Source organism: Cavia porcellus, unplaced genomic scaffold (genome assembly GCF_034190915.1).
Source record: "Cavia porcellus strain 051 isolate PalLab524CR breed Dunkin Hartley unplaced genomic scaffold, mCavPor4.1 scaffold_6, whole genome shotgun sequence".
Lineage (NCBI taxonomy): Eukaryota > Metazoa > Chordata > Mammalia > Rodentia > Caviidae > Cavia > Cavia porcellus.
The window spans coordinates 44,595,894-44,735,667 of NW_026947489.1; the positions used below are offsets into that span (position 1 = coordinate 44,595,894).

The 139,774-nt window shown below is 37.2% G+C and overlaps 1 protein-coding gene across 1 annotated transcript; it reads right to left on the minus strand.

The window, feature by feature from the left end:
- Positions 1-20,025: 20,025 nt before the first annotated feature.
- Positions 20,026-121,256, minus strand: Ptn (pleiotrophin). Its single transcript, XM_013159003.3, has 5 exons — positions 120,856-121,256; positions 53,052-53,167; positions 51,857-52,030; positions 49,473-49,634; positions 20,026-20,790 (listed from the first exon to the last, which is right to left on the minus strand). The coding sequence occupies exons 2-5, from the start codon at positions 53,164-53,166 to the stop codon at positions 20,735-20,737; spliced, it is 507 nt and encodes a 168-aa protein (XP_013014457.2). The 5' UTR covers position 53,167; positions 120,856-121,256; the 3' UTR covers positions 20,026-20,734.
- Between the last annotated feature and the right edge of the window lie 18,518 nt (positions 121,257-139,774).

The following is a 139,774-nucleotide window of genomic DNA, read 5'->3' on the forward strand; positions in this document are numbered from 1 at the left end:
TTCACCTTTCATCATAATTGGAGTTGTATAAGCATCACTTTTATTTATCTTAAAATCCTTTCTTATATTTGGAGATTTTCTTCCACAATTTCTGTAACATGTTGGTGAATCCATCTGTGCAGTCTTCTAGATTTCCTGTAACTGTCATTAGCATTGTGTCTTCTAGTAGCTGCCTGAAAGTCTTTTCTTGTCTTATTTCTTTTTGGCTTTTTTTTTTTAGCTCTTTATTGTAATTCACTATTTTTCCCTCCATATCAGACATTGCTTTCCCATTGGTCATTTCTGAAATATATGAATTCTACCCTACATTTTTATTTCAGGTATTTTTGTCTGACATTCTTTAGAGGATTCCATAACTTTGTTGAATCTGTTTTTCAAATTTTGAACGGTTTTGATTAGCTTGCTGAGTTTTTATTTATTTCCTCAAAATTCACTGTTTGCACATTGTTATTGCTGTAAACTTTTGATTCATTTCCTCTTTGAACTCATCTATTTCCTTCATCTAAGATCTTGTCATATAGTTCTGTCATCTGAAATTTGATCACTTCTCCATTTGAAAACTTTTCTTCTGTTTTCAGAGAGTTGGGGATTAGGAGATTTTCTTGTTTCCCCAATGTCCTACTTGTATCTGTATTTATTTATAGATATATAGATATATAGGTATATAGATATATAGATATCCCACTCTTTTTTCTCCTCTCTTCTTTAGGAAAGTTATTGCAGGTTCAGGACCAGAAAAGTGAAGATAGTATGTAGTTATACAGTGTATTTTAGTAGGATGTTGTTCCTTATGAATAATTTTCTGCTGTGTATGTCTAGTTTTAGTATTTACTCCTTCAGTTATATACTTTAAGTGACTTTGACTCTGCCCCTATGTTTTGTTGCACAAGTTGATGCAATTTAAAGCAGCATCCAGAAAATCAATCTTGCAACATTTCAGGTGATAGTCCTTGTGGCTACTCTTCCCCTCATTGTCTATTCTTTAGGAGGACAATTACATATTCCAATGGAGCATTGCATATGTGATTCCCAGGCACCTGCTTTGTTAGATAGTCTCAGTGTTCACACTCCAATTCTACTATGATACCTCCCCCTGAAAAATTGGAATTAATTCATATGCAGGGGGACTTTCTGCCACAGTGCAGAAATTTTTACAGAATTTGATTTAGCCTGGGTTCATGGGTTAGGGACTCTTTCTGTTCCTCTCCTTGGCTGCAGTGGTGAATTTATTCAAATATTTTTATTTTAAAGAGGGTAAAATTAAACACAAAAAATGAACACAAGAAAACAATGTAAACACATAAATTTCAAAGCAAAACAGTCAGAGATCCTCACAATTTATAATACTGTATGTTGTCTTCTTCTGAATAGTTGTCCATATCTTCACATACGGAGAATTCACATGAAACAACATAGTATAGAGCTGCTCTAAACAGGATGAGGAAGGCATTTTAGGTCTTCAAGACCAGACAATAGGAAAGTCAACAATGGCTGTCATAGTGTCTCTCATTCTCTTCAAAATAGCTGTCCATATCTTCATGTATGTTGAAATTATACAAAACAAAACAGGTTAAAGTCTCTCTGAACAAAGAACAATAGAATTTCTTGATTTCACATCATGATGCTATGGAATCAGCACTGGGTACTTTAGTGTCTCTTTTTCTTCAAAGTAGTTGTCCATTTCATCATGTGTTATATAATCAGTTCTCCTAAACTGTTTACAGGTTCTATGCATGCATGAGTCTCTACCTGTATTTCTATCCTTTCTGTATTAGAGGGAAAAACAAAGTATAGCAAGCAAAACAAAACAAATTCCTATAAAAACATGAAATGAAAAAGTCATAAAACCACAGTACAAGGAGTTCTACAATGGTTACTGTGTTATCTCTTGTTATCTTCAATAGAAATGTGCATATCATCAGGTATAGTATAACTGAATATAGCAGTACATAACAATATTAATAAAAATAAAACATTGTAGACAGTGTAAAACTTCAAAAGCAGGTGATAACTAAACCAGAGTGAGTATCCTAGTGAATCTTGTCATCTTCAGGGTAGTTGCCTATACTCTCAGACTTGATACTGTCAATCATAACAGATTTGAATAAAACCTGTCAGTACAAAACAGCAATCTAACAAACCAGATTCAACTAAGATCAGTCATGATAAAACAGTGTAAGTTATACAGGGCTTCAGATTATGTTAATAAGAAATTAAGGATGATTATCATACTATATCCTGCTATTTTGGGGATAGCTGTCTGTGCTCTCAAATCTAGTACAAGTAGACAAACTGGAACAGAATATAATCCATCTAAACAGAGTGGTGTAAACAATGTGGGTTTCAAATCCTGATACACTATTAACAATATCCTCTGCCTTCTTTTTTAAGACTATTCCTCTCTTTCACTGCCACAGGGTGCTGCACATTTTGGGTCCCACAAACTCCTTAAGTTTTTAGGTTGGAGGGGGCAACCTGCTATTTACCTAAGTGGTTTTGAACCTCATCACTCCTGGGCTTGATCTCAAGTTATATTCCTTTACCTACAAAAGTCTCAAGGATTTCCTTCATTATAGCTAAGTAGTTCTCTACTGCACATAAGTATCCTCTTTTTAACCTATCTGCAGGTGCTGGCCAAGTTGCCCCTATTTCTCTCTGGTTCCCTGTCACACAGAGCATTATTTTCTCATATTTGATTTTTGGTCCATAAACCCTATTTCAGGTTAATTATATTTTCTATACAGAGCATCTCGGTGGACACTCCTCCTGATCTACTCTGCCTGTGTTTCTTTTTTCTTTTTCTTTTTCTTTTTTTTTTTTTTTTTTTTTTTTTTTTTTGCGGAGGGGGGGGGACAAGTCCATCTATGTTAGAGATTATAGCCAACTTTATCTGCCTCATTTCTTCTGTGCTATTTTTCTGCCATTAGTTGTCTACTTTTCTCCTTAATTCCGTCTGCCCCATTCATTGAGGCCTCTCATCCACTGTTGCTGAAATCCTGGTATTTTTTTCTCTCTCTCTCTAGAATGTCCTTCAGTATTCTCTGTAGGGTTGTATTGGTGGTCACAAATTTCCCCCGTTCCTCTTTGCCATGGAAGCATCATGTTTCTCCATCAATTTCTAGGGACAGTTTTGCAGGATACAATGATCTGGGCTGTAGGTTATTTTCTTTCAGAGCTTGTAACACTTTGCTCCAAGCTCTTCTTGATTTGATGGTCTGTGTTGAGAAGTCTGCTGTGATTTTGATGGGTTTTCCTTTATAGGTGATCTGTTTCTTTTCTTTGATAGCTTTTAGTATTCTGACCTTATATTGAATTTCTGGGATCTTGATTATTATATGTCTGGGTGTAGCTCTGTTTTTGTTGTAGGTGGCTAGGGTTCTGTATGCCTCATACATCTGAATATCATTTCCTTTTCCTATGCTTGGGAAGTTTGCCTTAATTATTTCTCTGAATAGCTTTTGTATTTCCTTTGTTTTTATTCCTCCTTCCTCACATTTTTATTAAGTTATGGATCTTCTTGTCATCTTCTAAGCTTTTTATTGTTACTGCCTGTTTCCTTGTTATTTTAAAGAGATCTTTCCTTTCATGATCACATATTATCTTCAAGTTTTGATAATCTATCCTTAGTTTCTTTCAAGCACTTTTTCCAGCTTTCAATGGAGTTTTTAATTTCCTGGTAATCTCTTTGAATCTGTTTCATGTATTCTAGGTTTTCTTTATATTGTTCATGGCATGTTTCTCTCCTTTTTGTGTGTTCCTCTGTCCTTCCATCTGTCTTCTTGAGTGGTGCTTAGCATTTCTTTTATTAATCTACTTAAATCTTGCTTTACTGGAATTAATATTTCAGGGTTGAGCTCACCTACGAGGTCCTGAAATATCTCTTTATGTCCACTGATGCCATGTCTGATATTACATGTCTTCTTCCCTTGCTCTCTTTTGTATTTACCTCTCCTGGATCAATATTCTCAGGATAGGGGCCTGGAGGCTTTTTCTTATTTCTTTCTCTTGTTGTGTTTTTGGTTTCTTCCATACAGGTTCATAGTGGAGGTCCCAGCCCCTTTCCTTATTGGTTATGGTTCTTCTGAAGCATGTTGGCTAGGGATTTCTGCCCTCTCCAGTTAGCTGTTGATCACTGAGGTGCAAACAGGGGTGGCATATGCCGCCCCCTCCCCCCACAAACCAGTCAACCTTCAAGGACCTTCACCATGTTAGTGTGTGCTGCACGTACAGAATTGGTTTGGGATGACTTATTGGGTCCCAGCCAGGAAAGTGACCCAGGCCAAGAAGACCCACCAATCTGCTCTGGGAAGGGAGTAACCAACTGAAGTCACTGCCATTCCTAGTTCAGGTCCATCCTGCCTGATTCCAACATGTTGTCCAGTTGGTCACCCATTTCCTGTGACAAGGTCTTATTCCCAGCACTGACCATGGGTTAATGCAGGTCCCACACTGGCTCTGTTCTTCACTGGGCTTGCCAACCTCCTATTTCAGGATGACCGTGGCTCTGGCGAGTTGCAGTGGCATGAGTTTAGGCAGCTCCAGCAAGTTGCAGCAGTGCAAGTTCGGACGACTCTGGTGAGTCAAGGTGGTGCAAGTTTGGGTCACTCTGGCAAGAGCACCATGGCCACTAATCTTAGTGGCTCCAATGGAAGCCTCAGGATTGTGTGTTTAATCAGCTCTTTCCCCTTTAGTTTCTTCTTGGGTCAAGAGGATCCATCTCTCTCTGCCCAGACCCAAGATGCTTTATTCTGGCATCTGAGCTGTCTCTCTCAAGGAGGCTCTGTATACTGCTGCTTATCAATCCACTATCTTTAGCTCCTCCACCATGGGGGTGAATTTAGCAGACAAGTTCATAGGCATTAAATTGTCCACTGAATCAGGTCTATTCCTATACATGCAATTCAGCAGTAACAAACTAATCTTATTCAGTGATTTCTATCAGGGGTAGTTGAAAAAATAACACACCATAAGCTCCTGTCTTGAGTTTTCCTTAAACAATGGGAACATGGCACTGATATGACTCTCCAGTTCTGAGTAACTCAGACTGAATTTGCTACCTGATTGCAGTTTCCAGTCTGCAATCATCTGTCCCTTTACATTTCAGCAGATCTCTCCCCAATCTACTCTCCAAGTGCTAGCAGTATTCAATGACTATCTTTTCCTCATAAACTCTGGGACCTTGACAGTATGAAGCCACCAGGAGGCTGCTCTGGGATTGAAGTTCAGACTCCTTTCCTAAAATGTCGTCCCTGTCAATGCCTGCTTTGCTTGGCTATGTCCTGGGAGTTACTAAGACATTCACTGGCAACACAAACACTCACCACTTGTTGCTACTTTAAGGTTACTTAGGAATGAGTGACTCATGTTCTTTCCACTGTCTCCAGTTGTACAAGGATGGATTACAATGCTCCATGAGCAGAGAACATATTTCAGTTGAGTCACTTAATCCATTATGGAGATTTATCCTTACAATTCTGTTTATCTAGAACTACTCCTTGTGTGGAATATCTTTCCATTCCTAATTCCACAGGAGAATCATATTTACTAAGTAATTTGTATATCATATAAATGTGATACATATATTCATTACTAGAGATACAGATATTAACTACTAGATATAGATGTAGAGATATATATTCTGTTTTTCTGGTGAATCATACTGGTGTAGATTTTGGTACCAGAGAAGTAGAGCTATTGTTGTAATTCTTCCTGAACCTGTAGTTCAGAAGTACTTGGAACTAACTTACCAGAGGAGTTTGAAAAGATTTGGAGATACCAGATAGAAAAGCCCTAGGATGCTGTCAGCAAACCTTGACAGGAGATTCTGGTTGGATCTCAACAGAACAAAATGTGGATAGAAATACACAGTGAAAGGATGAAGCTCAGAAAGTTTCAGTTGAGAATGAGGACTCCATTTGTAGTTGGACTCCAGATTATGTTTTTATACTCTGGCAGAAAATTTTTCCACCTTTTGCCCATGTCCTGAAACTTTTCTGGGACATAGAAAGTAAGAGCATTGGACTAATCAATTTGGTAGAGGAAATTCAAAATAGCCCAATATTCAGACTATGACATGGATACTGTTTTCTGTTTTTAATAAAATGTACTGTGAAAAAAAATAAAAAATCCAAACTAAATAATCTGAAACATTTTGTGGGTAAACAAAAAGAGTCTCATGTAAAATTGGAGCCTGTAAAGGATAGATTGGCAGCTGAAAAGATTAACATTAAAAATGAAATCAAGTATTTTGTATCAGGACAATAGTAAAATGGTTTGAGGATATGTGAAGAATCAGTAAGGCCCTCTTTTCCACAAGCTGGAAAGTGAAAGGCTAAAAAGGTTTTACTTTGAGAAAAGATGCCTGGAGCATTATGCTGTAAGATGACTGCCTAAGTCATTGGTTTCCAGGAATACTCTTCATGATGTTTAGCAATCCAGGCAGCCAAAGATCACTGCAATCATTTCCCAAGGGGCCCTGCTTAAATTGATGTCAACTTTGGTGTTATCCATGTGGTGAGGGCTTTATGGTCACGCAGAATGCAGGAATTATAGGGTCATAGAAGCTTCCACTAAAAGTTCAGAAAAAGGCCTGAAGGTCAGGGAGTATACCTCTGAGGCAGCAGTGCACATGATGCTGGGAGAGTAAAGATGAAAGTGCAGTGATGACTTCAGGAAGTTTCAGAATCCAGAAATATGGAACATCTGAAGAAAACTACAAGGAATGAACAGAGTCAGTGAAGAGAAGAGCCATGAGAACTATAAGTTACTGGTAATGTCATGGGGCAGCGCTACTCAAGCTCTTTGGCACTTACTTCTTATTGTCATAATTTGCCCCAAGTATGTGACATGGACCTGTGGGATTTCATATTTGCCCTCCAGTGTTTTGGTCATGCTTTGGCCCTATCAATTTCCTAGTCCCCGTTCCTTCTTTTTGTAATGGTAATTTTTACTCTATGCACCTATGTATCAACAATTATTAATATTTTATGTCCACAGGGGTTTTCAGCTAAACGTTTGCTTTGAGATTCAGAAGAGACTTAGATCATGGACTTTTCTGCAATGCTGGAACTGTTAAAATTTGGCAACTCTTTAGAGATGGACTAAATGGATTTTTCATAAAGAGATGCACATGAGCCTTTTGGATACCAGAAGTGGAATGATGTGATTCATATCAAGATGTTTCCCAAAGCCTTATGTGCTCATGAGTGAAGCTTTTGGAAAGTTACTGGATTATGGCATCTTAGGGCTGACTCGTTAACAGATGGGTCTATTCAAGAGGCTGAACCCTGGAGGTGTGTCCTGGAAGGACTCTGTAGCTCTCCCCTTCATGCTCTCTGCTTCCTGATTGCTATACTGGAGGTCTCCTCCACTCTAATCTCTGCTGTGCTGCTCCTTCTTTAGAACTGGGAGTAATGGGATGAATCATGAGCCAAAGTAAACATCTCTTCCTTTAAAGTGAAGGTGTTGGATATTATGTCCTAGTAAGGAAGAAGGTAACTAAGACAGTGCTCATATTTCTGACCTCATTTCATTACTCTTTTTGATTTCTTGTAGCTTTCTACTTTTCATACTTTACTTCATTCACAGATTTCCTGCCATTCTTGGAAGCCCTGGAAATTTCCATCTCAGAACTTCTGCACTCACTGTTCTTACTCTGAATTCCTGTAATACTTTCCCCCAGGTAACCACATGACTTGCTCACCTCATTTAAGTTTTCGTTCACTTCTAGATCCATTTCTTAAAGATTTCACTATCCATTGTATTTAAAATTTCAACCGTTGACCACAAATATGTATTATAATTGTTTTCTCTGTTGACCTTCCCATCATTTAGTATAAATTTGAATTTAGTGTACACTTTGTAGAATAACTTGGCCCACAATAATATGCCCTCTGAATTTGCTTCCTTATATAATCAGCACTCAAAAGTTTCAGCAGTCCTTATGACTCATTTTAAATATCTGAGTATAAGCAGAAATAGTGTGGGCCAAATTCATGAAATAAGTCTTAAGAAATCTAGATAACTTTCAATTTTATGCTTTAGGGAGTTCTACACTGCTATATAAAAAAAAAACTGGTTATCCTGATGAATAGGCCATAGAGAAAAAGACAGTGTCATGCAAAGATAAATGAAGTATTATGAATCATGAAGTATTAGTAAATGCTATTGTGACAAATACTAAGTATTAGAGTTGAAATGCCCTAAACATCTCATCTCTTTGGACAGTGCCTAGGTCATGGGACTATGATAGCTGACTTGTTGCTAACAAGGGGGTCCTATTGAGAGGTGGCCACTGAATATGTGACCCAGAAGGGGATATTTCCATTTTTGAATCTTCTTTCTGTCTCTGCTTCCTGGATTCCATGAATCATCAGTATTTTCCTTTAGCATATCATTTCTTCTGTGAAGCTGCTCAAACATGGGCAACAACTGTGAGCCATCATTGAAGTTATGTATGTTGGATGTTGTGTCTCAGTAATAAGGAAAGTTCCTATCACACTAGATTTTAGTATCTCACTTCAGTCCAATTTTCAGCTGTTTTTACTAAGATGTAATACAAGTGAGCCATTTTGCACATCCAAGCTCCTCTAACAAATATTCCCTGGGGTAAAAGAAGCTTCTAGATGAACTTGCTCAAATTATTGGGAGATTCATGAGACAATAAAATGACTGTTGTTTTCAGTATTAGGTTGTCTTATTGTGCAACAATAAATAACTAGTTATTGTCTTTGCCTCCCAAAGGACTGTCAGTTTCATGAAAACAGAACTTTGGTCTTATTTGTTCTTTATATCATTCCCAGAACCTAAAAAAGTACTTAGCATTTTAAAAACATGTTAGATAATTGAATGCATGCTTTTCTTGATGAATTCAAGCCAGAGTATCTGTAAGAGACAATTCATAATCATTATTCTGAAGGGGAAATATACTCAAAGAGATTTTATAAATAACATCTGTGGTATTTGTTCAAACATGCTTTGGAAGTGTACTTCCTAACAGAACGAAGTCTTATTTTATATATATTATAGGATGAACTTTCTTGATAAGGATAAACTTACCAGAAAGACTGAATTAGATTTTCCAGCTCTACTTATGTTTTCTTGTTAAATGAATGAAAAGCTAAGTCAAAAATTGTCCAAAGCAAATTATCTTAGATGGCTTGGTATCATGTAGCTTAACATAGAAAGAAAGAACTCAAGATTTCATAACTGATAAATTGAACCAATGACACAAACACTATACCTCTCTTATTGATAGATATCCACCATTTCTCCCTTTATTCTTGATATGAGACAATAAGCTGGAAAAATCTAAATCTATCAGGAAGAATTTCAATTATCAGCATTTCACTTGATCTAGAAAACTTGAAATCTGAGATAGTAGAAATTCAGCTGAAGCTTCTGCCACAATGAGGCCCTTTATCACAGAAGGAAAGGGAGAAACTGCTAGAGTTAGGAACAAGAAGTGAATCACTGGGTTAATGCAGCTTGATGATCCTAAGAACAGACCACAGGATTAAGTTTATTTTTGCTTCGAGAAGAGAGTGCTTCACTTTCACCGTACGACATAGAAAACTTCAACTTGTTGACCATGTCACAATCTTGTTCTTCTAGACTTTGATCCTTTCAATACGCCTTCAGGTATGATAAAAATATACACATTTCTAAAAGTATGCTAATATGACAATGTGTTGAAAACAGTACATAGTCTATTGCATTAATGAGATATACACATATGTGTAAAAAGAGGAAGATAACTTTTGTCAATATAAAGAAGGCTCTGACAAAAGATAGCAGCCTGACAATAGCCAATAAAATTTCATGCCTAATAATTATAAGTAATCCAAGGTATGTTGTTCTCCAGGAAAAAACTTGATGATTCTTTTATAGATCTTTACGGTTCTCTTCCCCTAAATGAATACTAAAACCTCTTCATAAATTTGAAAGAATTCAATGTTACATCCTCCTAACCTGTTATTGTTGTGTTATCGTTACCCTTTCAAAAACACTTTTGGAGTATCATAACTGATGATTGTAAGGTGAAACTTACTCTTCCTCACTGAGCACCATGATATCAACCTAAGTTCCTTAGTGTGACTACTAATCATGACTGTGAACTTCATTAGAATAAGAAATGCCTAGCAAATAAGTAAGCATTCTTTTAGGTGCATCTGTTTTGGGTCCTTCTGGAGATGACTGGTTTGTAGACCAACAAAAGGAGGGGAAAAGACTCACCCAAACTGTGTATGGCACCATCTTGTGCACTTGATACCTGGATAGAAAGAAGGGAAAGAGGAGCAAGTCAGCCTGCATTTGAAACACTCCACTCTGCTGAATGGGTAGATTTCACTACTACCATTCCCTGTGGACATCACACTCCAGATTTTTCAGTCATTTAATGTGAACTCATAGTAGCAACACTTGAGGAACTTCAAGGGCTTCAATTTTTGACTGGCACTGAATATTTCATCCCTTTTACTCTGTATCTTACTGGACTGAGAAGCCCCCAGAACCTCTGATTTTCTAGTGTGCATTTGCGGTGGCTTATCCTTATTTTAATCCTACAGCCTCGCTAATAAAATCCTCTTAGAGAACTATCTACAGAGAAATAAATAAATGTGCTTACTTAAGTTTCATGATAGCCTTCTTTCCTTGCCTGTTGACACATATTCAATCTCTTTAGATTAGCATTATACTCAGAAAATAATATAAAGTCTGTAGTATGAAGTTTGGTATGGCATTCCCAAATTCCTAAATGATAAGAATTTCTACTTATCTTCTTGCAATACATTTGTTACAAATAGAAAAGTATTGATTATGCATTCAATTTTTGTATCCCTCTAGAGTGAATTTCCCAGCACCAGTGACCTAGGACATGAGAGGATATTCCATTCAAAATGAAGGTCAAATTATGGGCTTTACAATTCTGTGACAGTTAAGCTTAATGGCAAAAATAATTGGTTTGGGAGCTGCCTAGACAATTTGTAAATCTCACTCTTCTGGGAGTGTCTGGTGATTTAGGGAGTATTGATGATAGGGATTATATATTGTTACTTTCCTCTTCTTCTCTGAAACTATTCCTCTACTCTGCTTCTCTTTCTCCATGAACTAAATATATTTGTTCCGCCACACCTTTCTGCCACATTTCTGCCCTACAACCAGCTAACAGTGGACTGAATTCCCTGCAATAGTAAGCCAAGTTAAATTTCTCTTGCTTTATGTTGTGAATGTTGATCATTGTTTCTCTGCAACAGGAATGCTGACATACAAAAAGTTGGTACTAAGTGTAGGATCATTGCTATGAATAACTTGCTTGACCACATGGCTCAAAAGCCTTCAAAATTGGTTTGGACAAGGTTTGGAAGGGATTGGAGAAGCAAGATAGAGAAGTTACAGAATGCTCTGAACAGAACCTAATGGGTGATTCTGGCTGGACCTCAGAAGATAAGAATAATGATAGAAACAGGGATCATAAAGGTCAGGCTCAGGAGGTTTCAGTTGGAAACAAGAGTTTAATTGTCAGTTGGACTAGAAGACATATCTGCTACACTCTGGCAAAAAACAAAAATATTTTGCCCACATACCCTAAAACTTTGCAAGAGACTGAAATTAAAGACAGCGACAAATTAGTCTGGTAGAGAAAATTTCAAGGAAGGCCAAATTTTAGATGATGCCTGGATGTTTCTGGCTGCTTTTAGCCAAATTTAACTGAAAACAGGGATCTGTTAATAACTTTTTCATCACTGGGACACAATACCTGACAACACAATTCAAAGGAGGAAAAGTTTATTTTGACTAAGGAATTTAGTCCAGAGTCAGAGAGTTCTAGGTCAGAAATAGGGTAGCAGAAGGGCAAGGCAGAAATAAAAAAGGTATTCACCCATGGATGCCAGGAAGGAGGGAGAATAGAGGAGGTGAGGCGGTAGATACACCTGTTGGTTACTTTCCCAGTGATTGCTTCCTCTGATCAAGCTCTACCTACAAACAACACATTTAGAACTCCTGAGTGAATTAATCCACTGATTATTATCTGATTAGCTATCAAATGCCTCACCTTTGAACACAAAGCTTTCAGGGTACATTCTAGGTCATTCTAGGTCATAACAGGAGACAAAAAACAGGGGAGGAATATTTGAAAAACTTTAATTTTGCCAAAGAAGGAACCACTTGTAAAATTAGAGTAATAAAAGAAGCATGGTTGCTGATAGAATAGTGCCAACAACAACAACAAAAATTAAAATTAAACAAAATGAGTACTTTGAACAAAGAATAAAATGCCTCCAGGGCAACATTAAGAGTGTGAAACTATAAATGTTTCATTAGAGAAGACAGACCTTGGGTCTCAGCTCAAGAATAACCTTCTAGGAGCCTGACTCTCCAGAATTCATTGCACTGACCTTCGATATCTATGTACTCAGAGACGAACTGTACCTATGGGCTAAGAGCACTTAGCTAATGCTCAGTCTGGCAGCCACTCTTGGCATTGCCATGTGATACTGGTTTTCGAGGCATGCAGAATGCAAAAGTCAGGAAGACTTCTGACAAATTTCAAATTAAGGCCTAGGAAGCCAGGCAAGGAGCCCCTGAGAATGAAGATGTGAGAAAGAAGCCAAAGGGCAGTGGAGACCCCAGGTGCTGAAATCATTAAATATCTGCATAGCAAAGCTGGAAGCCATGAATGGAGGCAGCCTCAGAGGCCAACAGGTGGGCTGCAACCCACAAGACCATAGTGTGGAGGTCACCTAAACACGCTGAAACTTACATTTAACTACCATGTGTCTGGAAGTCAGATACGGAGCTATAGGACTTAATATTTGCCTTGCCAGATTTCAGACTTGCTTTGGTCTTACTGGTTTCTATCCCTCTATTCCCCCTTTGTGAAGGTGTTTAAATTATGCCTTTGTACACTATATATATATATATATATATATATATATATATATATATCAGAGATTCACATCTAAGAACTTCCCTGGAGTCTCTGAGATTTTGACTTTGATTTTTTAGTAATAGTGGACTGTGGAGACTTGGATAAGCAGTTACCGTGATTTGGTTGTTGTATCGTATTATGTGAAAGTGTGACCTTGTGTTTACTTGAGGATTAAGCGTGGTATAGGGGATGTTCTTGGATGTTACATTCACAAGGAGTAAGACATGGAGGTAAAGACAAATTGTCCATTTGTTTGGCTTGAGAGCAACCCAGAGGTTTTGTAAAGCACACTTTGGGGTATATTTGGGTTGCTGGTGGAGGGATGACTTTGAGGTTTGTATACAGAGCTTTGCTGCAGCTCTTTTGCACTGTTCCCTACCATCTCAAACTAAGCCACTTTGCTCCACCATGCTCTTTTGCTCTGATGTTTCTGTCTTAAAGTCGACCAGCCATACACTGAATTCACACACTGATGCTGTGAAACAAAATTAACCTCTCCTCCTTTAAACTGTAGTGTCAGATATTGTGTCTCAGCAAAAGGAAAGGTAATATAAACACTAGTACTAGAAAGGAAGCATAATATGTTGTAGTCCCCTTTGGATTTTAAAGGCAGCACATGTAGTACTTGGAGATTATAATCTGTCTTATTTACTTGTGCCTGAAAAATGGCAGGCTTGAATGACTTCCAAAGCAATGACAGCTACCCTGCCTAGTATGAGCAGATCTCTCAGGAGTGATGTCACAGCAGCTCCAGTAGCCCAGAGATGCAAATCCCAGTAGAACTATGGTGAGGGATGCATGCCAAGACCGTGAGAACACAGAAATAGAGCATTGAAAAGTTGGGGATAAAATCATACTCCACGCTCCAGTCACAGGCCTAGCAGGTGAGAAACAGCATAGGTAATGAAGAATTTAATCCAGGAAACATTTACAAAGTAAAATAAGGTGCACAGAGACACCAAGTGATCATGCAATAGCCTGGGTACTCTTTTCCTCCATATGAGAAGTTACAATAAAAAAAACACAGAGAGACAGACAGACAGACAGACAGATAGACAGATAGACAGAGAAAGAGAGAAAAAGTCAGATAAAAGAGAAAGACAAAGCAGGTGTCAAGAACTTAATTCAAGTGCAACCCCACAGGGAAAGCAACTGGGGAACAGTGCTCGCTAGCTCCCTTCCCTCTTTCATCTTGCTAAGGCACCCCGAGTAGAAGCAGAAGATAAGGTCACCTCAGCCAGCCTCAAAAGACAGAGCAGAGTAGAGAAGGCACAAAGTGATCCTGTGTGGACAAATAGAAGTCATTTAACACAATCTGAAATAGAAGCTATGTAGTACATTAAAAAACATCTCTGTTGGATTAACAAATGGTCAACCGTCACACCCAGCTGAACTGAATCAGTGGGTTCTGGGCACGGAAGGCCCACCTGGGATTGTTGCCAATAATGTAAAAGCAGAACTGGAGGGGAAGACAGTGTGCTATTGGTCCTCTGGAGAAGAAGCTTGCCATTCTGGCTCTCCTGAAATGACCTTGGCTGTTCTCATTGTCAGAGGACCTTGGGTCCTCGCTGTAGCTGAGGATGGCTGAAGTTCTCTTTGAAGGAACTCTGGTCCTTACCTTGAACATTACTTCCTTGCTGCAGTGTAGATCCCTCATCCTGCTGACACAGCTCCTTCATCCTGCTGGTACAGACTTTCTACCTTTCACCATGACCTTTGGACCTTTCCCATGCAGATGCTTGATACACATTTGCATGAGACATTGCCATGAGTTCTAGGCCTTCGGCTGGATTCATGCAGATTATTGGTATGGAAACCAAGCCCTAAACTGGATTCTTTGAGTCTGTAGTGAGTGGACAGATCTCCTGCATGCTTCAGCATTTTACTCTTTGGGTGAATATCATAAAATAGTCCTATAAATTATGTGCCCTGTATTAAAACTATTATTTTTAACCTCTCATGGAAACTAAATATGAATCACTTGAAATGACTGGTGTGTGCTGATCTATCTGGCCATATTGAAAGTGTTAGCAACAGCCCTGCACTAATAGAAGTAACATCCATGTTTACTTACAAGCAGCTAAAATTTGTCAGAAAAAAAAAAATAATCAATTGTTGCTGGACTCTCCCCTCTCCATCTCTCTAGCCTAATGAGGGGAATTCCTTCCATTTCGTGTAGAAGAAAATGAAACTCGTGGTTCTTCCCCATGTGACTTGGTTTCACTAGGATTGATTTTGCAAAGTGCTGGGAAATAGAAGTCCTCCAGTAGGTAGTATTTGTAGCAGTATATTTGTTTTCTTAAAGGAAAGCTATACTAAAATCACTTTGCACACCAGTTTCTGCATAGTAGATAAAATTTTGGCCAAATGTCTGTAAGAAAACCTAGTCAAACAAGGATATTGATCCACAAATCAGTCATATATTCAATTTAGTGGATTGTTACCAGCCTTTAAAAAATGAGATAAAAGAGAGAAAAGATATGAGAGCATACAATACAGGATGGACAAATATTCTATAAAACTTATATCATATTAGAATATAGGCGTTTGTGTGTGTTTGTGAGTGATGTGTGCACACATGCATGTGTAGTGGATACTGCCTCAACTGTCAAGTTCAACTTTACATGATGTTAGAAAATGTTTCAAGATACTATCTAAAACATTAGCTAAATTGCTTTGCTAAAATATTGTAAACTGTTAATATTCTTTCTAAATTTCTTTTTTAATTGGTATATATTTACAGTATGTAACTAGGTTTATTTCAGGGAATTGGTGCATGTACATATCACATCTCAGTTAATTTTACTCCCCTTTCTGACAGCACCTTCCTTTCTCTCCCCATCCCTGGATCATTCTCCTATCCCCACAGTCTCCCTGCATCATCATCATTTATTTTTCTCTTGGATTTATTTATATTTGAGGTTTCTCATATAATAGAAACCAAGTGATATTTAACCTTCTGTTTGATTTATTTCACCTAGCATTTTGGTCTCAGGATGCATCTGTTTTTGCACAAATGACTCAAATTAATTGTTCATGTCTTTGCCATTAGTATTCCCTTATATTTCCTCCAAACTATTTATCCTTCAAGAAGCACCCTGACCCTTAACTCTTCCCTCTATAAATCTTCTAATTACTCCAGTAATCCCAGTGATTAGTTTGAAATTTCTAGGTCTAATTTTAAAATTCTGGGTATACTTCCAACCTACAAAAAAATGAGATTGAAGGCCATGAATTGCAACTTTTTTTTCTTCCAGAGTAATTAATATGATATTATGTAGATAATTATAATTTAATCAAATGTCATTACATAATTAAAATAATTACTAAAGCAGAATTATTCTAAGCCTCTTAGTAGTTTTACTTTTCTCCTATCTTGTAGTGTTTTGATGTTTCAGTGAGTCTAGATTTGTACCAAGATATTTTTCCATTATAGAATATAATTGCAAAAAATTTTTCATTAGAAACTTGCTTCACTTTGTAAGTTACATGTGGACTTTGTACTCGTAAAGTCATATTTTTCCTGGTATAACATTATAAATGTTTTCAGTGATGGTGTATTTTGTATTAAAATGATTAATACAATGATTAATTTGTAGATATTCTTAAAATGATCAGTGTTCGGGATTGCTCTGTCACATTCAACCAATTTATGAAATACAATTGAGATTAAAAACAGGCTGTCAAAGAAAAATTGTTTATACTGGTGGTTATTAATATAGAACTCATGGATAGTGCTTTGAATAAAACTGACAAGTCCAAGGATAAAGACAGTAAAGATTTTTTTTTCAAAAAATCAGGAAAAGGCTTTTAAAATCATAGATATAATCTTGAGATTTAGTTGTATAATTTCATTGAACAGCCATCATGTTGTGCTAGCCTATGTCTCAGGGAGTAGCATATGCTTCATTTCATCACCAATAAGAAGCACAATGTAAAAGGAGCTACATTATTGTTGGAGGTTTTTGTAAGTTTTTTTCACCTCAAATCAGCTTCCAGATTATATCCTGGTACTACAACATTTAATCCTGTGATCCATCAGCAAAACAGAAGAAAATATTCACAGATAGAGTTAGTATGACAGCAAAAGATAATCTAATAATATCCACAGTGAAATGAATTTCCCTTTAAGAGAATCTTCAATGATATTTGCTGCATTTTTCTAACATGTAGTGAAGTAGCAGGTTTTTTTTTCAGAAAAATTATTGGGCAAAAATTACCTTTAAAACTCACAACCTCATTGTAAATATCTCAATCTACTGACCATTCATAACAAAAGAGGCATTCGTGCAATTCTCCCAGAAACTCATAAACTTAGATATTTTAAGCATTACCCTATGTTCAATGGATCTGTCAAGAGACAACAGGAGAAAAAAAATCACTTTGTGATTAGTTTGCTTTGTGTAATATTTTTTATCTCCAGTAAGAGCGAGTTGAAGTGCAGAAGCAATCTGTCTATATCTGTACAATCTCTAAGGCATCTCTCACTCCCAGGAGTCTAAGGATATGATGTCATGATTTTCCATGTTTTCATTCTCTACCGTTTCCAAAGAACAAAGGCAAATGGCAGCGAATCTCTAGTTATATAACCTCCTTGATGACTCTACAAGTGTCTAATTGCAGTAGTTGTAACAGATACATGTGTAAGAAATATCTGACTGTTAAATTTTGCACATTTAGAGAAATCACCTTACAGAAATTAGATACTATAAGTGAATTGTTCCTTCTCTGTAATAACAATTATAAAACTAGACAGACATAATATTCTTCAATTACACTGATTTTTTTGTTATTCCAATAGGATGGAGCATTTGCTTAGAAGAGTGAAAGATTGAGAACAGAAAAGCAAAGGAAGGAAAATTTCTAAAGGTATAATATGTTTGTCTCTATTACACTGCTCCACATCTTTTATTTCTAAAAGAATTAGAATCATGAAAAGTTTAAAGTAGGCATTACTTCTTGATGCTCAGAACTGCATTATGTCTGTTTCCTCTGACACAAAAGTATTCCAAAACTCCCAAGTAGATTGAATATTTTCATTAGTTTTGGAGAGGATTGATAAGAAAAAGCCAAAGAAATCTCCTTTGCTTTATTGCATCAAAAAGATTCATGATTAAGTAGATAAAAATCTAATTTTTATGCTTGGGAACTACTTTTAATGATTCAGTTTTTTAAAGAAAGTATTTTCTACTCTGTCCTTCAGGGTTTCTTAAAGTGAGTTCACCTCTGTTCTTCATTTAAAAATGTAACAAATTAATTAATTTAAAAGTTTCAGAATTGCAGTATCTATAGCTTGATGTTGTAGAAAAATTTGTTCTCTTCCTAAAGAAATATCTGCCTCCTCAGTAGACAAAACAACTCCACTCTTGATAAAATTCTTACCGTAAAATGTTTTTAAATTTTTATGCTCATGTCTTCCCACACACTCAAGTTGAGAGAACTTCCCCTGAGAAATATTGAGAGCGTAAAACTCCATCAGTGTTAAACTTCAAAAGTTAGTGGCCAAAAGAATGTCATCCCAGAAGTGTAAGGAGTCACAGTGGGTTTAGCTAAGACCCTTTGTTTCATGACCTGTTCACACCTGAGGGTGCAACATCCCTGCATCCACAAGCTCTTGGGAAGTGGGAGGAATACAAATGTTGAGCTAGCAGGAACACTTGCTGTTCACCTAGGGCTTCAGCAGGCTGCTCTGTCCCCTCCTTATTGCTGATGGAAAGCTTGCCTTCACCCACATCTGTTTGAAGGGATACAGATGACCATCACATTTCCCTTCCGGTCCTACTGAATGTTTTGGCTAGCATTCCTAAAACTCAGAATATTTGTAAAGAGACCATTTACTTGGGCAATGAAGTGCTGGTCACAGCCTAATTGTTTCGTATTTATGAGAATCGGTGGTTTGAAGGAGGTAGTTCTTTCATATTTATGTTTCAGTGTTCCCCTGTGATTTAGAAAAGTGTTCAAAGCTGAGACTGGAGAACTTTCAAGAGTTCTGGGCAGATGGATTTAACATCCTGTGCAGGGATGTTAGTTTTCCTAACCCGGTTTAATGGCGAATCAGTGAGGTGTTATAATGTATGCAAAGAATCATAGTTGACATGCAGAAAATCCCTGACTTTTGGGCTTTCTGCCATGTCCTAAAGGAGTGAGCACGGTTACTATAGGACTGTCTTTCTCTTGGGAGATTTTGCTCTAGTTCACCTCACCTCGTTACTGATTCCTGGGCTGCAGTTTTGTGCTAAATGATGGTAGAAGAGCAGCAGTAGCTGAAAGTCTAAAAAAGTCTGCCACAGACCTTTCCATCTTTGCACCCGTTTGGAAATATGCTGTCCAAGAGACGTGTTAGGCACTGTTTTTCTTTCATCTGTTCCATCTAACTACAAGAGTACTTTTTCCTGTTAAGGATCCCGTAAAAGGACTAGCAGTTGAGACAGTTATATGAATGTATAGTAGAAATTCTTGGTTTATGGAAATTAAATACAAACCTCAATTTTGTATCGAGTTACTGTAACCCTAATATGTATTGTGCTAGCCCAAACACAGTCAGTGTAAGAAGAGCATTTTCATGGTCCATCAAACCCAAGACTGCTTTGAGTTCAGAAGTCCTGGTGAAATCTATTAAATTCTGACACATGCTAGCTGGCACTATGTGTAATGCTTGGGATGAGACAAGTTTCACATTTTGAATACTTCTAGATTTTTAAAATATTTGCATATACCTAATGGAAATAATAGTGAGGATGATCTCCAACTCTAAACACCAACTGTGTTTCACATACATCTTATACATGCAGCCTTAAATTAATTATGTACAATATTTTTAATGCACCTGCCACTGTCATATAAGGTCAGAAGTAGACTTTTTCCACCTGTCTTGTCATATTTGTGCTAATTTTTTTTAATTTGGAAAATTTCAAATTTGGGATTTTTAGAATTAGGGAATATTTAGCTTGTAAAAAGTAATCAGATAAAAATGAAATGAAAAGCTTTTGTCTGAAATTATGTCCAAATGAGATTTAATTCATTTTTATAACAAATTCTCACTGCTAACTTACCAAACTGAGACACAGAGTGACAAAAGGAAGAGTTACAAGATCAAATTATTGCACACAAAAGCACCTTTTATTCAACATCACCTTGATTTATTTTTCCTAGCATTTTTTCCCTCAGATGGAAAAATAATTTCATTAAGATAGCAGATGTTTCTGCCAAAGTGATTTTCATATTTTAACAATTTTCTTTAAAAACAAAAAAGTCGACTCTGTACTATGTTTCTCTGCCTCTTTTCCTCATTTATTTGGATGACTATTTTTTAAATGGGTCAGCAGAAAACAAGATGTTTCCCTCAGCTAGAGTGGTGATATTTTATTGCTGCTTTGTTGAGTATATATATTTTTCTCAATTGGGAAAAAAATCTAGGTGACCACAAAATAACAAGAGAAGTAGTTTACATGATCACAACATTTAAATTGCTGCCAAATGAAAAAAATGTAAAAAAAAAAAATTTAAACGTGAAATATTGTATAACTTCAAAAAAAACTTACCTCAACTATCTATCACTTATCATGTACTACAAGTCAACTTCAACTTTCTAAATAGGATTACAGTCCTTTATTATAAGTCCCTAGTGGTACTATGGTATACATTTTTAAAAATTCTACTACAAAATTTTTTTCGTCTTTGTTTTGCCTATCGTGTACTTAAGCTATACATAACTTTGAATACAAAGCCTACAGTAGGTATAAATGCAATAATTAACTGCTCCTGTCTGCAGATGTCCTGTTCACGTTCCTCAGAAGGTGGCATCTTTTAATCCAGCATCTTCTCCTGCTTTTTGCCTTCCTTTTTCTTCTTCTTAGATTCCACTGCAGTTAAAAACAGAGAGAAGAGGAAAAATAAGCAGCCAGTTTTTAATCTATTGAGAGACACAGTCACCTTATTTATAACTGACCAGTAACTACAAGATAAAAGCGATAGAAAAGTTGTTAGGTCTTGACAGCCCTACTGGTGTGTTGAGAGGAGTGTGTGTGTGTGTGTGTGCATCTGTGTGTGTGTGTGTGTGTGTATGTGTGTGTGTGTGTGTGTGTGTGTGTGTGGTGCGCACGCGTGTGCTGTTGCTAAGAAAGTACTTCTAAAATTAAGCCGACAGAGTGCAGCTACCCCTGTGTGAATACCTACAAATGCCTCTCATCTTGTTGGTCCTTTCTATTCAGCATTCAGAATATTATTTGAATGTCTTGCTTAGAAAACAAACGCAGCAGGCAGTCATCTCTGAGAGAATTAACCAGGTTGCTGCTCTGTGAAGAGTTTAAAGAGCTCTTTTAGCCCCACTCTTTTCACAGAGCTGTTTAGAAGAATTAGCACTTTCTTTCTGAGCAAACAATTCCAGAATGCTTCGCCTTTGGATGCCCCATCTGTTTATATATTCAGTTAGCTATTTACAGAGTAAAGAGCAGCTGTGAACCGCATGCAGCCTATCTAGACCTTTGCCTATAGGCTTCCGATCTTGCAGGAAGCAAATAGAAGGTACCGACCTGTGTTAAACTAAACAAGTAAAACCCTGAAGATTGAAATTGAAATTCTCATCCTTTCCCACTCGTTCATCTTGCTTTTCTTTTCTAAAGGAAAAGTGTGATAGAAAACAGATCTACTTTAGCTCCAGACAAAAGTGGTAAGAATTGCTGAGCTAGCAAGTGAAAAGACACTGCTGGTTGCTTCTGGATTGCCTCCCCAACTTGGTCCACAGCAATGACAGAATTGTGCCAGCTGGGCACCGGCTCTGAAGACAGTGTGCTAGGATTTAAATGCAGATTGCATCAATAATGGGATTTTGGGAATGCTACTTCACGCATTTGTGTTTCAGATTAATCACCTCTGAGTGGGCATATGAATAATATAACCTGTGACTACTATACAAGTTTACTTAGTTGTATAAAGTCCACTGAGAACAGAATATAGCAAAAATAGCATTTCTTCAATAAAAGTACGCATTTATCTTTAGATGATAATAAACAGACTATTCCTTGGTATAATTAAAGTTCTTCATCATCACCAGTGTGAATTGCCTGAGCATGTGACGCACCATAGAGGTATCTTGGCTGTCACAGCCAAAGGGAATTATAGATTGTTCAGGAGATCCTAAAAATGATCCCTAAGAGAATCCGCTGGCTTATGATGATGGAAGACATGACATGATGTCAACCAGAAATATTGTACTTTTTTTCAAATCACACGTAAGTAGAGTTAGAAACTCTTAATTCTTATTTACTGTCCTCAACAGTAGTTCCAAAGTCCACTGCACTCTGGTAAAAAGGCATTAGTGTTCATTATAATTTTCCCAAACCTTTGGCATTCAGGTTTCTCTGGTACACTCTGTGCAGTTTGGTCAGCAGTTCCTAAAATCTTGATTAACTGATTCTCTTACATATAGCCATTCTGTTCAGGACTATCCTCAGTTTAGCCTTTTCTACTGAAGAGACTTAATCTTTCATTCCCGCTATATTTTCTCATTTTTACGACTGTCTCCTTAACATATAAAGAGTAAAGTGACAAGAATTTCTTAAAGTTACCCATAAGATCAAAGAAGGTATTCCATTTAATATCTAAACAAATAGTGTTTAAAGGTTTAATAATTCCTAAGCTTTGGTTAGCATTGTAAGCAGTAGCTATTTATTAAGATGATACCCTCAGGGAATAAATCTTACGTACAATCTAATTCCTGGTTCTTTTTTTTTTTTTTTTTTTTTTTGAGATGGGGTCTCGCAGTTCAGTCTGGCCTTGAGCTCACTTTGTAGCCCAGGCTGGTCTCAAACTCGCAACAATCCTCCCACCTCAGCCTCCTGAGTGCTGGGATTACAGGCGAGAGCCAACATGCCCAGTCCTTCTGGCTCTTTTATTTCAATTTTCTCACATTTTATACTGGGAACTCATTAGTAATCTCCAAGCCTTTAGCTCTCAAGTAGAGAATATGTGTGGCTTTATCTTCATATTTTGGCTAACATCTCTCTATTTTATACATAAGTCTGAATGGATAGCACAGTAATCAGATGTTTTCCTCACATTTATTTCATAAAACATGAAGTTATTTTGATCACTGAACACTCTATGATTGAACTAATGTAGGTTGTCATCTCCGTGAGCACTTGGGTGCGGGAATCTCTCCCAAAACTCCCTGCTGTTAAAGGCAGGGCCACCTGCCCTCTCTGGCCTAGAGTTTGTTTTTCATTAATTAGCAATGTGTCAAATACCAAGAAACCAACCAGTTTCCCACTTCATCAGCACAGAGACAATTAACTCGTTCTTCTGATACAACTGTCAACTCAATTGTGCAAACACCCTGTAGACATCAACCATTCTGTGGTCAATCCAGATAGACAGAGAAATGAAAAACCTTCAGCAAAAGTCAAAGAAAAGCAGGAAGAACTTACATTTACAGTGAGCCAGTTTGATTCCTCACATAAGGAAATGTTTTGCAAGAAAATATTTCTTCCCAAAAAAAAGGGCATTTTTTGGACTCTACCCTTAACCAGCATACTAAAAGAACATTGTCATTGTTCATCTCTGTGGCCTAAAAAAACTTATTTGCAACCCCTCAATTTTTATCTATTATATCTTTGGAATGTAAAATAGTATCATGAAATCTAGACTCCAGCAAAACTTGGTCCAACTTCTTTAATGGCGAATGAAGAAACAGAAGCATTGAAATGGGGTCTCTTCCCTTCGGTTTCCACTGCTTGGGCTGACTTCAGTTTCCAAGGCCACCATTTCCCCTCTCCAATCTTCAGCCATGAAGCCCACCTCCATTATCAACCCTACGCTTCCACCCTTGTTCTTGTCTTATTGGTTTGTCTCATCCTTCAGGTGCCAACTTCAGCATACATAGTTTCCTGGCCTCAGGGCTGAGGTAAAGTCTTTTCTCTTCAATTCCCTTATGACAGTGCGTATCACTGGTACTACAATTGACTGTGAAGTATTGTACCCCAGTCTGTGCACGACTGTTGATCAGTAAATTTCCAGAGTAATCAATAAATGTTTTACATGACACAAACCTATCTCATGCATCTTCTTTGTGGAGGTTCTTTGAATTCCTCTGTGTGTGTGTGTGTGTGTGTGTGTGTGTGTGTGTGTGCGCGCGTGCGTGTGCTTTTACTTCAGCCTTCACCCATGCCTGAGTGTTTTTTTTTTTTCCTCCTGCTATCTCAATTTTGTTAGTCAATCATTGTTTATCCTTAAGATCATAGTCCGATTTTGCTTTCTCGGGGAAACCTTTCCAGGACTCCCCGATTAAGCAGATTCTTCACACAGACCCATTTCTTGTGCCTTTCATTGCCTTTTCCACATTAGAACTGAACTGTTAATTTTGTTTCAAATAAATATGTTTTTTTCTTTTCTGTGAAGGTAGAGACCCTTTTCTGTATTTTGCATCTGTATTTTTGGTACCTGACATATGCAAGTATTCGTGAAATATACGTTGCATGCAGGCTGGACAAATGAATATTTAAATGAGAAATTGGGTATCAACTTACCATTATACAGAAAAATATTTTTCATAGAAAGGAAAGACTCTAAATACCTTAGTGTAGCTTTAAAGATAAATATTTTATGAATAAGAAAGTCACAAACACACAGGAAATTTATTTGTGTTGCTTAACACATTTTTGTGTCTTTAAAATAAATGCCTGAACTAACTCTGGGGGTAAAACTAATATCCCACTTTAATGAACTTTTAAGGTGACAGCCAGAGAAACTTTGCTTATGAACAAAAGAGGCAGGAATTATCGTGGGGCAGGGCAAAGTCAAACACATCATAATGCAATCTGGTATGAGGACTCACAAGGGTCAGCCCTGACGTGAGGCAGGAGAGACCTTGCCTCCTCCTGAACAAAGCCACGTCAATGACAGGTCACACAGATGGCAACCTCCAGGCAAGATTCCACGCTTCTCCTGGACTAAGGCCATGCAGCAGGCATGAACACAGGTGAGAAAGGAGCCCTTGTCAAATGTGAGAGTGAGGGTTCCTCCCATAAAGTGACTTCTCCTCCTTGGATGACCTCTGAGAGGACATTAGGGAAATAATCTAAAAACTCTCTGTGGCATGTTTTAACTCTCTGCAGTTCAAAACTTCAACCTTTCTTTTTCAGTTTTGAGTTTACAGTACTCATGATAACTGGGATACAGGCATGAGAGAGGATGGTAGGTGTGTAGAATTTGGCACTACTTGAAAATAAATCATTTTCTTTTTTTTTTTGTCTTTTTCGTTTTTATCGGTATCAGGGATTGAACTCATGACCACACAGGAAGGTGCTTATGCTGCTAAGCTAAATCCCCAGCCCCCAGAAATCATTTTCTTTAAAGATGTGTTTGGAAGTATTTAGAAAGCTGTAAGACTTTCCTAAAAACTGTACTCTAGTAAGAATTCATTGTTTTTTTTTATTTAAATGTTAGATTTATTAAACAAAAGAAGCCTTATGATATTTGAAAATGTGGATTTGATTTTTGTAATTTAACATTAGGGTTTCAGAGTGCATGCATTTTTCTACAAGTGACTCAAGTGTATCATTGTTTATTGCAGAATACTCCATAGTACATAAAGACCATTTTTTTTTTTATTCCATTCATCTCATGATAGCCAAACGGGCCATTTCCAAGATTTGACTACTATGAGTTGTGCTGCTATAACCATGGATATGTGTGGATTGCTTTCATATGTCTTTAATTCTTTCAGAAAGACATCTAGAAGGGAAATTTCTGGGTAGGATGAAATTTCTAGTTGTAGTTTCCTGTAGACTGATTTCACTAGTGTCTGTGTTGTTAACACAGTTAACACCTCCAACAATAAGAGATAAAAAAATAGAAAATATAGAGACAGATATTTAGAAAAAATGGAGGGGACCCCGAGATGGACACAGGAGACACAGGACGGGAAAGAGATTTTTTAGGTACCTCCTTCCCATGAGAAATGCAACCACTATGGGCTACAACTATGTACTGATTAAAATTAGTAAATAAATAAAAATTAGGTTTCATGGCCTTTCATCACAAAATCTAAAGTTCCATTCACCATAGTCTCGAGAAAACTGAAATTTTAAATTCTATCGCTACACAACAATTTCCAGTAGCAAGAAGAAAGGCAGTGAAACAAATGAGAAGATGTTGATCCTGCTACACTAATTTCCAAGTCCCCCTATTTATTAATTCTAAAGAGAAAACAAAACTGTGTGAACAGTGAAGCAATACAAGGCTTGGAAACTTTGCTTCAGTTAGACGATAAGGAAACGGTGCAGTTTTGTTAGCATCATAACAGGAACATTTCCTGTCTTAGAGAACTGATACTAACGGACGCCCTCCACTTGTCAGCTCTGTGATTTGGGGGAATCAATCATTCTGCATGCGACTCCTATAAACTTGTGGTAATAAAGTCAGTATCTTCTCAGAGTGCCATGGGGAGGGCCATGTGTGATGATAACCTTTCAAAGCCCACTTTACCTTACCACTGCCCCAAACTCATGTACGGACTGGGAAACTATGACTCAGTCTCCATTATGCATCAGATAAAATCGCGAATACTGTGATACAGTGGTGAACAGAACAAAATTCTTCTCTCATGGAGCTGATAGTGCAAGTAATGCTTTCACGATTGCTCCGTATGAGTCTTTTAAAATTGTATTTTAAGAGCATGTGTTTACATTAAAGATCATGGGTAAGTAGCTACTATTTTATGTCTTGACACCCATTTTTTCTTGTTACTGATTTATTGTCAGAATCCAGGTGCATGTGCTATAAAAGATAGAGCACAGGTGGATGAATTGCTGGGATAAAAATATAAAGTATAATTGATAGCCTAAAGAAAAAAGAGAATTCCTCCCCCATGGAGTCATTTTCTTCTTTAAAAAAAATCATTTTCTGAACTTGCATTATACTAAAATTGGAACAATACCGAGATTAGCATGGATGTAAGTAAGGATGACACACAAATTCATTAAGCACCCATGTTATTCAGGAACAAGACAAAGATGTCCACTATCCCCACTCCTATTCAATGCAGTGAATATTCTGGGAACATTAGCCAGAGCAATTAGGCAAGAGAGAACTAAAAGGAATAAGGATAGGAAGGGAAGAAGTTAAATTATCATTATTCACAGATAAATGATGCCAAAACTCCACCAAAAGACTTCAAGATTTAATAACCAAATTCAGTAGCATAGCTGGATATACAGTCAACACTCAAAAATCAACAGCATTCCTGTACACAAACAGCAAGCTCACTAAGAGAGAAATTAGGGAAATCCCACTCTTTGCAATAACACCAAAAAAGAAAAAGTCAGAAAGAGAGAAAGAGAGAAAGGAAGGAAGGAAGGAAGGAAGGAAGGAAGGAAGGAAGGAAGGAAGGAAGGAAGGAAGGAAGGAAGGAGGGAAGGAAAGAAGAAAGAAAGAAAGAAAGAAAGAAAGAAAGAAAGAAAGAAAGAAAGGAAGGAAGAAAGAAAGGAAAGAAAGAAACTGACTTAGGAATCAATCTAACAAATAAAAGATTATATTATATATATAACATGTATATATATATTTGCAGTATTCTGGAAAAAGGAGATTGAAGAGAATATCAGAAAATGGAAGGATATTCCTGGCCCATGGATAGCAAGAACCAACATAGTAAAAAATGACCATACTCTCAATATTTTTACACAGATTTGATGCAATCCCAATCAAAATATAATTAGCAAGCCTCACAGAACTAGAGAAAACATTCCTAAAATTTATTTGAAACCAGAAGACACCTATGATAGCAAAGAGATTCCTGGGCAACAAAGGCAAAACAGGAGGCATCAGAATCCCTAACTTGAAATTATACTGCAAAGATACTGTGATAAAATCAATATGGTACTGGAAAAAAAAATTTTAAAAACTGATCTGAGGATCAGTGGAACAGATTAGAAGATGCAGAAACACCTACAAACACACTCAGTCACCTTATGTTTGCTGAAGATGCCAAATATGTTCACTGGAAGAAAGATAGGTTCTCTAATGAACTGTGCTGGAGAAACTGGCTTTCCACATGCCAAAGACTTAAACTAGACTCATATCTATCACCATTTACTAAACTAAAGTCAAAATGCATCAAGGATCTAAATATTAAAACAGAAACATTAAATCTACTGGAAAAAAAAGTAGCCAGAAATCTTGAAGACAAGTCTATGTAGAGTTTATGAGCAAAACTCTCCACAGAAAATACTTCAAAAATCAACAACTGGGATCTCATCTTATTAAAAAGCTTTTGCACATTGAAAGAAATCACCAACAGAGTGAAAAGACAACCCATAGAGTGGAAAAATTTTAGCCAATTATCCTCAGACAAAGGACTTCTATGTAAAACATATAAAGAATATTTTAAAAACTCAGAGTCTCAAAATTCAAAGACCCAACCCAAAAAGTGGACATCTGAGATGCATACTTAATTTTCAGATGAAGAAATGTAAATGGTAAATAAATATATAAAAAATTTTCAAAAGCACTGCTCATTTGAGAGATGCAAAGTAAAATAATACTCAGATTCCATCTCACCCAGAAAGAATGGCTATCATCAAGAAAACAACCAGTTATAGGGCTGGGGATTTAGCTCAGCGGCATAAGCGCCTGCCTTGCAAGCAGGCAGTCGTGAGTTTGATCCCTAGTACCGATAAAAATGAAAAAGACCAAAAAAAAAAAAAAAAAAAAGAAAAGAAAAGAAAAGAAAGAAAGAAAACAACCAGTTACAAATGCTGGCATGGCTGTGGGGAAAAGGAACACTTCTCCACTGTTGGTGGGAATGTAGACTGATACAGCCACTATGGGAATCAGTGTGGAGATAGGAGTAGAGGTCCCATTTGACCCAGCTATTCTCCTTCTGGTTATCTTCCCAGGAGAATTAAACATATCATATTTCTGTGATATATGTGTACCCACATTTACAGAAGCACAATTTCTAATAGCTAAATCTTAGAAATAATCCAGATGCCCTTCAACCAAGGAATAGATAAAAAAAGACGTGGTGTTTTTATGCAATGGAGTACTATTCAGCCAGGCAGAAGGATAGACTTGAAACTTATAGGTACGTAGATGCAACTTGAGACCATATTCATAAGTGAAATAAATGCAGTTCACATGTGTAAATACTGTTTTGTCTCCCTGTTGTGAGAAACTGAAAGAGTAAATAAAATCTAAAATCTATAATAGATATTATGAAATGGGAAGAAATTGCTCTAACGGAAAAAGGAACTAGCATGGGTGAAGGGGGAAATACAGTAGGGAAAAGGGGAAAATGCAAGTCCATTATACTAATAGTATGTCTAAGTTCATTAAAAAGGAAAGTTAGTGCTAATACCAATCGGAGAAATTCATATGCCTGTATATTGATCTCTGAGCAAGTATTTATAAAATAACACGCAATGTACTACCTCTTATTGTTCTCCTATTATTTTGTTCTGAAGTTTTGTTTTACCTTTTTTCCATAAAATTAAAAAAGCAATTACTTTTTGTTTGAAATGTAAAATGAATTCATAGAAGCATATACATATATTAATATAAATTATCCATAATTTCATAATACAATATCAACACGTTTGAGAGTTTGTTCTATCTGTATATTCTTTCCATGACTTTAATTAGGAATATATTGACAGTTTTATATTAAAAATTCAAATGCATTTCTTTTCCATGCCTTGGCTCTGTTCTGAAACTGACTAAGGACATTCCTTATCATCTAACCTCTACAGTTTTGGTAACCTTTCTTCTTTGGTGGGTCACTTGAATTGCACTCATATTTTGTTATAACAATAATGGTACAATGCTGTTTTGCTGTCAAATTATAGTATATTTTCTTAGTATACATTACTAAGGAAGACTTACTGAGTCAAAGACCAAAGTGTTTATAAATCTGTAGATTTACATGAGCAAGTCTATTTTTTAGAAGCAAGCACTAACGTAAATTCTTATTAGCAATTTATATGACAGCCTGTAAGAGTAAACTTTCTGTAAAAGGCAAATAAACAATATGTGTCATCTCTTTTCCACCTATTCACGGCCCTTAAAAACAGGATTATCAGCAGCGGTATATCACACACACACACACACACACACACACACACACACACACACAATTTAAATTAGGGAAACCCTAAAGAAGTAGCATTAAAAGTGGACCTTGAAGAATAACATCAATTTAAATGTGTTTTGATGACTAAAGAGCGATACTTTTCCAAGAAGTGGAAAGGCTGAGATTTCTAGAGGAAGCTCATCTTATTTTCTTAGCGAAAGGTCTTGCTCTGCAGTTTTTTGGAGGGCCTGCTGTACATACAGAAACGTAGGAGATTAAATGATTGAGGAGAACCCAGGTGTTTATCGAGTCAGACTCTGCTGTGACTTAAGTAAAATAAAATTGCTTTGGATCATTAAAGCAATGGGAAGAAATATTGATTAGAATAGAAATAAGAGTTTTGCACCATCTATCGGATAAATATTTATATTTGAGAAAACTAAAAGCATTCAGACATGTTTTAGAGGTCAGTTTTAGAGGTCAGTGAACCCGTGGCTGAGGTCATCTGGAGACCTGTTGTCTCACTCCGGAAGGGGTTGAAAGGCACGAGACCTCACAGAAGGAAACAGATCAAACCGTCATCAAACACAATAATCACAATGTAGGCTCATTCCCGTGCCTGGAAATCACCAAGATCCTTTTCCTATTAATTAGCTGCATAATCACCCAGAAATACGTAAACCCTCATACCACAGCGCCTGTGCCTCGGAACTGATGATAAGTCCCGTGGAATCATAACTGTACCCACTCAGAGACACACCTAGAATCCAAGTGCTAGCTGGCTAGTCTTCTTAACATGTCCCATTCATTATGTTCCCAAATATTTCCACACAAACTGAAGTAGCATACATCAAATATCACACCACTGGAAAAATTTTCTGCTTGAAAGTCTACTATTTTTTAAAAATTTCTTGAATATGTTCTTTGAAATTATGGTTGTGCCTAATGCCTGTGTGATAATTTTGCTTCTTCTTTGATTTCTTATGTTACAGTACTACTGGCTCTGTTTCCTCACTTTTCACTTCTGGGCATTTACTTCCACGAGTATGAAAGGAATACATGCAGCATAGATATGTACACACATATAGACACATGCATGATTCATTATCAAAACATACAGTGAATGTTCAAATAAAAAATTTCTATAGTAAAAGATACATTGGTATTAACCCCCCTGAAAATACTCCCTTTTACTTCACACACCATCTCATAATGCTGGCACTTCTGAAGCAGTCCTCTTGGGGAGGAGTCCTCTTTTCTGGGTGTGTTTAGGAGGTATGATCAACAAAGGCTCAGGGCCATTCATTGCAAAGGCAGGCTTGTAAAAACGCTACCACATGTCCTTACGCATCTGCGCCCCCGTAACACTTTGAGACTTCTGGCTTTAACCCAAAGAAAACATAATGACAAAAGTAATTTTTTAATTGATTCAGAACATAGAGGTAGCTATGACAGCACAGCTAAAAACACTCACAAAAGAGGATCCTCTCAGAAAGAATCCTCTCAGAAAGTGGCAACAAGAATGGAGTCCTTCCCAGTGTATCTGAAGCGAGGAGCAGGACTTTGAAGGGGATTAACGCCAATGTGTTGTTTATTGTAACAAATGTTTAACAAGTAAACACTCACTGTACTTTTATCACACCACATACATAGGACGTGCACCCAGCACTGACGCACAGTGTTACTCACGGGCTGATCTCCTCCACATACCTGTTCTTTCCCTCAGAATCTGTCTTCCTGTCCACTCAGTTACTGCTTCCTAACAGCCCCCACTCCATCCTTCTCAACTATCTGCTCTTCTACACATGTCTGCTTTCCGTTTAGCTACTAAAAACACAGTCTATATCTATATCTAGGCACCAACTAAGCGTAGCTTCACTGTTTCAGGAACCTCTATTTTGCTTCTACTTGTTTTGCTTTGAGAGACGGCTCAGCTTAAACAGCATCTTCTCAAAATAGAAAGTTCAGCTGGGTGAGTGTTGGTAAGTGAACAGAAATGTCAGTGCAGGAAATGAAGAAATATATTTCACCAACCAAACAGCATGAATTTAAAAGTTCCTAAACATGTCAGTTGTCTTCCAAAGCAACTCACTCAACATTAATAATTTAATGTAAGGGAATAATAACCCATATGCAATAATAGCAATAAATAATAAGTAATAATAATAATAGTAAATAAACCAAGTAATGGAAAAACAAGCAAACATTGGGTTATGCACAGATTCCTGTCCATAATAATCTTCTCAGACTCTTTCTCCTCAAGTATCTCTATTTTCTTTTTTTTAGAGAGAGCAGCTGAAGTATCTTTTTGCCCCTCTAGGTCTTCACAATACTCCGTTTTCACACGGTAGTCAGGAGTAGACAAACCAGCCAGCTTGGGTGTGTTGGTAGAAAATTTATAAGCATTTGAGTACTAAGTAGGAAATCACCAAGTTTGAGTCTGAGGTAGGACAATCATGAGTTTGAACCTAACCTGGGCAACTTAATGCTTAGCAAAGCCCTGTCTCAAAATTTGAAAAAGAAAAAAAAAATTTTCAGTCTGAAGGTGGAACTCTGTGCAAAAGCTATGGAAGCAGGAGCCATCCCCAGGACCACAGCAAGAAAATAACCAACAAATTAGCTCCTATTTTTAGTTCAATGCATTTGTGTCATATTTGCATATTAGTTACACCTACACCTACACACACACATACATACACACACACACACTCACACACACACACACACACTCACTTGCTATAGATGAGAAATTAATGTTTAGGTTCTCTTATTCCACAAAAGCCATTTCCTCAGTCTATGGGTCCGTCTGGAGACCCCTCATTTGTTGACAGTGACCTCCCTTGTCATGCTCCTTAACTGACTTCTTCCACCCCCAAAAGAATGATCAGACCTAATATAATGTCTAAATATTTAAGAGATTATTTCTGTAATAATAAGGTCATAGTTAAAAATTTTTTGCTATATAATATTAAAAATTACATGGTAACCTCAGGAATGAAATTTACTATAAGCCATAGTAAGCAGTTCTTTCTTACACATCATTATTTGCATTTATCAATTCTAATGATCACGTTAGTATAACATGATCATTGGTACTGGGAAAGCTTGTATAAAATTTTGGTCAGTACAGGATCAAAAATTGTCCCTTTTTGATTCCAAATGGATGTTTCTTTTTTGCTCAGAAAAATTACAGACATAGAATCAGGTGTATGCTTAAGTTATTTGCTCCCAAAATTTGGTGCCAAAATCTTAATTCCAGTACTCTACCATGTGAATGTACCTGGAGAAAGAGAATTTGCAGAGATAATTAAATTAAAGCAAGGTCATCAGATGAACTGCAGTCCAGCATGATTGGTGTCCTTAGAAGAGAAAAATCTGAACATAGACAACACATTTGGGGAGACACAGGAGAAGATGGTCACCTGTAAGCCAAAGGGAATGTCCTTGACACACCAGCCCTGCCAACCTTTTGATCCTGTACTTCTGTCCCTAGAACTGTGAAGACAGAACTGTGAAGAAACACATTTGCGTAGACACCCAGTCCGTGATGCCTGGCAAACTCACACAGCAGTGACTTAGATTTCAGACCATCTCTTGCTTGTGTATCTTTCAAACCTAAAGAGCTTGCTCATTATTATTTGTCCTCCAAAACGTAGGACCAATTTTAAATTTCCAATTCTTCCAATCCATTAGTGTGGGCACTATATAATAAAGGTTTTGCATTCACTAGTGGCCTCACAATGCACATCACATTAATCCTTTCAGCCACCTACACACCTGTCCTCCATACCTGTTCCAAGCAGGTGAGACACCCAGTGCCATCTGGCAGCATCGCAGGCTACACGTGGAGGGCTTTCCCTGAGCTTCCTCTCAGACTTTCTACAGCAACTGAATTTATTCCCTTTGTGTGTCTGGGTGAAGATCTGAAAACAATGTTTTTTATAATTTATAAAAGCCTCGCCTGAAAGAGAGTCATGGGTGGGTTTATAGTCTGTAAGTATCCCGAAACCTCCTTGTCCACATGTCTGTGCAGTGGGGTACCAGGAAAACCTTTACCTGCTTCCCACCCTCTGGATTTCTGATGAATTGTTCCACAAATATTGTTTACTCTTCTAGAAAAAGTCCTCTTCCTTTTTCCCCGCAACCTCTGTGCACTAAGCGCCAGCCAGCAGCCAGCTTTGATTTCCCTGTGGGCTCCCAGAGGCTGTGCTTCAGTGCAGAGCTAAAAAGAGTCACACGGAGGAGGGGCTGTGTCTCCCCCAGCTGTGCTGGTTACCAGGACACAGTGCCTCGGGTCCCGGTGAAGCACCTGAGTGAGGATGAAGCTGACAGCAGAGACGAGACCATCACAATCCACCTCAGCAAGCCACTTGGCAAGATGCTGGGTGAACCTGGTGCTCACATCAATGTTTCCTGCTTTGAAGAAATACAACCATCTTTAGGCCCTCAGTTTGATAAATAAGCACTAAAAGTTGTTTTATTTTGGGGCAGTGAGCCAGGAATTGTCTGGCAGACTTAATACTACATGACCTTAAATAAATGAAAGTTTTAAAACTGTCATTGAAACAAAACTAAATTATTGATTTTGGTTTGTTCATTTGTTTGTATTTTAGAATATCCAAAGAGATCCTCAGGAAGCACTCAGCTTGACAAGCACTAATATAAGAGAAAAAAAAAAAACCTCTGGAAACCAGTAACTAACAGCAAGATTTTTGGTGTTCAATCAATGAACATGGACACTGCTTAAAGCAACATGAAGAATTTTCAATTCAAAAATTAGAAGGGAAAAACACAAAAGATCCAGGGAACAAAAATCAGGTTCATCAACTCAGCAAGTCATTAGTGTGGATGTTGTTCTATTACACTGCGTTGCTTAGTCCTAATTATGATCTGGTTGTTTTCTGTGTGTGCAGCTAATGAGCCTCTAAGCATGGAATTTACACAGGGAGATAACAGAAAACACAGGGTGAAGCAAAATCTACACAGATTTAGAGTTCTTAATTCTCACATCTGTCCTGGAAATTAGACCAAAAATTCTTTCCTCAGGATGGACGTGAAACACCGAGATAATTTCTTTTGGTTTAGATGTAAATATCCCCTGAAAGTCTCATGTGTGCAGAGGTAGGGCTTTCAGAAAGTGCCTGGACTGTGGGACACCGTACTCCTCAATGGATGAATCCATTCAAAAGCTCATAGCTCAGTGCAGCCTTAGAGGTGGGATCTGCTACCTGGGAGCACGACGTGGCTGAGTGCACACTTCTTCCAGACTTTACCCTTCTCTCTCTGCTTCCTTGCTGTCAAGGGCTGAATTGCTTTCCTCTGCCTGTCCCTTTGCCATGCCCTTTCTGCCTTGAAGCAGACAACCATTTCCTGATGCTTACAAAACTTAGAGCCAAGACAAACTTCTCCTCCTTGAATTTCGTCCCACCAATAGGACTAATACATGGTTCTTCTTTCTGTTGAACTCCAGAACTTTAACACTGATGTATCAATGCGTACTTGAAGGCAGTGAATGAGTAATGTGTTCCTGAGAGCCAGTTCAGGACAATTTAACTGAATATATCATTCATTCACTCAAGTCAGTACTCTTCACTGAGCTCCTTTCATGGACTGTAGACTACGAGGCATAATAATTTCAGAGTCTCCTTGCTGCATGAGGTAAACATGCCAAAATGTAGTAAAATGAAGACCTTATCTGAGGAGGCCCCTCTCAGAGAATGCTGTGACTTAGCGTTTGGAAAGAGAAGTCTGGAAATTTTAACTCCAATATCTTTTCTAGTCTGTAAGCAGAAATCTTCTGGCTTTATAACTTCGAACTTCCTTTGTTTTATCTAGTACACTCACAGGACTAGCCCACTCTCTGTCTTCAAGAAGTTCAAAAGTTTTCTTCTGGAAAAGTTTTTTTTTGATTACTGTCTCTAAACTACTGCCCAGCCACTGTGCATCTTGGCACAGTTTAGTGTTTAAGGTTTCTTATCCCAGTATGCACTTATCCTTGTGATTATCATTAGTTTCCTTTCATTTTCAGGGTCTATTCATCGCTCCTAGAACACAGCAGTTAGAAGGAAAGACAATGGTTTGATGACCACTGTCATGTGGCAAACTCGATGTGGAATATTGGAGTGTATTCTTGTGCTTCTGCTACTGCACTGTGAATCCATGAAGGTCAATGACTTCAGAACATATAACTCACTCAGAATATTTAATGATTGAATGAGTAGATTTTATAGAATGAGCAAGAAGCTATACAGAATAAAAGGAAAACAGCTCCAGACTGTAACAATAATGAGTGAATAAAGACAGATGCCAAAGACATCATGGTCCATTTATGCATCTCCTGAAGTTTGAGAGTTAGGTAGGAAAAATTGTATAAACAGTGCTCCAATTAACATGACACATGAGCAGCTAGATGTTCCACTAAAGATTTGGGATGTATCTTAAACTCACTACTTTTTGTTGATCCAAAACTTGATATTTATATTAAATAGATGACAGGGAAAGGAGCTGTACATAATGCAGGAAATTCAGGGTCAGTCTGGCTTGTGTTTAAGCCCTGTCCTCTCAGACCATTAGATGCATAGCCTTGCCTTAAGAATGAAGTTTGTTCAAAGCCTCAGTTTCCCTTAGGTAAAATTGTAACTGATGATAGTAATTATTTAAAATGTTGTGAATATTTGGTGATACCATGTACTATGATGGTCTAAAATACACATTAGATTTTCAAAATTATTAACTATGGTTATTGTTGTTGTGATCCTCATAAATTCTTCTTTTGCCTAAAAAGTACTGAAATATCTACTTCGAAAAAACCACTAGACAAAAAGGAAGAAATCTCAAAAACAGTGACCATTTACCAAGCATTTTAACCTATAGTCCTACAATTGATCTTAACAACCATACTACAAGATATTTGTTGTCAAGTATAATTTACCTAAGATAAAACATATTAGATTTTTTTTTTTTTTATCGGCACCAGGGATGGAACTCATGACCACGCGCTTGCAAGGCAGGCACTTATGCCGCTGAGCTAAATCCCCAGCCCCGGAATTAGATCTTTTCATTTCAAACATAACACTAGGGGACAGGAAATGAATTATAGGTGCCAAAAGATAGCTCCTAGGCAGCTATCCAAAACAAATAGCAAGATGGCAAAACTTTTAGAAATAGCTGGGTGGGGAATGGATCGGGTTATTGTGAGCAGGGACATTTAACAAGGATGACTGTAGTTTAAGTATCTCAGATAGCAAAGGAGAGGAACACTCGTTCATGAACACCCACAACATAGACATCCGTCCACGTGCTCCCATCTCGGCCTGCCCCAGGAACCATTTGGGAATGTCTCTATGTCAGAGACAATAAAAAAGAAATACAAACTTTGAGGCCAAGTGGATAAAGAGTTTTCTGTCTCATCAAGAACAGAACAAAGCACCTTGCTGCTGACTCTCATATCTGATGCAAAGAGACATCAAACACGTGTCACCGCACTCCTACTCAAGCGCAGGGGCAGGTCCCAGTAGCTAGGGGTGGGGCTCAGCCTCCTTATCCCTCTCCACATAGTGCACCGTCCCTCAGTTTGTCATAACCATCCATTCAGTGCTATGTTACTTCCCAAGGGACACCAATCTGCAGAACATAGGATGAGATTTTAGAGAACTTCTTTTATCTTTAAAAGAGCTAATAAAGCAATCTATTTAGTGAGGAAAGATCTGAGAATGTTGGGACTATCCCCTGAGTGACCCCTTTGCCCATTTAATACTAACCTAACACAAGCTGTGGCCCACATGCAGTGAAGCCTTGCACTAAAACTTGCTGCTCTTTTGATCTTTAAAGATGAATCATCAAGCCTCAGAGAGGGCTAGGCAGCTGTCCAAAACAGAGCAGCAAGATGGCAAAACCTTTAGAAATAGCTTGACGGTAGGAAGTGAGCAGGGACACTTAACAAGGATGATCGTAGCTTTACGTGTTGCAGGAAAGATGAACATTCATTCTTGACCCGCTGCAACACAGACATCTGTCCATGTGCTGCCATCTCTGCCTATCTCAAGAACTATTTTGAAATGTTGCCTTGCCAGAGAAACCAAGAGGTTAAGACACACACTGCACTGGCTTTTCAAATCCAAAAGGAGCTTCAAAAATACTCTTCAGCTATACATCTTATTTCAAAAGCAACAACTGATAACTCCCACATGAACAATGACAGAGAACCCTAGGATGTTCTAAGATAATCGTTAGGCAACAGTCCCTGTGGTTCCAGGAAAGATACAGATTCTTTGGAGCCTCCCACAAGAGCCACAGCTCCAGCATCAGGTTGACTTTGCACTGAGTGACAAATGTCTGCTCCGAGAGCTGCACAGACCGCAGATGTGGAGTTGGCTGAAGCACTATGGGGCCCCCGCAGGTGGGTACGTCCTGGAATCCCTGCTTACCCCACTCATTTTCTAATTGCACAGTGCACACATCTTCTAAGAGAACAATCGAGATCCGTGTTGCTTGGAAGATTTACTTGCCCTCCAAAGAGTCCTCTGCTCTGAGGCTTTCTGCACAGCTGTCAGTACAGGCTACCTTCAGCTTTTTTCACTCCACCGATCATTTTGCCCCACAAGGAAAAAAAATCGTGGCCCCAAAAGGAGAGACCTAACTCTCTGTATAGTGAGGCACTCAAGTGTTCCAATAAAACTCTTTTGGACAAGTTTTTCCTCTATGGCGTAGCAGCAATGCTGCATGTAGTCCACGAAAAGACAGTTGAGTTCATTGCATGTTCTCATAAAGCTGCCCACTCTGGCAGATCTGCTCATTGTGTCAAATAGAAACCCTTTTTGTACCCTTTCTTCTGCTTAGAGTTGTCGTCTAGAAAGTCAATATGCCCCAATTCCCTTTCCACAGGTTTTCCTATATGGTATGATTTCTATCAAGAAAGCATACACAAATGAGATATGGTGGTAATAAAAGTGAAGAGCTCACAATTCAATTAAAATTTGGAGATATGAGATATGTTGGAAAGAAAGGAAGTGGAAGTACCTGCTTAGGAGGGGTAGCTATGATGGAAATTTCAGTTTTTCGATCTTTGTATTATACTGCTACGCAGTGGGTAATTTCAGCAGAAGAGTTTCTGCCAGATAACTCACATGTCATGTCATGAAATATTTCCTCTGGGCCTGTTGCCTTTGGCTGCACTATTCTTAGCCCTGAAGCATCCAAGAAGGATCCTCTGGTCCTCCTGGAGAGTCTTTGAACTACACGATACCCTTGAATAGACTGCTTTGGCCTTCATTGGCTAGTGTTGATCTTGCTGCACCTAAAACCCTTTGATTATTTAGAACTCTTCATCTCTTTACATAAATGCTGAAGTTTCTAAAACAATTTTTCACTAATTTATCCACACTAGACTTTGTACTAATTAAACAAATTCTGGTTACAATCTATCAGTCAAATACTGGTTCTTCCTGAGACCAATTATTATCTTAATTCAGAGAAAAGCTGCATTTAAATAAGCATCTCTCCATTGTAATTTCTATACAGGGATAGCAATACTCTCCTCTTTCAGGAATACAATATAGAAGCAGAGGGTTAAAATCTCTCCCTGGACTTTGTGGGGTTGTTATGCAAGCGGTGCTTTAGATGAGATGCTCACGTGTGATATCCAGTATCACTAAAATGATGGAATGAGGCAATAGGGCAGACCTTACACAATAGAGATAGTTCCCCTCCAGTGTCCTGCTTAAGGATCGTCTGGATTTGTGACACAGGAACTTGGGTGGCAGTGCAGCTTTATTGTGGCTTCTACAATACCATACTATAATTTTTTCTGAGTGCACTATACAGTACTATACTGTAGTTTTCTGTTCTATTATACATTACAGTACCATATAGGAGTTATGCAAATAAAACCAGAGTCATCAAGTTGGAATTTCTTTTGACCATTTCTTTGTTCTAAATATCATAACGTACAAACTATATGCAATTGTCTATTTAGGAATAAATTCACTTAACAACCTAGATGCAAGAGAGGAATACTTGTATTGGCAAAGCAATGAAAGGGACTCTTTAAGACTTTAAGAGGTGATAATTGTTACACTCAACTGGATGAATTTTAAGGCAAATTTTTAACCTAAGGAGGATATCTAGAGATTTCTCAGTATTCACATAACAACTCTATTGAGTTTCTCTTTGTTTTCTAATCAAGTAATCTGTCAGCCTTATTAACAGTAATCATGTCACAAAGAAACTATTCAGTCTTCCCTCAGTTTAATGAGACATACAATTTACCAATCACTTTGTATTCCATTTTTTAAATTATATGTTTCATACTGGGAATCAAACAATTTTCAATTTAATCCTATTCTCCTTCCCAAAAGTGGTATAAAGTAAAACCAATAAATTTTAGAAGTTTTCTAGGACAAAAATGAATAAACAAAAATACAAACAAAACTGAGCATCATCATGTATTTAAAAGGATGGGTAATAATATTGGGGTAGTATGGGACTTCTTACCTACAACTAGATTATATGAAATCTACAACTAGATTATATGAAATAATTAAATTACTTAATAATAATAATACATAGTCATTCACACAATATCTTATGTGAATAACTACTTCACATAATATCTTAAGATGTTTACTTTGGAAAATCTGACAGTGGTGAAAAGTACCTTTCCAGTACAGTGAATGCTGTGTATGAAATAAGAGAAAAAAGAAAAAAAAAATCCCACCAAACAATTAAACCTGGAACAGACTCTGCCACTAAACATCAGGACAGACCTGGTTGATTCACTGGTTTTCTGTGTCCTCGTTTGTTATAAGAACCATAGATCCAATAATAGACAAGCACTGAACACACTGATAATTCATTCTTTCCTCAAAGAAAAAAATCATTTGTCATTGTATCACTTTGAGAAAAGCTTGGTAAATTCTGCTTGCAGTTTCTACCAGGCTTTGGTGGATTTCATGAGTAAAACTTTTTTCATTTAGCATGTACTTATTACATGAACATTTTTTAAGCACCTCCTGTGTGTTGCTACTTGTTCTGGGCTCCCAGGATACAGTGATGAGTAGAACAAACCAGATCCCACTGTTCTGATATTTAAAATCTGCTGTCTCCCAGAATTGTCTTAGAAATAACATAGAAAATGTTAGCATGTGAGTACTGGGCTCTAGAGATCTCACTTTCTCCTGCTTCAGAAGAAACAAATACTCATAAAAGTCAGCTCTTACCAATATGTGCTGTCAGTGAGACATCAGGAGGGTAACGAGGAAGATTATAAATTTAAAGTTACCTAAACCTTGGCTCTTACTCATTACAGACATACTCACAAACAAATAAATTAATCAGTTTCTTTATGGTGAGATTAACCTATAAGTATATATGGGACCTTACGAGATAATATCAGTAATAAACACTAGAGAAGTGTACAGGAATAGAAACAGAATCATGATAACATTAGTTTTATGTTCGCATTATTTTACTTTCCACTGATTGGAAGAAAATGAACTATCCAGAAATGAGCAATTGCAAAATGAAACCTGTAGTAGCCATCCAGATTTACTTGTAAAGAAATACGTATAATTCAAGTACATCACCTGTAGCATTTTACTTAAACTAAAAGATATATCAAACAATGTGTGTGATTCCACTGAGAAAATCTAATACATTACTCTGTCTCAATTCGTACAATAGGATTGTTCTTTGTACAGACTCCTTAGTGCCAAAATGATATTAATAAACTCTCCTTTGTTGATTGAAAAAAAGATTGGTTAGTTTTATGAAAGGCATATTATGCACAAAAGGAAGATTACATTTTAATTAACTATAAAATGCATAACTGGTAGTTGGAAACATGGTATTAACTCAGGCTAATCCATTTTCAATTAACTGTATACCTTAAGTCATTAATATATATGAACTTTATACTCTAACTATATACCTTAATTCATTAATACGTAAAAACTTTATAGAGTCTCTACTCACTTCAAATATTTGTGTTATCACTTTCAAGCTGAAAGTGTGAAACAGATTCTAAACTTCATTAAATATTATCAGACACAAAAATGTAAAAATGTGATATATCTACCATTTCAATTAAAAGGAAGAGTATATCTAATGTATTTACCAAATATTTATTAGCCATGTCCTATTTATCCCAAACTTTTTAACATTTTCCATAGTCACAGAACCGTACCTTCCCCTCACCAATGACTTTACCACTTTTCTCCTTTATATTAATCTGCAATCTCTTTCACTGTCCCACGGACACTGTGTGTGTGTGTGTGTGTGTGTGTGTGTGTGTGTGTGTGTGTGCGCGCGCGCGCACGCGTGCACATGTGCTTTCAATAGATTTCCTTCTAAAATAGAATATTGTAGTTCTTAATTTTTGCTGGCAAACTAAAACTATATAGGGACCATTTATGATTTTTTAATTTAAAGAGAATAAAATAAACTAAACAGAACAAAGGAGATCAGAGCAAAATAATGCAAGCAACACAGTATTTCAAAACATGACAACAAGAAATCAATAATGGCTACCATAATGTCTCCCGTTTTCTTCGAAAGTGTTGTCCATATCTTCATACACAATGAATTCAAACAAAAAATTAGTATAAATCTGATCAAAACAAAATAATGAAGGCATTACAGGCCTTCACAATCAGACATGAGAAAAATCAACAATGGTTACCCTGTCTCTTGTTCTCTTCAAAATAGCTTCACACATAATGAAATCAAATAATTGAAAACAGACTAAAACCAATTAAAACAAAGAATAAAATCATTATTGGTCTTCAAAACAAGATGATAGGAAATCAGTAATGGCTTCTGTAATGTCTCATTTTCTTCAAAAATAGCTAGCTGTTGGGCCTGAGATTTAGCCCAGAGGCATAAGTGCTGCCTTGCAAGCGTGCGGTTGTAAGTTCAATCCCCAGTACCAAAAAATAAAAGAATAAAAGTAGCTGTTGGTACTATCACACATAATAAAATCAATTTTTGTGAACCCTTTAGGAGAAGATCTAGGCACACATAAGTCTATAAATGTACATCTATGCTTTCTGTATTAGAGAGAAAAACAAAACAAAATACAAGAAAAGAAACAAAAGACAAATAAATAACAATAACAAAGAGCCAAAAACAATAACAATATAGCTTTCCAAGCAAGGTGGTAGAAACATAACTAAGGTTGTTATTTTGCATAATTTTCTTCAAAAGAGTTATTCAGGTTATCAGATACAAAAATGCAAAATTGATCTAATGCTATGAAAGTTAGCTGCCTTGTGCCAAGAATAGAATTAGCAGTACCATCATCTTAGTTATTTTAATTGTATATATACAAATTTGTACCGTTTTTCTTTTCCCTTCCTTTTTTTCTTCTTTTCCCTGTGTTATTTTTCCCTCCTTTGAGCAGTTTCTTACCCTTTCACAGTATTTACTGAAGATTTTGTTATCTTATTTACTCTTTTAGTTTCTTCCACTAGGGAGACAATATGGCATTTACACATGAGTTTGATTTATTTCACTTATGATTATTGTCTCTGGTAACATCCATTTACCTATAAAAGCCTCAATGTGGTCATTCTGTATAGCTGAGTGGTACTCCATTGTATAAAAATATCACTTCTTTTTTATCCATTCCTCAGTTGATAGGCATTTGGTTATTTTCAAGATCTGGCTATTACAAATTGTACTGCTGTAAACATGGGTGCACACACATCACTGTGGTATGATGTTTTCAGTTCTTCTGAGAATATTCCCTGAAGTGGCACATCTGGGTCAAATGGTACCTCTAGACAGATTTCCATGTTGTTTGCACCAGTCTTCATTCCCACCAGTAGAGCAAAGGAGGTTTTTTTGTTTTTTTGTTTGTTTGTTTGTTTGTTTGTTTTTCTCCCCACAGCCTCTCTAGCATTTGTTATTGTTGGTTTTCTTGATTCTGGCCATTCTTTCTGGAGTGTGATAAAATCTCAGTGTTGTTTTAATTTTATTTTTCTAATGACAAATGATGTTGAATATTTTTTTCATGTATTCATTTGTCATTTGGGTTTCTTCACCTAATAAGTGTGTATTCATCTCAGATGCCCATTTTTAGATTCGGTCTTTGAATTTCAAGGGTATGATTTTTTTTTTTAACTTTTTATACATTCTTGAGAGAAGTACTTTGTCTGAGGGACAGTGAACTAAATTTTTTTCCCAATTTGTGGGCTTTCTTTTCAATCTGTTGGATATTTCTTTTGACATGCAAAAACATTTTAATAAGATGAGTTCTTGGAATTATTTCCTATGCAGTTTGATTTTTATTCATGAATTATCTGCCTACCCGTATGTCTTCAAGATTTCTACCTACATTGTCTTCCAGCAGATTTAGTGTTCCTCTTAATATTTAAATCTTTGATCCATTTTGACTTCTACTTTAGTGCGTGGTGATAGGCATGTGTTTAGTTTTAGTTTTTGGCAAATGAAAAGTTAGTTTTTTCAGCACCACATATTAAAGAGTCTATTTCTCGTCCAGTAAACATGTTTGGCCCCTTTCTCAAAAATAAGGTGGCTGAGTGTGTTTGTAGTTGTGGCAGTATCTTCTAATCTATTCCATTGATCTTCAGGTCTGTTTTTATTCCAGTACCATGCTGACTTTATTACAGTTACTTTGTGGTATAATCTCGTCATGATGCCTCCTGCCTTATCACTGTTGCCCACTACTGCCTTTGCTAATCTTAGTCTCTTCTGGTTCCAGATGAATTTTAGGAATGACTTCTCTAGATTGGGGAGATATGTTAATGATATTTTGATTGGAATTGCATTAAATCTAGCAATTTTGAGAGGATGGCCAATTTCACAATGTTTTTTCTCCTATCCATAAAGAAGAAATGTCTTCCCATTTTCTGAGACCCTCTTTGATTTCTTCTTTCAGAGTACTTTAATTTTCACTGAATAGATCTTTTACTTCCTTAGTTAGATTGACTCCTAAGTATTTTTTATGCTATTGTGAAGGATGTGGTTTCTCTTATTTCTATCTCAGTGAGTTTGTTATTTGTATACAGGAATGCTATCAAGTTTTGAGGGTTGCCTTTGTATCCAGCTACATTACTGAATTTGGTTATTATATCTAGAAATATTTCAATGAAGTTTTGAGGATCTTCTATCTAGAATATCATGTCATCTTTAAATAATGATAATTTAACTTCTTTTCCTGCCCTTATTCCTTTTATTTCTCTCTCTTGTCTAATTGCTCTGGCTAATATTTTCAGCACTATATTGAAAAGGAGTGGTAATAATGGACATCCTTCTCTTGTGGATTTAAAATGAAAACTTTTAGTTTCTCACCATTTAATATGATGCTGGCTGTTGATTTATCATAGATAACTTTTATTTAATTGGGGTAAAGACCATCTATTCCAATTTTCCATAAGGTTCTTATAATGCCATAGAGTTCTTATAATGAATGTGTGTTGGACTTTATCAAAGGCTTTTTCTACATCTGTTCAAATCATCATGTAATTCTTGCCTTTGGCTCTATTGATATAGTACATTATGTTTATTGATTTGTTTTTGTTGAACTATCCCTTAATTCCTGGGATGAATCCCACTTGTTCATGATGCATAATCTACTTGATGACTTGGTGCATTCTGTTTTCCAGTATTTTATTGAGAATTTTCCCATCTATGTTCATTAGGGAGACGGGTTCTCTCTTTTGTTTGGGTCTTTCTCTCATTTTGGTATTGGGGTTACATGCACTTCCAGGAGTGATTTAGGGAAAATTGCTTCCCTTTCAATTTCATTGAAGAGTTTGAGAAGTGTTATCAATAAGTATTCCTTAAATGTCTTGTAGAATTCAGTGGTGCATACATCAGGACCTGGGACTTTCTTTGTTGATAAGGTTCTAATTATATTCTCAGTTTCATTCACTAAAGTTGGGTCATTCAGCAGGTTTACATCTTCTTGATCCAGCTTTGGTAATTCATACGTTTCTAAGGATCTGTTCATTTCTTCTGTGTTATTGAACCTACGAGAGTAAAGGTTTTTGAAGTAGAGGTTGATGATCTTCTGTATTTCCACAGGGTCTGTAGTGATTTCACCCTTTGCATTCCATGTTGAATGAATTTGAGTTTTTTCCTTCCTTATAAAATTAAGTTGGCTAGGGGCTTATTAATTGTATTTATTCATTCAAAGAACCAACTCTTTGATTAATTCTTTGTATTGTGTTCTCAGTTTCTATTGCATTAATTTATGCTCTGATCTTTATAATTTCCTCCCTTCTTTAGGCTTTGTCTTGACTTGCTCTTCTTTTTCTCTTTGGATACTTCTTGGTTTGAAGTTCCCATTGTCTGCAAACAGAATAGCTACTCCCACTTTTTTTTTTTTTTTTTTTTTTTTTTTTTTTGGTTCATGTTGCATGAAGTATTGTTTTCCATCCTTTGACTTTCAGTCTATGAGTCTCCTTTTGGGTTAGATGTGTTTCTTGTAGACAGCATACGGTTGGATGTTGTTTCTTGACCCATTCTGCCAGTCTATTTCTTTTAATTGGTGAATTGAGGCCATTTACATTAATGGTCATAACTGATATATATTGGTTTATTTTTGACATGTTATCTTTGTGCTGTTGCTTCTTTACCTTTCCACTCTGTTTAATTGTCTGCCTTGCTTAGTGTGTGGTTTTGTTTGTTTGTTTGTTTGTTTGTTTTGGTTTTTTTTTTTTTTTTTTTTTTCCTATGTGTATCTAGACTGTTTTTCAGTATTCTTTGCAGGTTTGGTTTGTTGATCATGAAGTTCTTCAGCTGTTCTTTGTCATGGAAGTATCTTATTTCTCCATCACTTTTGAAGTTTTTCAGGGTACATCAATCTGGGTTGGAAGTCATTTTCCTTTAGGACTTGAAATACTTCACTCTGTTCTTTTTGATTTGTTTGTGTTGATAAGTCTGTTGTGATTCTAATAAGCTTTCCTTTATAGTAATCTGTCTCTTCACTCTAACAGCTTTTAATATTCTGTTGTTATGTTGAATTTCATGGATGTCGATTACTACATGTCTGGGTGAAAGTTTATTTTGGTTATGGCTAATTGGAGTTCTATATTCTTCACTTATCTGAATGTCGGTTTCCTCTGCCATGTTTGGGAAATTTTCAGCTATCACTTCTATAAATAGTCTCTTTATATTGTTTCTGTTGTCACCTTTTTCAATTGTAACTATCAGTCTTCTATTGTTTATCCTTGCATCATCTTGCAACTGTTGAATTGTTATTTCCTGATTCCTTGTTATTTTTAAAAGATCTTTCCTTTCCTGTTCACTAGCTGTAATCTTGTCTTCAAGGTCTGAAAGTCTATCTTCACATTCATTGAGGAGGTTTTGCCAACTTTCAATGGAATTTTTGATTTCCTGGATATCTCTTTGAAACTGTTTCGTGCATTTTGTTTCTTTCTTATATTGTTTGTTCATGGTTTCCATGTTTTTGTAGTATTCCTCAATTTTTTAACTATATATTCTTTAGATGTGTTCAACATTTCTATTAGTATTTTTATCATTTCTTGTTTTACCTGTGAGATTATTTCTGACCTGAGTTCCTTTACAGCTTCATGGAATTGTTTTTTTTATTTCAGCTGCTATTATTTCAGATATATGTCTTACATTTTCTTCTGTGTCCATGTCTCCTAAGCTTGCTTGGGATGAGATGGGCATTTGAGATTGCATTTTGCTCTTTCATTTTGTCATTTTCCTGTATTGCCCTAGGAAAGCCAAATGTAAGGTCTCAGTTGCTTCCTGGGTTGAAGATATCTGTCCATACTGAAAAGTTTCCCCTGCTGTGTGGGGGTCTTTAAGCAGGCCTTATCAGGTCCCTAGTGGCACACAAAGGCTCCTGAAATACAGGAAGTATGCTGGGTGGACCTTCAGTTCGCCCAGCGTGGCACTCAAAACTCCCTGGCTCCTTGAGATTGCTGGAAAGGATTCTACCAGGGTCTGAGTGATGTACCAAGACTCAACAGCTAGATGGAGTACTCTGTGCAGGGCTTTAGCTCATGCCACATGGCATACCAATGCTCCCTAGCTGTTTGGGGATGCTAGGTGGGGTTCCAATAGGTTTTAAGTGAGGCACTAAGATTGCACCACTAGGTGTAGTTTGCTGGGCAGGCCTTCCGCTCATGCCACTCAGCACAGGCTGTTTCCCTGTCACTCAGGGTCACTGGGCTGTGCCTAGCCAGGAACTGAGTGACGTACTGCAGGTCTCTAGCAGTTTGGGGTGCTGCAGTGGGGCCCTACCAGGTTCAGAGTGAGATGCCAAGCTTCCACAGCTAGATGGAGATCTCTATGCAGGCTTTTGGCTGGCACCACTTCTTTTATGTTTGTAAAACTACCATTGATGATTTTGCTTGTCTGGTTATACCTGAGAAGTGAGAATTTTGTAAGTTTCCATGAAAAAGGATTAGAGGTTGAGAACCACTGTACTAGAAAGGAAAACTTAGTTTGCTTTCTGTTCTACATGTACACTGAATATTCTAGCTCAACAACTGGTTTGAAAATAAGTTATCTAGAAACTTATTTCTGAATTCTTCCATTTTTTAAAGTGTTTCACTGAATGGCTACTGCTACCAATTTTAACAAGATCCATGTAGTCTTTCCCTAAACCACACATTTGTCCCAAGTGTCCAACTCACCAACCGCAGCCGTGATCTAAGTCTTGCAAATACATATTGCAATAACAAAGCAATGATCATCAAAGTACAGAAACTAAAAGCACTATTTCCAAATACTGTCACATCGAAGGAACTAAGGGATAGGTCTTCAACATTTGAATTTGGAAAAGACATAATTAAACTCATAATACTCATGAAATAAAAGAATTTAACACTTCCTTGACCTCTCTCAATTGGAATTATATCCTTATGGAACCACATCCACAATATTTTCTAGTTTACCCTCTCCATCAGGAAAACAGAGTGTGACTTTCTGGAAAAGAGTAGTCTACATAATTTTCAAACTCCATGGTGGATATATTTGTTAAGCTAAATGATCTCAGAATAATTTATAAATCTCTGAAATAAGATTGAGAAATACAGACTCTCCCAAGTAATATGGTGAAGAAAGAAAAATGTAAAATAATACTTCTGAGTTCATGGGAATTATATTTGAAATAATCTGAAAGAAGAAGTTGGGTTTAAAATTATCTGCCTCTTGAATTCCATAAGATTGTTTGTCTGGTCAGCATCTATTTCCACTTTGGGGTTCAGGATACATGCTCATCCTACAACAACTATCTTAATTGTTCCATCTTACTAAGTTATATATGTATTAGAATATCATACCCATACCCCTCACTTCAGTTTGAGTTCTTTGAACTCATACACTGCCTGTTATAAAGTACATTTATGATGCTCAATATATGAGAATTTTTCAATCACCTTTTGAAGATAAATTCCCTAACATTTCCTTCTAAGAATTGTGAGTTTTCTCATACTGCAGGAGTCCATCATTCCATTTACATGTGAAGTAATGGCAGGGACCCACCTTGAGGCTTGGACTTGGTCAGTTTGCCACAGGGCTTGGAGATGGTGACTGTCTTCTGGCAGTCAGCATTGTGGAGGGCTCGCTTCAGATTCCCAGTTCTAGTCTTCAGGGCCGTATTCAGGTCACATTCTCCCCAGGCCTGAAACTGGTATTTACACTCCGCTAGAGGCAGGAGAAGATCAAAGAGAAATTGTTGAGATAGCCAATTGTAGTACAGCTACAATAAAGGCATGATTTGTTGTTAACATTTATAGTTGGATAAGTATAGATTTCATGAAGTTATAAATAAAATGAGAGGTATTCCATACACTCTTCACACTCCACTCCCAGCCAGATGTGGTGTTTTGCACAGCTATTGTTCAATAGCATCACCATGAAATTGACACCAATACATTCTAAGAGTTTGCTGAGATGGCATCACTTTCATATGCATTCATTTGTGCATTAGAGTGTACATTTGGTTCTGCACAGGTTTGTCATATGTAAAAAGCATGTATTTGTCATCATGAGTACACAGAACCATCACAGCACAAGGAGCACAGGGGTTACCTTTTAAACCCCACTCTTTCTGCCTCTTTCATCCATGGCAACCAAGACACTGCTCTCCATCATCATAAAATATTTTACGAATGGAAGTGAACAGTATGTGAACTTTTGACATTAGCAGATTTTAATTTAGCATGATTTCCTGCAGATTCACCCAAATCAAGAGTATTAATAGTCATTTCTTTTATTTGTGAGGACTATTCCATAACATGGATATACCACAATTATTTTTAACTACATCTGGGTTATTTCTAGCTTTTGCCTATGACAAATAAACTACTATCTACACTCAAGTCTAGGTTTTTTATGGAAATAAAAGTTTTCATTTCTCTGAGACAAATGCCTAATAAAGTGCTGCATTGCTTAGTAAACTCATATTTAGTTTTGTAAAACACTGGCACAAATTTTTCTACTGTACTGTTTTATATTTCTTTTTTTTTTTTTTTTTCGGTTTTTCTTTTTTATCGGTACCGGGGATCGAACTCACGACTGCCTGCTTGCAAGGCAGGTGCTTATGCTGCTGAGCTAAATCCCCAGCCCCCTGTTTTACATTTCTAGCAATATCTGAGCAATGTGCGTTCTCTTTTGCATTTTATCACATTCCTGTCTACCCACTATGCTAGGCTTGTAGGAATCTTATTAGAGGTTTAATTTCCATTTACCTCTTGGGAAAAAGAAATTGAACACCCTTTTAGAAGTTTCAATGATAACAAACAGCTTGTTGTGATATGTGTGCCATAGGGTCACCACCATTGCTATAGACACTCTTTAGCAAAATATGTGTTATCTATTTTCTTACAGGATTTTTTTGCTGTTGAGTTTTGAAAATTATATATTTCAGACTTGAATATTTTAAGATACATCATAAAGATCTTATATAGGTGAATCTTGAAGATGCCCATATACAATGTAGGAACAAATGTGTCTAAACTTTACCGTAGCTTAATAACATTGTCTACCACTCAAAAATGTACCACAAAGATTACGTAGCACAGAAAGGATTCATGTGGGTATCCATAGCTCTGTTTTACTTGCTGGTAGGCCTTAATCCTCTTCTTTATAACAGAGGAACATCATTTGGGGCATAATGTCCCAGGATGGCCAAGAAAGGCAACAAGACCAGAATGTAGGAGAAAAGCTTATCTAGGAGTTTAATACTGATGTAAAGTTGGAAGTTGTGAGAGAACTTGTCTCCAGGAAGAAGATCTGGCCAGCATGAGACTGACAGAGGTCAGTGAGAGAGAAATCTCTCAAAAAAGGTCATAATCGAGCCTGTTGGTGTCAATAAGTAAATCCTCAAACATCTGTGGATGGTGGGGAGGGAACAAAAGAGTGACGCTGGAACATAACAGATAATGACAAAAATGAGAAAACTGGAAAGGAAAACATACAAAATTTAGAAAGAAAAGGGAGAAAACACAAACAAATGAACACTGTGGGGAGGAATTCCATGCATAGTTCACGCCCCTATAAGGTAGTGGTTCTCAATTCTGGATGGTTTTGACATTCAGGAGACACTTAGTCATGAATAACAGAAATATTTTTAGTGTTCACAACCAGTGTGGATGGGAGTGTTAGCAGACACTAACTTGCAGAATCAGGGATGGTGCCAATTATCCTACAGTGCATAAAACAGAACTCTATGTGGCCCAAAATGTCACCAGTGCTGAAGCTGGGAAACCTCAGGGTGAGGCACAGTGAGTGCCTGGTCACCTTCTGTCTGACAAAAAGAAACTATTTAAAATAAGTAGTATCGATTCCAAAAAGACTTGTGGTGGAAACACTGTGAAATTATCTCAGAGCAGTAGATTGAGTCAATAGAACGAGGTGAGACTTACCTCCAAATTGCTTCTTCCAGTTGCAGGGGATCTTACATCTCTGAGTCTTCATGGTTTGCTTGCACTCAGCTCCAGTGCGAGTGCCCTCCCGGGTGCCCAGTCCACAGTCGCCACTAGTGGGCACACACACACTCCACTGCCATTCCCCACAGTCCGACTTCTTCACTTTTTTTTCTAGAAGAAAGAAGCCAAAAATGACCAACATTTAGACCACTGTAATGCCTGGTTATGACCACACTCCTTCTCCAGTACCGTGATTGTAGGGTGTGTTTTTTACCTGGCTCCTCTCTGCCCAGTAAACAGTAGAGAGAAGGCAGAGACCAGTCAAATAACTGAATCAATAGCACATCAAGAGAATGGAGAAGGAAAACTAAGGAAAGAACCAGAACAAACAATAATTTAACTTTTATTTGGACTTAAACTGTTCTAAGTGACTTACTGACATCTCCTTATAGAATCATTTCTATTAAAAATATTCACAAATAATTCCATGTAAAAATGAGGAAACATTCTATCAGTAGGTACAATGAGATTAGCTCTCTCCATGTAAATTTAAAATTCTTTCTTTATCCTGAAACACATGTGAGAATATAATAGAAATCACAGACTTACACAGAATTCCAACTTCATAGACTAGGTGTGGCTGTGGGAAAGATATAGGATGCCTATCTATACATTTCTTCCTTTGTAAATCTAAGATTAAAAAAAAATCCTTGAATGACACGATTTGAGGAGAAGGGATAACATAAGCAGTTGGCAGTTAATCTAACAACTATCATTTCTAACAGAGTGTTTTCTTGCTATTTTAGGCTAAACTATTGTTAACTATCTTCTGTTAATAGAACCACCTGATTGTCAGTCAATGGTTTCTGTATAGTGGACTCTAACATGATTGCATTCCAGGACTTACAGTGGAGGAAAAAATAAGGCTGTATCTTGGGTTTCTCAAAATAATGAGAAGAATGGAAGGTTAAGGGGAGGAGGGAGTGATGAAAGGAGAGAGGAAAGAAGGAAAAAAGAAGGAAGGAGGATAGAGGGAGGGACGGAGAGAAGGATGGAGGGAAAGAGGGAAGGAAGGAAGGAAGGAAGGAAGGAAGGAAGGAAGGAAGGAAGGAAGGAAGGAAGGATTAAAAGTGGGTACTGGGATGGATAGGTACCAATTGTCAAAGCAACACTCCACAGCTGTGCTGCTTACCTGCTTTCTCTTTCTTCCCTGCCTCCACAGTGTCCACAGCTGCCAAAATGAAAATGAATGCCAAGAAGACAGCTGCAAGTTTCCAACGCTGCTGCTGGTATTGTTGGGACTGCATTCTAGGAATAAGCAGAAAAGAGAAGAAGATGATGTCAACCTAAGTCAGGGAGAAAGACTCACTGCCACTCCTAAATGAAAGGCCACTTTGTACTTTCAGAACACTGAGTTCCAGGAAGAGGGATATCAATTATGCTTAGCAAAGTATTATCTTTTCTCCTCAACAGCCACTGACATGAGTGCTTCTCTGCAGTCAGTCACATATTCACTGGCAAAATGCAAAAGTTTTTTCCACATAAGACTTCACAGTCATTTGGTAAGATTGGTTCTGGGATTATGGGAACAGAAGAAACCACAAAACATGTTTCTTGAGCAGGCTACTGCAGTAAGACTTGATGGAGTGTCAACTGGTAATACCCACAGCTAAAGCTATCTTCAGAATTCATAATTCCTAGAAACCACCATCCCATTCCCTGGGATGGAAATAATGTATGGGCATACAACGTGTCAATTATTTATTTTTAGCTGCATTAGTAATGACAAACTTGGTAGTTAATCATTTTCCATGATCATTTCTATCACCTTAGTCAATCACAGAGTAAACCCCAGAACAGAAGCAGAATTTACACACCCGTGTCACATAAACCAACCATGATTAGAAGCTCACATGTGCTCAGGGTCCTCTACCAGCTAACATTAGAAAGCCACCCCTACAACTTGAAAGTATGTGTGGTAACTTCACTATCAATGTGACCACTCTGCCAAATGTCCTTGAGAAACCTTTGTCTAAGCCTCAGGATACACAATTCCCAATAGATTTCCAAGTCACAGACTGTACCTCAGAAGTACCCAGAACCCACTGAAGATGACGTACTTACTTGGCAGAAGTGCAGAGCACACTATCTCCCATCAATAAGACACACACACACACACACACACACACACACACACACACACACACACCTGAGTTGTTAATAGATAGAAGCTCTTTGGCAAGGACTCATCTCAGCATGTTTAGTTTTGTGTTGCTAAACTCTTACTTTCAATATTAAAAAAAAAAGATTTATCTTACTCAAGTGACAACATTCATTTCAAGAAAAAATATACAACCTAGAATTTCCAAATCATACAAATTTTTGAGTTGAAGAGGGATCCACTAAACACATTGTGAAAACTGAGCTATCATCTGGGTAGCAAGAATGGAAGGTCAGAATGGGGTTGAGGTTGCAGAAACAGGAGAATGCAAGCTAGATTTATCTTCTGATATTAACTCAAACCATTAAACATTTAACAAGTAGATTAGTAGTGACTTTCAGCTCTTAAATATTCTCAGGAAAAGTGCACATAAACCCGTGTTTACAGTGAGTCACTTGTGTAAAATGTGTTGAGCAAGGGCTTTGGGCTGGACATCTTTCAAATTCAGCTCTCCTTCTCACCCCCTGCAACGCTGTCATTCTGCTTAAGAGTACATCTTAACAACTTAGATTTTCTGAGTAGAGAATAGGAATATAAAGCTTATTAAAAAGAGGAGAGTGATGAGATTCAGAAATGGAATAGCTCTATCCAAAAATTCAGGTGATACCAAAGTGTCCACAGCCTGCTGTAATAAATATCTGAATAATTAGTATACATGTGGATACCTTGATATACGTTCTCCTTGCTTGAGATATTTGCATCATCGATTGTTTATTTGTTCTTACCTTCATTGGAAAGCAAAAGCTCTTCATATAGTTTAGTATCATTTGTTTTCCAACAAAATGAGTGCCAGATGATTGTGAAGGCAAAAATATTTAACTGAAAATGTGATTAAGACAGTGTCATATTTTCTCACACTGAGGTCAAACAGTGAAGAACAAGAATAAAGAATCAGAGATAGGTAGGTAGATAAATGATCAAAGTATCCCACATTCTGGATTTTGATCATTGAACATTCGTCATGCAATTCAGCATTCTCCTCTCCCGTTGCACGTTGGCAGCTGCATGCAGAGGCTTATTAGATTCAGGAGCATCTCTTGGACAGGAATATAAGTGACATCATATTCTCTTGCCAGAGGCTGCATAATATTTGGTTCTCACTCTTTTATGATGCTAACAGCCACCGGTATGAGTTGAGAATGGATGTGAGTTGCAAAATGGTGATATTCAAATTCTATCCTCTTATTTTCATTGATTACTTGGATTAACACCATAAAGAGATGTTCCCCCTCTCACTAAATATTTTGTTATGCAATTTAACAATTTATAAAGAAATGTTGGATAAATGCTTGATTCTTTCCTTTTATTTCACTGACTTTCAAGATCAAGTTTTTTCCCTATTATTATTGAAATATGGACATTTACTTTTTTAATGTTATAAATTCAAGGATTTGTTCATATTTAATAGCTTCTAAAACATCCCATTTCTTATTTTTTATTAATTCTTCTTATGAAACCAGTGTAAGCTTCATTAGTTGGCTTTTGTATAAATATTTTTGTAATTATGATCTTTGTAATGTTTGATGAGGTCCTCGGAATCTAGGAGATTAAGTTCCCCTTGATCAATAGCACCTCAAATCTGAAATCAGCCATCTATAAAAAAAAATCCATGCTTGTCATTTTCATAATAAAAATATTTCAAATCCAGGCACTAAAATGCTCAGCCCTATTGAATTGATCATTTCCAGGTCATTTTTTGTGAGAGAGTTGAGGAAGGACATAGGGAATGGCAGAATTAACTAGCATAAAATTAATAATTTGCTTTTTCACATATTACACAAACAATAGTTTCAAAAGAATCTATGAATCTGAAAGACAGTTAGAATTAGTTTCCACTTGCTATCTCTTTTTTGCTCTGCTAAACTAGCTTGGTCTCTATGTCACCAGACATAACTATCATCTACTATGTCATCTGACTTTAAATACTCATTAACTTTGGTTATGAGAGAAACAATATTATTACTGCTGAATGTAGACAACACATTAACCCCTTTGCTCACTAGTTTTGAGCAATGTAGCATCCTAAGTGCAGGGCTTCTTTCTTTAAAGTATCTAAAATATGCTGCGCCGTTTTCTCTCATTAGCAAATGATTCTGTTGAAAAGATTGATAATAATGTAATTTCCCAGACTGATAGATACATAGATGCCTTGATTTAATTGATTTCTTTAAAGTACAATCATTCTGCAAATATATGGCTTGGTTTTGTTCATTTGACATCAATATTCTCAGATAATGATGGGCCCTTTTCCCCAAATTTTCAGTATTTGTCATTTTATCTCAAATCCTTTTTATGTATTATAATTTCAGAGAGAACTACTCATTTTATCTTCTATTAATTGTAAGGCATTACTTGTGATTATGCAATCCTCTGTTCCTTCTAATTTCAGTTTAATTTTAAGAAATTTTACTGTTTATTGATTCACTACTTATTTTCTTTATTTTTAATAGTTACTTGTAGGAAAATGGGTGCACCTTGAGACCATAATCTTAAATGACGTAAATCAGACACACAAGTCTAAACATTGCATTGTTTCTCTCATGCGAGAAGCCTAAAGAGTAAATGAGTAGCACAGTGGAAGATACATACTGGAAACTAGGAAGATGTTCAAGTAGAAAGGAAGGGAGAAGGAAAGGAAGGGGAAGGAAAATGGAAGGGAAGAGTGGAAGCAAAGCTTGTGTAAATAGTGGGGAGAGGAGGATGGCTTGAAGGGAGGAGAGGGAAATGAGACAAAAATAACTGACGTGTGATGTATACGTACAAATTCCATGTGGTGAATATGATTAATATTCATTAAAATATGTACTAATATAAAGGATAAAGTTCAAATGGTTACTCTGTATGATATTTGAAGTCAATACATTTGTCTTGTTCATTTTTTATGTTCAGATAGCTTTCCCACCTTCACACAGCTCCTTCCTCTGTCCTCTGACAGTTACAGTGACAGACATCTTTCTAAGATTCCCTGGTACTGTTTTCCTCTTCGCTTTCCCCTGGATTTTGTTTCTTTGGCTCTGATCCTCATGGCTTTTGATTTTATTCTCAGAATTTTATCCTCACAGGGTTCTTGTCCCAGAAGTGAGCTCTGAGAGGCCACTTGGCACTCTCGGGGCGGAGCCTTGCCTTAGGGTGCTCCTGGGGTTGCTCAGAGGCTCCCCTGTAGTCCACACTGTGACAGCTGTCATGACTTCCCTGTTCCTTCATTTATTCTGACTCCAACAAGTGCAGGTCTTTTCAGTGGGCTGTCCCCACTCACTTTTATCTCAGGTTTTGTGGGGAAGACTCTGTCTTGATTTTCACTTTAAATCTTTCCCGTAGAATTTGCTTTTGCTATCCATCAAGCTGCTTTCTCTATAAAAGGATTCAGAAGGTCCTCAAATTATCCACACAACTCCTTCCTTCCAAAGTTACATCATCATTTCACTGAATTGGGGCTAAGCCTAGGCTACCCGTGGGCCAGTGTTCTCAGGATACAGTAGTGTAAGCACTGGGATAAATATTTTGTTTATCTTAATGAATCTTTTTTTCCAATAAAATATACAGTGACAAAAATAGTGTAATTATAATAACCCCAATAAGAAGCACAAAATGTTATGAAGTCTGAGCAAATGAGGACTATTTTACATTTACTTTTCCTTGTTGTGAAATACACGTTAGGGCCAAAGATTTAATTTTTGATTTTTCTTTAATGTAATCAAAACATTTATGGACAGGAATTCTGGCATGGTGTATTATTAATTATTTTCCTGATTATTTTAGCTATAGAATCAGATATACTATATATATTTTATACCTATCAGAAATATTGATTTAATTTAAAGAAAATTGATCTTGTTTTATGTCAAGAAAATATTCATTTAGTTAACAAATGTATTTGTAGTACTTACTGTGTCAAGTACCTTTTAAAGGTATTTATATATATATTGACGTGCTAATATTAACTTATATTTGGATTGTCATCAGTAATGTATCAATTCACTCCATTATCCGAAAATATGTGTGCAAATGTGTAGCATTCTTATTGTGTAAACATTTGCAGGCAACAGAAGAACAGTAATTGAACAATATGGACATGATTTCTGACCTCATGATCCTGACACTTTGTGAACCAGTTACATAAGAACATGAAAAGCAAATAGATATAAACATATTAAAAATCGAATAAGTACCCAATTGTATTGTTTGTGAAAAAATCAAAATGATGCAATATAGAGTGACTAGAGGGGGTGTGTTTAGATACGGTGTTCTGGGTGGCTTTGCACGCATGGCTGAGACAGCACCAGGAGTAGGGTGTCTCTGGCTGATGCATGGTTTTGTATTATGGGCTCCCATTAACACTTTACCTTCTCCATCATTTATTCTGAGTCTTGATGGCCATATTTTTGCCCCCACCTTTTATAACTCTACAATTCAATAATTAGCCACCTGTGTCTTCTCACTGATCTCATTCTTGCCTCTCCACTGCATTCCCTGAATCCCCTTAACTTTGCTATGTTAAACGAACATCAAACAGTTCATCATTCCTAGTGGTTCACTGATAGTCACCCTAGTCAAACATGAAGGCTTATGGTTTATTGTCTAATGAAAAATATCATAATTTCTAAATTAAAACTAACCATGTTATAATTTTAAGCTAATGACTACCACTTATTTATTTAAACATCAGATCCACAAGGTTCTTCTCTCATATTTTCTGATTTGGTAATAATACTTAGAAAATCCACTTCGACTAAAAGGATGGATCCTTATTAGTCTTTACAAAGATGCAGACACTTATTGAAAATTGTCTTCTCTTTCAAACCCTAAATGTTCACTGGTATCTAAAAAGGAAGAAAGCAAATAATAAATCAACTGAAAGAAATACTCCATGAAAATACATTTGGTTTTTCCTTTATAAGGAGACTATGATATTTGTTATTTTGGGTATAAATGAATTAAAAAAGAATTCAGCTTATTTGTTCTAGTCCTTTACTGCTGTAACATTATCCAATGGAACTGCAAATGGAGTTTTAGAACTCTTGAATATTCTAATTTCCTTGGAATCTTTGTAATCTATCTGCTTTATTTTGTTAAGAAATTTTGTTAAGAAAAATGAGACTTTGGGAATAGATCAGAGCTGAGTTAGAATTGCAACTCTGTCTCGAAAATGTGAAGCAATATATTCAGTTTCTCTAAAATTTATTTTCTTTGGATGTACACATGAGTATGATATTTGCCTCAGAGTACTTTATGATTAGAAGTCATGAAAAGTAAGCAAACTCTGCTACATGCATTCCTGCCTTATATTGTGTTTTTATCTTTAATTGTACTAAAGCAACAAACTGCATTTTGCTTAGATTTTTCCTACAGTAGAATGAAAACACTGAGTTTTTACTGGGTAAAAACCATAATTCAATTCTCCACTCCTACCGACTACGGTTCCATCTTCCGACTCATCCTCTTTTGCCTCTCTTCCTTTCTTTCAGTCTGTACTTCTCTGAGGCCAAGTGTAGAGATTACCTCACATCTTCCCTTTTCAGGCACCCCCTCTATACTAGCCTGTCTCTCCTCTACCCAATCTAGAGATCTTTAGCTAGTAAAAAAAAAGGATATTTAGCTTTTCAAACCCAGGCATGTTGTTTTATGCAACTTGTCCTTGCTCTTGCTATCCTATGTAATCAGAAGTTCTTCCTCAGTTCCCTCAACCTTAGCTCTAGAATATTTCGATTTGGCCTTCACTGAAGCCTTTGCCAGGGTAATCATATCGTCGTTATCTTTGATGAAGCTCACTGTGTCATGTTTATGTCATAGGCTTTCTACAATTACTGGGTACATAAATGGCATTTTATTGATGCCATACACTATAATATGTAAAGATGAAAAGAAAACATAAGTTCTCTAGAACTAGAGTTGGTAACCATTATATCTCTGAACCCCTTAAATTTCTACACTTTCATTAGCAAAACTAGCAGTCAAATTTCTTTGCAATTATCTCTTTATCAAAAACTATACTAAAAACAAAATTAAACAAAACAACAAAATCGCATATTAGAATTGTGATGCACAAGACAGAGAAAATGCCAAAGCTATCTCAGGATTCAGGTACTGAAAGGCAACTACAGATCTTCACTAATTCATTGCCATTTACTGCGTTACACATCAGACTCAAGGACTACATTTTCATCTTAAGAGTAACTACTAGCAACAAGCCATTGACTTTTGAGATCCTATTAGAGTCACCAGGATTCAGAACAGCCACTACTAATAGAGTTCTAGCAAAGATAATATCCATGTGAATGCATGTGGGTATGAGTGTGATTCTTATGTGTGTGTATAAAAAACAGCATGTGTGTGTACACTGACACTTGTCTACATCTTTTCTCAGTAATTATTAAATCCTTCGAGAGATGCAACATTATCTCTCTGTTGTTACTCCTTGTAAGGTTCAGAACTATGTTTGGCTTATAGCTGTCACTTATGCATTGGTTCAGTAAACAAATAATGCAAATAAGAGAAAAAATAGGTGCTATCTAATATGACAACTACCATGAAGTCTGAAATGGCACTCATCTCTTCACCCTTGTTCACTCATCTGGCTTTACTTTTTCTTCAACACAAGTTAGTACTGAAGGTATTACAGCTTTAGTTTTATTTGCTTGCTATCTCAGAAAAAAGGAATCAGAAGAACAGCAGCACATGCTGGAAACTGAAATCACACTGATGCCTGAAAGTGGGAGATACACAGAATTGTAGGGGGGCATCCCGTGGCATCTCAGAGCCCTGGGCACTATCTGTGATAGTATCTGAAATGCATCTCAATTCTACTTTTCATTTTAAAACCAAATGAACTTCATGGTTTACTGAAGTCCATTTTCTCCACTTTGCCTATGAAGTACAAAGAATTCTTAGAAGTTCAAAATATCACTTAGGCAAATATGACATTTTCATTTTATCTTTGCACTATATAAACTTATTGAAGAATAGTAATTTCTTCTGTTTCCTATATTACATCTTACAGATATTTGTTCCTATAGGAGATTTAATAGTTTCAATATTGGTTTTCCTTATTTATAAGTGAATTTTCTTGCTGCATTTTCATTAACGTCGTATTGGTCTTTTGTCAAATGATTTGACCATTGTGCTCCATTCCTACAGTCTTACATAAGCAGGCACTATGTCTGTGATGCAATCTTGTCACATCATTTGCTTTGTTTGGGCTTCTTTAACTGGCTTGTTTAAATAGTCAGCCCTAAGCCTTGCCAAAAAAAAAGAGCTTGGCATATATGAGCATACAACATTAGGTGTACCGTACAAGAACTACAGAAATGAATCCAGTAATGTTCCAGTTTTAACTATGTGCATAAGAATTAGACTAATAAAGTAAGGAATTCATTTAATTTTGTATGGCATGATGTCTTAAAAGTAGAGATCTTTCAGACTGAAATGTTTCAATAGTATGGTGGCATTTGCTGGAGAAATGTGATAATTTAGGATATCTTCCTTGAACATATATTCATTAATACTTATATCATGTACTAAAAGCAAAGACTATGCTGAAATGGAAATATGAGAGATGATTATGATGTAGCCCTCTTCACAAAAGAATTCTGTACAGTTAGGAGAAAAGACAGATAAGTGAATGTGATATCTTCCAGACTAAATATAAAAAAAAAAAAAAAAAAAAAAAATACTACATCCACAGAGCTACCTGAGTGTAAAGGCCCAAAGATCACTTTGCTTAGTAGAACCAGGAGTGGTAGAGAATTGAGATCAACTTTACCTCTTTTTAAGCTTCCAAGCAAAGAAAAGGAAAGAAGGAAGCTTCAAGCAGAAGGAACCACTTAAGTCCACATATGTGCAGTGGCATTTATAAAATATTCAGCAACAAAACGTGGTTTCAGCATCGAGTAGATAAGAACAGATAGCAGGGCACAGACCCTGAAGGGAAAAGTAAAAATGAGTGAAATGAGTGAGTTCTGGGAGCTGTGAGGCAGTGCAGAGGGGAGGCAGAGTATTAAAGAAGCCTTTGAAAGAGGCAAGGGAACATCCCGCAAAGAGAAGTAGGTGTGCACTGAGTCAAATACAGCTGTCTCCACGGAAGAAGCAGCCGCGCGGGCAACAGCTCCATCTGATACTTTGCACGGTATTTTGCCTATGCCTTTGATGCTGCTTTTAATTTTGTAAATCAGTCTTGAAAATGCTTCAGAGCTTTCCACTCATCTTTGGGAATTTATTACAAAAGTGCCATAATTGGGAGTTGACACGCCCTAAAGATTTAAAAAAAAAAAAAAATCACATTTATATATATAGGAAAAAAAATTCTCCCTCTCTCTTTTTTTTTTTTTTTTTTTTTAACTAAATCAAAATTGGGCTGAAACTGTGATTTTAGAGCAAGGATGGTTCCACAAAGAGGTGTCATGGGCTTCTGGGAAGCTTTAAGAGGGTATGAGTGTTGAAAGACCCTTCAACCTCCAGCATTCTCCCATTTTTGTCTCAATTTTCCCTAGAGGGTCCCTTGTAAACTACTTTAATCATTGGCTTCTTTGAAATATTTGACTTATCAATACAATAAAAGTGTTTCAAAGTCATTGGCTTATTTGATCTCAAGGTCTATTCTGCAAAGCATAAGACAAAGACACAGAACTATACTTTTAAAAAGTAGAGAAAATACCTCAAGTATAATGAAGTGTAGGAGTCATTCAGAATCCTTCCATCTTGGGTTTTTTTTTTTTGTTTTCTGTATCTTTGATTGGAACAAAGTAGTCAATCACTTTTATTATTAGTACCTCATCTATAGAAGGGCTAAGTCTTATTAAACAGGCTGATGACTTGTTCGAAAATTATAATGAAACAACAGATTTTTAAAATGCCCAAAGTATAGACTATCAGAGGCAGCTTCATCAAAAGTAGAAATGAAACCCCATACGATGGTTTGTATTTGATAAGCATAATGGAACACTCGTTTCAGGTGAGAAATTAAGGCATTAATTTGGATTTAATAGTTTAATGTGGTAAATAAGTTGGTGGGTATACATAAGCCAGCATCATAGCAAGTAGAGCCTTGAGATTATAATGTCTTTATGACTACTTAGTGACTACATATTAGCCGCAAGGTAATATCCTAGGTGACAAAGGAGACACAGGAGCGTGTGCCATCTCGGAAACCTACAAGAGTGCAGACACATTATGGATAAACAGATAGTGATGGCAAAGCCTAAATCATTGTGTGATCTATAAAAACACTAGAAAAAAATCATTGTTTATGACAAAAGAAGAAAATTTAATATTATTACCAAAATCTCTGGTGGAAAATTAAAAGGACATATCTTAATTTGAGGCCATCAAATCCAAAAAAAAAAAAAAAAAAAAAAAAATCCTTGGTACTGGTAACTTTCTCAAAGCAAAGATCACTGGTACTAAAAGTCATGGGAAATAAATCAGACTCTCATGTGTAAACATCATATTAGCTCCCTCATGCAAAAAGCTGAAAGAATAAAGAAGATCCAAAATGTACAATAGATATTGTGAAAGAGAAAGGAAAGAAACTGCTCAAGAGGAAAGAAAAATTGAGATAGTGGAAAAGAAAAAAGAAATAAGGGGAAAGCATATATATATATGAGATAACTATACTAATCTCTGTTAGTTCATTAAAAAGAACAATTAGTTCTTTTTTCTATTAAGAATAATTAGTTCTTTTTCATTGTTTTATTGTTTGATCATTTTTTCATGTCTATATCTTATAATCTGAACAACTACTCTGACAATACCAATATGCAGCATATTAACCAGTATTAGTCTCCTACTATTTTATTTTGAAATTCTGTATCATTTTTATTCTTTTTTAGTTTTTTTTTAAAATATCATGGCTAAAGAAGAGCAAAAAGGTTTTGTAAATAAGGAGAGAAATAGGGGTTGAAGAGAAGGGAGAAGATAAGAGACAAGATATATTATGTACAATTACAAATTTCCTGTAATGAGTGTGATCATTGTATATATCTAAAATGTACCAATAAAATTAATTAATCAAACAAAGGTCATTGGTAGCTATTCCAAGTTTACTGACATAAGATATATTCACTCAACCAGCTCAATAAGAAACCACATTTCAAAATGTGAAAATCTGAGTTCAAATAAGTAGGCATTTCTATTAAGATTGTCACCATGTTTTCATGTCACAGTCTTCTAAAAACAACTCAGTACACCTTTAATAACTAGTAATCGAGGTGTCATTTCTAAATACTGTGATTGTATTTGTTCATATGGAATGACTTGATTAAAAACATTAACAAAACAGTACATAGATTTCACTTACTGACTTGCTCTACACAAGTAAAAAGTGGAGTCTCAGGTTAGCGTGTATTGGGGGAAGGCAAGAATAATCGTGAGGGCCATCTTGGATACGTGTGACACGGGGATGACTCTGGTTGGTACATCAACCACCAACTCAGAGATAAGGCTCTTCTACCTTTGCCACAACATCAAGAAGCTCAGAAAAATACTCCAGGAAGTGCAAATTTTGTAAAGGGATCTAGATTAGCTGATTGTTATCTTAGAGACTGTTGACCTCATATAGAAAAGTCACTAAGTATTATAGGGTAAGTCCCTGATGGTCCCGGAGACCTGGCTTTTCTCCTATTTCTCACTTGTAGGACAAGAATATTGTAAGTCAGACATACAAGCTTAAAGGTCACATGCTCCTGTCTATGAGAAACTCAAAGTATGCATCCAAATGCACAAAATAGATAAATGGGAAGTAGAGAGACGTTCAGGTGGTTCCCCAAATTATTCCATTCTTCAAAAATATTTTAACCCATATGCTAATTTGTTTCCTGTTTACTACTAGTTTCTCTTAGTTCGTTGAAAAGAAAGTTTCATGAGACTTTTTCTGGTTTGTATAACAGAATCTTTTTGTCTATGTCTTGTACTTTGAGTAACTACTTTGAAAATATTGATACACCATTATTAACTATGATTCTCTTATTATTTTATTGTGAAATTTTGTTCTATTATTTCAGAAAGAAAAAAAGAGCAACAGTAAAATGTGCTGGCAATACAATGCCAAGAGGTAAGAATTGACCAGAACTACCCAGGTTCTGCTCCCACCCCTTCCAGAGCATGGAATTTTGTAGCAAGTTAGCCCTAACAGTCCTATTACTCATGTATGTAAAACCTAGGAAAAGGTGGGCCTTGGGATCCCTTCCTGGTGCAAAGTGGGTCACACATAGGTTCCATTAGTCCCACATGAAGATCATGGGACTGGCTTGGGATGAATCCTAGTTTCTCCTATTCCTTGCAGCCATGTGTAAACAATAATATTGCTGTGTCTAACTTGTACGAATTGTCTGTCTCATCAGACTCCTGTGACTTGATTGATACCCTTACACGATGTAGGTGACTGGTTAGTGTTCTCCTAGAATGTACTGAGGCACAAAATGGAAAATAAGCACACACATAAGAAGTGTTCTTTTTTTTTTTTTTAATGAACCTATTTAAAGAAAGTGCAATAAATTAAGTGCCTAAAGCAAGTCCAATAAATACCATAAGCATACCTTTAACTTCAAATATATGGTGAACTCTATTAAATATAAATGGTATAAATGTATCAACCATAAAACCAAGTTATCAAGCCAAATAAATAAGCAAGGCTCAACTGTATGCTATCTAGAAGAGATATATTTTAAATATATTAATGATTAAAAATTTTTTTAATGATTAAAAGTTAAAGGATGGGAAAAGTTTTTTCACACATGCAGTAATTTCAAGTGTGGCTACCGTAACTTAATTTAGACATCAAACAGGGAGACAACAAAATACAGAGTCAAGCTGTAGTTAGAAAGATTTCTGTTGATCTGAAAGATATAATACTGAATGGGTTTACACACAATAAAATTTCAAAACATATGAATTATCCATTTCCAGAACTAAAGAAAGATTGACAAGGCTTTACAAGAAGTAATATCCTAATATCTTAGTGAACATAAATATTAAAATCATTTATAAATATTATTAAATCAAATGCAATAAATATAAAATGTGACCTAATACATCATAACTAGTAGCATTTACTTCAAAATGTACTGTTTAATAATTGAGTGTAAATGTATATCACCACATTAATACAATAGGTGAGTAACCTTTATGCAAATGCTTGGGATCAGGGGTGCTTTGAATTTCAGATTGCTCAAGAATTTGAACCATTTGCAGTTACATAATAAGGTGTCCTCCACAAGCATGCTTTCATAGGAGAACTTGAGTGTGCATATAAAACTTAGATCTCAACTGAGCAGCTATGAGGGAGATTTTTTCCTGTGCATACTGAGTCAACTGTATTCTAAACCAATATTTTGATAGTGAGCTGTCACGTGAGATCAAGTATGAGATTTGTCACGTGTCTCATTTTCAGCATTAAAAAAAATTTCAAGGTTTGAAACATTTTGAATGTCGAATTCCTGGATTATAAATATCTCACTTGTACCAGAATCATGTACAATCATGTACAATCATATGATCATGTCTTTAGATGAAGAAAAATAATTTGGTCAGTTCTAATTATATATTTCCTGATAAAATTATGATACACTAAAATGAAAAAATTGTCTCAATAAAATCACTCTTTTTAAAAGCTCCCTTAAGTATGTTTCTAGGCTGCAAGGAAAGCCTCCAAGGAAAGCAATTATGAGTTTAATCTTGAATACTTGATTAAGTGCGGGAAGAAAAAGCATTCAACGAAAAGATGTGATCTGTTCCAGAAATCACTAGTTAGTTAAATGTTGCTGCAACTTCCATGATGAAAACTGGGAAATAAGAAAGGAAAGGCAGAACTAGAAAAGACAGACCTTATTTCTTTTACTTCTCATATATAAGGACTATATGAGAAATTGACTGTTGTGGGTACTTCAAAGAGATGTGGAGCCACAAAAAAACTGAACAAAGGAAGTCCCTGACTGGATGTGAATTTCTGAGAGACCACTCAGCAGACCATAGGGAGAGAAAATGGAGGATAAACCATTTGACGATACCCGGCCAAAACACTGCAAAGATCTAAAGTGTGACACTTTAAGAGTATAAAAAGATGGGGAAAAGATAAATTACTTAGGATCTAAAACCTACTGGGCTTTTCAAATTAATTATATATTCCATAGGAGGATAAATCTAGTCTATAGATAAATAAGATGCTAACATACAGAGTGTTGGTTTATACACAGGTTCAGAAGTGATATATATATATATATATATATATAATTAAAATCTTCCTACCAGCAGCATTCTAAGCATCTGATATGTGTTAAACGTGCTCTAATCTTCAAATCTGGTTATTTATGTTTTCTTTACCAACTGTACATTGCAGAAAAGTAATTAAAGCTTAAAGAAGTCAAAAAGCTAATGTCAAAATTCTGTTTGGCTATGTTGAGTTTCAGGTACCAGGACGACATGTTGGATGCATTAGATGATAGGTATAGATCTTGAAGAGAGTTCCAGGTTAGAGAGAGAGATTAAACCATAGTCAAAATAAGTTTTAATGGATAGGAATACTTGTGATTGCATAAGGAACTGTAGAACAAGAAGACAGAATTCTGAATTCCCATTCTTATGTAAGTGACTTAGAATGTTGGGGCTTCTTTAAAATTAGAATTAAAAGAATCACATTACATCATGTATAAGTACAAATTCCCTATGATGATTGTGACCATTATGCCTAAATGTATCAATAAACTGAATTTTTCAAAAAATAATAATAATAATAATTCACTGTGGGAGTTTTTGCTTGCTTTCTCAGTCCCAGCCTTTATCCTTGCTAATTTATTTCTCTGCCCCAGCTTTCACCACCATCTTCTTATATTGAGAACTAAAGTGAAACAGAAAATACTTCCTGAAGACCTGGGCCTGGGGTTGGGGTGGGGAACACAGAGTGGGATCAGAATTCCAGGGAAAACCAGAATTGCAACATTTCTCTCCCCTGATTTGAAGACCTATAGCATGGTTGAATCTATATATAGTCTCTCTGCTCTCTCTCTCTCTCTCTCTCTCTCTCTCTCTCTCTCTCTCATCTCTTTCTCTCTCTTCCTCTCTCTCATTGCTATAGCTATTGCTATATTGCTGGATTTATATCTCTTTCTTCCAAGTTTTGATTGAACTGAATAAAATCAATTTTATTTTCATATTATTTTTCTCTTACTCCCAACACAGGCAGGTGGGACTGAATCCAGTCGGAGGTCCTCAGAGTTAGAGCTCTGTTCTATGTCTCACTAACAGCAGGAACTGCCTACAAGAACTAAACAATGCAAGCCCAACAAATACCAATTTTCTAGAAGAAATGAGGAACAAAGTCAAATCCTACTGATAGCTGCCAATGAGAATTCACAATAAGTCATTAATAACCTTAATGTGAAAAGCTGTAGTAAAATTTTGAGGTTGGAAAAGGAAAAAACAGTTTTGAAAACAACCACTAATTTAAGGGTGAACTGTATAGTGACACCCTGGGCAAAAAAAAAAAAAAAAAAGCAAGAAAAATAACTTTGGCTTAGAAAGCATTTCTTGACCTAGTGACACGAAAGAAGCCTTTGCCAAGTTATTATGTTTCTAACGAGCATCACGAAAAGCTTGGATAACTTACTTAAGGTATGAGAACAGACTACCCAGGAGTCAAGGGACTAAGTACCTGCTCCAGGAACCAGTACTGCTCCAAAGGACAGCATGGAAATGGAATCCCAGGTGACTCTTGAAGGTAATTTTGGTTAGGGAAACAAAGCTTTTACTCATAGAGGAATAAGCAATAGGAAATGATTGCACTGCTTTTGGCTATGATTCAGTGTCTTGGGCAAATAATACCACATGTGTTTATAAAGCTCCGAGGAACTCTCTGCTACACAAAGTGCTACCCTATGACCAGAAATGGCAGCATCCTCTAGAGGCTTGTTAGAAACTCACTGCACTCTCCAGCATTAGCCTAGATCCACTGAAAAGGGACTAAGGTTTTTACGAGGATGAGGATTCCCTGGAGAATTCTTACATGTATGAAAAATCTGAGAAGCATTTCTTCCAAATTACCAGTTCCATTGTATGAAATTATACATACATATATGCATGTATATATAATTAACATATGACATCTATATAATAAAAATAGACAAATTATAATTATTTGATTACTTAATGATTTATAGTCTAATTTCTTCCAATAACTATCCTTTAAAGATGTATACACCTTAGAATTATTAGAATGTTAAGACACATTCAAAGGCAAAATAGAAATAGGAAAAGATAATTATCATGTGTTAAAGTCTTTACTCTGTGCTAGGAGCTCTAATTAACTTTATTCTCAAAACTGTAGAAAGCAATCATTATATTAATCATACAAGGGAAAAAATATGAACTAGAGAATTCAGAGAACTTGCTCAAGACTACGAAGTGCTAGAAGTCAAATATGCTTAACATCAACCTAGACCCGTGCCTTTAATCACAAAGCTACATAAAGAGGTTAAAATATAAAATTCCTGCTATGGACTTGAATAGATTTAGTATTGATTCATCCTACATTTGAAAACTGATGTTAGTTGAGCATTACAACATTCACAGGCTCTGCATTTAATTTTCTGCCTGTTATAATATAAGGTAGAAGTGGCTATCATGTTTTTTGGAAAAGCTATTCATTCTTTTAAAGCTGAGTTATGTAAGCGCTCAGCAAACTGATATGCATAGCAAAGATTTAGGCCCTATTTCAAAGCTATGTGTATAAACCACATCCAGAGAGTTTTTAGTATTGTAGTAAATTTTGGTACAAACTTTAAAGGAAAATTATAATTTATTATTGTGAACTAGAATATGGAACAGAGTGTCAGCAAGAAATAGAGTTGGGGGCCTGAAGCTAACCCCTCCCAGACATGACATTTTATCTACTGTTCACTGTATTGACAGTACCTCATCCCAAAACTTTTCAAATGCCATCACAAATATTTATAATATGAAAAGGCTATCTTTAAACCCAGGATATAGTAAAAGTGAAGCTAGCTTTTAATAAACCAAACATAAGAAAGCATTCTGTTAATATTTTAAAAATAATATTTGGCAATCAAAAAACATACTATATCTGAAAGCTGCCTTTAGATTAGATTTTTCTCATTTTCCAGGATTACAAGAATACATTTCGTGATAATGTAAAAATAAATTACTAGAGGCAAATAATTATTAAAAAGAAACATTGCTGATTAACTTTACTTTTCCCCCTGTGTGTATGTGCATGTGTGTATGAATTTGTGCAAACATAAAACTCCCTTGAAAATATTAGATGACCCTAACACACAGCATAGATATCAAAGTGAATACCCGCTTTCCAGGGCTCCTGGATCACTGTCTCCGTATAGTTTGAGCCCTAAGCTCGGCTGAGGCAGAAGAGGAAACAGCAGAGCCTGAATACTTCGCCCTCCATCCCCAAGTTCACAAATACTGTAAAATCTCTTCCCACACAGTTCCCACAGTGCTGGGAAAGGTCTAGACAGCTACTGCGGCTCCACAAGGTAAAGATGAGATGTGTATTTTCTTGCTTTAGTTGGCAAATGTTGAGTTATTAATGCTTGGTTCTATACCAGGAACAAAGCCCTAGCATAATAGAACAATTGCCCAGGAAGCCATTTGGATTGAAGTTGGTTTCTCCTTCAAGAACGGAAGAGCTGAAACTTGCCAGCTTTGATTTGCACGCCTTTCAGCTACTATTTCCAGCTGATTCAATTCATACAACTCTAGCTTTCATTTAGAGCTGAGCTCATTGACTAAAAAAATAAAGAAGAATGAGGGGGAAAAGAGAGGAAAAAGAAAAGAAATCAAGGAAAGGCTTAATTGATTATGCAAAGTGTTGCTTTGGGAAAGGAGAAAATCTTGTTAGAAGCCTGGCAAACTTAATTCATTAGGGGCTTAGTGGCATCTTCTAAAACCAGAACATTACATCAGATTAGTTTAAAACATCAAGTGGCCTTGAAGTTTGATAAGGTGCTCTCTCCCCATGGACTCAGTTGGCTACATTCTCCAGATTCCTCGCTTTTCTCTTTAAAATGGCAAAAATATGCTGGAAATAAAATGTGGCTTGTTTTTGGAAACCAGAAACACTAAAATCAAAGCTGATGATTCTGATCACTCCTGCCAGCATCTAAAAGCTCGCAGTGTTTTTCTGCATACATGATCATTTGGCCCTAATTTTCACCTTCTTTTTCTTGTTGAAAAATAGCCTAGTCAATCCCCTTTCCTCTGATGATCCTCTGTATTCAAGGGTAGTAAATGAATGCGAACATTAGCATAAGATCTCATGATGATGTGTGAAAATCAATGGCCTCTGATTGGAGATCCTCTAACAATCTCTATAGCTTCCACATCAAATAGGAGGTTATGGTTTTTCTTTTCTTCAGAAGCCTCAAATTCTACCATTCATTGACCTCTTCCTTACTAAATGTGATGAACCTTAGTGTTAATCTCAACCACCATTGAAATTTGTAGGGTGAGGTTTCAAAATAGTTCTTCCATGCCAAATAAATCTTAGTTTTGAGAAAATGGCTAAATAATAATAATTTTCTTGTCACAGAATATCTAATTTCAGGAAATTATTGGAAAGCATTTTCAAAATAGATCCCTGAGTACAACGGTAAAGTTTGAATTACACAATAATAAGGTGAATGAACTTAGACAACTATATTAGAGAAGTTAATTTGGAGAGTTTGACAAAAGATTCTCTCTTTATAGTATGCTGCAAAGCACCTTATTAACAATTAGAATGAAAGAATCAAAATCATTCTAGTTCAATGTGCAGATATTGAAAACTGGGATATATATGAAGTTACATTAGTGATAGACTCAAGATTAATAGTATTTTAAATGGAATACACTATTGACTTGACATAAATGAATGAAACTTTACCAATATTTGTAAAGTCTCATAATAGAATTCACTTAAGTCAATGATTTAAGAAATAGAAGATAACTTTACTAACAATGATGTACAAAGTACAGCAAAAATTTTATTTGATCACAAGCTTAATAAGTACAAATGGTAAAAGCAGATAGAAAACCAAAGTTTATGAGCAAATCTATATATCTTATATTTGAAAAGCTCAAATTGGGAGCACATTTTTCCTTTCACTGAGCTGGAAATTATTCCCTGTATATTTTATTTCATTTTTCTTAGGAATGAGGTTGAATTCTTAGCAATTCAGAATAGACAATAGGATACAGAATCAACTGATGTGTCTGATATGACTGTAACAGCAGGGAACACCCCTCAAATAAACTAAAAATTATTAATTTAAAATTATAAATTTTAACTGAATTTAAATTGTAATAGTCGCTAATCTGCAAATGGCTATTTCCTTAAGTCAAAAAATAACTCTTTTTTAAAATAGGATATACATTCAGCAACTACATAGAGCTAAAAGAATGATATTCTATAAATTCTTACTATCTCTTTGGTGAGTAAAGTGTGATTGGAAAATATTAAATGGATGAATGAATAAATGAATGAAATTAAAAACATTGACTGTCCAAACCTAATAAAATAATATCAGATGGTTGATAGCCTTAGGATGGTCGCTATTACTTGAGTTTTACATTTATCGTATAGAGCTATCTGGAGTTTTCCAATCTGGAGTAAATTATGAGGAAGAAAAATAAATGCCATATGTAAGAGTGCTTGTATCAACCAAGAAAAATGTGAAAAAACTGTTTTTGATGTCACATGCACAAAACAGAATCAAATAACTCCCCATACTTCACTGTCCTGCTGAGAGAACACAGGGCCTTCATTTTAACAATATGCAGTGAGATAATTGACATAAGATAAATTTTAATTCATAAACCATTACATAATCAGCAAAATAAGATACATATGCAATATGTTTTACTATGACTATAAAGTTAACTAGCTGGAAAAAAAAAAGTAGTACATGAGGCCTAAGCCCTCAGTTCTCCAAGCAAACTAAAGTATCCTCAGCTACAGCTACGTGCTTCCTCTGGGATACTGACAGATTCAGAATGTTACCTGTCTGAAAACCCTCACAGCAGCTCACATTACCAGCTTTCAGCAAGAAATCTTTCTCATGAGAGATTCCTATTTTCACCTCAATGATCATGACAGCTCAGAGTGTGAAATGGCGTCACATCCATTTTATGATGGTTAAGTAAACTAAATTAACATTAAAAATAAAAGAGATAAAGGGTGGTAATCTTGTTTTGCCATTTCATTATTCATTTACAGTGACTTGTTATGGATACACATTAAATAACAGGCAATATTATGATAATGTAGAGGTAATACAATGCTCTTGGAAAAATAAACATATAAATATTTGGAGAAATATTTTCCTAATGAGGTAAAAATAGGAAGATTTGGTAGCATATAAGTGGTACCAAATTTTCCAAAGTAGCATATATGTGGTACCAAATTTTCCTCTATAAGTCACGTTTTTGTATTAGCCAGACTAAATAAAGCATTAGCTATTTTTCTGTCCCCGTGATAGTATCCTATAAAAAGTCACCATGGTATAAACATGATAGATGCTATTACATTGTTAGTATTCAGTTGACTATAAAATTGAAGATCTAAGAGATTACATAATTTAGTCCAGACCTACAGGTGGTTAAAATAGTGAAGCCAGATTAAAAGTTATTTGATTCTAAAGTAGTGGTTATTATTTATTATATACAGTATCTCATTCATGTTTCATCATCAGAGACTATCGGCTATTCCATTTCATAGATTTAAAGTCATTTCATTGGTATGAATCTTGTTCCCAAGTGTCATAACATTTCATGCTTTGCTACTAAAAGTTTTTCATCTCCTCTCTTAGCATTTCACATGCAGAATTTATGGAATGGTGGTACCTTCTGAAGCCAGGAAAATCTATTAGATTGTTTCTTTTTAAATAAAAATTTTTCCAGGTTTTAAAAGACACCTATGATAATTGTAGTGATCTGTTGAGTCACCCCAGCAGAAATGTCTGATGTCAAAGCAAAGGCAGTTTCAGGAATGCTTTTTCAGGAAGAGCACAAGTTTGGTGGTAAACTGTTGTCTCAAGAGTAGATCAAGTGGGACATTTACAGGGCTTTGGGGTCTGGGTTTATGGGTTTATTGTGGGTAATTTGAGATGAGGAACTGATTAGGATTGAATATTGAAGTTCATAGTATAATCTGAGAAAATCTTAAAGTGAGTCTAGACAACTGAACTGACATTTTAGAAGCAAGCCTCTTCCCCAAGTGAACAACAGATTGTTTAATGGGAGCACTGTAAACCCAGATGAGCTTGCTTGCTTGGACACTAGTTTTCAGGAATTATACGAAGAACAAAGGTATGCATTGTTGCCTCTTCTCTGGGCAGAATAGCTTCAAGAATAAAGGGGCTTACTCCAGAAGTTGGCCTACATTGTTTGGTTTTGTTCCGCAGGTCCCAGGTAGCAAGGGATGATCCAGTCCACTTGTAGGTTAACTATGATTTGTGCTTATTGCATCTGCTTTAAAGGATATCTGACCACACTCAAGTGACCTCAAATGTATTTATTTTTGTTGGTGGTTCATTCTGGTGTTCCTTCGTTTGTTTTGACCCAGTGTCTTGCTGTCTTTGTAGTTTAGGCTGTCCTTGAACTCACCTGTAGCGCCGGCTGACCTTGTCACAGTGATCTCCCTGCTTCCAGAGTGTGCCATCATGCCCAGATGGGGGAGTCCAATTTAAAAAACATACAACTATGAGTGGTGCTGGATGCTTGTAACGCCAGCCAACTGGAAGGCGAAGGTAGGAGAATCTCAGGTCCAAGCCCAGCTTGAGAAACTTAGCAAGTTAGATAGGACTGTTCTCAAAATAAAAAGGGTTGGGGTTGAAGCTCAATGTGAAGGCCCTGAGTTCAAACCCCAGTAGAAACTAAAATAATAATTGAAATAAAATAAGAAAGCTTATATTGTTTTCTTTGTGTTAATTTAATTTCACCTAGAGCCAAAGGTGTTTTTTTTCTTATTTTGCATCGAATCCTAACAAAGAATAAATAACTGAATGAAGATAGAAAGAATTAGTTATTAGGAAGAAACATCTTCTATGAAGAGTTTAGGAAGTTTGAACCCATCATTCTTCCAAAAAAAAAATAAAACAATGTGTAGCATTTTCACCAATGATGATGTCACTGGCAAAAAAAGCACTAAAAAGGCAAAGTAAGTCTATTAGGATGGTAGATTTACTTTATAAAAGGACAAGAGAAAATAATATTAATGTGATAATAACATAAACCTTCCTCTGAATAACAGTATGAGATAATGGTACGAATTTGTCCCTTGAAACCGGTAAAATCACTTTTAATTTCTACACCCAAGTGCAGATGCTGAACTAAGCCTGAGCACATGTCCTACTGCACCACAGTCACAACCGCCTTGCAGGGTGGCATTCTGTTCACTGTGCCATAGTAAACCAGAAGTGAACAAGTTCAGCCTGTTGCTTAACTATAGACAGCAAGTGGTAAAAACAAGATTCAAACTTGGTAAATCTGATTTCTAAGGCAGTTATCTTAGACTAAAGGAAGGAACAAGATCATTGTCATGAAATTACAGTCTTGGTATTGAAATGTGATCTCCTTGCTCCTTAGAACTTGAATTCTCTGATGACTTTTACACCAGGGCATCTCTCTTCTTCAGCGGGAGGGAAACAGCAGTGTGCTATGAGAAAGGAACCTGGGATTTCAGGTGAGTGGTAGGCAGAATTCTAAGAAACCGCAAGAACACAGACCTTCTAGTCATTTAAGTAACCAATAATCTACGAGCTGCTGTTAAAGAATTTCACATATATAATGAAGGTCTCAATTAATCAACCTTTGAATAAGCAGCCCTAACCTAATCATAAGAAGACATTAAATCTGAATCTTGTGGTCAGAGGTAGATAACGTAAGTCAAATTTTGAACTGTGACAGGCACTTGGCCCACAAATTTGAGATGGAGGAACTGGATGTCAGAGAATAATGGGTGGTTTTGAGGAGCTGGAAGTCCCCAGCAGAAAGCCTGCAATGAAGTTGCATTCAGCCTCCAGCTGCAAGGACGTATGATCCGAATCAGCCAGGCAGCAACTTCTCCAGATCTCCAGGATGAAGGGACACTGCCCAGGCAACATTGGAACTTCAGTAGCAAGGCCATTCCCAAAAGTCCAACCACACTAGATCCAGATTTCTGACCTGCAGAACTGCGAGCTAAGAATGAGCATAGCCCTTGTAATGTGTTACATGGTAATAGAAAAAATGGAAGTTCCCAAAATACATTCATAAGACGACAATTTAAGCTATGATTATGACTTCAATGAGTGTTTCAAATTAACTTGAAACTGACTTGCCCTATTTGCAGACAGTGTAATCATAAAAGAAAATATCAATGGTGTTTAATAAACAGGAGGTCCTTTAAATTCCTCTGATCATCTAATCATGTGCCCTTATAGATAAATAATGATAATCTTAATAAGGAGATAAGGATACTCTTAATAATAAGATGTAAATAAGGCTTCAGTGTGTTCATCATATTTCCACATTCATTTTATCACTTGAGCCTCATAACTCAATCAGAGAAAAAACAATTGCCACCTTCTAGAGTATAAGACATAAACACAAAGAGACAAGTAACTGACAAGAAACCACTGACAAGAATTGGGGTGTGGTGGAGTGCCCAGGAAGTGACAACCAATACTTTTGAATTTCTCTCAAAACTACATTTTACTTTCAAGGCTGAAGAAGTATTTTGACAAATAAGTGGTGATGTCCTTTCTTCTCCTTGTCTTTCTACTTGAAGAAATAAAAAGTAACCAGAATATTCTTATACTTGGGAAAACTATTTACTTTCTATATGGAACATTCCTAATCCTCATAAAATATACAACATTTTAAAGGTATGTTTTTAAAACATTCATACTGCTTTTGTAAAAGCTTGAACTGTTTTAAAATTATTGAGATTATATGATTAAAAACTGTCCACAGGCAATATGGAATTCATTAAATACATCTGTTAAAATGGAACTGCACATGACCATTAAAATGTGATCTATCATTATCCATCTGAAATGTGTGTTATTTACTCACACATGAAGTTATTTATTCCACTTGTACACTGCAGACCCACTTTATTAAAGGAATGTACACATGCACACACATTCACACATACAGTACATCCAAATTCTGACAGAAATTAGCTCCCGAATGTAGTGTATTTTATTTTCTCTTTAATGATGTCACAAATTTTCTACATTTTTATAAATACGGTATTAAAATTGATTATCAGAAAAATGACATTAAACCCATTTTTCATTTTACAGAAAAATTGATCAAAATTATTCTGCAAAACAAGTGTATCAAGGCAACATGAAAAAAACCAAGAATCTATATAAGGCTGAGAATTAACTATTTGCTAGGCAGTACCAACAGTCTGTCTGTCTGTCTGTCTCTCTCTCTCTCTGCTCCTCACTACCTGTTTCAACTCCCACAGGCACCATTTTTCAAACATCCAGCTGGAGAAAGTTTGAGAAATTTTTTCCTTCTTCATTTTCTACTTCAAGAGCTGTGAAAACGCAAGACTCTTTTTTGACCTTTGGTCAGAACTTCTGAAACCTATATATTTCTAGCCAGAGGCAGAGATAAAGATGTGGTGATTCTTCGTATGCAGTTAAGAAGCAGGTTTATCTGAGGTTTAAGTGCCCACCCTCTTTGGGATTCTAGTTGTAGTCATTCCCCTCATCTGTCATTCATTCCCTCTTTTCCTCTGCCTGAAGAATAGAAACAAGGATGTTGATAAAGCACGAGAAGCCAGGGGTCTCTGGCTTGCCCTGAACCCATGAAAGTGTGCATAAACACTTTAGTTTCATATTATTCATCACTAATGGAAAATACTCCATTTGGGGCCAAAAAGGTGGGTAAGTTTTGCCATGTTGGTGTAATCTTAAAATGTAATAAAATATAAACAAAACGTGGAATAACACAATACCTAAAAATTTGTAAAAGGTAAAAAATTGAATTCTTAAGCCTAACATCCTCTCAGAATTATTTTGATTATTTTCAGGCCTTTACCCACATTCAGTTACTTTATAAATCTGCCATCTTATAATATTCACTATTTTGCCTTCTCCTTAATGTTTAGCAACCCATAAAAATGTTCCCATGCTAACCTGAACCATGCATGGGCTGCTGCCAGACTGGGGAAGCCAGACCCAGCCCCCTCCTCATGAGTCAGCACCATTGGAAGACTGGAAGGAGAGAGAACAAGGCCACACCAGCAAACATGCCCAGTCTGGAAACCAGCACCATATGCGGACCGCTAGACTGGGAATAGGCAGACCCCAGCCTCTCCCCATGAGTCAGGGCCACATGCAGATGGGGAGAGAGAACAAGCAAGCCCAGTCTGGGAACCAGTGCCATGTGCAGGCTATCACCAGACTGGAAACAGCCAGACCCCAGCCCCTTGTAGCATGTAGGCTGGCAAAAAAAAAAAAAAAAAAAAAAAAAAAAAAAAATCAAATGCTGCTCACCCACCCTCCTTAAGCGATCAGTTTATCCAGAGAAACCCATGCTGTGATGATAGCTAACGAGGTGAAATGCAACTGAATGCCTCTGTTGCTTTGATGTTTCACTAATATTGCAGGTCTAGAGCCAGTGGTCTGATCACAGGTTCAAAGGACAGTGGTACACAGTGTGGCATCTAGGGGGATCTCCGTTTGAGGTTGCAGCCATTGCTGATTCCCTATGGTCTTGTTTTGAAGTCCTATATTGTTTCCAATGTTTTGTTGGGCTGATTTTTATTTTCTTTTGTTTCATTGGATTATGTTAAGTCTGATGGGAGGAGCAGCTATTTCAAAGATAGCAAGATATATTATGGTAGCAATTTTGGATTTACTATTAGCTTGTTTTGAAATTCTTTACTGCATTCATTTTTTAATTTTTATTATTTCTATTCTAGTCTGTTGTTTGATTTTTTACTATGTCCAAAGATATCTGCAGCTATTCTGAACACATCCAAAGGCAATATTGTCACTATTGTTGATTTTGTAATGTTTTGAAGTCCTGTTTCTCTTACAGTGGTTTGTTTTGATTGGTTTTATTCTGTTTTATACTCTTTAAAATGAAATTTTAAAAATGTTCTCATGTTTTTACCTACCATCTTACTTTCTACTTTTAATTGTCATACAGTTCCTCAACAAGATATACTGCAACTTGATATGTCAATGATTTATCCCCTTTTCACCAACTTCCAAACATGAACATTCTTGCCCAAACATTAGGCAAAGTTAGCAAAGCCGTATTAGCTGTCCACTTGCCTCCTGGTCTTAAAAATAGTTTAACATGTGCTGAGTCTTGGGACAGAGCTAAAGGACAAAGTCAGGTAAAGAGATTGTCTTCATTACTGCTTTTATTACTGGGACGAAATACCGGATACCCACAAGTTAAAGTACAAAGTGTTTATTGTAGTTCACAGTTTGTAGAAGTTGCAGCATGGTGGGGGGAAATAATTCAAGCTTTGAAAGATAATAATCTCCAGCCAAGATTGAGATATCCTGCACAACTGTCCCTGGAAATTGATGGAAAAACGAGGTGTTTCCAGGATAAAGAGGAACTGGGGGAATTTGCAACCACCAATTCAACTCTACAGAAAGTATGGCAGGATATTCTAAAAAAAGAAAAATACAAAGAACCCAGAAATAGTGGCGGGGAGGCCACAACGAATGGAGCAGAGAACAAAATGAAGAAGACAAACTGACAGCTACTGACAGAAAAAGAGCTCAACAGAAATGAGGCAGAGAAGATTGGATGATAGGAACAGCTATTTTGGAGAAAATGACATCTTAATAGGTAATACTGATTTAGTACCATCTTGTTTTGAAGTCTCATCTAGCTTTTGTTCTTCTGTCTCCAATGGTCTAAACAGGTTGTATCTTATTGGATTTTATTATGTACGATAGTATAAGCAAAAACCTTTTAAAGACAAGGAGAATATACAGAAACCATTGTTCATTTTCTGTTAGTCGATTCTAAATACTCTATAATGCTGTCATTCTCTTAAATGGTTTTACATTGTTTTGATATACTTAATGCTACAGTATACGAAGTTGTACTCAAGGACTTCAAGGAAAGAGTCTATATGGTAACTACTTTTGGGTCGGAATTATCTGGTGGTGAAACACTATTCTGCTTAAATGGTTATGTTTTGATCTGCCCTGTTTCGCTGTTATGCCCTCTTTTTTCTCAATCTCCACTCCATTATTTACTTTTTTATTTTTATCCGTTTAATTAAAGGGAAAAATAGCAGGATATAATATAGTAACCCACTTTGACTTTCTATTATCTCGATTTGAAGCCTGTATTACTCTCACCATCTTGTTTTTGACTGAGGTTCCTCTATTCTGTTTTGCTGGATAGTATCAGGTTTGAAAGTTTAGGCATCAGCTGAGAAGATAATGAGATTCATTATAACGCCCATTCTCGTTGACTTTTATCTACTTTTGAAGACCTACAATGTCTCTAATGTTTTGGTTTTGTCGGTTTTGTTCTTTACTGTTTTGTTCAATTGTATTACAACTAATGATATAGGCAATTCTATTAGAGATAGCGGGAGGCATTATGGTAACCATTGTTGATCACCTTGTATTATGTTTTTATATTATCTATTATGTCCACCCTTTTGACTTGACCGGTTCTGTTCTGTTATGTCACATTTGGTTTTACTCTCTTCCAAAAAAGCAATAAGAACCATGGGAGCAATGAAACCCAAAATGTGTAACAGTCATTGTACAAAAGAAAGGAAAAGAAAGTGCTCTAAACTATATAACTGCATGTATATTTAAGTGTATAAGATAGAAAATGATATCACAGAGTTTTATTGGATCATTGAACAGAACTGTTTGCAGTATCATTGTTGGAATGTCCACTCTACAAGCTTTAATTTTGTGACTTGAACAATTATTTCTAAGATGGCAATATGTAATCCATTAACTAGTGATTTCCTACTGCGCATTTTTTTCTTCTGTAAATCTGTATAACTTGTACCCCTTCACTGTTTTTTTTTCTTTTCTCCTTAAATAAAAAATTAAAAAAAAAAAAAAAAAAAGAAGTTGCAGCATGCAGTCGGTTAACTCCAAGGCAAAGTGGAGCATAGCAGAGGAGCATCACAGTAAAGAAACACTCCATGTCAGAGCAGGCAGGAGGCAGTGAAGCAGCAGGGCAGCAGCATGGAGCCTCTCTCTCCCTTTCCCATCCAGGCTACAAGACCTTTCAGTGGTGCTACCCACATACAGGATGGGCATTCTCACTGTCCACACTCTGATATATGTTAAACCAGTCAGTAGGCTAATTCAGGTATCACATTCAATCTACATCCCCACACCCTAGGCCTCTCCACCTCCAAACTTACCTGCATATGAGACCATAAAGCTTTAGGAAACATCTAATCATAAGCCATAACAGATATAAACAAGAAAAGTTCAAATTTATAAATGGATCAAGTGGAACCAGCTCCTACTTTTTGACTTATAAAACTAGAAATATTACTTTGTGTTGAATATGGGACAGGGATTCTTCCACCTCCCAAGACATATAATTATTAACCATGGAAGAATCAAAGAGCAATGATCCCTAAATACTTTTATAAATCATCATCATATAGTTGATGAAACTTCTGGGCCACAATATTTGAAACTCTACTGATTACAACTAGGAATAGTTGTGCAGGGTTCTGAGGAAAACAGAAAGATTTTATTTACCATACAGAGCTGCACAAAGATGACAAATTGATACCGTAAGTTATTTTTTCCTTTAATATATTTTCTTTCAGGATGATTTTAGGTTTATGGCAAAATTGATCAGAAAGTATAGAGATTCCCTACACATCTCCCATCCCAAGTATGGACAGCCTACCCCAATATCAATACTGCCCACCAAAGTGCTCCATTTTTTATAGATAGTGAATCAATACTGACACCATTATTACAAGAGTCCGTGGTTTACCTTGGACTTCACTCTTGATGATATGCATTCTAAGGATTTAGACAAATCCAAATGACATGTATCCACCAATACAGTGTCATACAGTGTAGTTTCACTGCCCTGAAAATCTTTTCTCTGGCATAACTTTTATTGATTGATTTATTGGTTGTTTTTTTCAGTACTGAGGATTGAATTCAAAACATTTGCATTGAACTATTTCTCAGATCAAATTTTTATTTTAAGATAGGATCTCACTACATCACTGTGTTGCCTGGGCTGGGTTCATCTGACTTGTTTCTTAAACTGAATAATTTAGAAATAATGCTAAAAAAGGGCAGAACATTAGATAGATTTATTAATGTAATGATGGTATTCAGACCATAATTGTTGAAAAACACTTATCTTGACATTTTCTGATAAAATCATAAAATGTCTAGAGTTTACTTTAAAATACTTAAGGGAAAAGTTTGGAACCACCATGCAAGCAAAAATGTTTCCAATATTCCCTGTATCTCTCCACCATATTCTTATACACGTGCTTACAGAGTTTCACTGCCTATTTCCCCACTTTATCTTACTTCTTAGAAAGAAACAATATTTAAAATCAGGCACAAATTCAAATATATATGGTTTCCATATTTCAGGCTACCTACAAATTGATCTTTTAGAAATTACTGTTGATAGTTGAACCCTGCAGCCCAAGGCTTGAATCCCAGTTACTTGGAGGGGTTTACTATAAAGTTGAAGCCAGCCTTGGTAACTTAGTCAGATGTTGTCTCAAATAAAAAATTTTAAAAGTTCAGGTATTTGATAAGGTATTAGTTATGTGCTACAGTATTAGAATGCTCCAGGGTTTGGTCCCCAGTACCACAAAGAAAGAGAAGGAAAAAGAGAAAAAAATAAAAGAAAATATGTGTTACTTTCTATAGCATAATAAAGGAAGTTCTTGGTTCTAGCCTATTTGGATATTGAACAGAGTCTTCCCAGGTTCTAAGGAGCACTTTTAAGGAACACTTTGCAAACTTAATTTAACACATAGTGTCCAAATTAAAGAAGAGAGCTCTTCCTTCAGGGTCTTACACATGTAGGGTACACTGGTAGAGTGTTTTTCTCCCCACTCTGCTGTTGGCTTGAATGTCCTTGGACAGGACACACTTTGCATCACAGTAGAAATGCAACAGCCCTGGTCCTGAACATTCGAGTTTCCCTTTTACAATTAGTCTCTGGCTACTTTGCTTGGCAGTCAAGTGTCCAGTCAGATGCCAAATTAGGATCACTTGCTCCCCACCAGAACATCTTACATTCCACTAAAAGAGTTTGGCTTTTTAGCAAGTTTCTCTACCTTCTAACCTAGTGACCAGAAAACCAGCCAAATTGCAATTATAGAAGAGTGCATTATTGATTAAGCCTTGAATTCCACCTCTCAATGCTTCTACGTATGTGCCTTTGTGACACACTACATTGCAAAGTTGGAGGAAGGTGAGAATGCAAATAAAAATATTAGCCTTTTCTATTAGCCAAATTAATTGCAGTGGTAATGAAGGTGATTGTTAATATAAACATAGCACTGAGTATGTATTTCGTGTGTTTTCGCTGTTTCCTTTTTTATAAGGTGACTCACAGACTTTTATATTAGAACTCATCTTTCCAGAGAGTATGACAATTATTAAAAAGAGAAACACAGGCCAGGTCATTCATATGCTGATTTATGCTGGCATCGGTGTCAGTTTGCATCCCAGAACTCTAGACCTAGTCTAATGCAGTAACCACTGGTCAGTTATGACTGCACATGAAATGAGAGGGAAGAACTGAGATGTCCATCAAGGATGAAATGCAGGCTGGATTTTGAAGATTTAATGTGACCAACAAGGAATATAAAACTCTCTAACATATAGTTATTCACTAAATCAATAATTCATGCATTTATTGAAGGGTTGGTCACTGTGCTATTCAATAAAAATAGAAGAATAAGCCATACTGGTTTAATCCTCAACTTTGTGGTAAAGTTAAATAAAAGTTATTCAAAATTTTCTTCCTCTATTGCTTAGCTTTTTACACAAACTCTCAGAGGGTATCCTGATTTTCTCAAAGCGGACACCATCATAGCCATACTGCAGTGTGAGAAGTATAGTTACGTGAGCTAGGAGGCCACTGCCAAACACCACCTGGAAAAACAGTTTCCATTGCTCTGGACTGGAGCCTCATTTTCAATAAAAGAACTAGTCCTATGTGACTAGACACTTGAAATTTTATATGCTATAAGTATAAAATATATCCCAATTGTAAAGACTGTATGGAAAAATGAATATAATGTGCCTCATTCATATACTTATACTGAGTCAATGGTGAAATGATATTTCCTAGATGCTGGATTAAATAAAATACATGATTAAAATTGATTTCACCTGCCTCTTTTGTTTACAAGAAAAATTAAGATTGTATATGTGGCCTATAGGATGTTTGTATTGGGCAGCACTTTTCCATACAATTTTTTTTTCCATTCCATCAGTACAAATAACACTAACTGGAGCTTTGCCCTCCAGGAAACTTGGAATAATTGATGGAGCCAACGGCTAGGGAACTATAAACTGCCTCAACTCCCACCTCCACTGTTTCTGTTTGAGGGTCACTTTTCTCTTGGCGACTAATGAACATGACTGAAAATACCAAGATGGCATAATTCAATGGAGGAGTGGCATTTGTTAATGAGAAAATCTGATTCCTCTAGTCTTGGAGTTTTCACAAGATGAGGAGCATATCATGAGATCTTGCTGATTCTCTCTTACATTTTAATTATGAAAGTAAAAATAATCTATCCCTTCTGTTTCAGACAGTACTATAGCACGTGAGATAAATCTATGTGAATTCAGCTAATAAACTGTTAACTCTATTGTCATTATCATCACTATAATTATCATCATAACTATTTTGACAAGAAATCAAGAAAAAGTGAGATATAGAAGATTAAAATAGCACAGTTCTGGAGAAATTCCAACACCAACACAAATAGGAATTTTAAAATACTAGTCAAGTAAGGCTGCAAAGGAAAGAAAATTAAAGGAATCGGAATATTAATGGAGGCATATAAAAGAGTTGGGACAGTTTGGTTTTGTAGTTGCCATCTAAATCATTTGATGCCACCAGAGACTTTGGTATTATCTGCCTTTTCAAAGGATATTCTCTTAGAGAGGCCATTAAAATACTGCTGATTAAATATAAGGCCCTCACCCTATCTATGCTGTGGTCAACTGAGTATTTCTCTGGTAGCAGGGTGTGGGACGTAGGACTCTGATTTCATACTGTGTAAGTCAAAGATTCTGAAACAGAGGGCACTCTGTACAGTCTCTGGCTGAGCAATACCAGGCACCACATCACTTAGCCCATCGTGGCACACTAGTAAAACACAGAGTCGTGATTATTTCCCTTATGTCTGAGCTAGTCATAACATTCTTGGTCATCATCAGGCCCTGACAATCAAGGCAGATCAGACGACTCCCCAGGGCTGTTTTTGTTGTGTTCACTGCAGTCCAGGCAATTCACTGCAGTGTAGAGTCAAGCTGTTTTATGTTTACTGGACTGCACAAAAGATTCAAAAATGATTACAAAAAAAGAGGCAATTAACATCAGTTAATATATTCCCTTATGTGCATGAAAAACAGGTTCATATCATTAGAAAATGTATAGAAATGAAAGAAACAGACACTGTCGCAAGGAACTTCCAGAAATCATGGGCATATAGAATAATGTTTAAGAATAAAATGTATTCTCACAAATAAAGCATACTATGAACTAGTACATGTTCATTTTTCCCAAAGAATCTACTATGTTTCTCATGGGAATATGGCGAAGTTTGGTTTAAAGGGTTTTGATGGAATGAAAGGGCATGGACCTTTGCCCATGAAAAGAGGCAAAGCCATAGAGAGTATATGGGACCAGCAAGTAAACCTGTTTGAATGGACTGGAGGGTGCATATAGTAACTTTAAAGGAGATAGCACAGCCTGGTGAGTTCAACCCAGAAGGGTTTCATCATTGCGTTTTTAAAACTTATTTGAGAAGTAAGGGCCATCAAAGAGAGATGTTGGAGTAAATGTTTCACCACCTTTAAGTCTGAGGTAGGAAGTTCAAGAGGTCATGTTAGAATGAAAAGAGAAGAAGTATAGGAGAAGCAGGCTGAAACAGCCTAGGATCACTCTTTTCCAACTCTTTGATTTCTTGACAGTGTCTCCATTTGACCAAAGCCAGGCAGAAACCACATGGCACAGGAATCCACTGATGCCTTCTGGGTACTTCCTGGTACTCAGTGTGGGATGAATAAGGTAGGAAAGCAGAGCTAGAAGTGAAACAGAATTTTTCCAGAAGGCTTGGCAAGTTAGAGGATGAGGATATTTATGACACTAGAAGCTTCCCAGTGATTTATTGGAATGGAGAACTATGAGGGCACTATCTACAGTCACCTCTGTCACAAGCTGATTCTGATGATCCACCTCCTGTTGTGCACCTCAGTGAAAGATCACAATGCAGACAAAAGAACTTTGTCATGAGCAGCTGTCTGACTGAGCCCAACAGGAAATACCTAACACAAAGCCTGAAGAACCACCATGGAGAAGACACACACCCACAAGCAACTTTTAGTAGAGTACCTAAGAATCCTCAGCTAACAAAACATTATTGTTTCTAATCCTGAATTTTCTATAATAAAGAGATTTGTGCAAATCCAAATTTTGATTAAATTTTGATTGAATTAATCCCCAACACTGTATTCATCGACTGAGTAAATATGTTTTGGATTTTCTTTCTGTTGGCTTAGCTAGATATTGACCTTAACTTTTCAAAAATCTTGCTGAGTCTCTGAAGAGCCATTAAACAAAAACAAACAAAAAATTCAGGTGTTTAATACAGTAGTTTCTTTAAAGTGAAAAAAATAAAATTTTCTCATCTTTCCTTAGGCTTTCACATAAAAATATGAATAAAGAATTACAAACTTCTTATTAAAACTCATTATTAGAAATGCATGGCCCCTGAATGACTAGTCATGAGAATTCTGGTCACTTTCTGAGTAGTTCAGTACCTTACATTGAGCGTGGGTTGTTTGTGCAGAGGCCCCACTTTGTGCCAGCCATGGCTGTGGGGAAGCAGGCAGCTTCCTGTCATACTGTCCCATGCAGCAGGAAGCACTTAACTCTGTCAACTCCTTGGCCACTGGCAACACTTCCCTACAGGGGTTTGGGTTTCCTGCCAGAAATTTCAAAAAAGTAATTCTGTTTTGGTTTCTTATCCAAAACCCAGCTTGTGATTAAGAAAAGGAATTTGTAATATATCCAGGGATTCAGAGGAGGGATATGGCTCCAGGCCTGCTTAGCAGCACTGAGCTATTCAGACAGCAGCCTTGACTCTCCCATATTCAGTCTCTTCTGGACTGGGGGGCTTCATCTTACGTTGACTGAGCTTCAGACTCTCTAGCACTAAGGAGAAACACTAAGAGGATCCTATTAAGTACTGAGCACAGAGTACTTAGTGTCCATGGGAGTTAATGAAAATCTGCTCTGAATTTTTCTACATGCTTCATGTGTGAGTCTGTATAACTGATGCATAACTCTTGACAGTCAGACCAATACTCACCACACAGTGAGTGTTAGAGTGTCACATGTCTCCAGATATTTACAGAGTGTTACAGTGTTACAAGTAGGGCATGGCATGATGCTGTCCTTAAGAAGATCATAGGTTGGTTGATGAAACTGATTAGTAAGCTGATGGTAACAGAGTAAACCTCAGAGCATTATGGAAAAGGAGAGGAGTAAGAAACCAAGTCTCTTTTGGGAGTTAGGATAAGTTCAGAAAGGCTTTTCAGAGGCAGGAAAGCTGAGTGGCTCCAGAAGGGAAAATCTGGCTTTAACTGATGTGGTGGCAGTATGCGGCCCTGCACCTCCTTAGAACAAGGGACTTTCTGACATAAGAGGTTCACAGGGTATTGTAAGGAGAATGTGAAAGCAAATCTTCTGTGTACCTCAAATACTCTTAAGAGGGTTTTGGGTTTTCTCCAAATCCATCCTGCCTCAGTCCTGAGAAATGGTAACTCTCTCCAATTGCTGAGCATGTCTCTACTCAGTTATTTTGAAAAATATCACTCTGTATCTTGTAATTCTTATTTATACTCCACTTTAAATGCTCTCCAAATCAGCTCTGAAGGATGTTCTGGATATTACAAACAAACTAGGCCTGGGTCCCAAAGTACAAAAGCTGAAATAAAATATCTGGAGAGATGCAACTTATACACCAGCATCTTTAGATGACAAAAGTCTCCTGAACACTATCTCGAAGACTTGTAGCATGCACCAGAGAATTTGGTAAAATGTAAAGTGAGATTGCAAGAAACACAGATGTCGGAATATTAGAGGGCAGGCCCTAAGTGTCCACAAGGAATACACGGGCATTGCAAAGTCTCTGAAAATGTCAGCTAGGATGATCTGATCATAGCAACTTTACTCTATGCCAGAAATCCATCAGGAGAGAGACAGCAGTGAAAGTTGTTGTTGAGCAAAAGGTAAACCAGCTCACAAAAGTGGGCCTAGATGCTTCAAGAAAGAGGACTAATGTACATATTAGGGCAGTGCAGAGAGCTAAGGAGTGTCAAACAGCTTGTTAGGACAGGCAAAATGGTTCCTGTGCCTCACAGTGAACAAAAATGTACAGCAAACTCACTTGCTACAGAACAGCAGGTAGAAGAGAAGCTTAAACTGTGGGATCTCATGGAAAAGCAACACCGAGGCCTTTCACTAAATCAGCAACACTCTGAGAACTCAGACTAAACAAAATGCAAGATATCAGTTTCTTGTTCTTTGAACTCGATAGAAGTATGTTTTGTCTGCTTTGTTTCTGGTAATTAAATCATAACGGACCACTGTATGCTGGCATTGGAAGAGGAAGATTTAGCAAGGCAGAAGAAACTCCAAACCTCTTCACTCCTACATGTCAAAGATTTGGGGTAATAATTATGAAGTAAATAAATGTTTTCTAAGAATCCTAATAGCTTATAATATTTGTTATTTTTGATTTTTCAAATAATGGATCTTAAAAGCATTCTTTTAAGAAATAAATATTATACTCTGCACAAAGTAAAAATTATCTGGAGATTTAAGAGAAGTTCCACTGAAAAAGTCTGGCAACTCTGTATTCAAATAGTAATTTACACTTTGCCAATTTAGGCTATGGTTTGCCAAGTATGTTATCCATATTTTTGTAGTGGGTGCCAATCATTTTTGAAGCAAGTAAGACAGTTTGAGTTATCCTCATCTTTCAGAGGAGAAATGCCAACAAGAAGTAAAAAATAAAGCAAAGGCAGTGCTCTGATCCTTGGCTACAAGGCTGTTTGAATGTTGTCAGTGTGGGAAATACGGTGTGTACCTGCTGGGGAAAGGGAAAAGGAAAGAGTGCTTTTAAAAGGCCGCTTAGCTAGGTGACATTCAGTGAAAGCAAGTCAGAGAGGCAGCAAAGGAAGGAAATCAGAAATGATGCAAGGAGCACCCCAAGGCTGGTCGTGGGCCACCAGCAGCCCCTCCTCCATTCACTGCTGAGCCTGTTCTGCAACTTAGCATTTGACAAGGAATTCGAGGAAGTACTCAGTGTTGTTGTATTTATTATACTGAAACTTTGTTAACAAGATTATTAAAGTGGACTCCAGCTTATATTTTTCTAAGTTTATAAGTTTAATGCCTTTTCATTTGAATTATGGAGATAGATAGGATATATTACTTAATATTAATAGATGAATTATATTACTTAATAGTAGGACACCGTTGTATAGCTAGTTCAAAATAACTCAGAAAACCATCAGTCGAGATCTTTCTCTGTCCTCCGTGTAAACTGTGTGCACTTTAGCTCTTTCATGAAACAATGCCTCTTACTTATATGACATCAATGAGAAAGCACTTGAGTTCATGTTTATTCATCATACAGTATGTATTGTAATCATATCAATAAGGCACTGTTTCTATGTGCCAGCTGCATGACCAGGGAAATGACTTTGTTTTACAACAACCCTTGCAGTATTTTGCTGTAAGAATGGAATTTTGTTTTATGTGTTCTACTAAGTATTTTGGACAGGTATATTCTTTCTTTATTTTACTTGTGCTATGACAGCACAAGTAACACATCGGAATCGCCAGTGATGAAGCCCAGGAAGAAAGAATGTTTCCCAGGTAATTCTGATGAAACACTCTTGTGCAACAATTTTTTATATCATTGTAGACTCAGTTAAATTTTTGGATTTTGAGAATTCAATCCCATTATTATTATTAGATTATTAGGTTAAAAACTCTTCTCTATATAAAACTAGAAGTTAGTCACATGAAAACATTTCTTCTGGAATTCATAACTGGTATTAAATTACTACCTATAAACCAAGTCAGTTATATGGGGATCATTTGATACAAATCATATACTGTAACTTCCTGGCATCTAAAGATACCTGAAAAAAACATAAATTTTCTTTGTTCCCTATCCACACTTTTCACACACAACTAGAACAACTAATTGTTCTGGGAACAATTAGTCTGTGTTAGAGGGATAAAGACAAACAAAATAGAGACTGATGCTTTAAAAAGTCAGTAGAAATATTATATAGCACTCAGGATGCCAAAACAATACACAGGAGTAAAAAATCAATAAAATCTCATTTATAAACTGTTCTTCATGGAATTTTTTTCACTTTAGCCAAGAGATCAACATGACAACACCAAATCACTAGCTCAGTGCATAAATAATGCCCAGTAGGACGTAGCCCCCTGAGTGCTGGTCTCACAAAATTTCTAAGGAGTAACAAGGAATTTCACATATAGCCACATAATTATTCTTCTGTAAAGGAAAGGTTCAATATTAAACCACAATCTGCCATCTAAACTATTTTACATGAAGTTGTCTATAAGAGAGGAAAGTTTAAATCCTGTGTACATAGAGCACAACAAGGTATGCCATGTCTGATTCTTGGGAAGATATGCAGAGAGACTTGAAGTACCAGGACTTTCATATGAACTCATCAAACACTATCTTCAGTAACCCTGCAAATAATGTGAACTGACCCCAGAATTTGTGTTCCCCCCTCTCCTCTGATCTTTCCCTCCTTTTTCTCCTCCCTCCCTTTGCAGTGAGCCTTCTGAGAGCCAAGTACTTGCACAGTTACTTTGGGTTACAATATGTTATCCTCAGTGGAAGTCAGAAGCTTTAATTTAAAATGTGGCCACTCTTGACCTCTGACCCTGGTGCCTCCCACCCTGGGGCTCCTCTGCATTTTCTGTTTCCATGGAACTGAGTAACCAAGTGGAAAAATGGGAGCAGGCAGAGTCTCTAGCTATTCATAGACCACCCCGCTCCCACCCCTCTCCAATAAAGAGAGAGAGAGAGCGAAAGATGAATGAAACTCATTCATCAATAAGCAGGAGATGAAGAAGAAAGCCCTACTGGCTGAAAAGCAAGCTGAGAAATGGGGAGGGCAAAAGAGAAGAGATGCCAAGGGAAGAGATGGAGGGGCTTGAGGAAGCTAGCATGGAACGCAAACTATACGTCAAAATTAAAATTGACAAGATGAAAAGCTGTATTGCTTATTTATCCACAGTGAATTATCTGCAAGAACTCAACTATTTCAAAAGAAGGCTAATTTGAGTCATTTGTAAGAAAATGGATCCACCTTGAGACTATAATGTTAAGTGAAATAAATCGGACACATGAACTTAAGTATTGCATGGTTTTTCCTATATTTCTTTGGAAGAAACCCAAAGTATAAAGAACAAAATAAAAAATGGATGATAGGACTAGGAGATAAATCCTTCTCAAAGGGGAAGCAGAGGGAAAGGGGTTGGAAAAAGAATTAAGTTGTGTTATGTACACGTAACATCTCCCCATAATAAATGTAAGCATTATGTACTACAAACACACACTATTAAAATATTTTAAAACTGAATGCTTATATCTGTGTTATAATTTCTTAAGAGAAAATGGTGCACCTAACAGAAAATCAAAAGGAAACTCCATTGAGCTTCCAGGATCGTCCTTTCTTAAATTTTATGGCAGCACAATTTGCGATCTGATAGGTACAGAACCAGGAGAGTAAAAAATAAAGAAAATCCAACACTTCTGCATAGGAAATTCACATCAGAGAGCAGGTTATGGCAGACCTATTCTTTAGGTCAGTCACCTACTCAACCTGCATGCCAGCCATGTGAATGTTAAACATTTTAATATGCCCTAACCCAAACCACAATCTAAGAAAGTGGTCTAAATCCAACTGTCCAGTGGTCTCATGGTCAATGAATTTGATAACAACAAAGAGGCTGGCAAAATATTTCCTCCCAGCTTCAGAATGTTGGGTGTAAAAGTAAAAATATCTTGAAATTCAGATACAACTCAAAACTCAGTAGATTTCAATAACTTTGCAGCATTTCTTATATTTCCTCTTCTCCCACAAAAATATAAATATTCCCTAATCCACTGATCATATATCTGAAAAGGTGCTTTTTACCATATGAAGGTTATTTCTGACATTAATATGCAAATAACTTTGTTTGCATGTGAGTCAGATCATGCATCAGATCAAATATGTTGAGGCAAGAAGATATTTCTATTGTCTTTTAACCTATTTCTCTTACACAAGAAAGACCCTACCTATACCAGTAGAGGCTGACAGGGATTTTTCATGCAAGGAACGAATCTCCCTGCTTCGTAGGACTGGACATATTCCAGTCACTTTCTCACAGAACTCTAAAATTATTTCCTAAGAAATCTGGCATTGATCCTAAATGTCTGTTTGCATTTTCCTTTTTACTTCATCTCTCCTGACACTTTGCTGACTACGGTTTCTAAGACTGTCAGATTTCAAGCGTAAGAATATGCATGAAGGAGTTGATGTATTATGATTGGAAAACAAACAAAGAAACCGACAGTCAAATTGGCAAATGCACATGAGCCTAACTCAAGTGGAGGCCTCATGGACTTGAGATATATGTACCTACCACGGTCAGGATCAGGAACCTTAAGCACCTCCAAGAAACACAAAAGGAGACATAGAAATAAGTGTGAAAGAATCTCATAGAAGAAATGAATCAGACAGTCTGTGTATTCCTATACTAACCAGGACAGAGAGATGAATCCGTAGCAAATATGAACTCAAAGTTGAACCCTTGCGATTACCCCCTGCCTGCACTCTTTCCTCACTTTCCCCCTTAAATTCTACAGATTCTCATGAAAAGTGCAGAAATTGAGACCAGAATGCACAGCCAAGTAGATTCAACTCCTTTTGGGCCTCTGCCAGATTCTCATTAGGTCTTGGACATGTGAACCAATGCTGATTTCCATGGTTGATCTACCCTAAATCTGCCCTTCCTGAAATGCTGGTCTTTATCCTTCCATTCGTAGTCTTTAATGGGGATTTCAGTGACAGCAACACCAAGGGGACCGTCATTATTCACCCATTATTATGAAATTGATGGGCTCTAAGTCTTTCTGGCTGAAAGCTTTTACAGGGTGAGATCACATTGGATTGCAGAGTCATTCCTTTCCCTGGTAAATCAGGTTACAAATGAGAACCACAGTTGGGAGGGAGAGTAGGAAGGAGGATAAAGGAAGAGTGTTTTCCCTCAAATTCACCTCAGTTCATGCTGGAGTGAGAGGCCATCCATACTCACGAAAGGCTAATTATATAAATCAGATGCCCTGGCTGAGTTTCCAATCCCCTGAGAGCAGGGGGGAGCTAGGAATAAATGAGGTCTTCTGCGAAATGAAAGAAACCCTTTGAAAAAATGCCAAAGCCAATACAGCTTAGCTCACTATTTTTTTTAATAGAAGCAGAAAAATCTGGACCAAGAATAACAAAAATAGCTGAGTTTTCATCTTCCAACAGATTTGGAAATGTATTCGCAATCTATTTACCTCCTTGCTAGTATCTACTTATCTTTACTCTGCACCACTAAAGAGGACAACTCCTGAGCTGTTCAGATATCAAAACACTCCCTCAAAATGAAATCTGACATTCTTTCAAAGATCACATTCAGTGTAGAAGATCAGGCTAACAAGCCTTAGCTAGATATCTAGAGGCATGTGTGATAGGAAACAGGGCTAAGAAATAGGGACATTCACCATTAGTTTGGGCTTTGGCTTTCACTAGCACAGTCTGCATGGTCATTTCACTTTCCGGGGCCTCAGATTCCTCCTACAAAAACAGTCAGTCTGCCATAGACTAGCAACTAGCACCCTTGATGCAGTACACACCCCTGAATTCTTCTGCCTTGCATTTGCATAACTACTTCTATTGTTCCATGCAAACTGCCCTAAACTGGAGTGAAAGAATATTATTACCCTTGTTATTCTTCTTTAGTGGTGAGAATCACCTTCATCTGTTAAGGAATTTCTAAAGTACATAGGATTTTGTTTTCTGTTCTCTTTCACCCTAAGCGAGGTGTACAAGATCCCTACCTAGAGACCCAGCTATGTTTTTCCATTTTTGCACTCATTTGCTTTTTCTTGCAACCTATAAAATTTAGTCCAGGGTGAGAAAGAACTACCTGTCACTGAGCCAGTTCATGGTTTATCATTATGATTTGTATGTTCTGAGTCCTCCATGGCTTTGGAAGCTCCAAAATTTATTGTTATTCAAAAGTCCTGATTTCCATGTTCTTTTCCCGCATTCTTTTTTCCTGCTATGACCTCTCTCTCTTTCTGTCTCCAAACTTACATTATAGTTTTATCTAGTTGCTCAAAGCAAGAAAGGTGAAAGAGAAACTAGGTTTACTAGTACAAAAAAGAACACTCAATATAGAGCCAGTCCTACTGTTTCATATATCTGTGCCCCAGAAATGCAAACAGGCATGCACACATACAGACTACCAGTAGTCAACAGTTTCTCCAATGCAGCTGACCAAAGTCTGTGGTATGGGCGTCATCTGCTTAGCTCTTTTCATAGTAGGGAATGCCGCGATGTTGGCAAATGCTAACATTCAGAGCTTAGTGAAGGAAATTTTATTATAAATATCATGAAAAGATCACATCAAGGTGATCTGAGCAGTCTATATCCTAAACATAACTTTAATGTAAACATTGCAACCTTTGTGATAGGCAGAAGAAGCCCAAGGGCAAAATGCTACCTATCCAGTCTCCATCTCCAATCCTCATCCAGCACACTGGTTTTCCACAAATTCCAGAAATAAAAACATGATTTTAGGGTCTATAAAACTTGAAGAAGGTAAAGAAGGCTGAGTCTGTTAAAAACATCTAAATTGACTGGTTCACAGTAAATCTTTGGAGACAAAGAATGTGATGCCTTGTGAGCTCAAATGGAAATCATGCTGCCTCTGGATCTAAGGGTTGACTTTTCCTATCTATTCCAAAGACCACAAGAAGCTGGGTTGATAGAGAAAATCAAAAGGATGGGATTCAAAATGAGAAACTGCAACAGATTGCAGAGCAGAGTACAGAATGAGGGTCAGGTGTAATTTCTTTGTAATCTGAAAAGTGATTAAGGAAATTGACCAAAGGCATTGCTAGTCTATGTCATAAAAGGTAGACACACCTGGGTTTAAGATCTCGGTGGCTTTCCAAACAAATCATCTAGAAAACCTGCTAGACTTTGTCAGGGCAGAAGCATTGTGATGTGCCCTGTTTAAACGATAGGATATTAATTATTGTGTTTTTAGTGGATCATAACAAAGCCAAGTTTTAAATTATCCATTTTTAATTACTTTTTAGTGAAAATGTGCATAAATTCAGAAGTTCAGCTATACTACAGCCCAACAAGCCCCTTTCTGTTTTGGAATTCTCTAGAGTCCATGCTTCTTAGAATTTTGTTCAAAATTGTTATCTTTTTTCCCTGCGACAGACAGAAAAAATGAAGGGAAAAGACAGGGACAGTGACAAAGGAAATCCCACAAGAGGAGTAGAAGATGCTCCAAACCTGCCTTGCCTGGACTGGCAGTTTTGGCCAGGTGGTTTAACCTGCCCTCTTTCCTTCACTTGATGGTTAATTGCAGGCATCATAGTTTCAGAGCCATAATTTCTTTCTTTTTTTTTTTTTTTTAATCTCAGGCTTCAAATTCTGTTTAAATGTCTACATTTTGGAAAATTGTTGCTATTTAATTTTTTAACCAGTTCCACATTCCTCCTACATGTAGAATGAAGAATACAAGTACACACCACTGCAGAAATTTCTAACAGCCCAAAGGAAGACAAAAAATATATAAAGGAATAAAGCCAATAAATTCTACTGGCTATTAAACAAGTGTTTAAAACATATGAGTTGAGAGTGTATGGATCAGTTAGTTTTAAGACCAATCTAAACTCAACTATTTACCTATTACACAGGATTGTTCTGTTAAATGATGAAAAATTATAAAATAATAAAAACTGAAAAATAACTGTGTTGTGATACTTGATTTTTGCATGATGTGTCAAGTGATATGCATAATGTAATGTCACAAAGAACTTGTCTTCACTAGTGTGTTTTAGTGATTTTTTTTTCTCCTTTTCCAGTTGCCCCTACCTTCAACCGTTTTTGCAGAAACCCTGCCTGTCTGGCTGCCCTCAGTACTCACAACTGTCTCCAAAAGAGACCTTTATCTCAAGACCATCTATCCAACTTCCTCATCTCCAAGTCTGTATCATTCACTGGCGTGCTCAGCCACTCCAACTCTCTTCCAGATAATGGAACATACAAAGCAAAAAGAAATGAAAAACGTAAACAACTCTGTTTTCCAAAATTTTTCATACCAATTTTGGAGGTGGTTTAGGAAACTGCCAGTTAGATGCACTCCTAAGAGATGTAGGCCCACAAAGGGGCAAAAGCAAGATGTGGGTATTGGTCTGCAGCTGAGGGCAGAAGCTGATGCCAGCTGTCTGTGGTTTGGGGCCAGCCACGAGGTCCCTTCCTTCCTGCGCATGACAAATGACATAGCATCAGCTATGGCAGAAGCTTCCTGGGTTTAAATTTTTGGTTGTGGCAAATGCAGTAATCCTTGTGAGGAGCTAGCTCTGCAGTATTCTAAGAAGCCATTGCAGAAGCTCAGTGTACAATCTATGTTTTCAGCTCTCCTAATGATTGTGGGAACTACTTCTATTCTTTCATCAATCTCTCAAGACTTGAACTAGTTGGAAGGCATTTTGCTGTTTGCAATTTTAAACAATTGACCTGTATTCACTCTTGTCCTTATTATCAAATTCTATTCTCAGGCAAATTTTTCATAACTGACAAAGGATGGAAAAATTCTAACTTTTTTAAATTTCAACTTACATATGAGTAACAACTCTGAAACTTTACAAAGCAAGATTCTCTATCAGAAATGTTATAAAATCTAATAGACTACAGATGCTCTATCTGTTGGATTGAAAAAGTTCATTTAATCCACTTAGAACCCATAAGAACCTACACTTCCCTAGACAGAACAGCATTAGAGGATCACCATGGCTGGGCCAGAGGTGAGTTTATTTTATTTGCCTCTTTAATCAGCTACTGGACTATAAGTACAGAAGTTGGGAAAGCACACTTGGAATTATTTTAGAAACCATTTACTTTATCTTAACTCATCTGTTATTTTATTTTCCTCTATTTTCTATTATTCACCTGCTGAGTGACCAACAGAAATAGAAAATCCTACTAGAAAGACAAAGAGAATACCTATTTAGAGGCATTGAGGCTCATATTTGAACTATCAAATGAGCCCAAGTTTTCAGAAGGCTGTGTTCAGCACCTTAAATGACAATCCCAAGACCAGTTCCCCAGCACAGAATGCACATTGTCATAGATACACATCATCTAAAGCAGCTTCAACAATACTGTAGCTCATTTGTTTTCTATATTATGCCAATTACGTCACTTTTGTGGATAGGAATACACTGCACACCTGGTAATGATGAACAGGAGCTACCAAAAGGGTTCCCATAGTTCATAGAAGGCAGGCATGTATAGCCTAATACAATGCATACATTGTGTAGTGAAAAGAGCTGTACATCCAGACTGTCTCAGAAGGAGACACTCACAGGAACATATACAGATGTGCAGAATACATAATGTCTATTTTTAAGTTATCCGTCAGGTCCATACCTAGCTTTCTCTATGCTACCTTGTGATACTTTATAACTCCTCGGTGTTTTATTTAAGTTGCGCAATTGATAATTTTATACACTGTTAGCTTATTTGGGCTTATCCTCTCTGTTAAAATGATTGATGTTGTTTACTTCTTGGCTGATAAGTTAGCAGGAGGTCAGGAATCAGGTCCCAGAATTAGGAGCTGAGGATTTGGTTTGTGGTGTCCTTAGGCTGGAACCCAGCGATGGGTTCCTTATCAAAGGATAATAGGGTACTAATGATTTATTATGCAATGAATTGACATTGCTACTGAACAAAGGACACCCATACTTGATTGTGATAAAGGCCAGCTAAAGAAGGTACATTGAGTGCTGACTGCGTCAGACAGCAGCTGATCGTGTCCACCACAGAATTAGAGGTGACTATGCTGACTATGATGTGGGGCGTCATCTTTAAACATGTTGGAGCAAGCATTTACAGAATGAAGTGGGAGCACTCTGGTAAATTCTAGAACATCACAGAAAAGGCAACCCTAAAGAATTTCATCCCTACTAACCCCTAGGCTGGGGCTGTTGACCATGAAGCACAACATTTAATTGGGCTTGGTGCAGAACTACATGCTATTGATATATTGATGAATTAATGTTATAATTCACCATTCTCTCGTGTGAAAATTAGGATAGTTTTTGGAAAAGAAAGTTCCTAACACTGGAAAAGGGAGTTCTAGCTGCATTTAGACAAAAGCTAAGGTCTTAGACCTCAGAGTTCTTTTGAGTTTCCTTTAATGGCAGCCTGATTTGGAGTCAATTGATAAAACAGCAATACTGTATGGTCTGAAGTGCCCCAAGTCAGCCTCAAGAGATAGAAAAGAGCAGGAGGATTTAGAAAGTTCATAACACCATGCATCTAAATTTTGTAGATATGGAAAGAGCCATCACATAAAGACCTACCTACAGCTTTCTGTGATCTAAGCCCTATTCCTGTTTCTGCATCTGCATATTGAAACAAGTATATACTAGATTGGCAGCCTCACTTTTATTTAAGTAGCAAAAACCTTATAGGAAGTAAAACAGTTTGTAAAACTTTAATATATAAGACATAAAATAAGCTTCGATGATGATGTCTTGTGCAAATGGGAGATCTTCCCTTGCCTACTGCATGTCTCCTAAGGTATCTTTCTGGAAGCCTAAGGCTCTACAGAATGAAGCCAATAAACTCTGAATTAAATAATTTCCTTTGACCTTTTTGCTTGCTGTAAAAGTAACTGACTCTCCATGTTTCAAAGTACTTGTCCTCAGACTACTAGGATCACAGCCCCCTGGGGACTTGCAAGAACAGTCAGGTTTCTTGAAGTCAAACCATCTCCACTCTGCTTAGTCTGCCCTGCTTTGTGGTGTAAACAAGGAGTGAGGTGTCCCCTGTGCTTCATTTTCTACTCTGGAACCTTCATCTTGAGCCCATCCTCTGGGTGAAGGGAAACAGTCTCAGAAGAAAATCCCAATGGAGGACAACTGAATGACCCCAGAAATTCACAGTGAAGCATTTGCCATGCTCACATGGCACTGTAAAGTGACACAATGGAAAAGAATTTTCAAAACCAGGCTAAGGTCACCAATCTTTCATTAGTAACAAGAGCCTCTTGTCTTTCCAACAGGAGGGGCTACCTTAAAAACGACCCAGATGTGATGCCCCAGGAATAAGCAGCCCCTGATGAGAGCAAGGAGTGCTTTCTTCACAATAAAAAATGGCCAGACTTTTCTACAACCTCAGAGGAGGTAACCAGAGTCCTCTGGGGAGAATCGGGTTGCAAACCAGGCTCCTGAACCTTTACCTTTGCTGCAAACCAGCCAGCTGCGGATCTGGTGAACATCATAAATCCCTAAGAACACGGCTACACTCATGAGCGAGCCCAGGTGTTGGACCATCTAGGGTGTTGAAATATGCAAGACCGGCCCTACGAGTGCCAACTGGGTCACAGGCGCCTCTCTGTGCTGGAGTTTCCCAGGCCTCTGAGAGGAACTGCTCACAATTAGCTGCTTTGTATGTCCCCAAGCCTGGCCTCTCTGTTGGACGTGGGGTCCTCTCAGGTTGGTTGTCTCTCTTCTCTGTCTCTCTCTGTTTCTCTGTCTCTCTGTTTCTCTCTCTGTCTCTCTCTGTCCCTCTCTCTGTCTTTCTCTCTCTCTCTCTGTTCCTCTCTCTCTTTCTCTCTGTCTCCCTGTCTCCCTCTGCCTCTCGCTGGTTTCTGCATAGTAATCCTAATCAGAAGGCACAGGCATCACCTCACACTGTTCCAAGGCTGTCAGGGACCCATCTTTAGGGACCCCAGGGACCCCAGGCTCTAGCAGGAGCAGTGGCCTGAGAGTGTGTGGGGAACAGGCACTCAGAGAGCAGATCCTCCCTCTGCTTCCTCTCTTCCTCTCTTGCCTCCAGACATCTGTCATTGTGACATTTGGTCTTTTCAGTGCAGGAATCAGAATCTAATTTTTCAGGTTTCTTCCCATGAGATTGTGAGGGTTAAGTTGGAATAACAAGAATGTTGTAAATGTCCAAGTATTGTTGGAGTTATAATTTATACTGTAAACTTTCTAATTGGTGTGAACCTGTGGCCAGAGTGTGAGAGGAATCCCAGAAGTCCCCAAAGTGAGAAACCCTCAAATTCCTACCACATACCTGGAGTCTGATCTTTGGGGAATGCAGATTGTGGAACTTTACTCACTTCTTTTTCATCTTAGGAAGCAGAAAATATTCCAGTACAACACCAATAAATGCTTTAATGGTTAGCCAGGTATTTATCTTCTGTTCCTGGATTTCACAGGATATTCTTAAAAGAATGCCTTACTTAGGTACAATGAAAACAATTACTGTTTTTAACACAGGAAACTCAATCTGTAAGTTAAAAATGCTATTTTAAAGAGTACTTTCTTATACTGGGGGAAAAAGCTATAACCCTTCGCTCAAATAAATTACAATTGCAGGAAGAAGATGCTGACTGACCCAGGACACATGAGCAGTTTGTGGAGCATGAGGTGGAACTGCAGGTGCCAGTCAGGCTGCAGTACTGAGTCTTTGTGGATGAGATGGATGTGAGCTTTCTTCACTAGAAGTCATCTAGTGACAGAGAGCCCACCAGAGAGAGAACTTCGAGATGACAGCGGATTTCAGCAACTTTTCCTTTCCATTTGGGCCCTGATAGGAAGTCAGCAAACAAGAGACTCCAAAGAAAGCAATGTTGGGCAGAATCCCACAGATTCTTTCATATATTATTTTATTATTTTGGTCTCCACATGAGATATTATTAACTTGTTTTTAGCAGTACTAAGGATTGAACATAAAGCTTTCCAGTTGAGAGCTACATCCCCAGTACGACTTTATTTCTTTATTTTGAGATGGTCTAACTAAGTGCTAAGATGGCCAAACAAGGTTTGAATTTTCAATCCTCTTGTCATAACTTCAAGAGTGTTAGGATTGCAGGTATATATCATCACCAAGCCTGGCTCAGAGAGTAACTTTTAAAAAATACACACTTTTAGACCATGTGTAATTTTAAGGCAACAAATGCTAGGGTCTAAGTTTCATTTAACTCTGCATTCCCAGAGACCAGACTCATAAACTATGCTAATGCCCTGGAATTTTCTGAATCATCTGAACCGCCCCCCCCCCCATCTCTCAGGTGCTGGCACATCAGCCTTGGTATAACAAATGACTCAGCTTTGGGAGACAGACAACCTGAATTCAAATCTAGACTTGCTGAAATCCACTCAATTTGTGGAACTTGTTTCCTTCTTTGTAAACTACAACAGTAAATTTGCAAGTGAGAAGAGCCAAAAGAGAGCAGTAAACAAACGTAGCATCCCTAAATAGAACTGACTGCTTCCTATGGACTCCTGAGTTTCCTTATTTGCTCTCTGGCTTTTTAGTAAATGATGTCATGTGTTCCTCCTTTTTTGCATCACTGTAATCCAATTTACCTGTCTACCACCTGTTTTTCTATCACCTTGCCCTCATATTTAAGTTCTCTTTATCCATTTTGCATAACCACAGACTATTTGAGCTCTAGAAATGATAGAAATACCACATGATCTCAAAGTATTTATATTTGTCAAGACCATACAGTTTCCTTGACATCTTTCAGCCTGTTTCTTCAGGTGTAAAATGGGGTTCATTCGTTTCCACACCTTAAAATTTTTGTAAGGATTCATCAAGTCACACACATAATGCATTTATCAGAGTTTCTACCTCAAAAATGCTAAATATTACAAAGTCAGTCTGTTCTCCTCTCCATTTGTTTTCAGGAAGCTAAAGCCTCCAAAAAGGGCACCACTTTAATAACCATAACGGAAAGGTCTTAGGGAAATATTTCTTAAAACTTGACATTCAGTTAAGAGGCTCCACAGGGCTGAAAGCAAGAATCTCTGTCATTCTCCCAAGAACGAAATCCTCTTTATTCAGCTCACAGTTCTTTTTCTTGGCTGCTTAGTTTGCTCTGTAGTCATTGAAATGGAAAACCTAGGATTTCTCCCCTGTGGGGTTTTGCTTTCCTCTTTATCAGACGTGACCAAATCTCAGACTGTATCTCAATGTCCACAAAGGGTAGTCAAACCTATATAGATGGGGTTGAGGTTGAGCTGTCCAATCCCAGGGACTCGGGGACATTGTACAAGATTGGTGTCCACTGGCTGCGATGAGCCAGACCCTCTGCCCATTCTCTGGCTTCAGGAAGCTTTGCCAGGGCTCCTGGACTTTATGGATTTTCACCTTAGGGTGGCATTTAAGTCCCTTACATTCAGCTGGCAAAGGGTCAAAGGAACCATGGTGGTCTAGTTGACCCTCCAACTGCTGCTCTCCTACCCTCTAGACATATTCCCCTCAACGTTCATGGGTCTGTACTCCTGTGACATTTGAAAACATGAAGAACAAATATCTCCCTCTTTCTAGTTGCACATTCCCTTGTACAATTTATATGTGCTAGATACATGCTTACTAACTTGGAAGACATAAATATACACATTCACATTTAGACAATTGCTGGGCAACTTCAATATTATTATTATTTCATTCCTTGAAAGAGTAAAATCAACTTTTTTTTTCTTTTGCTGTTTATCTTTCACTGCAATTCACCCCCACACTCACACGTACCCTTTCCTGCAATGCTTAAACTCACTCCTCACTTATCTGATAGAATAAGATTCACAAGAAGAGTTGCAAAATCTTTCCAGAAAGCAGAACATCTTACCAATGAAGACTACATTGTGACTATCTGATCTGTCATGCTGCAGCTATAGCCAGAGCCTTTCACACCTAGGAAATTTAGCACTGTTGTTTTTCTCTTAGACTTTCATAGCTGGCCTTGCATGAATAATACATAGTGAGTTGTATTTCTTATAGAGATTAAGAATAACTTTTCTCTGTGTCAGACTTAAAGCAATTGCTGGACAGAGAGAAGAAAGAAAAATCCCTCAAAGGTATTTAGATAGTAGAAAATCACTAAGCAGGGTTTGGAAGCATTGTAGAAAAATTAATAATGCTTCGGACATCAAATAAAAATAAATGTATGGCATTGTGGGTTTGGTTTTCTTTTCTTTTTTCTAGTTTGTATTATACACTTCTGCTTGATTTTTGACATTCATTTCTCAAAATGCAGTTTGATCCTAACAGCAGTTGTCTTACACAAACTGGCTTCCTGCCTTGTCTGGTCCTCACTGTCAGCCTAGCCCAGAGGACACCTTGTTATTCCTCTTCACACATCTGGCCACTAGGCTTCTTGCAGAGCAAACTGGAGTTAATCTAGGTTATAACTTATGGTTTTATTTTTCATACAGTCAGCATAAGCCACATGTGCAGTGGCTCTATAGTGAGTATTCTGCAATGTACCCGTGCTCACAGGTGTTCCACTCAGAGCACCCAGGCTAGCAGGCAGTTAAGGAAATGGCCTGCCAGCTGTCAGGACTCCTTTCCATGGCTGATGTTGTTTTCATGCTGCAGGTGGCACTGAATTATGTAACACAGGCACCAATAAACAAGCAAAGAAGCTTCAAGGTCACACGTCCCCACTCCATGACGCTCTGAGGTTAATACTATTTATCAGACTTGCTTAAGGCTAAGCTGTATACCTGCTTGCAACTTGGCTAGCAATCAAAAAGCTGTTTGCTTTGTAAGAATAAAATATTTAAAACAAATATGGCTTGAATTTCACTTTGCCTTTCAAATGATTTTTAACTCAATGCTTTTCACATATTTTTCTCTTTCTCACAGTTCACAATTTGTATTTCATCACCTAAAATGGCAATTCCATTGCCTATAATTATAAATAGTAATTACAAAACTAGAGAGGAGCAGCAAGCATTTCTGCTGTAATTAATAGTTTAACCATTATGAATTTTTAGTTTTTAGTGATTAGTTCTAAAAGACATAACTATATGTGGATTTATAATTTCTCTAATTGCTCTTTTTGCTTGGTAGTAAATAAAGTTTGAGACTTTCTTGCTTTTTAAATCAACAGCAAAACATAATTTCTTCTTCTGCCAATACTATTTACTATTCACCTCTCAGTTGAGCTATGATCACAGATTTTGTTTGGTATTCAAATGTGTGACTCTAAACATTAAAATATGTCAATAGCAAAAATAAAATATTTCATTTAAATTATGAAAGAAAAAATATCAGTATTGCATTAAAATTATTAGTGCAGTGTTTTTGTTTCCTTTTAAAGAGGCCTCCATTAGACTGATAAATGAAACAATGTTTAATTTTAATAATATTTAATTGTCATAAATGTACTCTAAAGCAAGTGTAAAATAAGCAATTTGGGATTTATCACTGAAATTGTGTGACACAGACTTAAGGATGGTTTTATCCTGTCCCAGGAATAGAAAGAGCCTTGTTGATCAGAGGACTTCCTCATAGCTCCTTCCTAATTGAGTCTCCTTCCTACACATACATGCACAATCTCTATCAACCTCATTACCTTGCTTTCTTTAGCTCCCTTCTACTGACTGAAATTGTATCTACTTATTTGCTTTTCATGTACTCAGAATAAGGCTGGGGATTTAGCTCAGTGACACAACACAAAATTCTTTAAAACAAATATGGCTTGAATTTGGCAAACAGAAGGGCCTGAGTTAGACTCCTGGTACAAAAAAAAAAAAAAAAAATGAAAAAGAAAGATATATCAATCATATATACTCAGAATGAAAGACACCATTAGTGTTTTTATTCCACATTGTCAGAGCTTAAAATAGTATGTGGGTTCTGTAAATATTTGATGAGTGGATAAATGGATGGATGTTTTCAACTGGCATCCTCTCCATCCTATTGTAAAAATGTAAAAATTGTACAATAAGTTTTCAGGAGTAGTATTTATAAATACACATGGGTAGTGTGAGACCATAAAAATGATCATAGAAGTCAACTTTAGTAACCAGGGGAGAAAATTATAATTGTTCTATGATCTTTTAAAGTTTCAATGAAATCATTAAAAACCCTCTTACTCTCATTTATAAATGCACAGAGAAATTTAAAAGCAGTAAAATTAAATCTATTCAATATACTGTCATGTAAAACATCAGAAATACAGAAATGTAAGCATTTGGGGGATTTTTTTAATATCCTCATCAAGAGCAGTTTAGACACCTTATTTTCTCTTGTTCTTATGGTACACATCACAGTAGAGAGAGGGCTCCATTTCTATGCTTTGAAAATTGTTATACACTTTCCCAATCTGGTTAACTTCCAACATTTTACTCCTTGCTCTCCTGAAGCTGTTAAAATAGTTCTGAGTGGGTCATTATAATGTCATTCTGTGGCCAGCATCAGTCTCCTTGGAAAATATTTGTCTTTCTCCTGCTTTGCACACTGCACTAATCAGCTGCATCTTCTAAGCACCTTGGCATCATGAGGAGATCCCTCCCATGGTGACAAAGCCACCTCTGACTTGCACTTACTTTATCTCCAAGTCCATTTATGTTTGATTTGTACTTCACTTCTAGCATTCAGTTATCTATCATTTCTTATCTGCACCTTCAGTTTTGTTGGCCAGTTTCTTCTTGAAGTACCCGTTTTTTAAGATACAGTGCAGCTTTATCACCAGGAAACACGAAGGCGGCCCAGTCATGTGCTTTGCACTTATTTGGTTTGATCATTTGATCAATTCTCTATGTCAAGCAAGTTTTTTATTATAGGCAGGAAACATTAAATAAGATAAACATGAAATTACGCTCTAATGTCATTTCCTGTCTCTTCTGACTCCAATTAAATTGGGGATTAGAAACCAGCAGTTTTGACCACCTAAGCTTTCTTTTAGCAAACCTGAAAAAATAATTTTTAAGAAAGAAAAATTAAAATGATCCATTTACCCTCAATGCTGGCCTCTCCATAGAGGAGGATCATTGCACTGGAATAAAAATAATACAGAAAAGGAAAAGAGCTTTCCACATCCCAGCAGGAGCAGCTAGGGAGCCATCACCTTACAAACACTGTTCCAGGACCGGAGCCTTTTCAACCTAGAAAGGAACAGACTGTTTCTATCTCAGAGAGACAACTCAGCACTTGTGTGTCTCACATGTTGCAATCAATATTTATTGAGCTATAACCATCTGGCTTTCACTGTCACTCTGGGGTCGAGTTTCCTGAGTAACTAACTTCCTTTTCCACTGGCTGTAGAAATAGTGATTCTATGTGTTTCTGGAAGCATGTCACTCATCTGAGTGTAAGAAATTGGTCAGTTTCAAGGAAAAGCTGGCATCTCAGTTTGAGTGAATCAAAGAGCAGCTGAAGAGTGGTACCTTGAAATGCCAAAGGCTCTCCTGGGGCAATTGGTTTCTTTTGGGAGATAAGACTTCAAGCCATCCATGTGGTTCTCAAATGTTCATGTTAGACCTGATTACAATTTTCTTGAAAGTTCACGCACCTGAGGAATCCCTAACTAAAGAAAAAAGTCATAAAAATAATTCTTACAAATAAAGTGATCTTATCCCATTCTAGACAAAGTACGCTCTAAGAGCTTTTGTAGAGACGGCTAGAGAGCCTGAAAACTTCAAATTCAGGTGGATTCTCCTTCATGACTGACCAGTGCTACATGCTTGAGGCTACTTCTCATCACAGGACTTGGGTACTGAGGAGGACCACATACCATGACACAAAAATTCCCCTGAATCCTAGCCTACATGTACTTTTTGATTTATCCTGAATGCAGCTACCTTCTATTATAACATCGAGACTTCAGATAGCTTTTGTTTTCTTTTATAGTATTTGCAGAAAGGATCCTTCTTAACGACTCAGGCATCTGAAAGTCCTTCCTTTGTTCATTTATTCACTCATGTTACTGTGCAAAATACTGGGCTAAAAGCCATAGACAAGAAGAGAGAGAGAATTACTTAAAGTACATGTTATATGAAAAGAATAAGGTAGGAATTCACACCATTCCTTTGCCCTAAAGCTCATTTTCTCTTTTACAGTCTTCAATGTTTAAACACAAACTGAGCCACTTCCTCGTACAGGCCTGCCCTGAATCCACCCTGTCTGGCTTAGATGTCTTTCCTATACGCTATTAAGTGTGTATCTAGACCGCTGCACTGATTAGCACTTATGTGGCTACCTGTTCCCTTCAGCTGGCCCATGTGATTTGGAGATGGACACATGGTCATATTTGTCTCTAATAAAAGGAATAAAGAAATTTTTTATGGAGGAGATGGTATTTAAGCAAAACATTGAAGAACAGAGAAGATTTCCAGAATTCAAAAAGATAAAGGGCTGGGGGGAGGGGTGGTACACAGAGGATTACTTTTCACATTCTGATTCTTTCTACCTCTACTCCGTTTCTTCTCTAAATATAATGTCTCTTACACTCTAATTTTACCAAGCTTTTTTCTGATTTCTTATGAAGGACCTTCAGTGATGTGTTACTATCTAACAATAAAATTCAAGCAGGGCTGGCTTGCACTTCCTATTACTATGCAACATTTCTCCCTAGCTCTAACACTTGTTTCGGACCATTCTACACCAATCAAGCCAATCTGTCCTCTACTGCCCGACGTTTTGCTTGACTTCATCTCATTCTTCATCCCTGGCCTGGAAAGCTTTTCCCCACCTTCTTGACATTCTATCACACAGCTTCACCTCTGAAAATCCTGTCCCCTTCAGCACCCTCCCTTTTCCAGGCTAGGTGTTGCCTCTGAAAACTGATTGTATGATGTGCTTGGTTCCTTTAATCACGGGCTATGGTTTCTAACTGTAAATCTTCTCTGTCTGTCTTGTGAGTACCCCCAACCCCCTAACGTGTCTGCCAGCTAAAACCATCCTGATAAGACAAATGAGGTGTTCTTTTTTTTTTTTTTAAGAAGATACTTCATAGTTTAGCTTCTAGAAGATACAGGCTATTTAAAGTAGATTTGAGTATTAGTTCATTGAAAAGAATGAAAATTCTACTCTCAGTTTGGTTTAAGAATCTCTAACTTTGTTATAATTTTTTTTTTCCCAACCTGGTGTGCTCTTACACATCAGGGGGTCCATAGATAATGACGATGTGCCATACAGATTTCAGAAAAGCTGCAAAGAAAGGACCTTGAATGTTTTAACCTTCTAGAAATATGTGTTTAAAAGATATTCATCTGATTTAAACAATGCACAATACATCAATGTACTGAAACATCACAAGGTACCCCTGAAATAGGAACAATTTCCTCGCTTTTATGGATCAGTTAAAATAAATTTAAGTTACAAAGAAAGAACTTTTCTATTCCCCTGCTTCACTGATAGAATGATAGTTCCAGCTATTTTTACCTCTCTTGGGCAGCCCGACTAATGTCAATTTTAACTATGTGAATATCGTTTTGTGCCAGCGGCTACATTTTCATTGCTTTTGCCCTAGTTCTTGCCATCCTGGGGTTTCTGCATGCCTTTCAGCACTCCCGATTTTGCCCCTTTTCAAAATTCATTAATATCAGTCTCCAATCTGAATCATCAAAGACATTTTGAGGAAGAGAAGCTCCATGACATCATCCTAAGCACCGGAGTGCAGAGCATGGATTATCCGTTGTCTAACCTTTCCCAGCCCTGTTCCTGTGTGTCCCACTGTTGGATGTCTAGGCTTGACAGTGAATGCTTTCCAATCGGAAACTGTAGCAGGGTTCTTTTTTTCCATCCTCTAGTGTCTATTGTATGCTCAGCTGTGCCGGGGCAAGCTGCTAATCAAAGCCAGAGACTCTCTGTATACAAACAAACAAGGCATTGTAACCTCCCACAGGACTGGAACACAGCAGTCTAACAATTTAGTTAGGTGATACCAGATTGGAGGAGCAAACCTAGCAGCTCCTAAACTCCCTACTGCCTACCGTCCTAGCTGAGGCAGTTCCCTAGCATGGGCATTTTAAACAACTGTGCCAGGCAAACTGGTGCTCCTGAAGACAGTGGGAATAAAACAATATGCAGTAACTTGCAAACACACAGGTCTAGTCTGAGGATTGCATTCATTGTCCAAGAAGGCATTCTCCAGAGTAAGGAGGTAGTAATAAAGACACAGAGTGAGAGCATGGTCGTGGGCACTGGCTGTGGGAAAAAGGAAGGACTGAACCAAAATATCTTCAAATACTCCTTGGACTCTTGCCTCTGAATAGGAGAATGGAAGTAAAAAAGAATATACTATTAAAGAACTTGCAATTAGATGTATTTGGGTTAAAAAGTCAATTCTATTTCTTACTAGTTTATGATCACAAATAACATACTGAAGCATCCTTAAATTCACTCCTCTCACTTTAAGGAAAAAAAATATCTTTACCCCATATGATTGCTGAGAGCATTTAGCCCAGCACTAAATGTAAAGTTCTAGGGGAACTCTTGATATAGAAAGTATACACTATTACAACAAACGCTGAACAGAGTCCAAAAAGAAAAAAAGGCTACAAATTAAGAGAAAGCGAAGTTTCCAGTTGCTAGATGTAGCTAGAGGTAAGGGTCAGACACCTCCCTGGTTCTGGTAGCTCTGAGGGACCACTGCTCAAAGGCAGCAGAGGGCACTGAATGTGTCCTTATTGCCACAGATTCCCAAAGGACAGCAAGGAAAATGGGGTGATGGGGCCAGCATGAAGGGAAGATGTGTTCTCGTGTAATAGGAAGGGAATAGGTTGAGTTACCTGAGCTTTAAAAACTGAAATACTCTCCACAAAGGACAGAGTATGAGGCATGTTGAAGAATGAATACCCATGTCCTCATTTTTGGCTATTTATAAGCCAGTCCCATAGTTTCTCTACGTACATCCTTTAAAAAATTTTGTTACTTACTCCCTAAAGGCTTCCTAATCGTTCCATGCTTATTTGCTCCTCTGACTCACAGATTCCCAGGCTGTGTTTGGATGTAAAAGACACTCCAACATCATGACACTGTGATGATGGGTAGACACAGTGTATGAACATTCTCCAGGCAGAATGTGATTTTTCTTAAATGCCACCAATGTATTTCTGTTTGAGAAAAACAGCCTCTGCCACTTACATTGAACTCCATTGCTAAATCAACACTAAAATTACCTTAAGATGACAAGTTCCATCTTCTCCTACTCTGCATTTATTTTTAATTGCTATTACTGGAAGTCTCTTGGATAATCATGATGACTTTGCTTATATCTTGGGACTCCTTTCACATCAAGATGCTCTACTGAGGGTGGGAAACACCTGGATGAAAATGATGGGTAGGAAATGGGCAGCCCTAGGGAAGACCTGGCTGCAGAAATCCAACTGTCCTGTTCCAGATCCCATCTATGATTACAGTGGTCCTGTTTGGGGTGAGAACTCTTTGCTGGAGCAGTTACTATTGCAGTCTCCAAACATACCCTGTGCAGAGAGCAAGGAGAGCTTGAGATTGCTCCATTGTTGAATCAACTTCATTGTTCGTCATTGAGCAAGAAGCATCTGGAGCCCAGGAGACACAGAAAGTGAACAAGGCAGATCTGCCCAAGAGAAATTTCCCAAGGACCTATCCACAGCCAGAGTGACACTGACCCGGTTGTGGTCTGAAGTGTCTCTCTTCAAGCTCAGGGCTTCAACCGCTCCTACATATTTCCAGCCCACTTTTATTTCTTTTGTCTTTTTTTTTTTTTCAGCTGCCCTTGAAGTTCATAGCTCTCATTTAACCTCTTGCAAGAGAACAGCATTGGGTGAGACATTAGAAACCCACAAATTTAGCCTACAGTGAGGAAATGTGGATCTGCTTAGCAAGAAAGTTGGTAGCAATCCACAGCTACCCACTTATTCCTGCTCAATAGCTTTTGATCTACTTCTCCAAACCAAATTTGTTTATGACAGCCTTGAAGTACATGTCCAAATCCCCAGATATCACATATCAGAAGGCCGACTCTGTGAGTCCCCCACCACTAGATTCAAAACTGCTATTTTGAAAAGGCTAAAAAGCACTTCAGTCTGAAGTTGGTGGGAACCCTAATACTGGCATAGACAATAAAGGCATTTGACTTTCACTCCTCTGTGATCAAGAATGTGATTGTCAAACCCAAATTTGATCTGACTTACTTTCAACTAGAGCCAATTGTACACTAAGTCATTCCAAATAATAACAGAGCAAATAAATAACTCCCCAAAGAGTGCCAAGCCCTACAGCGACATGCATCAAAGAGGTCTGCTGGCCCTGCAGTGCCCCCCATCCCCAGCAACTCAGAAGTTTCCCAGGCTCTTGGGACCAGCTGAGTAGTTAGACTGCTGTGTCTTTCTGGGGAGAATTTTGCCTTTGTGTAAATGGATGTCTCCTCCAGGGTAAGAACGGAGGACAGTGTTTACTCCAAGTTATATGCTTGCAACTTTCTATTTCCAGCTTTTTAAATGAGATTCACTGACATTACTAAGCATTTTTTGTGATTCTAATCTATCCGTATGAATCTAGATAAGTTAAATTTCCATCTTAATTGGTTCATTTGATAGAAAATAACACACATGTTAATGTGTATATAGCTCTTAGAAATAATTAAAGAATTCATTAAAATGCTGGTAGAAATTCAGGACACACAATTAAATATATAGCTATCTTTTAAAGTTACATCAGGGGGCTGGGGATTTAGCTCAGTGGCATAAGCGCCTGCCTTGCAAGCACACTGTTGTGAGTTTGATCCCAGTACCAATAAAAAAAAAAAATGAAGTATAGTTACATCAGGAAAGGTAAAAAGTGTTTCAGAGTGTTCGTGGTGGTGTCTCTTTTTGAGAATTGTGGATAAGTTGTTTTTTCATATGACTTTAAAATCTTGCATCACAAACAAAACATATTTTTCTAGAATGGAAAAAAATACTGTTTCTTCAGATATATATGTGTTTTCCTAATAACAAACATAATAATAAAAAGCCCTTTCATTATTTTTCATACGGTTAGCGTTAATCATCCTATTCATAGTTTTGACATGCATTGAGTTCTACTTGCGATTCTGCATGTTCCCAGAGACATTATTCAATAATGAAGCATATATTGCCAACCAAAAAAGAAGACAGGAAGAAAGCCTTTATTTTATTGTTGTGAGATTTAAGCACGTACAGTTGCTTAATAATAATCTAACAAATTACTTACTTTTTTCAGGCTTCCTCATTTGAGGCCTTCTAGAGAAACACATTGAACACAGAAGTCATTTTTTTTGAAGAATTAAAGTGACTATTAAAATCTGGTTCTCCAAAGTTACAGGAGTTTTTGTTTTTGTTTTGTTAACTCAAAAAATGAATCATAGTTTAACCATGGACAACTCACCTGACCATTTAGTAGATGCTCACTATGTGGTCTCATGACTTTATGAAGGCCGCTGCAGGTTAATTCCTCAGCAACAATTGCACTGTCAGCAGCAATGATGACACAGCTAGGCCCAGAAAAGGCTGTATTCTAGCAAACAAGGAAGCCATCATAAAAGAGTACTGTCTCCAGAAATGAAGACTCCCTGTTACCTGGAGTGTTAGCAAACTAAGTTCCTTATCAGTTAAACATGGGTTACGAGGCAGAAAGCTCTGGCTCTTTCTCTGGGCAGCCCAATGTCTGGAGTAAGCCAGCTGCTCTTTTTTGTTAGGGTATAGAAGGAGACTGTTGAACAGAGTTGTAGGTGTTTAAACCCAGAAGATAATAACAATAAGAACCTAGCCTTTGATATTCAGAATTTATAAACACTTTTCATCAGCTTCTAAAACCAACTAAGAAGGCAACATTTTGATCCCTTACACTCTGTCCAGGGGGAGATGTCACCAAAAGCGATGGCAAGGAAGACTTTGTACACAGAGGTTTTATATTCTCAGGCAGTGGCTCCAACAATGTCAGAACCAAATCAGGAAGGGTCTGCAACTTCCTTTCACAAACAATCAAAGTTATTAAATATTAGACAAGAAGGCAGAAATGCAAACAGTTTTTGCATGTGGCAAAAAAAAATGTTAGTTTTTATTAACCTACTCTTTTTTAGAATACAAATTTCTGATCTCTGTTCCTTCAACTTCACTGAGCTAAACAGGTGCTTTGCTGCAGGTCTGCAGAACAACAGGGCGCTGCCACCCTGAGCCTGCTGGAAATGCAGACACTGGAGAGTCCCTGAAGATCAACTGGATCAGAACCCCTTGGTTTGCAGGTGAAAGAGAATTACAGCTATTGTAAACCAGTGCTGCTCAACAATTGTATAGATCTAAATTCAGGAAGGATAACCAACAGAAAAATTAGTATGCATTTTTTCAGGCTCTGGAGAAGGAAATGAAACACAGCATTTAATTTAAAAAGTCATGACTGCTTTAGTTTAGCCTTATTTAGAATCATCTTCTCACTTTTTTTTTAAACTATGACTCAGATTTCTTTTTCTTCATTCTTGTCACACATCTTTTCTCCTCCTTGCTTCACTGGGTCAAACTTACCTTTGGGCATTTTTAAGCAGTCTAGGTAGCCTAAGAAAATAACAGTGACAGACGCTTAACTTGGGGTTGAAAAAGACAAAACTTGCCTTATTGCATTTTAATAATAGTAGTTCATGTTTGGTACACTGCTTTACAATTTATAAATGTAATGATGCAGCCATTACCTTTACCACCAACTTGTCAGATAGGAAAAGAAGGTAACACCATCATTCCTAATTTAGAGCTAAAAATACAGGTTTTCAGAAGACTTGGAACACTCAGCACTGTATTCTGAACAACAGGCAGAATGATAGAGAAACGCTGACTCTTGAAAGCAGACCTATATTCCCCTCTCTAGATTGAAGCCTCCAGTAGCAAGAGTCAGAACAAATGCACGAGTCAGAAAAGGTGCAAGTCCCTTCTGGCTGGCATTAGTGAAGCCATAGGGGACCTGCACGTTGCTTGGGGAATCCCCTGTGTGCAAAATGGTCTCCAAGACGTTACAGGAATGGTCAAGATGAAACAGTCAACACTGGAGATCTTATGTGCCGATCCTCTAGGCTTTGTGTATGTTTATATGTTCTATGTGCTTCTTGTCTGAACAAAAGAATTTTCAATCTACATATAGAGAGAAGGGAGAGAATGATCTAGGAGAAGGAGAGGTCAGAACTTTCAAGAAGCAGGGATTTTCAAGTAGGTTTCTGCTTGTGTGTTTGTTGGAGAAATAAACTGGGTATTAGAAATAAATACAGTATAGAAATCTGGGGAAGGAGAGAAATTTTACCTGTGCTCATTCACCATAATCACCATTTTCATCATCCTCATTAGCTATAGCAGGAAACAGACTCTGTGTATTGACATTAGTTACCACAATTAATGGTCATGTGTCAATCCTAGAAGGTAAGCATTGTTGGCTCTGCGATGCGAAATAAAACTCTGAGGTGAAAATGACCACAATTTGTGCTTATGCTCCCACATCTAATAATGCATCTCAATTTCATTGACCTTACAGTTTGAACACTGGGCCATTAGGATTAAGATTTCTACAAGCCATCTGCATCCAGGCTTTCTGTCATATAACCAGGTTTCTTGATACCATCTTTTAAGTCAGAATCTCAGAAGACGGCCCCCAGGCACCTGGACCTCAGACATGACACCAGTTAATCTGTCCAGCATCGCAGACAGGGTTATTTGGCCTCCTATTCCCCATACATCGATTTTAGGTTTGAGGTGAGAGGGCACTGCAAGAGAGACACAATTTATTAGCCAAAGAGAGTGATGGTACTGTGTAACACCAGGAAAAAATATCCGAACTCAGAATATAGAGATTTTTATTTTATTATCCATGTCATTGAATGGGGCCACTTTATCTTTTCTAAGACCATCTGTCTTCTTCACTATTTTAAAAAATCTAAATTAGCCTGAATACAATTGTTGTACAGAAATATAATGAGCAAGTAAACATGGAAAATTTTGAGAAACAAAGGCTTCATAGCTACTACCATGTGATAAAAATAATGCTTCAAATAACCAGTCCAGTATGGAAAATAGTTTGTTATAGAAAAGGGAGGTTTCTATTTTCATTCTATGGGTAGTTGTGATTCAGAAACCATGAAAGTTTAGAGTAACCAAGGCATATGGAATGTAATCAGAGCACTTGGAACGAAGGAAACATTTAGAGAACCTTCCTCTGGAGGTCTTGAGGAAAACGGGGACTCTTAGACATCCCAGGGAAAGTAGTACCAGGTGACATTTGGCAAGGCAAGAACACAGGGTACTCAAGGAAGATACTCAAGGAATTGAATCATGGAAGCCAATGAATGGTACTCAGGATCATCTGTTTATTGCTTCACTCATTTCATAGAAAGCCATTGGGCACTAAATACTGTAGGGTCCTTGAGACAAGAGGGAGAGGCTCTGTTGTCAAGGGGTGCATGGTAGGGGTGTGGAGCTGGCACTGAAAGAGTCACTGGGTAAAAAACATGCTCTTAAAGGGTCTATCCTCTTGAGAAAGGAGTTGAGGGGGTGACAGAGAGGCTTACAGAGTGGAAGAAAGCATAGAGTTCCACCTACAGCGAGGTTTTGCCTCCCTGGCTCATCCACAGTTCACCCAAATCCCAAGGCCACAGTAGAAGCATTTGCCTTCTCTTTTTCCATATATATGGTCCTCGCAAAGGCCATTCATCTCCTGTCTTAAAATTTCCTGAAAAGGACATTAAGGTTAGCATGATATCACTTTGAAATTATACTTATTTGAAATAGACTCAGGCTGAATTCTTAAGGTATCATGCCTGGTAAGCTTTTCCTGTTCCATTAAGTGGGAAATTATAAAACCTAGAAATTGAAATTTAAACTTTCTTTCAGAATAAATATTTTAAAGAAACAAAAAGCGGGTGATGTGTCTGAAATATTTAGTGCCATTGAAGCTTTCATGTTCTCTGGTTTTCTTCTTACTTTTTATTTTAGTAAAATAGACTATTGCTTTTTCATTTTGATCTTCTTACATATACTAGGGCTACTTAAAGGCATATTTATTTATCATCCTATCTGCTATCAGTAAGCCAATCTACAGAAGTCTTTTGAGAATAGTAATAAAATTATAAAAAGTCCTTTACTTCAATCTCTTCCACCAAGTAAGATTTCACCCAAATGATTCCCTCCAATATTCATTCAAAATAGAAAGGCCAAAAAATTTCAAATCAGAGCCTAGAGCTCAGCATAGAGAATGCAAATACTTGAGAAATTTCCTAGTGAAAATTGAGGTTGAAGTATTACAGCATTGGGTGTAGGATTTTAAAATGTCCACACTTGGAGGCGGCCAAGGAAAAAAGAGTGAGGAGTATCCAAAGAAATTAGAAACAAAATAAGATAATAATGGATCAAAGTAGTTACACGGATAGAAAATCATGAGAAGGAGGAGTAAGCCAGCAACACTGCTGTGTAGTAAGTATATAAAAGAAAAAATGCATGAGACACTGTTTGACTAAATGACCTGTAACTTTTTTTTTTCTTTTTGTATGACACTGGAGATGAAACACAGGCCCTCACACTGAGCTACATCCCCATTCCTGTCTATTTAATTTTGAGACAGGGTCTCAATAATTCTGGGCTCCCACTTGTAATCCTTTTATCTATGACTTTTAAAGCTTTGCTTTCTTCACCCCACCCCAGAATAGGTGAAGGAATTAATAGACTGTAGCTGAGATATGTTTCAAATTAATTTCTAATAAAAGGTTTTATAAGTCAGTATCATTTATCCAACACACAAATGTTTGATGTTGCAAGATTGTGAACTTCTAGAAAAAAGTGTTATATTTCTTAAATAAGCTAAATTGTCCAGCACAGTATCAGGCAACCAACAAAGATATAATAAATATTGTTAAGTCAGCTGGCCAGCAGGAAAATTATATTATCTGATTAGGACCTGGTGTGATAGAGATTATCAACCTACTGTATTCCTCATTTGAAATTGGGAAACTGAGAGGAGAATGAAGTCAATGTTGATTTCAGTGACAAAAGTGTGAGTTTACTTTACCAGAATTTGAATCAAGAAGAAAAAATTCTAGTTGAGTAGTAACCGAGTGCCTTGGTATTAAAAACAGAATTGAGTGAACCAGGGTAAAAAAAAAAAAAAAAAGTCAAAATGTTAGCTAGCAATTTCCAGTCTCCATGAGTTCCAAGATACGGGCAGATATTCCTGACTAATATATGCCATCACAAACATGAGAAAAATGTATTTCTTGAAATATCTCAAGCATGAACTATTTGCCACATCTATTGCCTATTCTTAAGTCACAGGGTTTTATAGTTAGTGTGATCTGCATACTCAAAACTATAATTTTAATTCTCATTGAACATGTTCCATCATAGCTACTCATTTTAACTGTAGAATCCTAAATTATTTTCAAAATTTGATCATATTTTACAATCTAGATTGTAATGACAGCATGGAAACCACACCATACAAGAGACTGGCTAGAAGTGGATGGGAAAATGGTCCAATAAGTAAAAACTTGAATTGGCAATAAATATCAAGATTAGCAAATGGAATTCCAACATAAGGTCATGGCCTAAATTCCACTCAAGAGAAGTGAAAAAATAGCAGGCCCAGCTCCTAAAGAAGGTTTATATCTAAATATTCCTTTATCGCTCCTCTCAGAGCAATGTGATGGCCTTATGCCAAGGGAAGACTAATGCTCTTCCATTAAATAATTGCAATACTAACTGGAGGAGATAGCATTCCCAGCCTCTTAGAGAAACCCAAGTCAGCGAGCCCAGCACAGCAGGAAGAAAGGGACTGGAGGGCTGTCAGCTGCAAGCCCCAGACCCAAGTAGGCTTCAAACCAGGCAAGGTGCACCGCAGGTGGAGAAGCTCTGCTCCAGTCTCCTGGACACCACCTCCAGGGGAGAAGCCACGGATAGCTCCCTTGTACCAAGCTGCCTCACTAAGAAGCATCAGCATTCAAAGGACTTCAATTTCTAGTTGCATTTCTTCTCACACCATGTTCAACATGCCCACCAAACTCAGTTTCCTGGGAAAATTGTAAGTTGTAAGAAAACCACAGCATCACAAATAGGAATCTGAGCAGACTTCGTGTGAGAATGTTATTTAAGTGAGAGAATATCTTCAAAAGGAAATAAAATGTCTAAACCTGGAATACTGAATTTCTAAGACTAATATTATTGATAAAGGTGATAAAAACTATTACCTGATTTATTTCTCTCATGCTATTTTCAGTGATCAATTTTTGTGAAAATTGAAACACGGCTATTGGCTTTTCAGGCATTTTTAAAAAAAAAAAAAACACACACATTAAGAAAAAAATATGCAGGTCTAATAACACGTTGCTACATGTGAAGACCAAATAAGGTACATGGACACATTCAATGAATTCAATAAATAAAATGTTCAATAAATTAGTTTCTTATTTCAAATCACATGGAAAGAAACCCAGGAAAAGACATTTATGCACTATACGATATATAGAATGTATTATACCACAGATTGTCAAATATATTTTACTATACTCATTCTCTGTAGTACTTCCTTTAAGAGCAAGATAATAAAAAGTTCTGTGATGACAGTCACTTCATTTCTCTAGGGCTCCACCTGTGACGACTCAATACAGGGTCCAGAATCCAGTACCCAATTGGGCGGTGAATAGGTTCAACAGGGTTTCCAGTTACAGGTGGTTCACTAAAGACAGGTGAAACTGTCCAAGGAAGGGTCTGTCAGCAGCACGAAAACAAAGATCATCTTCTGAGATTTAAAGCATAATTAAAGAAATTAAAGCCCAGAAGTGTCTTAAGCACAAGAAAACAGCACTAGAGCTTTTAAAAATAAATTAATTTAAATAGGAAAGTATAAATGTTGCCATTTGGAAATAATTCAGGTCTCAAAGGAGTGGAGGAGGAGATAATGCCCACTTTAATTTCCTTCAGATTTAGCTAGACTTTAACTATGTTTAATGATTCGGTCTTTAAGGTACATCATTTACTTTAAAAGGGATATAATCAAAATGGAAAACTCAAGCTTTATTTTCTAAGTTGGCGACTTCTCTTTTGTTTCACACCCATTACCTTTTAATATTGCTACAAATCAATTCATTCCCTGATGATCAAAGAGCTAAAATGGCTTGTGCTATTTCATCCATTCCACATTTGCCTGGGATCCTGAAATTGCTCCAGTATGCTATTAGTTCAAAAGCTTTTCGTGGTAGTTCCTGAATCTCCTCCCAGGCCCTTCTCTCCAACACATGTGCACACACACACACACACACACACACACACACACACACACATGCACACATGCACAGCTTTTCTCAAACTGCTTCATAACCTTTAAGACCAGAGAAGCCCAGAGACCAGCTCTGTGCTGTTTGATCATGCTCTGTGGTTCCTCCTCTGGGGCCCCCACTCTGATCCTCTGCCACGGCTCTATGCCTATATCTAAGAAACTGTAGTCAGCACAGACAGGGACCAGTTGACAGTAGACTGTAAACTCTACGTGTGTTCTTGTGTGTGCATTGTCAGAGATAGAGACAGAGAGAAAGAGAGAGAGAGAGAGAGAGAGAGAGAGAGAGAGAGAAGAGAGAGAGTATGTGTGTAGAGGAAATATTTTGTTTCCTGCATGAAGGAAGAAGTTGAATGCATTCCTCTGGTTTATTATTGTTGGTGTATTAGAAACATCAGCTCAGAAATTTATATGTGCCTGATACATTAATAGCACGCAGGCGCCAGGTTTATATGGGTGAAATTAAAAGTTCTGGGGCTTGTGAAGAGGACAGTTACTTAAATCAGCATTCTAGTGAGAGATAGGATCCAAGCTGTGTCTTTGAAACTTTGGACAGAAGCGTTCTCCGACTGCCCATACCCGACGAGTAGTGCCAGCAGCCCTGAGAAACGCTGGGACAGAGGGAAGGGAGGAAGGCGCCCATGCCCGGTCCCTGGGAAGGTAATGCCAACCAAGGAATCAGTTGGCAAGTCCTGGGGCAATCAGAGAGGCATAATTCGACCTATGTGCACGCTCCTTCCTCTCTCTCTCCCCCACCCAGCCACAGACACACCTACCTAGCAAAGCACCAGGTTTTGCAAAATAACAAACCACACTCTCTGGCAGGTAGCGGGCGCACACCGGACCCCATGCACACTGCTCAACCTTGCTTAAGCTCCTTTCTTTCACGCAGTCAGCACACCTTGACCAGCCCGACCCGACTCCCCCCAAACGCGCCTCGGTCTGGCCTCGGGATCGAGTCAAATTTGCCAGCAGTCCGGCCCATCGGCAGAGACCAGGCAGCCTCTCCGCTCCCTTTGACCGCCGTCTGCCTCTGCGGGCCACTAACGAGGCCCGGCTGACAACAGGCTGGATTCGGGGCCCCTCCGCGCCCCAAATCCGGGACCACCCGGGACCACCCGGGACCGCCCGCGCCCAGCGCTTACTTGAGTGGCAGGTGTGCACGCGGCTGCGCTCCTGCTCGCTGGCTCGCTGGCTCGCTGGCTGCCTTTGTGGCGGCGCGGTTCGGTTCGGTGCGGTGCGCTGCGGCCGGTCCAGGTGCGGCCGGCTGCTCCTGCCTGGGCGGCGGCTGCTCTCCCGCCTCGCCGCGAGCACTCACTGGTTTCTTTCTCCCCCTCTCTCCACTTCGGGTTTTCCTGGGCTCTGGGGCTCCCTTGGCGGGATTTTTGGACTGGAAGGCGGGGAACTTGATCCTGCCTTGGACTCGATTACGCCCTAGCAGGGAGGGAAAGCAGGAAAAAGGAGAGTGGGAGGGAGGAGAGCAGCGAGGGGCAGGGAGGACCGGCTGGGGCGGGCTGGGAGGAGAGCGCTCTGCCCCCAGCGCTGGGAGCTCAGGAAGAGCAATACTCCGGGGGCAGCGTCTCCCCGCGGAGCCAGAGGGAGGCTTAGCTCCGGGAGGCAGGAGATGCAAGAGCGCTTTGTTTTTAGCAAAGACTCAAAATGTCACTGGTTTTGCAAACTTCATGAATGGTCACATTGCTCTTAGCGTATCTTAAATGGACAATCGATGGGTACTGTTTTGGCCACACAATTTTTTAAATGATATTCAGGTTGTGGGGGGAAAAACTGTCTTCAAACCTGCTGCTCCTTCCTCCCAACCCCCCAAACCCTCCCTATGCCAAGCGCCCCATTTGTTAACTTCCGCTGTCACGCGCAGCCCACCTGCAATCACAAAAACCTGCAAAGTTATTTTTCTGGTTTGTCAGGAAGAGTGACAGATGCCTCAAAGTTCCCAATTAAGCGCTGCTTTCCTTTGGGGGCTTATTTCCTTTCTGACCTATTTAGAGAGGTACTTTTGAGACACAAGAATTCAGGGGTTTGTCCATGTAGCTCAAACCCAGGGTCTGTAAAACTAGGAGGCTTGACTTTAGCTATCTGGAATGTACACCCTACTCAACTGAGGAAAGATGCGAAATTAATATATCAAGGATCTTTTGAATGTTTTGCGATGAATATTTAAGACATTATATAGCTATTATGTAAAGTGATGAATGTAAACTCAATTTACTCACCCTCAAAATAGAAATTTTGGATTTTTCTACCATTCACAAATTCTTTCTTGTTTCACAACTTCCCTTTGACTTGATCTTTTAACTTCTTTCAGTTTATAAATTCATCTGCTTCAAATTTGTTGTAAAATATATTTCCATTCCCATAGTTATGACTTTACGTTGTTAGTAATTTCTGACCTCAATTTTCCTCCTCAGAATTGTGCAAAAGACCAAACAATGCCTGAAAATCAAAGAAGGATCTTATTTTTGACCAAGAGTAGAAGTGAGAGGTCAAACTCACAAATCGCCTTCTCAACCCAGTGTATATCAGGCTTTATAAGGGTAGCATGAAAGAAATCAATAAGTGATAACCTAAGAAGGTGGAGAGATGGCTGTCTTTTCTAGGAATTTTGATGCCGCCTCTTTCTGCCCATGAAAATGATTCTTCGGAATCCTTATCATGCCAATTGTACACTGTCATGGTGCCGGAGGAATTACAGTGTGTGCAGATGGAATTACAATGAAGTAGAGGATCCTTGGTGGTCCCTCTGGCCACCATCTGAGACCCAACCATTTTTGGTTTACAAGCTTCAGTGTTATAGGTATCCTGTCCCTACACATAAACAAGATTGGCTGGGGGTGGGGCAGAGATTCAGTAAGGCAGTACAAGATTAGAAACATCTCTTTGATTCAGTTTGACAAGAATTTGTTAAGCACTCAATGTGTCTTAAAGTTTCTATATCTCATGATCATTTCTAAACCTTCGAATTAGAAATACTGCTTTGTGGTAAGTAGTTTTTAGGGACTTCTTGCTCTTCCATTGACTCCTACAGTGACAAATGTCCCATGGGAGAGTCAGCCAGGTGACAAAGGGGACTTTGCAAATACAACCTCAAAGCAACTAACTAGTTAACCAGTTTTCAGACAGAAGAATATCAAACTGCATCACAAGGCTGGGGATTTAGCTCAGTGGCATAAGCGCCTGCCTTGCAAGCAGGCAGTCCCTGAGTTTGATCCCTGGTACCGATAAAAACAAACAAACTGCATCACATAATTCGAGTCCAGTTCCCAAACCTACCTCCCCATATACGAACCACTCACACGTAAGACAAGGAACTAAGTAAGTTTCTTCCTTACAAACACCAACTTCAAGGTACATGATTTCCTTTTGTGACTCCATTTCCTCTTGAAGTAACCTGTTTTAACTAATATTGGCTTTATAAATTGTGGAGCATCACACGCTGTCATTTTTATTATTATTTTCCCAGGAATTTTACCAAAAGAGCATTTTCTGTCATTTCAAAGGGGCAAAACTTCAAAGCCATTAAATCAAATATTTTTTTCTTCCTAAATTTTATGTCTACCAACATAGCATGTTGCTACCAGTTAGATGAACCATACTGGCTTGTTGGCAATGTTTGGGTTTATAAAATATCATATTTTTATGTTTCCATGAAATTTCCTATCCTGTATGAAAGACACAACTGTTTATTTTATCCAAATAGACATATGTGAAAATTGCTTACATCAGTGAACCTCAGGTGGGAGTGGTTTTCTCCTCCAAGAGGATCACAGTGCTGCCTAGAAGGAGTTTTGGTTGCCACAATTTAGAAGAAGCTACCACCCTGTTGTCTAGTACATCTGAAAAGCAGAGGCCAACAGTGCTGCTAAGCATCCCACCACAAGCAACCCAGGCCCCACCATGAAGAGTCACTTGCTTCAAAATATTAAGGTTCAGACTAAAATCCCTACCTCTATTTACTACTATATTTTAAAAATACCAAAGAAGAAAAGAGTTTGATGTTAGCAGTAAAAAAAAAAAACGCATGCTAATGAGAGTCATCAGAAATTTAGTTAGACCAGCATTTTCATCAAAATTGCAGTAGAACATAATATACGGTAAATGTTTAAATAATTGTAGTAAAAGGCACATTACAACTAATTTCCCTCAGAATACGCCTTTTCTGGGAACACACTTATCCCATAGTTCTTGCTAGCTTTTGAAGCAATGCTGGGAAGTCTTCTTTTGTGTCTTTTTGTGGTTGAATCTTGTGAAAATTTTGTGATAATTTTCATAAAATAAAAATATTACAATGCATCTTTGTCTACGTTATTCACCAGATCTGGCACCAGGCAACTCTTCTATCTTCCCCAAAGTCAAAATGACTATGAAAAGTATTTGTTTTGAATTGACTCCAGACAACCAAGTAGGAGCCCAGATAGCACAATTACTGCTGCATACAAGTGGCAAGAATGACAGGAGAGTGGGTTTGCAGTGAGGAGGAGTCTTTTGAGGGGGGCTAATGGTAATGTGTCTTTTACTGTAATAATGATTTTTTTTTTAAGTTTAAACATCCGTTATACTTTTTTAAATCACATCTTATGGTGAACCTATGATGTGTGTGCCACAGCCAGATGTTTGTTATCATGAAAGCCCTAAAGTGTTCCACCGACACTGCCTTATACCTTTGAATATATCCTGAAATGCTCGATATCAAGTCCCGATTTTATCCTAGGGTATAACAATATTTCATACCATTTCACTCACTTAGTCGACGTGTTTTGAACATATTGAGTAAACAGAAACATACAGAAAAAAATCCTGACTCTGATTTCATTTTTTCTTATTAAATTTTTAAAGAGATATGCTAAATATGACATATTAGATAGATTGTAGAGGAAGATAATGATGGAGATTTGAGAGTGAAAAAACTCCCCTGGGGTGAAATGTGAGTGAGGTGTATTACTTATGAGAGACTTCAGGCCAAGGAATCAATAAATAGGAAGGCTGTGAAGTCCGACCTTAGGAGGTCACTGTGGTTGGGGTTTAGTGGTAGGTATCCAGCACTGTAAGGAGCAACCTGCTGGCACTGTGAGAAATTCCATTTCCCTCTAAGTGACCTGGGAAAACATTGAACAGTAACAAAAACTGACTAAGGTTTAACAAGTTCTCTCCGCTGTGTGAAACAGAGACAGGAGGGCAAAGGAGGCTGTAGAGATCCCAGTAGGAGGCTACAGCAATAATCAACCAACCAAATGGCTTCTGGGGAAGAATAACCATCTCCACATTTGCCCTGTAACACTGGCTCTCCTCACCAGCAGTTTACTTGAGTTGACAAATGCCCCCTCTCCCCAGGGCTCAGCCTTTCCAGGGGTAATTAATGAGCCCCCTGCTTTGAGTGTTCCAGGCTAAAATGTAACTAATGAAAGGTGATTTGAAATCACAGAAATGATAACATTTCCTAAGGGCATTTTGAAAATGAGGGCACACAATTCTACAGTGACAAAATACAAAGAGAAGGGTGATCAGTCTGTAAATTTCAAATTGAGGAAGGATTTAGAAGAATGTTTGTAAGATGTCTCCTGGATTGCCTACTCAGTAGGATGTTTAGATCCCTGATTGCTCCACCTAGTTCCTCTGGATCTCTAGAATGCAAAAGGAAGTGCAACTCTAGAGATACCACAGTTTGACAGAGGCCCCATTCTTATAGTTCTCTTCCTCTCTCTGAAATGTTTAAAAGGTAATAAAAAAAGAAAAAATATTTTGCTTTATTTTTTATTACTGTGATAAGATTATAAAATCAACTTCTATTTTATATATACATATATAATATACTATATATATATATATATATATATACAACCTTCCAGGTAGGTGCTTATGCCACTGAGCTAAATCTCTAGCCCAATATGTTTTTTCATAATGACTATGTTATTTTTGACTTGAAAAATAAAGAAAATGCTAATAAAATAATTGAGGAATTTATCTCTAAACAACATGGTTTTGTAACATCAGTCTTTCGGGTTTTCAAGGACTTAGGTCTATGTTTTGTCTCTGCACTTTTGATTTGCAAAACAAGGCTCTTTAATATGTTGTCAAGTTTCTTCAGGCATATTTGACTTAAAAATACAGACAAGCACCCAGATCTTGGTAAAAAAATAACTCAGCTCACCTAGTTACTTATCCATATAGGCAGCCAAAAATATACACAAAATTTGGCAAACAAATGGCAATACCTGCTAGAAATGCTTGCTGAAATTTTATACATTTGTACTTTATCAGTTAGGCTTTCATGAATCTAAATAGCTAGACTAAAGCCCCTCAACCTTGTCCTACTGAACAAAAACTAAAATAAGCTTTCAAGTTGTCAGTGCAATTTAGAAGAGTAGGACTTAGATGATGATTACTTCACTCAAACTTACACAGAAAATCAGGCTTAAAGTAGCCAAAAGCAACTTGGCCACACATTACAAGTGAATAAAATTTACAGAGAAGTGTCCCTCATGAACATGGGTTCAAAAATCCCTTTACAGATATTATAAAATAAATGCCAATAATTTATGAAAAGTGTAATACTGTACATTGATATTAATTATTTATACTAGAAATAAAAGTTTGTTCTTACATTTAAAAATCAACCTATTTATCATATTAAGACTAAGTAATGCGTAAGTATGTATAGGACAAATATTTGACAAAATTCAATATCTATTGGTAACAAAAATACTCATCAATTTAAGAATATCAGTGAATATCTTTGTTTTGATTAGAGATAGAAAGCATCTAGTTAATATGATACTTAATAGTAAAAGTGAATGTTTTCTATCTCAAGTCAAAACTGAGGCAAGAATAATCGCTTTTCCTCTCATCATTGAGTAAGTGTATTGGTGATCTTATCAAAATAAGATCAGAAAACGAACTCAAAAGAATAGAATGAGTTGTCTTTATTCTCAGTAACTTGAATATGTACATCATAATTATTAGAAAACTTTCTAGAAATAATAAGTGACTTTAGCTTGATGCAAGTTAAAATTATAAAAGAAATTTCCTTTCTACATTCTAACAATAAAGAATCAGAAAATGAAATATTGAAATAGGTAGATCAAAACATCAAACACTTAGGCATAAATTTTACATAATAATCCATGGTTTCTATACAGAAGAGCAGCAAACATTTCTGAGAAAAGTCAGAATGCACCTAAAGAAATGAAAGAGATTCATCATGTTGATTTATTTGAAAATGTGAGATTGTTAAGATGGAAATTTTTGCCATATTTATCTTAGATGTAATCCAATACAAACCAAATCTTAATGGATATTTTAATAAAAACTGGCACTCTGATACCAAAATTTATGTAGAAATACAAAGCAAACAGAATAGACATCATACTTTTGAAACAAAGAATTAGTTTAAAAGCCTTACATTACTTGTTCTTGCTATGAAGCTATAACAGTCAAGATTACAGTATAGCAAAGACATAAAAATAGACCTGTAGATCAATGGAAAAGATGGTCTCTTCACAAAAACCTATTTCACAAAATCCCATTTTAAGGGGGAAGGAGAGCATTTGCACAGATGATGCTGAAATAACTGGACGCCCACATGGAAAGGAACACACTGCAACACCATTGAGAAAAATTAATTTAAAATAGGCCATATATCCAAATGTGAAAGTAAACACTAAAATTTTTAGAAAATAGTAGATGGAAATCTTTGTTACCTTGGAGTAAGCAAAGATTTCTTATGATAGTATTACTAAAATACTAATGTTCAACTTTATTAGTATTAAATATTGGTCTCTGAAAATTATAATTTAAATTAATAAGAAGGGACTCCTGAGAATTCAAATAAATTATCTCAAAATATTGTGATCAAAATATTGTGCTCAAAGAGCATAATCCAGGACTTTTTTGGATCTCATAAAACTTAATAAACAGAAATCTATCAACCAACAAAAGGTAGGTAAATGAATTTAACAGAAACATAAAAATAGATAAATGCCAATAAACACCTGAAAAAATATCAGTCATCACATCAAGCAAATCCCTGATAAATTACCACTACACACCTCCTTAATGAGCAAAATTTAAAAGATGGTAATCAGTTAGGGATACAGCTCAGTGGCATAAATGCTTGCCTGGCAAGGTCATGAGTTTGATTTCCAGTGCCATAAATAAATAAATCAATAAACAAACAAACAAATAAATGATGGCAGTTGTAAATATTAAAAAATGAAAAAATACATAATAATTTTAAGAAAGTTTGACAGCACTTACAAATTAAACATATATCTAGTGTATGATGAGACATTTCTAGACCTATAAGATTTTTACTCTTAAGTACTTGAGAGACACATGTGATCTACACATAGGTTTCTACACAACGTCCATAGTAGTTTATTCATACTAGCTTCCAACTGGAAACTGATGAAGGTATTAACAAAATGTAGCAGATCCAGTCAAAGTGATGTTATTCAGCAATAAAAGAATAAACTATTGATTTATGCAACAAAATGAATTAACTTCAAAAACGCACTTACAAAAACAGGCACATATAAGCACTTGACATATACGATCCTCACATAAAAATGAAAAAAATCTCAATTGATACTGCTGAAAAAAAAATATCAATTGTTGAATGGGCTTGCATGTTTTACATGTGGAAAAACTGAAGGAATTGGTAAATGGTCTTCTGGTGTGGTGGTTTTCTGGAATCTACATTTATCAAAAGTCATCAAACTACAGAATTAAATGGGGACATTTGAATATCATTAAAAATTCTTCAATGGACCTCAATAAATTTATTTTTAAAATAAAATAAAGTCACAGATGGTATAAATGGCTAAGTAATATTGACTCTGTGGTCGGGTCAGGCTGGGTATGTGACCATTAGCAAGTTACTTTCCCCAGGGGTGCACTGGGTTTGGTGTCATAGAATAGAGATAATCAAACAGCGCCTGCCACAAACATATGCTTAGAAAAATAAACTTAGAACCCCTAGAACATTATATTATTTTTCAATAAGTTAATAAAGAATCCTTAAGGCACTGCACTAAACTGGGAATTGACCCACATAATAAGAAAATTCATGTTGTGAAGTAACTCACAATTCCTTTACGTGTATATATTCTCAAATATGTCATATTCTCACTTTTCTATTCTAAGGAACTCCTTCATCTTAAGAAATCAGATCTATTTGTTCATTTCACAAGGTAGACAGCTCACTTTTATCATGAGCAGATACTGTCAACCAGAAAGGGTGACTGCAACAGTAGGTGCCCGAGTAGTCGGTCCTCTGAGATCTGTCAACATTAGTCCACTTCAAGGTACCCTGTGAGCTGTCCCCAAAGAGGTCATGAATGTGGCACTACTGACAAATGTTCATGAAGGTAGAGTGAAAAAGTGTTTCTTCTGTTCAAAGGAAGAATATCCACATGGAAAAATTTTTAAAAGTGAGCATTGAAAAATGATTTATAGGGGCTGGGGATTTAGCTCAGCGGCATAAGCGCCTGCCTTGCAAGCAGGCAGTTGTGAGTTCAATCCCTGGTACCAATAAAAAGGAAAAAGACAAAAAAAAAAAAAAAAAAAGAAAGAAAGAAAAATGATTTATAAAAAATGTAATGAATGTAACCAAGAATGATAATTATCCTAGGTGAAGAAGACCAAGGAACCCAGGAGAAATTCTGGGGATAGTTCATTCATACTTCTGGGAATAGTTCATGTGAAGCAGAAGGATCATATCCAGGAGCAAACCTTGATAAGCATGAGATCCATTCTGTGGATCTTGAATTTGCCTTTATTTTAGACACAAGAAGGTTCCAAATAGGTTGATGCAAAGCAAAGTGTATTTGGAAAAATTAATGTGGCAGACAAGGCATGGAGACAGCTTAAAAGAAAGAAAATCAATTAAAATCAATTAAAAGAAAATCAATAAAAAGAAAGAAAAACAATATAAATTGTTACAACATCAAATAAAATATACTTGAAAAGCATTGTGTAAAGGTCGGCCTTTATTAGTGCACTTGTTTTCTTATAGTTTCCCTTGTATTATTTCTGCTGTAGTCAGAAATAATGGCCTCTGGTTTCCCCATGCTTTCCTATGCCTGTAAGACTTTCCCGACACTTTTCTGTAGCTATAAAGTCTTTCTGGATCTATTATATTTACCTAAATTCTACCCTTCAGCCACATTTCCTCCTATACTGTGACATCTTTCTACTGTCAGTCATGCAGAGTGATCCCAACAATGGCACCACCACTCCCAAAGTTCAGTGTTTTTTTTTTTTTTTTTTTTTTTTTTTAATTAAGACAAACAAAGAGCTGTCATTTGGAAAATATGTAGAATATGGGAATTAAAAATGGGCAAAGTCAGATTTTCTTGATCTGCTACTGAGTTATTTTTGGACTTCACCCATGATTCTTGATCTCTAGGGTTTTTTTTTTTTTTTTTTTTTTTTTTTTTTTTTCTCATACTATTAAGACTAATAATCTTTAAGATTCCCACTGGCTTTGGTATGAAATTAAGCATTTTGAGATTTTTAGGAATTTAGAAGCCTGTAGAAAAGAAGTATTCAGAAAAACAGTATCTACCTTAAATACAGCATGTCCCAGTGGTATACTGACATTATTTTCCTCTGAATAATGCTAAGTTTTCAAGGTCTTTCCAACATATTTTATTATTTCCTACCCATGCATGGATGCCATCATCACTACTTCATATCTGAGGAACCTGAAGTTTAATCCTCTGATGAGTGGGGTGATAGCTTTTCATAGGCCATTTATGTGTTTTTGGAGGGTTCTCATTTTGATTCTCTCTCTTCACTGGTTTTAGAAAATGTACATACTTTATGCCTGAGATCAACTGTCTGCTTACTAATGGCCATTGTGTAACATAACAAGAAGGAGCACATGTACTCAATTTTGACTTAAGACATTAATCTTCCTTTCTTTATTGTGTCACTAATTTTTTTTTATTTTAAAGAGGGTAAAATTAAACATAACAAAACAGAACAAAATAAATCATAAGAAAACAATTTAAGAAATACAGATTTCAAAGCAAGATCACCAGAGATTTTCACTGTCTATCATATTGTCTATCATTATTGCTTTCTTCCAAACAGTTGTCTGTATCTTCACACACAGTGAATACATACTGAAAAACATAGTACTAAACTTATCAGAACAGGATGATGAAGGCATTTTAGGTCTTCAAGACCTGACAGTATGGGACTCACCAATGGCTGTCATAATGTCTCTCGTTCTCTTCAAAATAGTTGTCCATATCTTTATGTATGGTGAAATTAAACAAAAGAAAACAGACTAATATCACTCTGAACAGAGAATAATAGTATTGCTAGATTTTATATCATAGCACTACAGAATTAGCAGTGGGTATCTTAGTGTCTCTTCTTCAGAGTATCTGTTCATTACATCATGTATTATATAATCTATTCTCATAAACTATTTAGAAGTTCTACACATGCATGAATCTCTACATGTACACCTATCCTTTCTGTATTATAGGGAAAAACAGATCAAAACAAGATAACAAAATAAAAACATGAAATGAAAAAGACATATAAAACCACAGTACTATGTGATCTACAGTAGTTACTATGATGTCTCTTGTTATTTTCCATAGAATTGTCTATATCATCAGGCATAATACAATTGAACATAGCAATATTAATAAAAACACAACATTGGAGACATTGTAGGACTTCAAAAGCAGTTAATAATCAAACCAGAATGGGCATCCTACTGCATCTATAAGACTTGACACTATTAAGCAAATACCAAATTCAGATAAAATCAGTCAAGACAAAACAGAGGTCTAACAAACCAGATTCAAATAAGATCAGTCATAGTAAGACAATGTAAGTAATACAGGGCTTCAGTTTAAGGATAATTACGGTGGGGACTGGGGATTTAGTTCAGTGGCATAAGTGCCTGCCTGGGAAGTGGTAGGTTGTGAGTTCGAACCCTGGTACAAAAAAAAAAAAAAAAAAGGATAGTTACAGTAGTATATCCTGTATTTTTGGGATAGCTATCTATGCCCTCAAATCTCATACGAGTGGACATACTGGAACAGAATAAAATCAAACTAAACAGAGTGATAAGACTAATGTGGCTTTTAAATCCTGATACATTATTAACAATGTCCTCTGCCTTCCTTTTTTAGACAGTTTCTCCCCTTTCCCTTTCTCAGGGTGCTTTGTACATTTTGGTTCCCACTAACACTTTTAGTTTTTAGATGAGGGGGACAACCCATTATCTAAGTGGTGCTGAACCTTTTTACCCCTGAGCTTGATCTTGAGCTGTATTCCTTTACCTACTAAAGCCTCAAGGTTTTCTTTTCTGAGTATTTCTCCACTGCACAAAAGTGTCATGACTTTCCAACCTATTTGCAGCTGCTGGACAAGCTGTCCCTATTTCTTTCTGGTTCCCTGTCACATGGAGCATTGTTTTTTCATCTTTGGCTTTCAGTTTATTAACTCTCTTTCAGGTAGATTATATTTCCTATTCAGAGCATCTCGATGGACCATATCTCCTGATCTATTCTGCCTGTGTTTCTTTTTGTTAGTGTATCAAGGCCATCTATGTTAGAGATTATAGCCAGTCTTCTCTGCCTCCTTTCTGCTATGCTATTTTTCTGCTGCTGTATACCTTTCTCCTTCATTCCACTGTCTGCCCCATTCATTGAGGCCTCTCTGCCACTGTTGCTGGAATTTTGGTATTTTTTTCTGTCTTTCTAGAAGGTCCTTAAATATTTTTTGTAGGGTTGGGTTGGTGGTCATGAACTCCCACAGTTCCTCTTTGTCATAGAAACATATTGTTTCTCCATTAATTTTGAGAGACAGTTTCACAGGGTACATCAATCTGTGTTGGAGGTTATTTTCTTTCAGTTCTTGGACTGTTTCCCCCCAGGCTCTTCTTGATTTGAGAGTTTGTGTTGAGAAGTCTGTTGTGATTTTGATAGGTTTTCCTTTATAGGTGATCTGTTTCTGTTCTCTGACCACTTTTAATATTCTATTCTTGTGATGAATTTCTGGGATCTTGATTTTTATATGCCTGGGTGTAGATCTGTTTTAGTGGTAGCTGGCTGGAGTTCTGTATGCCTCATTTATCTGGCTATCATTTCCCTTTCTTATGCTTGGGAAGTTTTCCTTAATTATTTTTGTGACTAGCCTTTGTAATTCATTTGTGTTTACTCCTGCTTCTTCACTCACATTTTTTATTCTTAAATTATAGATCCTCTTGTCTTCTGGCTTTGTATTGTTACTTCCTGGTTCCTTGTTATTTTTAAGAGATCTTTTCTTTCATGGTCACACATTGCAAATCTATCTTCAAGTTTTGAGAGTCTAATTTTAGTTTCTGTCAAGTAATTTTGCCAGCTTTCAATGGAGTTTTTAGTTTCCTAGTAATCTCTTTGTATCTGTTTCATGTATTCTAGATTCTGTTTATGTTCTTCCTCAAAGGTTTCTCTCCTTTTTCTGGGTTCCTCCATTCTTCCATCTGTCTCTTCTTGAGAGGTGCTTAGCACTTCTTTTATTAATCATTTTATAACTTGCTCACTTGAATTAGAATTTCAGTTTTAAGTTCACCTATGAGGTCATGAAAGTATTTCTTTACGTCTGCTGATGCTGTGGCCGATATTGCATGATTGCTGCCCTCAATCTCTTCTATATTCATGTCCCTTGAACTTACTTTCCCTGGGTAGTGGCTAGAGGCTTTTTCTTGTTTCTTTCTCTTGTCATGTTTCTGGTTTCTTTCAGACAGGTGTATGGTGGAGGTCTCAGGCCCTTTTCATATTGCTTACAGTTCTTCTGAAGTGTGCTGGCTGGGTGCTTGCTGTCTTCTCCCATTTACTGCTGATCTGAAGTGCACACAGGGATGATATGGGCTGGCCTCTCTCCTCTGAGCCAGTCAACCAGCAAAGCATGTTAGTTTGTGCTGTGCAGATGTCACAGGTTCAGGACAGTTTTGTCCCTGGCTCTTGGGTCCCGCTCAGGGGCATGATCCAGCCCAAGCAGATCCCACCAGTCCTTTTGAGCCAGGGGCAGCGACTGATGCCACTGCAGTTCTGGGTTCAGGCCTGTCCTGCCCAACTCCAATATGTCATCCAGCCATCCAGTCACCCCCTCCGTGGGACCCAATTCCTAGAACTCACCATGGATTAATGCAACTCTGCACAATGGTTCCACTCTCAGTTGCACCGCGTCCTTCTGCCAAGGGCCCTGGGCTCACCAACCCCCGATTTTGGTGTCTGTGACTTCAGTGCAACTTCGAATCATCCAACTCCAAGGTGTGCCCAGAACAGGGCAGGACCAGCCCCAGTGAGAGCGTCTGGTTCCAGCCTTTTGTACACATTTTTCCTTCCATTCTTTTTTTTTTTTTTTTTTTCTTTTTCTTTTCCCTCAGTTTCTTCCTGGGTTGTGAGAATCTCCCTCCTTTTGTCTGGTCTTTTCCAATTTGTTAAATTATAGCTTCTGAGTTGTTTTTCTCAGAGAGGCCCTCTACCCTGCTACCTATCAAGCCACCATCTTCCAATCGGTTCATGTCACTGTATTTTTTTTAAATGGATAAAGAGACTTGAACTTGAGTCATTTTGTGTTGATATGGTTATTTTAAATCAATTACTAGTTGGTTATTCATAGTCTTACTTTCATTTTGGAAAAACTTTAGTTTTCACTGGAATGAATAACTAAAATACAATTATTATCATTATTTGAGACCAAATTAATCCTTTTGGTGCTTTTTCCAAGACTGAAGCAGAATGGTTTTAGGACATATTACAGATGTATCCTGCAAAGGATACACAATGTATACAAACACAATTATGTGCACACTTGCAAAGGAAGGCATCGGAGAAAATCTTTCAACAAATGATGCATTACACGTGGTCTTCTGCAAAGGCTGTACACAGACACACACGCATATCTAGGAATGGAAGTAAATGTTCCCACAAAATATTCTTTGCAATAGTGTCATTAGTTCATTAAAGTGGGAAAGGAGATTGAGGGAGAAAAAAGAGGAGCATTAATCTACTGAACACCTTGTTTGTCCAAGGTTAACTTACAGTGTCTGATATTAATTTTCCTTTCAAGGACATACCAGTCTATCCACTTACTGCTAAATGTGCATAACAAAAAAGATACAGATGTTGGATAAATGAGTTTGAAATGGACATTTCTTCTTACTCCCAAGAACTAAGAGTTCAAAGTTAGCAATGATTTCTACCACTGCCTCCCCTCTTCAGCCCCCCTGCTCCTGGTACTGGTTTGGGTTATGCATGAAAAAGGAGATTCTGTGACTAATATCAATGAGACAAAGAAATGAAAGCTCTCTAATCCCCGGGCCGGACGCCAGCCGTCCCACTGTACGGAGCCATTGGCCAGAAATCCCACTGTAAGCTGGGCCCAAAGCCAACTAGAATTGGACACAATGGTTCTCACAGCCGCCTTTTCAGGGCTGACAGCGAATGTTGGGCACCAACAGCCTTTGATGAGAGCTCCAACTCTGTCTCTAACATTTCTACCAAATAATAATAAAGCTTTTTAAAAAAATTTATTTATAAAGTGGTACTCAATTGAAGATTGCTTAGTGCTTTTAGAGACTCGAGCCCATTCATCTCAATACTTACAGTGAGAAGAGATGGGGCTGTTAGCCAATCATGGAAATCAATATTCTCCGAGAGAAACAGAGAGAGAAAGAGAGAGAGAGAGAGAGAGAGAGAGAGACCATTACTTTATGCAATAGTTCATCATGTTACTGAAATTTGAAGATAAAAATCTCACAGGAATATTCTTTAAATGAAATGTGTTTGTCATGAACTAACCAAACCTGGCTGCATATTACTAAGAGAACTGTTTACTTAAAATATATCCTGTCTTCTTAAAACCAGGGGCTTTTGAAAGGCCAAACACATACACAAATCAGTTAATACTGGCCTCCTTCCTTGGACTTCTGGCTGTTTCAGATTTAAATATTGATTTCTGTCTCTCACTCTCCCTGTCTTTGCACAATGGCAGCAGCTGTTAGAAAGTTGGGAACTCTACGCTAAGAAAGCACCCAAGAGGATATGAATGCCATTAAAATATTTTTTACCTTATCCTTTACTGTTGTTCTCTAAAGCCCTTGAGTAGCTAGCTGAATATTAGGTAATGGAGAAGGGCTGCTTCTCCACTGGGTAAACAGTGGACCTGATTCCATTAGAGAGCCTAAATTATTTAGTGGGAACCGACTGCCCCAATCACCTGCCTTTTAGGATCCATTTACATTAAGGTTATATTGACACCTTCTTCTCCTGAAAACAGAGCATATGTAATTTTTAACTTGTTCATTCTAATTTTGAATACCTTGGAAATACACTTTCCAAGAATGTGGTATACAACTAGTATGCAAAGTAAGGCTTAGTGTATTCAAACTTTAAAGTATTACAAATGCTTCATTTAATCACAACCTGTTCTCATATCTGAATCTCATCATAATGTCTTCTGACATAAAGTTTTCAGATTTTGAATTTTTTCCAGTGTAAATAAATATTAATTGGTATTGCAGTCAGATTTCAGTCACTTATGGAAGCTTGCTAACTATTTTATACGAGCTGAATTGCCATCTTTGACACTGATAAAGATTACAGTGGATATCTAGATGGGAAAATACCAAGTTGCATTAAAGGAACAAGTTGACATATAGATGCATATATATCCTTTCAATCTATTACATGTTCAAGAGTAATCAAAATCTCAGGTCCTAGGGGGTAGATCTGAAAATACCAAGTTGCATTAAAGGAACAAGTTGACATATAGATGCATATATATCCTTTCAATCTATTACATGTTCAAGAGTAATCAAAATCTCAGGTCCTAGGGGGTAGATCTAAACAGATGAACATGGAGCAGATACATGGATAGCCTTGGTAGTGTTATAAGGGAAGTCAGACTTCATGGTTATAGGCAAATTTTGATATGGTTTAAGTCATGGCATACTATATATAATATTTGCTTTATAAAAAACTTCCACTTTGATCAGTGAGTGGAGTACAAAGGATAAAGGGTGTAGTGTGGATATCAGTTGAGATCAGCCAGGTAGAAGATAATGGTGGTCCAAATAAGTAAACAAGTAATAGTGAAGGAGGAGAGAAAAGTATTTACAGGAAGTAGTAGATGATTCTCTATGAACAATAAAAGGACAAAACGATAAACTTACTATTAAGATTCCAGCTGTATGGATGACAATGCTAATGTTTGAGGGAACAGAATTGGATTGCTACAACAAAGTCTACATGTATGAGTGCCAAGTTTGAAAGTTTGTACAAGAATCAAGTGGACAATTCAAGTGTTATTATTCAACAAGATATAAAACATTTATATACTAGGCATACACACTTAATTTTAAATTCAAGTTTTATGTATAGTTGTAAAGAACATTCCAAAACTATTGGCGAATTAGTTAGGCCTTTTATAATCCCCCTTTAAATCTATTTATGAAAAAATTCTCAACCTGATACAAATATTTTCAAATTGGATTTGGCCCTTTTAAAGGGGATCTCTTGATGCTTCTGTCCCATACCTAAGTGAAAAAGAAAAAATTTGTTAATAATTAATATTTTCTTTTTTTCTCCTAATTCTGGAAGGTAGTCATATTTTGGAGATTTCTGATGTTGAAGTGCAGTGAGAAAAGCGAAACCATGCCTTTGCTAAACAAAAGGCATCTAGTTACCTGCTACCCAAGTAATAAAGTAGGCCCCATAATGAAACTTTGATATTTTACCCTAATTACTCTCTTTCATCCTTTCCACTACCAATGCCCTTTTTCTATCCACTTTCATAATTTTTTCTAATAAATGTTAAAGCAGCATATTTTTGCTGTTTCCAAAGGTCTGCAGTTTCAATGACTTATATTCTGTTTATTTTTGTTTCATTTCACACATTTCTCAGTATTCTTTTTTATTTTGATTTGTTTTGTTTTGGTTCCCTGTTTATACTTGTAAGAGGATCCTTAGGACTCTAAGTTGTACTGAATTCCCTAGTCCAGGTTAGATGCTCTTTTTCTGATATTGCTTGTACTTGTGATGGACTGAAAACCTCCCTTTCCCTTAATTTCACACTCTGTCTGGGAGTTTTTGCTCCCCCACCTTCCCTCTGCTGCACTAACTTTAATTGCTTCCTCACAGAACAGTTGTATGACTGGTGTACGTATCATCACTAGAAGACAGGAATACCTAGTTTAAAAAGGATTATCAAAAGGAATTTTATTCTAGTAGGAAAAATTAGTATATCTGAGATGTATTACAGAGTAAAAAATTCTTGAAAAACTTGATGAGATTTGACATCAAAAAAATTACTACAAAGTTGAATATTTATTTTGTCAATAAACTTAGCAGCATAAAATAACAACTGGCATTGGAGTTGTTATGGTTTATAACTAGACATCACCCCAAAATTTCATGCACTCAGTGGTGAGGCATTTGGGAGGTGGCTGGATACTGGGTGTGTGATACTAGATTATGGGTGTGAGATAATTGGATTAGCTCTCCCTGAAGAATTTAACATAGTTGTGAGTGGTGGGATTATTGAAGAGAGAAGCTCTATCTTGGATAGGCTCCTAGCCTGAACTGAATAAAAAGGGAAAGGAAGGCTCACTGCTTCCTGTTTAACACAATGTGAGCTGTTACTCCTCTGCCATGCCACTGAGTCTTGAAGCCAGCTGACTGTGACCTAAAATAAGCCTTTCTTCCTTTAACTTTTACATATAAGGAATTTTGTTACAGCAAGAAGAAAGTAATTAAAATAGGGTTACAGCAGGAAGAAAATAACTAAAATAGGGTTAGACAATTTAAAACATCACAATGTAATCTTCATAACACCCTATAAGGTAAATGACTGTATTTTTAGGTAATGACTGTATTTTTATTTTCCAGGCTGGGACACATACTTAGGTTCTGAACAAGAACTAACCAAGAACTTTTTATCATCATATTCCCAAATTTTCTCTATATTTTTGCCACATCATATAAAATTTTGATCTGTGGGAAGTGAATCATTAAGATTATTTTCCTTTTAATATAATAAGATACATGTTCATTCTGAAGAATTCTTTTGGTTTTAGGAACACAGTGTGTTCAGATTCATATGACATGTCTCACATATAAGGAGTCTTGGAAATCAGTGTCTCAAAGACCTTTGAGTTGGGGTGGTGTCTTTGCTCTGGTGTTCTGCTTTTTATGGTTACAACATGGCTCTATCTGGGGGTCACATTTGGAAAAGGGTTCCTGCTTGAGTGTCTCTTTCTCCTGAGGAAAGGAGAAATCCTTTCAAAGTTCCCACAGTCTGCTCCTTACACACTACGTAGCCACAACAGAGGCAAATGTAACTTTGCCTGTAAGGGACACTGGAGGATGAGTTTATTACATATAATATTTTTTTCATCTCTGTAATAGAAAACAGGCATTAAAATGGATATCAGGGATATCCATTTTGACTGGACAAGTGCCACTGTGACTGGCACCTCCAACTTTTCTGTAAAGAGAAAATGACTGTGGAAAGTGAACAATTTGAACTAAGGATACCTGGAGACAACAATAGTATAACTAAATATACTCATGAAATAAAACCTTCAGAGCTGCTTCAGAAAGTGGCAGAGTGATGGGATGTGGCTGAAGTGAGCATGGCTGTTTCAAGAGGGATGAATAGCAGTAATTCTTTTATTGCAATAATTTTTTAAATGTAAGCATTCCCTGTATTTTTGATAGTGTCTCATATATCCTAACAATAGGCGTAGAATGTGAAATAGCTTTTAATAACTTCAAATGTTGTGGTTCTTTGTCCCCACTGCTAGAGGCTGACAAGGCTTGCATATGTGGGCTTTGGAAACTCAGGAGTGAGCTCTGTGTCTTGCCTCTTCCAACAACCCAAAGCAGCCCTCTACTAGGAGCCCCATGCCTTCCCATCACTGATTTACAGGTTTTCTATCAAAGCAGAAAAGAATAAGATGGAAAGAAGAGATAGAGGAAGAGAGAGAGAGATAAGAAGAAAGAGAAAGAGGAAGAGAGAGAGAGATGGGAGAGGGAG

What these genes read in the sequence shown, in the direction of transcription:
- Ptn (XM_013159003.3), bottom strand. Translation starts at nt 53,166, where the DNA reads ATGCAGTCCCAACAATACCAGCAGCAGCGTTGGAAACTTGCAGCTGTC. An exon ending in AGGGAAGAAAGAGAAAGCAG is followed by an intron (nt 52,031 to 53,051) that starts GTAAGCAGCACA and finishes TCTTTCTTCTAG; the next exon opens with AAAAAAAAGTGAAGAAGTCG. An exon ending in CTGGAAGAAGCAATTTGGAG is followed by an intron (nt 49,635 to 51,856) that starts GTAAGTCTCACC and finishes TCCTGCCTCTAG; the next exon opens with CGGAGTGTAAATACCAGTTT.